Here is a 144,179-nt window from a genome sequence, read left to right as displayed (position 1 = left end):
AATACATATTACAATTCCTTATAGGAGAAATAAATACTAATTAACGGATTACTAACGTAGCATATAATTACAATAACACACATTACAACTAATTACTAATCTACAACTCATTACTAATCGTAACAATTGACTGATTACCAATCTGTTATATAATTACAATATCCCCCCCTCTGCCTCATATCATTGCACCTGATGAATTCAATGATGACGTCACCTTGATGCTGCTCTATTTAAGACTGGGAGCAAGAGGAGAGCCTCACAATTCTGGCAAATTGCCCGATGATGCTGGATGTAATGACCAGCGAAACGTAGTACTCAAAAATTGTAAATTTTGTGGATTCACTCTTCAACACACCGATGGGCTAAAGTAGTGAACTATTTGTCTTTTGCCAACGTGACACTTTTTTGCTGATTGGCCGTGTTGGGTGGTGGAGGGTTACGACACATTTTTAAATAACGCGATCTAACCCAAAAACGTTTATTATGAATGATGTACTAAGTTAACATAGTATCGTGCCAACAATAATTACATCGTCTGATGCCACGTGACAATTATTTTGTTGGGAAAAGTACAGAAGTGACATCTCAAAAGCAATATTATTACCAGTGACAACATGTTTTAATATATGTATCTCAAACGAACGAAATTTAGATGATCAGAAATGTAATATCTAGCTTATATTTTAGAAATAATGCAAATGCCATGTACGAGTAGGTTTCACTGTGTGTGTAGGTAGGATGGTATGTGAATAGGTAAGTGTGTGTGGCTAGGTAGGTACGTAGGTATGTGTAGTTTAGTGTAGGTAATCCAGGCCTCCTAAAACTGTGCATATCTACAAACTATACAGACTAGCTTAGTTTGTAGACACCGCCAGGATTAGTTTGTAGAATAAATGTAGATCATCTATAGAGCCCCATTGTTTCATTGATTTACGCTCGCTAACGAAGCAACGACACCAGGAGGCGACGCTGCTTTGTCTGGAAGATGCCCTCAAGGGACAGATGCATCATAGAACTGCGGAACTCGTCGAGTTCCCACTTGAGTATCGAGAAGTCCGACTCGACCGCCGTCGTGTTGGCGAGCACCGATGCCAACCCGCCGCTGAAAGCGCGGAGGTTGTCGAAACCACTCGGCAGCACATCCCACGCATCGTTGAATGTCGTCGTGTTGGTGTGCTTGTTGATGGCGTCGTGAATGATCGTGTCCTCCTTGTAGAGCTTGACCAGTTGGCGATGCTCCTTCTCGACCATGTCGACCTTCAGAGCTGACCAGAATTTCGTAACATGCACGCGACGCACTGCCAGCACGTCCTTCACGAACACACCAGGACGCATCTTCACGAGCTGAGCGGGCATCACGGGCGCCGCATCCTGGTCGAGAGCTCGATTGGCGTCGTTACGCTCTGCTTTGACGTCGTTGAGACCCGCGATCAGCGTCATCGCATATATCGAGATCTCCTTGACGATCCTTGTCTTGTCGACCTCATTGAGACCCTCGTAGCTCTCCTGCGCAAACGACATGCCGACACCGACGTGGTCCATGGCGAGCTCGAAGCGCATCTCGTTCTTGATTGTTGCCGTGTACGTATACGTCCCCGTCTCGATGTTCACTTTCTTGACGAACAGCTTCATCGCGTTGACCTTCTCCTTGGCCTTCTTGGCGGCCTTCTTGGCGATGGCTGCGGCCGCGTCCTCGTCGTCGTTGTCATCGCCGCTGTCCTCGTCGTCATCGCGAAAGAACAAGTCCCCGATAATTGTCTCAATGATGCTGTTCTGGATCACGTAGTCGATCGACGCGGTCGACAGGTCCATGTAGTTGTGGAGCGTGTTGGTGCGCTTGGCCATGCCGTTGAAGTAGCTCTTCTTCTCATCGGGCGACAGCGTCTGGTAGAGCATCCACGGTTCCTTGTGCTGCCCTTCAAGATGGTGGCGGTACTGATGCGGCAGGAACGGCTTCGTGAAGTACTTGATGTCGGTGCGGTTCTTGCGCTTGCGGCCCGAGTCGCCCGTCACCTCGACCACATCACGGCCTTGGTGAACACAGAACAAGCAACGACAGGACTGCGCGCCATTGGCCTCCGTCGTGATGAGCTCCATCCCATACTGAAGGGTGTGTGAGGATTGGAACGACGTCGCCACTTTCTTCCCTCCCATGTTGCTGCAGCTGCAATGCTCGGTATAACGATGTGGTACGTCTTGCCGCGGATTACGCAGCTGCGCACTCCGCGCACTCACTAGTTTGTAGACGCAGCCAGGCTTAGTTTGTAGATATGTGGCGCTATTTATAGCGAATCTACAGTTTTAGGAGGCCTGAGGTAATCTCTTCTTCTCTTATATATAAAAGTAACCGCGCGCGCGCGAGGGATTTGGCTCTCGAGCCAGCCAGCACGACCTAAGCCCCGCGGTGGGAATAGACTATTAATTTTTCATTTCCGTCAGCTTTAAATAAGTTACATTAGCGATTTAGTGAGATTGTGCTATATTTATTTATTCCGCGACACCGGCCGTACCAACTCACGCCAATTGGGTGGTGGGGGGGGGCGGACCCTGCCAAGTGATGTGCGTTAGGTCGACCTCACTGTACTGCCAGCCTTTCTTGTCGACTATATCCTGCTTTTTCAGCTTCTGCCTGTATTGTCAGCTTTTTATATCCACTGTAGCAATACTAATGTCATTGAGTCGGCGTACTGGCAGTCTATAATCTATATTGTAGCCTGCTTCTCAACTTACCTCTGTGTACTGCTGCTATTTTATGGACACTTATTTCAACTTATTTCTTATATCCATATCTATTATTTCGATCGCTCACGTTTCGCTATTTATTAATACATAGTACTGCGATGCTGATAGCTGTGCCATCATCGGGGATTGCTGTGCACGTCCATGTGTGTGTGAGCCGATGTGTGTGTTTCAGTCCATATGTGTGTGCGTGTAGGTCCATGCATATGTGTCTAAGTCCATGTGTGTGTCTGTCTTTTTAGAACCGACAACGCCTGATGTGTGTACGTCGATGTGTTTGTGTGTGTGTGGCAATCCAAGTGTGCGTGTCAGTCCATGTGTGTGTATCAGTCGCTGTGTCTATGTTAGTCGATGCGTGTGCATGGCTCCATGACAGTGTGCAAGTCAATGTGCGTGTGTGTCTGTCAATGTGTGTGTGTTTTAGTCCACGTGTGTGTGTAAGTCTATACATGTGTGCGTGTCACTCGATGTGTGTGTAAGTCAATGAGTGTGTGAGTTGATGTGTGTGTAACTCCATGTGTGTGTTTCTAATGTCTGTGTGAGAGTCCAATTGTCTATGTGTGTGTACAGCAATGTATGTGTCAGTCTATGTATGTGTGAGTCTATGTGCGTGTGTGTTAGTCGCTGTGTGTGTGGCTACATGTTAGTCAGTGTACGCCCATTTCTTTGCGTGCCTGTAGGTTCATGTGTGCGTGTTAGTCCATATGGGTGCTTTATTCACCTGCTTTGGGCCTATGATATCATCAGTAGGCCTGGGCTCTGGGTTGCTCTTCGTGCTTTTGGAGTTCCTGACCTTCTGCTCACGATCCTTAAGGACCTTCATGATGGTGAGCGGCCCCACGTCAAACTACGTGGCCGTGAGTCGGAGCCATTCCCTCTACACCTTGGGGTGCGACAGGGATGTCCTCTGCCTCCCACATTATTATTATATTTATTTCTTTAATATAAAAGTCTCCGCGCGCTTGCGGGAGATTTGGCTCTCGGACGGTGGGGTTTAAGACCGAAATAATTTGCCAACCGGCACGCCCTAAGCCCCGTGCTGGGAATAGGCTATTCCGTTTTCACATCTCTAAACTTTAAAGTAGTTTAATTAACACATTTGTGCCGTTTCTATTATTCATTATTTACTTATTGCGCGACATCGACCGTACCAAGTGACTGCCAAATGCGTGGGGGGGTGGCGGACCCTGCCAAGTCATGCGCGTTCGCTCCAGCTCAAGGGGACATTTTATTTTACGCGTTTAACATGGAATACACATCACGCTGCCGATTTCTCTTCACAGTGTGATGTCCTCTCCCCCCCCACCCCAATGCGTGCAGTTATTGATATAAAGTCTTTAGATATTAATTTAATATTATTTAAGCGCTTACATAGTATTATTCTGCCTCGGGCGGGGGGATCGTGGGGGGGGGGGTAGCGGCCCAGCCCGCAGCCTGGCAACGTCTCACCTCCTCCGGCTTGCCAATCTAGGCGAGGCCGCGAGCTCTGCACGGGACGAGGCGTCACCACGCCAATGTAAAGTACTATTTTATTGCATCTTTCGCTAATAATGTAAGGTTTATTGTTTACTATTATTAAACAAATAAGTTTACAAATATTACAATGATAATGTTTGTGTGCATGTCACTCGATGGGTTTCTATGTGTGTGGCTCCATGTCTGTGCGTAAGTCCATGTGTGTGTCTGTCTTTTTCAAACGGACAACGCCCCATGTGTGCATACATACAAGTGTTTGTGTGTGTGTGTCAGTCCATTTGTGCGCATATCAGTCGCTGTGTGTGTTAGTCCACATGCGTGTGTAAGTCCATACCTGTGTGTTTCACTCCATGTGTGTGTGTCTAAGTGAATGCGTATGTATAAGTCGATGTGCGTGGATGGCTCCATCTGAGTGTGTAAGTCAATGTGCGTTTGTGTGTCTATGTGTGTCAGTCGATGTGTGTGTTAATCCATGTGTGTGTATCTAAAAGTAGATGTCTGTGTGTCACAGACCATATGTCTATGTGTGTGGAGGGCAATGTGTGTGTCAGTCTATGTGTGTGTGTGTGTGTAAATCCATGTGTGTGTGTGTGTGTGTAAGTACATGTGTGTTTACGTCAATGTGTGTGCGAGTCCACATATGTCTGTGTGAGTTGATGTGTGTGTGTGTGTGTGAGTCGCTGTATGTGTGTACATCGATATATGTGTGTGTAACTCCATGTGTGTGTATCTAAAGTGCATGTCTATGCGTGTGTGAGTCCATATGTGTGTGTGTGTAAGTCGATATGTCTGTGTCAGTCCATGGGCGTCTGTGTTAGTCGCTTTGTGTGCATGGCTCCATGTCAGTCAGTGTAAGTCAATTTCTTTGCGTGTCTGTAGGTCCATGTGTGCGTATGAGTGAATGTATGTGCTTTATTGACCTGCTCAAGGCCGATGATACCATCGGTAGGCCTGGCCTCTGGGTTGTTTTCCCTGCTTTCGGAGTCCCTCAAACTTTGCTCACGATCCTTAAGGACCTTCATGATGCTGAGCGGCCCCGCGTCAATCTACGTGGCCGTCAGTCAGAGCCATTCCCTCTACACCTTGGGGTGGGACAAGGATGTCCTCTGGCTCCACATTATTTCGTGAAGCCTTCAATGGCTGTACCCGAGGAATTACCATATGGTACAGATACAATGGGAGGCTGATCGATGCCCGGGTGCGGTCAAGGGATGCCTCCCTATTGCTCAACCATATTATGTATGCTGATGCTCTGGTGATTGCTGCTCACTGCTGCTCAACTTGGAGCTTGCCACTAAGAGGTGGGGCCTTACCATCAGCCCCACCAAAACTAAGCACCTGCCTGGGTATTTTGTACCATCGGACACTCCACCCCCACAACTCCCAATCGGTGATGGGGCAGTAGTGGAAAGAGTAGAGAGTTTCCCATACCTGGGCAGTGTGCTTATGACCGGCTCCAGTTCAACAGCAGAAGTCTCACTCCGAATCAGTCGAGCGGCAATATCTTTTCATCGGTTGCGTAACGCTGTGTGGAAGCTACCTGGTCTGTCGCTCCGCACGAAGCTTCAAGTCTTCTCGGCCACGGTCATTCCCTCCCTTCTCTACACTTGTGAAACGTGCACCCCCCTAATGGAGCATCTTCGCCAGTTAGAAACATTTAGGCTGGCCTGCTAACGATCCATCTTGGGTTTGACCATATATGTGTGTGTACGTCTAAGTCGATGTGTTTCTATGTTTGTGGGTAAATGTCTGTGTGTAAGTCCATGTGTGTGTCTGCCTTTTTCGCCCCAGCAACGCCGGGCACTTACCACTAGTTTTCTATATATTTGGACCATGTAGTTTGTTAAGCCTTCAATGCCTGTACCGGAAGATTTCCCATCTGGTACAGGTGCAATGGAAGGTTGAATGATGCCCGGGTGTGGTCAAGGGATGGCACCCTATTGGTCAACCACGTTATGTATGCCGATGATCTGGTAATTAATGCTCACTCAGAAGAGTTGGACGTGCTGCTGCTGAACCTGGAGCTTGCCACTAAGTGGTGGGGCCATACCATCAGCCCCATCAAAACTAATCACCTGCCTGGGTATTTTGTACCATCGGACAATCCACCCCCACAACTTACAATTTATGATGGGGCAGTTGGAGAGAGTGCAGAGTTTCCCATACCTGGCCAGTGTGCTCATGAACGGCTTCGGTTTAACAGCAGAGGTCTCACTCCGAATCGGTCAAGCGGCATTATCTTTTCATCGGCTGCATAACACTGTGGAAGCTACCTGGTTTCTCGCTCCACACGAAGCTCCAGGACTTATTGCCCACGGTCGTCCCCTCCCTTATCTACGCTTGCGAAACTTGGACCCCCCCCCACAATGGAACATCTTCGCCGGTTAGAAACATTTAGGATGGCCTGCCTACAATCCATCCTGGCTTTAACCAGGCTGGATTGTGTGAGCTCACAAATCTATGAAAGATCTGGACAAAATCCCATTGGTGACCTCCTACGGCAGGCAAAGCTGCGTTGGCTGGGCCATGTAGCCCGCATACCCAACCACCGCATGCCTAAACAGCTCTTGTTAATCCGGATCGAGGGGGCTAAACGGGCGCGGCACGGGCTAGAAAAGAGATGGAGTGATGTGGTACAGGACGATATGGAGCTGAGTGGACTTGTCAATGACTGGGACCAGCGGTGTCAAGGTCGGGCCTCTGTGGAGGAGCCTCATGAAGGACGCTACTGGCCAGTTGGAGGCAGTCGCCCTCCAACAACAACGGAGGGCGAAGGAGCGACGCTCAGAAAAACGAGCGGAGCGCCGGGTGGCTAAAGCACAGCAAGTTAGCACAGTAGGCACATCAGCCAGTCATCTTAGTCAGTTGACCCGTGGCACCTGGGTCTGCCCCGTGACCTCCTGCCAGCGGGCGTTCGACACTTCACGTGGCCTCAAGGTGCACATAGCCTGCCACAATCGTCGTGGTGACGTCAACGCCACTTACTCGTGAATGGCGGTTGTTGTTGAGTCTATGTATGTATGTGCGAGTCGATTTGTGTGTAACCACATGTATGTCTCTAAAGTCGATATGTGTGTGTGTGAGTCTATATGTGCATGTGTGCGTGTAAGTCTATGCGTTTCTATGTGTGTGGGTCGATGTCTGTGTGTACGTCCATGTGTGTGTCTGCCTTTTTCGCCCGGGCAACGCCGGGTACTTACCGCTAGTTTACATATAAAAGTCTCTGCGCGCGCTTGCGAGGGATTTGGTTCTCGAACGGGGAGGCGGGGGGGGGAGTTAACGTAGAAAAAATTGCGAGGCAGCATGCCCTAAGCCCCGCAGTGGGAATAGGCTATTCCTTTTTCACGTCCGTCACCCTTAAATTAGCGATTTAGTGGGATTTCAAAATATAATTTCTTTATTTATTTTTGTGCGATATCGGCCGTACCAACTCACGCCAATTGGGTTGGGGGGGCGGACCCTGCCAAGTGATGCATGTTCGGTCGAGCTCACGGGGGACATTTAATTTACGTGTTTCACGTGCAATAAATATACACCTAACGCTGCGGTTATTTTTTCACAGTGTCATGTCCTCTTCGCCTGTGTGTTTTTTGGTGACGGTGAAGATTTGAAGACTGTGCAATGCGTTACGACACACCGAGCAATCGAATGGCTTCTCGCTCGTGTGTGTGTTCTGGTGACTGTGAAGAGTTGCTTTCTGTGCAAATGCCTTCCAACACAGAAAGCAAATAAATGGCTTCTCGCCCGTGTGTTGTCTGGTGAAGATTTTAAGACGATGCAAATGCCATCTCACACACCGAGCAAATGAATGGCTTCTCGCCCGTGTGTGCATGGTGCTGTGGAGAATGTATTTTCTCCATGTGACTGATTCTTCAGAGCAGTGTAAAAATCGCCGGTGTTGTGGGAGTTAAATGACCCTACTCAGCTTCGTGAATGTCTGGCGTTGCGTGATGTGTTTTCTCTAATCGCTAAACGACCGAGACAAATTAACGTCCCGTAAGTCGGACTACATACGCAATTACCAGTTAATCCACTAACATAGACACTTGCTTGGTAATGCAGGGCTTATCGATGTACCTCTAACCTGTCTGAAGAGATCGCCACTAACTCTCCCGAATCAAAGTCGACAACCAGTCGCCACGCAATCGTGCTCGCTCAGGTGGGTCTCACAGGAGAAGGGTAATCTGCAGAGCGATGAGTCAAGCGTTTAAAGCAGTAAAATCCTCTCCAAATGGTCTTGAGGTCTGATTTTAAGCCCCTTATTACTCCCCTCTTGCATCCAAATCCTTTGTTCTCGACTTGGCCTATCATGAACTTTGCATTCAATTCAAATTTTTTTACATTTACAATCCGCATATCTAACAACATAGATTACCTAATCTGGCCATTGTACTTATACCTTAATACGTATTTACATTTCACTGCATAGTTGTACGCATCGTTAATTTGCTAATAGAAGAAAATACATTGGCGAGAAGCCCTTCAATTGCTCTGTGGGCTAAGGCATTTGCACTTTCAGAAACAAAAAAACATTCACGGGCATCAGGTTGAGGTTGGCGGTTTGATCCTGGTTATTGCTGCAGGTGCATTAACCGTACAATACGTTGCGTTGTCTGCTTCAGAGGGAACATAATGAGAATATGCCGTACTTTTTCATAGGAATTTACTCGTGGCAGGGGAATACTGGTTGATGGGGAGGCTCGCCTCCCCATCAACCAGAGGCGAGGAATGGTCGTTGCCTTTGCCGCCACCGAAGATGAACATCAGTGGAGGGATTCAGTTACTCTAGCGAGGGGATTTGCTTAAAAAAACTGATATAAAAATTGTAACATATTTCTTTAATATAACGGAGACAGTCACGTGCACATAATTTTATACAAGTGTAACGATTAATAGCTTCACGCGTTTTGATTTGGTTCGTGTGGTAGATGTTGTATTATCCAATCTTGACTTAAAGCTTTCGTGACTGCAGGAATTCATTTTCTCTGGGTCTTTCGGTATTTGTTCTACGTGACTTTATCGACAGTCCCAAAATATATGCTGTAAATAGTTTTTCGATTCCATTCACATGGCACATTCATCCAGTAGTATATAGTTTCAGTCTAATATGACCAGAGTGATTTGATTAATTACAATTCTGAACCACCCCCCCCCCCAGTTCGCATAGCTGACCTCCGGTTCACATATAACATACATAAGAGTACAGTGTGATTCTAATACGACGACAGCATACAGACATACGAGCAGTGAGATTCTAAAAGTCTAATGCGATAATCCCTCACCTCAGTTTATGGTGTAACTCGTTGATAGTGTTATTGTGTAGAGGTTATAGTGTATTATCAATTGAATGCAAATATCATGAAAAGCAATGTCGAAAACAAAGGATTTGATTTCCCAGAGGGGATTGAGAGAGAAATCACAAATAGGTAGGAAAATCCGAACCATGGTACACTTGAAGAAGACTTGATACAGATGAAATTAACGAGTCAAATATTACGAGCAATTCAATGCGTCTGGGGCATTAGTAGAGAATGAATTAGAATTGCGTGCATTGCTGTATTCAGCATAACACACTTAATTTGTTTTCCGTGCAAATGCCTTAATACACAGAACAATTAGTGGCTGTAAAGATCCAATTTACGTGCAATTGCCTTCTTGTCCGTGTGTGTGTGGCGCTGTGGAGAATTGTGGGGGCCGACGTCCACCCCACCGCCCTCACCAGGCAGGGGGGGCGCGACGTCGGCCCCTTCCGCTCCCTCCTCTCCCTCGTCGGCCGCCTGTCGCCAGGCCCCCGCCGACCGAGTGAGCGGGCCCCCCGCGCTAGCGCCCGCTCTGAGAGACATGTTCGCGCTGCTGGCTCACGGCCGCACGGAGTTACCCCGCGCACACCACAGCTGTCGCTAACGCAGCCTCCAGCAGCACGCTCGCGCTCCCCACCTGCGAGCGATGACCTCACCGCACGCAGCTGACAAAAAACCCTCGTCACATTCTCTTCTGCCAAGAGACTCGTATTAATCTGCCAAATCCATCTTCCCAACCTGAGTCCACCTGGAATTCGAAACCTCGCTGCAATCAGCTTGTGGTCCGATAAAGAAAACGTTTCAGTCTCCACATACTCTGCTTTAATTTTAATCAGAGACAAAAATCAAATCTATTCTTGAAAATAAAATGCCGAACTATTTGTCCAAGTAAATCCCGGGTGTGTTGGGTGCAACAACCGATAAGTGTCAATTAATTCGAAGTCCTTAACCAGACCACCTAGTTTCCGAGAAGAGGAGTCTATCTTCAGACTCCCGGATGTAGGCAGCACGTCTGATGGGCAGAGCGGGCAATTTAAATCCCCCCCCCTAAATGACATGCCTCCGTGTAACCAGCAGGGCCGCCATACTATCCCACAGTTCTACTCGCTCGGTTATACCAAATAGACGAAACGCCGTTCCATCACAAAGATTACACGGTGCCAGTACTCTACACTCTTCCACTACGTGGTGCAACGCTTTGCAGCGGTAGCACATCCACGCCTCGCACACTGCTGCCAGATGGCCTCTTACTCAATATCTTCTGCAAAGTTTGGGTTTCCCATCGTACACTACATAGCTCCTACTACCGCCAATGTTAAGCGCGGTCAGGACATGCTGCAGGGCCCCATCCGCCGCTCTCAGCCTCACCTGCCACTGTATGGCACCCATCCAGATGCCTAACGAGTTTTGTATCCGCTTGTAACTCGACAACAGCTGGCATTGCTGTGGCAGCCACACTTCTACATCGTGATCTGGCAGTGCCAGATTATATAGGAAAACAGTCACTATTTTCGTGTCCAGTTCTGACAATAATTGCAGTTTAAGCAGCGACAGAGGCCTCTCTCCTGCCTTTTCCTCAAAAACGAGTCACGAAACGCTGCAATAGGTTACTCGTCCTAAAGCTACCATCAAAGCTATCTAACAAGAGAGGTCCATTGGTTCGACTTGTAGAATCCCCAACACTACTGTTCGTACAAAAATCGAACGGTCCATGGTCACTTTCTGGCATCCTCCTTGAAGGCCACCGTACGCGGTTGTGTCACTTAGCATGGACCGGTGTGAAGCTCACCCCAGGTCCACCGCACCAATGCCCCACTCGTTCCTGGTTCTGTCCTGCCCCCACAGGTCCAGCATCTACCTTAATGGCCTCGCTGGGATTGCCTTGCGTCCGCTGGCCAGCAGAGGCCTCAGTTTCCGCAGAATTCTCGCTCAGCCTGTCAGAGACCACCCCTCTCTGCGCCGGTGCCTCTCTTCTCGGTCCACTGCCTCCAGGTGTCTTCCCCCCCGCCTGCCGCCTCCCGGTTGGGGTTGCCACCTGGGCTGCATCGCCATCCTCCACCGACCTCCATCCTCCAGGTAGTCGCGTCGCAGCCATTTCCGCCTCGGCAGCAGTCGAACCAGCCCGGTCACCTTGGCTCGCCTCGACAGCATGGTCGGACTCCATACGCCCCAGAATTGGAGAGGCAACCTCTGGCCCGACGACTAGGGTCCCTCACAGGTACTCAGGCTGGTACGCAGGCAGGCTTGGCTGGCAAGATATGATCACGGCAACGATTGCCTGACGAGTTCCATTCCAGATCGCAGCAACCCCAACTGTGAGTCGGAGCTACACATGTGTTGAACCTACTACACATGTGTTGAACCAATGGTGCTGATCAGATGCACTCAAAGATGGCAGACCATGCGGCTGATGGGATATGTAAACATAACTTTATTCTGTACATGGAGGGACGGATTTTACATGAATGAGGCAAATTGTCTGGTTATTTATGTATTTGGTGTAGTAATAGTCCACCAGGGAGTGACTTGTAGCCGTTGGTTGAGTGGAATAGACGCACCCTCATTATCACAGCAATCATGTCCACATGATTCGAGCACAACCGATGGACTCCATCACAATCATAATCATCACTCTCATTAAATATTTAAATCTTTTATTCCAAGTGGATGTATATAACATCACTGAACTCAAGAAAATAGTTAAAAAGACAATCATAGTCCTTACGAAACTTTCAACACAGAACAACAACGTAATATGAGCGTCGTTGTGATGAATATATGGAATAAAAGCAAGTCTGTATCTGCTGATGAGACTCTGAATGTCGAAACGGTCCAGAGTTTTGCTTGTAGTGAACCAATGGTTCAAGGAAACATTGACTTTGCTGCTGTCACTAAATGTGGAAACTGGCGTGTAGTTTGTGGTGGAGAGAATTGATTTGCTCACAGAGCTCGGCCAATAATTGGTTCTATGTTATTTTAATAATCACTTTAACGTAAATTAGTGTTTATATATAAGTATGTTAATCTAATATTCGTATATATGTTACTTATGTTAATGTACGAATAATGATAATTTTCCCACGTTTTAACTCCCCAATTCCGAGCTCATTTGAATCAACCATGCTCAACTTCCCAAAACACATATGTGTCGTAGGTATATCTTATAATCTGGTACATGTGTATTTGAGGTGTTTAATCCTTGCGTACATTGAAAACAAGCAGCAGCACTTCATATGCCTGCAAAACACAGACACAACAGTTACACTAGGCTAAAATAGAGCCACGGCCTCGCACAAAAACACAGACTCACTGACACATGCACTCACGGTTAGAGACGGAAACTCACAAAGAGACATGCAGATTCACAGAGAGATGCACAAACTTACAACAAGACACAAGGACTGACAAACCACGGATTCCTATACATAAACACACAAACTCCCACACATACATATGGACTCGCACAGGGATTCATATACTCCCACAGTGACTCAATTATAATCCTCATTAGAGTGTCTCAATTCTATGGTCCAAATTTCCAAAAAGAGAAAATGATGACGTTATTTACTCCATTGCGGTTACAACAGCATCAATCATTGCCCCTTACTGGCAGCAGACAAATACACGAGGACAGCACTATAGGCTAAACTATATTAGAGGTTTGTGGGTTAGATCGTATAAATATAAATGTGTCGTTAAACCTGCCACCACCTGACACAGCCAATTAGTAAGGTTTGTCACGTTAACAGAACGTATCAATTCGTTACGAGTGTAGCACACCGATGTGTTGGAGAGTAAATCCACAACATTTACTATTCGAGTACGACGTTTTGCCAGTAATTACAACTAGCATCATCAGGCGATAGCCAGGTTTGTGGAGAAATCCCCCTGTTTCGTTTTTAACCACGGAACAACATTCAGCGCCCCGTACTGTCAAACTAATGCATAGGGACAGCTGCCACTTGGGGTGCCATATGTTGACCACACAGCAGCAATCATCGCCCCCTACTGACAACAGACGAATGCCCCAGGTCACTTTTTCAAATTCGACTATATCCTGATCTCTCACCTGGTCTCTCACCTTGAGCTATGATCTGGCCACACATTCAATTTGACACTTGAACCCTCATCATTACGAAGATGGTTGTAGTGATGCATGTGGCTATGTTTATCACTCACAGAAGATCAGTCCAATACTGATGAGGATTGATGCGGTGAACTCTGTTGTATATGTTGGGTTAAGAAAATTTGTTATGTTGTATGCGTGCGTGGGTGAAATTATTATGTTGTATATGTGGGTTATGAATATTCAGTGAAAATAATAATAATTAAATGAAATCTGGCCAAATGTGTAATTATCCGAAAATATGTTAATTTATGTAATTACGCACATTTTAATTATGCCAATTCGAGAGGTAATCGTATTAATTATGCGAGTGGGTGTAATTATGATAACGCAAGTCGTTATGATAACCAGACCCCGGTTCACCCCGTTATCGCTTTAACATTTACTGAGTATGTATTAGTGTGTTTATTAAGGTCACCAAGTTCAAATCTCAACGCAGAAGCAGATCTTATGCATAGATTTCAGGAAAGAATCACACAACCACTTCTGTATTGATCAATTTATTACTAATTCAACCTTAACTATGATATAGTATGCGAACTCTCAATCCCGGAACGTCAATACGGCATCAATACAGTATCATCAACGATTGTCTGATTTCACTTTGACAACGGCAGATGGATCCCGCATAACGCGATGGTTCTTAGTGAGAGAGAGAGAGTCGTTAAAACATGCAAATATTATGCTAAGAAAACCTTAACGTTAATGAATGATTATACTCAATATTGTTCACGCAGTACCGCACTCCTTATTGATCATACGCAACCCTTATCACGTTGTTAACACCTTGGGTCACGGAACAGTTGAATATTCTGTAGAGGATGCGAGTACGTGCGGCGATTATGACTGAAAGATACTTGAAAGATTATACGGCGATAAAAAAACACAATCAAAAACAGTTATTATTCTTAAAGGCACCAATCTCAACAGATACATCGGCAGGTTATCTCAGAACGGCTCGGAGTAAGGGCCTGCGACGGTGCTCCTTTTCCGAAGATCGTTATCTTATACCAAGTTTACTAATTGGGGACCAGATCACCTGATAAGGATCCGGTGGGCCACCACTCCCCACGTGAGCGTGGCTCGGCGGAAGGAGGTGCCAAGAATCAGTTCGTATTGATGGATCTGTTGGGAATTTATGCGATTAAGAGTACAGCCCACTAAATATTAAAGATAAAAATTAAGATACTTTTATAAGAGACGGAGGGCCATCACTCGGTCTCGTTGTGATGCTTTCCAGCCACGGATGGCTTATGGGTTCGAGTGTTTTTGAGTGGTAAGAGTTGTCTTGAATAGTCAGTGTTCGGAGTCGATTCTTTAGGTCAAACAGACGCCTGGTGGTCGTGTGGTGAGGGGGCGGTGCGCGTCATACGTATCAGTCGATCCCGTGGCGAATTGGTTCGGATGGCTGTTGATACGCTGTCGCAGTTCGGAACCCGGTCGGTAGGTGGCGCCCACAACTCGCTCGCAGCGTGCAGCTCTGGGTTGTCGCCGAATCGCGATGCTCACCACTCCGGTGGCAGCAGAGACCCCCGTCGGCAGCAGAGATTGACGAGCTGAAGATGAGTCGAGCCGACCCGCTGGTCGCAGCTCGCTCCTGAGTCGACCCTCCCGGTCGAGCTCGCTCCTGGGTCGACCCGCTGGTCGCCCTCGCTCCTGAGTCGACTCTCTGGTCGCACTCCTGAGTGGACCCACTGGTCGCACTCCTCCTGAGCCGACTCCCCCGGTCGCGCTCCTGAGTGGACCCTCTCGTCACACTCGTTCCTGAGTCGACCCTCCCGGTCGAGCTTCTGAGTGGACCCTCCCGTCGCACTGGTTTCCAATGCTCAGGATCCTTTACTTTATGCCGAAAATTCCCCCTGGATCCCGCCCACAAGGCGGGGCTTCTTCCGATTTTTGCTGTGTCAGGATCTGTCCGTAGGCAGGTGTGTCCATGTGTCTGTCCGTATGTCCGTGTGTCCTTGTGTGCATCACTGACGGTATATTCGTTGTCACACTCCCTCCATAAAACCCACGAGCAAACAATCAGATGTTACAAATTGCCTCGAAGTCGTCTCTCTGTCTGGGTGCAATATTATCTCTTGTCTGGCCTTCTTCATGACCCAAAACACAGACGTTACAAATCGTCTCATAGGCGTCTTTGTTCGTGTTGCACAACCTGGAGGGAGGGGCAACACTCTCTCCGACCCGGCGCACAAAGAAATGGTTAAAAAGTTTTAAGTTAACATTTGTCCCTTACTATTTCACAGTTATGATTCTGTATGTAACCTAAGGTCTGTCGTTTCCCATCGTGGTGCCCGACCCAAGTGTAGGTGTTTCCCCGAGCGTACACACACTCCTATCCCGCGCTGCGGGGATACAAAGACGGCCGGGATCTCCCTTTCTCTCCGACCCTGGGTTTAACATCGTTTTTTTTATTATGTATTATATTCGACCTGGTTGTGATTCATCCCGTTATCCTGGCTTTTCCATAAGTTTTACTTTGTCTTTTCATGCATATACTTATTACTATTAATTTATTTCCGATATCTTAGGTTAAGGGGTAAGTTTCTTGATCCTAGGAATTCGTATTCCTTGGTGCCTGGATGGTTATATAAGCGGAATATAGTTTACGGTGAATAGCGTTAACATTGATGTTATGTGCGATATTATGTATTGTGATGTCTTTAGCTTAACTTGTTTGTCAGGGCTTTACTGACACGAAGTTGCATTCATAGCCCGCAGTCTTTGCCCCACCCTATCTCTGCTCGCCGTGGTTGTTGCAGTCCAGCTGACGTCGTTAACTCAAGGCCTCATTAATTTCCGTCACTCCTTGTGTGTGAGGGCGGTTGAACCTTGGAGTCAGTTCTGGTTTTTGTCTGCCTGCTTCTTCTTGTGTCCCCTGACCCCGGGAGTTATTATTCTTAATTTATGGCCTGTTGAAGCCCGACTCGCTGTTGCTGGGCTGGTGTTGTTCCCGGCTTTTTGCTTACGTTTGCAGTTCGCCGTGCTCTTAATTTCCTTCCCTCGTCAACCTTATATCGACTATTCGCTCCTGTCTGGGTGCGATTCAATTTTGACTTAGGAAGGTTCTGATTGTCATATGCTTCGGGTCGAGTTGTATAGAAAGTATTGAAGTATGGAAATAACATTTCATATTGACTTAATAATGGTGATGGTTCAGTAGGCGTAACTTGTGGCCTGGTTTAATTGGAGTGGGTGTGAATATCAATAACTTTAGCCTACCCTGTTGTTAAATTCCGACTTTAACGTTACTTTAATAGCAATACAGAATAATCGAGCTTTTTGTCTTAACTAGGCGAATGCGAACTTCTGGTGACCCCCGCAGCCTTGTTACTCAGCTGGGTCTTGCCCGCCTTGAGAGATATACAACACTCTTTTAAATCACCTCTCCCCCTGTCCAACCTTCTGCTCTGGGAGTGTTATTCTTGATTCCAGGTCCAAGGCCCCCTCACATTCAGACGCGCAGGGTTGTTTACATCAGTTCCCCCCCCTGTGCACGTGTTCTAACTAGCTCGGAATCCCTGAACACACAATCAGTGATGATTCCTGGCTTTCTGTGGTTGTGATTTAGACAAAGGCGCCTCTGTTTCCTTTCATTGCCTTTGAGTCGACACTGCCCTATTATTTGCCCATGTGCTGAGGTCATAGAATTCGTTTTGACTTCAGTAATATTAACATTCAGTATTGGATTAGCAAATGGGCAATGGTTCATTTATGTAGCTCGCAGCCTGGTCTCCAATTTGAGCGAGCGCGAGGATCGATAATTTAGCCTACTCTGTTGTTGAATTTCGAATTTTGACGTTACTTTAAAACCATGCAGGATGGTTGGGCTTTTTGCCTTAACTATGTCTGGCTGACACTCCCACTGTCTCTGCCGCCTGCACGGGTGACATGTGCCCGTTCATCAGGCCTTATCTTTCCTTGAAGCAAGGTTGCAAATTCTGCCATCCTAGCCCTCCTCCGGTTCATTACTTAACAACACCTGGTGTTTTGCAGTTTGCTGCGCTTGGTGTGTTTCAATCATTAAAAAAACAAGTAAAAAGATAATATATAAAAATCATCAAATATTATTAATCTCAATTATGGAAGAAGGGTTAGGATACAACAACTCCCACATCATCACACTGCGAGGAGGGGAGGACGAATTCTTGGTCGTCGCGGACCAATTCTTGGTCGTTGGGAACCAATTCTTGGTCGTTGGTACCCAATTCTTGGTCGTTGGGACCCAATTCTTGGTCGTTGGGACCCAATTCTTGGTCGTTGGGACCCAATTCTTGGTCGTTGAGAACCAATTCTTGGTCGTTGGGACCCAATTCTTGGTCGTTGGGAACCAATTCTTGGTCGTTGGGAACCAATTCTTGGTCGTTGGGGACCAATTCTCGGTCGTTGGGAACCAATTCTCGGTCGTTGGGAACCAATTCTTGGTCGTTGGCAACCAATTCTTGGTCGTTGGGGACCAATCCCTGGTCGTTGGGGACGATTTACTGGTCGTTGTTGGTGATGCCTGTAAATCATCAGCAGCATTATTAATATCATCATTAACATCATAAGGAAGATTGATATTATGATCAACATCATTCTGATCAGCAAAAAAAGAACATAATTATGAAAATTACCATCACCAATATGAATAATATCATCATCCACAACATTAATAATACATTTATTATCAATATCATCTGCAACATGAAGAACATGACCATCGTGCATGTGTTTTGTGAGTTTGCGTTCGGGTGCTTCTTAAATAACCAAAGTATTTGCGTGTTTATGGGTCTATATTAGTGTATGTTTTGTATCTGTGCATCTGTGCGCATGTTGATATGCACATGTTATTATATTTAATGTGGGAGCACTCTACACTGCAGGAATATATAGCAGGATGTAGATGGGTAAAGTGGTGTAGAATTAAATATTATGTACAGTAGTGTAAAAAAGATGGTATATTCTGTGTGATATAGTGTGTGCATAGTGTAGTATATAGGGTAGTATGTGGTGTAAATTGTCATGTATGAGTGTGAGGCATGGTGTGAAGGTGAACGCTGTGAGTTTGACCTGAGTAATGATGAATAGTAAATAGGAGGTGTGTGTAGTAAGGCTGAGTTGAGGCTGAAGTAAGTGTGAGCAGGGGTGTGTATGTTTATATATGTATGTGTATTTAGCGGTCTTGGGTCTTGGGCCTCTCCTAAGTCGATTCAGCTTCAAATGAGTGCCTGGTGTGGTGTGTAAAAACATCGCCACTGGGGAAACAAACGCAATCGGGCGTGGTGTTGATCACCCACCCCTATTGTGCCATGCTGGCCTTCATTGGTGCTCACTAACTGCACTTGCCCCAATAGTCTGTTAAGGCTATATGGGGGATGAGTATTTGCAAGGGGTGGTAACTGCTCCACCTGACACTACTTCGTACCCATACCCACAGTGGAAACTCCGAATTAAGCTTGTACTGAAGGCCCTAGGGATATGTCAGTGTGGAATGTCCAAGCGCTAACTGTGGAGGAGAGGCTTCCATTCGTCTCTCGCGAGCTGGAACCTCTGTATACAGGAGGTTGACTGGTTCTGGTTCCAGTCAGCCATGACAGGTGGACAGTTCTCCACTTGGGGAAAAAAACTGCAAACAACATTGAGTGGTTCTGCTTCATAACCAAATAATGAAGGGGACATAGGAGTGTGGAGACGATGTGTGGGAAGCTGAAAGTTCCGAACTGTTGTGGACACGCCTCCCCATTAACAGGACGTGAGAAATGGTATTGGTGGTAGCTTACACACCCAAAGAAGATGACCATCAGTGGAGGTATACAAGGAAAGCGCAAAAGTCAGATGCTTTCGATGGCCTCCTTTCCCAGGAGCTGGATAAAGTGCCCCCTCGGTATATAGTTAACTTGATAGTGACTTTAATTCCCGAATGGGTCACGTCACATGCACTTGGGCCAAGGTTATTCGAAGCAAGGTCCAGTTTAGCACAATCACAACGGTATGAGGTTGTTCGACTTCTGTGTAACCCATGGGCTCGTAATCAGCAACACACTGTTTCCAGCATCAGAATATCCACACGACATCATAGATCCATGCCAGGCCCAAACAAGAACATTTACTGGACTACATCGTGACAGATCAGAGAATGCAGTCCCATGTCCTTGACACCAGGACCTACCGTGGTCTCTCCAATGACCATTGGCTTGTTATCTGTAAAATATGCCCGCCTTACTTTAACTGGGGTTGGCAAGGATTCATCTAGGATCCCACTCACACCCGCAATACCCTGGTACACCAAACTAATAAAAATTGCAAGCGAGAATTTAATCATTGTTTGCAACTAGGATTGGGATCATCCCCCCTCTTCCTAATCACACCTCACTCTTTCACTCTATCAAAAAAGTTATTTGCAGCACCACACCTATCACCATCCTTAAGATAAATAATGGTAATCTGGAAGCGTAGTGTATGACAGCAAGAAGTACCTAGGTTTGATTACCGACTCAGACGCGTTTCTTTCTGGATGTGTTATGTTCTCCCCCCATGCTGTAGAGCTTTAGTGTGAGTGTGTGTAAGTCTGTCTGGTTCACAGAACAGGTTCCAAAGGACTGGAAAGATGCCCTGGTGGTCCCCATCTTTAAAAAAGGTGGGGGGGGGGGCATCTCCAGCCTAAGTGTACCAGGAAAGGTCCTGGAAAGGATTATTCAACAACACCTTGCCAGACATACATACTAATGACAGCGTTGTGGAGCCCCAGTATGGTTTCCGACCATGGCCGTCCTGCACAGATGCCATTTTATGTCTGTCTACTGCAGTAGAGGTTTACAGAAGTTCAACAGCACCAATATCTCTGCTTTCTTGACCTGGTCAAGGCCTAGTGTATAATCAATATGCCAGGACTCTGGATTATCGTTCCTGATCTTGCAGTCCCAGACCCTCTGCTCAAAATAATTACATATTTGCATGATAGTGACAAGGATTTGGAGCCAGTGTTCACTATTTCACTATTTAATATCTTCATTGACCACGTAGTTCGAGAAACTTTCCATGGATGTACCGGTATATATATATATATACATTGGGGGGCTGATCTATGCTCGCGTATGGTCAAGATATGGCTCCCTATTGGTAAACTATATTCGGTAGTTGCTGCCCACTCTAAGAAGGTGTTGGACATGCACCTACCTGTGTATTTTATGTCATTGAATGTCCCACCCCCCTTCACTCTCTATGAGTGAAGGGGCAGTTGTGGAAAGAGTGGAGAAGAGTTCGTACCTAGGCAGTGTGCTTATGACCAGCTCTGGTGTGGCAGGGGAGGTCTCACTCTGAATCCGTCAAGTGTAATTATCTTTTCATCAGCTGAATAATGCTGTGTGGAAGCTACCTGGTCTATTTATCAATATGAAGCTGCGAGTGTTCTTGGCCACAGTGATGCCTTCTCTTATCTGAGCTTACAAAACATGAAGCCCTCCAAGGGAATGTCTGCACTGTCTTTAAACATTCAGGCTTGCCTGCCTATGATCTTTCTTGAATTTGTATCAAAGTGCATTGTGTGACAGACTCCCATATCCTTGAAATTAATTAGCTCCTCCAGCATGCGAGACTGCGTTGGCTCAATCATCTAGCTTGCATGCCCAACCACCACATCCCCAAGCAGCTTATGTTTGGCCAGATAGATAGGGCTAAACAGGCACAGCCAGGGCTAGATAAGAGATGGACTGACGTGTTACAGAAGGATATTAAGCTGATTGGATATTGCCAATGAGTGATACCAGCGATGTCCAGATTCGCCTCTGTGGAGGAGGTTCATGAAGGACGCTACTGGCCAGTTGGAGGCAGTCGCCCTCCAGCAAAAAAAAGAAGATTGCAGGAGCGACGCTCGTAACAATAAACTGGGTGCCTTGGCAGTTAACGTCATATGTTAGTCAAACAATGGCATCTGGGTCTGTCCTGTGACCTGCCAAAAAGCCTTCGATACACCACGTGGCCTCAAAGTGGACCTAGCATGGCACAAGCGCCGTGGTGACATCACTGCCATGTAGTGGCAAATAGTGGTTGTTGTTGGTGGTGCCACTTTCTGTGTGGCTCTCTATCTATGAGCGCTGTGGACAATTATACATTGAGCTTTGTGCTCAAATCGTACGTCCTGCTTGAGGAGTTTGCTATCTTCTTCCACCTCCATTGGCTAGGACATGTCTCCTCCAGGGGCTGGGCCACGTTTCTTCCATGGACTGGGCCACGTCATCTGCTTGGACTGGGCCAGGGCTCCTCCATAGAATGGGCCACATATCCTCTATGAGTTAAGCCATGTTTTATCCAAGTAGTAAAGTAGTACTTCCCAATTTTTTCATTCTATGGCACTCACTTTCGAGCACACTCCATTTTCACGGCACACAAAACAAAAACTCACTTTGGGCCCGGATGAGTGCGTGGGGATGAATTGTAGCTGAGAAATCGAATAACCCTTCTTCTACTCACTTCACCAAAAGCAAGAAAAGCATGTGGCACTGCAAAAATTCGCGATGAGAATATCCCCAACTGCTTCAGGATATTTCCTTTGACTGTGTGTGCCTCTGTGCATGTCTGCCTGTGCTTCCACTTCTCTGGGTATAGCTGTATGTATCTCCACGTCTCTTTGTGTGTATTCCTGTTTGTGTGACTCTATCTATGTCGGTGTGTGTCTTTATCTTGTATATGCTTACATGTCTCCGTGTCTTTGTGTGTCTCTCCGAGCCTCTTGTGTCTGTTTCTCTGTTTGTCTCCGTGTTTGTGGATGTCCCAGCATGTATCTCCATGTCTGCGTGTCTACCGTATGTCTCAGTGTTTGTTTGCCCAATTGTGCATGCGCCTCTGAAGGATTTGAGAGGGCTGGGGTGGGCAGCTGACGGCTGTCCGTCGTACATTGCCGTCACGAATGCAGAGGGGAGGGCGGGAGATGGAGAGTGGGGCTTGAGTTGAGTGAGTGAGTCATTCTTCGTATGAATCAGCGGGTGAGTGATAATTATCTGTGTGAGTGATTTTCTGTATGCGTGAGTGAGTAGGTGAGTGAGACCAAAGAGATGCACAGACTCGTACAGAGACGCGCATGCTCGTTATGAGTTACACACCGTCGTGGGGAACTGCATCCCCGTGATGGAGGTGATCCAGGTACTGTAGCCGGACACGCGGGTGAAGACGTTCGGCTTTGTGTCCAAGTTACAGCGTAAAGAAGACCCGAAGCTCGTGAGGCCGTGCACCTCCCACCCTCTGTCCGTCTTACAGTTCAGAGGGCCCCCCGAGTCTCCCTGCATATAAGGACAATTGTAATAATAGTCACAATTACTTAGTTGTATACAGCATTATTCATGACTATTGGCATCTTATAGCGCATGGGAATATGAAAGGTGCGGAGGAATAAGGAGGAACCGCAGACATGCCAATTAAACGAGTGATTGCATGTGGGAGGAAACAAGAACACCGACAAAAACAAAGCATTTGCGAGGTGGCAACAATATCCGATACATCACAACCAGATGGAACAGATGGGGATTAGCAGCCTACACCACGCGTCGAAGAAACTGTACAGCATTATGGGAATCAACTGCACAGCATTTGTGAGTAGCACTCACGGGGCTCCGAAAATAGGGGCCTAGAGCACAGCGTGAAGCCAGGAAGACAGGCCGGGTTTAGATGTCCTCGTGCCGAGCCACCAGAGCCCCAATGAGTTGGGCGAGTCTCATTACCCAACACGCCTAACATTACAAAAACATATCAAATGCATTAGCATGCATTCTAAACGCATTTTACCGTAAACACTGTGAAATACTTTGTTGGGTTTATTTTGTACTGTGTGGCATAGTGTGGTTATGTACAGTAATCACCATTCAGGTGTGTCGCCCTGCAAGTCATGAATCCCACAGTGCACTCATGAAAATAATATTTCACGAACACAGTAAAAACGCTGCAGAGGAGTAATAGTGGAAAACATGTGGAGCCTGAGATTCTAAAACGATCACAAACAGGGAGCTGCAATTCACTGGACACACGTGGCAAGCATAGTGTCAGATAGGGATAACTTCCTCGCACGGAGACTGTGTGAAATAATTATATAATTTAGACAACCTGGTGCAGAAAAATACGAAATCCGACTAGCAGGTGTTTTGCTGCATTGGAATTGCAATAGCCTCTGTTGACTGACACAAAGTCAGCGTCCTCTTGCTAATAATTTATTTGCATGAAAGGTGTGTATAACAATTACACTCACGTTGCAAACAGAGTGAAGGCTGTCCCCTGCACAGACCATGCTGGGCTTCACTGTTGTTCCCCAATACTCGCTGCTGCTGCATTTGGCGTAGCTGATAAAGGGAAGCTTCGCTTGTTGAAGAGTGTCGGGCGATGGGCCCCCGGCTGATGAAATGCAATCAATGTGACAAATACAAAATAATAATTAGTGTTGTTGTGGTGTATATGAAGTATGGGAATTGACGGCAGGAACTTCTTGACGGGTAACACACTTTTATTAAATCCTTTAGGTATCACAATACAACGTGTGGTCTCTCTTCTTCCTCCGACACACTCCACTAATCTCGTGTAAGCTCTAGGCCTCTGGCTACACCCGATACACTTGACTCGTGTAGACCCTATGCCTCTGGCTACACACAATATACTCGACTCGTGTAAGCCCTATGCCTCTGGCTACACACAATATACTCGACTCGTGTAAGCCCTATGCCTCTGGCTACACAATACACTCGACTCGTGTAAGCCCTATGCCCTGGCTACACATAGTACATTCGGCTCGTGTAGACCTATGGCTACACCCACTACACTCGCCTCTGGGTTACACAGAGTCCCGGTCCCCTTAGGACAGCGGGGCTAGGTACCGCAGGGCTCTAGGTCTTCATCCCCGTCTTCCTTCTTCGCTGGTTACACACTGCCCTTACGCCTGTGTGCATCCCCTTTTATAGCCCCTGCTCACGAGGGACGGAGCTGATGCGGCGTCGACGTGAGCGTCGTTCCTTAATGACCCAATCACGACGCACTCTCTCTACGATCCGCTTTCCCCAGCGCGTGTTAACATTACTCCACCAATCACACTGCGCTGCCACCTGATCACTCCCTCTCAGCGCGTCACCGCCCACAGCCAATCGGTACCCCGTAACCCACGACCCCGCGCTGACCCCTGATCCTCCACCGTCAGCGCGCGTCACCACCTACACAGCCAATCATCACGCACTGTGCATACGATCCTTAATCCCAGCGCGTATCACCTCTACATCACCCCCTCCCACATAGCTTGCAGCCGGCCCGGCTGTTAACCTACAACACAACATAACGCAACGCAGTAATAAAGAACTCCACATCCCAGTGTGCCCCGTAACACAACAACAACAACATAACACAACCTTAAATATGAAGCAATATACAGCCCGACGAACAACACAATAAAAGCGAACACCGTAAAACGAACGCGCCAAGTGTCACTGTGACCCACGCAGTGCCGAGGCGCTCCGGCTGCCTCGACTCCGCACGTGGTAGGTTACACAAAGTAGCGCGACCTAGCGCGAGTCCGTCTGGCCGGTCCGTCGTATGGAACGGGACGTTGGCGACCGTCCGGTGTCTCCGGCAGCTCTAGACGGCACGGGTCGGGCCTGGAAGGACCGGCCCCGCCGTGAAGATCCGGCCGCCGGTGGTCGGCAGCAGTCAGTTCCGAGACACCTGGGAGCGGATCAGGCGGAGACATGTGAGGAGCAGGCAAGGACAATTCCCCCTCAGGGTCGTCGGTCACGTCACATGCTCGGCCCTCACGACACAAGGGGAGGCCATACGGAGGCGAGAACGGTTTCAGTCGGGAGGGGTGGACGTACCAACGGCGTTTCCCCCATTTTATCTGAACGCACTGGGGGCGTGCCACCCGCACGACCTCCACGGGTCCCCGCCACGGCTTCAACAATTTAGGCGACGTGGCCAAAGGTGCCTGAGGGCAATGCAGCCAGGCCTTGTCACCTGGTTCCCAATTGTGCACGGACACCTTCCGTGCCCGCAACCGCTCGTTCGCAATTTGGCGAGCCCGCGAATTAAGCCGTGCGGCCTCCCTTGCCTCTGTCAGTTTATGAATATTAAATTTAATATGCTCTGCCAATTTAGAATTAGTTCGTGGTGCGGGCAGACCCAGCTGCGTTTCCATGGGCGGGTCGGCTTCCCGACCGTACATTAGAAAAAACGGGGAAAACCCCGTAGCTGCATGGGGGGCCATTCTATACGCGGCAAGGACCCCAGGGACCTGCAGGTCCCAATCAACATGCGACTCACACACCTGCTGGCACAGCATAGAGGTCAATGTCCTGTTAAGCCTCTCCACCATCCCGTCCGTCTGCGGGTGGTACGGGGAGGTACGCACCTTTTTGGTACCCAACAGGTCGCACACCTCCTGCAGTAATTTACTCGAAAATTTTTTCCCTTGGTCAGTCAGCAAGCGTTCGGGAGCCCCCTTGTCCAGGACGTAGCCCTGGACAAAGGCGTCCGTCACAGCCGCCGCCGACTGGTTGGCGAGTGGCCACGCCATAGGCCACCGGGTAAAATATTCGACCCCCACCAACAGGTACTTATTACCCCTAGGCGTGACCGGAAAGGGCCCCAGAATATCGAGTGCAACGAGCTCGTTAGTGCGCGAGACCTGAATAGATTGCAGCGGTGGATTAGCTGCCACGGGCGGTGGTTTCCGTCTGGCGCACTCAACACAACCCTTCAGAATATTCACCACGTCACCCCCCATTCCCGGCCAATAATAGTCACGCTGAAGCAGGGCAAGCGTTTTGTTAACTCCCAAATGCAAGAGGCGTTCGTGTGCGGCCAAGACAACCTTCCCCCTCACAGCAGAAGGCACCACAATCGCATGCCGCCGGGACAAACTGTCCCATCTCATCAACAGGCCCTGCTTAAGCTCGTAGGAGCCAGTTCGGTCGTGGCTACCTTCGGAACCCTCCGTCTTTCGGCGCAATGCCAGCAGGGAGCTGTCCGCCATTTGGAGACGGCCCCACTCAATCAACGACAGTGAGAGCAGCGAGTCCTGACCCCCTGGGGTAGCGGGACCATCCCCAATTGGTGTGCTCGCGGTCGCAACCAACGCCTCCCTACCTTCCGTAACCGGAGGTTTACAGCGCGCCGATCCCGATAAGCACGCACATTTGTGACAAGGCAACAACCGCGACAGGGCATCGGCATTCGTGTGTCGCAACCCTTTACGGTACGTAGTCGTGAACTGATAGTCCTGGAGGACTTCCAACCACCGCGACAATTGGCCCGAGGGCTGGGCAACCCGTAATGAATACTGGAGCGCCGCATGGTCCGTCCGGACCGTGAAATGACGACCATAGAGATATGGCCTGAATTGTTGTACAAAAAAAACAATGGCAAGTAGTTCACGACGGGTGACGCAGTAGCGCTGCTCTGCCGGCGACAACACCCTGCTACCATAGGCGACCACCCGTTCGACCCCTCCAACGACTTGGGACAGCACTCCCCCAATGCCCGTGTTGCTAGCATCCGTGTCTAGCAAGAAGGGACTCTCAAAGTCCGGATAGCACAAGGGTGGGGCCCTTACCAAGGCGTCCCGGAGGGAGCAGAATGCAGCCTCCTCCTCCGGTCCCCACCGGAACTTCACTCCTTTCGCCGTTAAAGCGTGCAAGGGCTTTGCAATGGTGGCGAAGTGCTCAACGAATCAGCGATAATACGAAGCAAAACCGATGAAACTGCGCACGTCTGACACTGACGTGGGCGTCGGCCACGAACTGACACAGTCCGTCTTCGCAGGATCGGTAGAAATCCCCGAAGAGTCGACAATGTGACCCAAGTACCTCACGGATTTACGAAAAAGATGGCATTTGGCCGGTTTAAACTTTAATTTAGCCGATCGCATTCGCAAGAACACCCCTCTCAATCGCTGGAGGTGTTCTTCGAACGTTTTACCGAAAACAATGACATCGTCAAGGTAAATGAGGCACGTCTCCCACTGCAAGCCCGACAAAACCAATTCCATAAGACGCTGAAACGTCGCAGGAGAGGAGTGAAGTCCCATGGGTAACCGGTTAAACTGAAACAGGCCCCCTGGAGTCCGGAATGCAGTCTTAGGCTTAGACTCCTCGTCGAGTGGCAACTGCCAAAATCCGGACAATAAATCAAGAGTCGAAAAGTATCGCGCACCGGACAATGCATCGAGAGACTCGTCCATCCTGGGGAGCGGATACGCGTCGGCCACCGAGATCTTATTCAGGCGGCGGAAATCGACACAAAATCGCAGGGACCCGTCCTGCTTTTTAACGAGCACAATAGGTGCTCCCCAAGGACTGGAAGAAGGCGAAATAATGTCGGCTTCCAGCATATCGTTAACTGCCGACTGAACATGTTCCTTCTCAGCAGGACTCAGTCGGAAGGGATTTTGCCTGACCGGTGCCGCATCGCCCGTTTCAATGTGGTGGCGTAGCAGGTCCGTGCATCCGATATCATACTTATGTTTACTGAAGACATCCGAAAATTCAATCAGCAACCCGCGCAACGCACCCAACTGTAGCGCTGACAAATCGTCAGAGTCCGCGCACAGCATATCAATCCAATCTAGGTCCTCCTTTGATGGTACGCTATTCGTGGGGCTCGGATCAGCCTGCGCAACCAGCCTCTCCTCCGCAGGGACCCGTGCCGCGTGAGCCAGCACGGTGCCCTGCTGAATGACGGCCGGCTGCGCCCCAGCGTTTAAAACCATGACAAACGGATCCCTGTCTGCCCCAACCAACGAGTGAGCCACCGATAAATCGAGACCTCCAACAGCCCTATTACAAGGACCCAAAAGCATGGCCTGTTCCGAGGCCTCCTTCCCCCATGGCTTCCGTAACCGGAGGGGAATCAACATTTGTGAACCCGGGGGCACGTGCACGGTCTGTGTTGCTAACGCCTGAATGGTAGCGCACGCCGTCCGAATTACATTAGGGCTCGTCAAAAATGAAATACGGCGACCCGATGGTAGTTCAATGCAACGCTGATCAATGAGAATTTTGATGGGCATTTTCGCCAAAAAATCAGTGCCCAATAGGCAAGGAACCGCCAGGGAAGATGAAACGAAAACGGGTCCCGACAATTTGATATCACCAATGCAAATGGACGCCCTAATCTGACCGATAATGCCCAATGATCCCCCGTTAGCGGCGTAAAATGGCACATCCACCGGAAGAAGCGGACGACATTGTACCGGGAGAATATTATAAATGAGATCCGAAATAATAGTCGCCGATGCCCCCGTGTCCACTAACACCCTGACCTCGACCCCATCAATCGATCCGGTAACGACGGATGAACCCGCTGAGGCAGCCACTATTCTGTGCCCCAATTCCGACCATTTAATGTCTCCCCGGTCCCGGCCGAACCCCCCTCTCCGAACCGAATCCCCGAACTCTACTCGGCTCTCCCTCGTCGCAACGCGACGACCCATACGTGTCGAGTATGCGGGCCAAGCATGTGAGGTGCCGCGACTTGCCGGGGTTTGCAGTGATGACTTGGGGCCTTGGTCGTCGTCCAGCCGAGGTCCCATGGCGCGCTGACGTGGGGCGCGGCAACCGGAGGCCACGTGGCCACGAAGGCCGCAGTTATAGCAGGTGATGACAGTAGTCGGAGATCTCGGTTGCTCCAGCTTGCGGGCCGCTCGCAGAGGCGAACGACCCCCCGACCTCCAGTCCCCCGCTCGTCCCGCGATGAACGCGTCCTCTCGTGGGCTGACGACTTGGGGCACGGTGTCAACCGGACCCGGAGTTGAGGCCACGGCAGCGTTGCAGACGACCCCCTGCTTCCGTTGAAGGACCTCGTGCGCTTGCATGCTCGTGGCGACCCGTAATGAAGAAATATCGGTGTCGTCGGCCGTGTTGATGGGGACCCCCAGGTCCTGCGCCAACTTGAGCAGCTGCTCCAAAACCATCGCATCTTGGCCCTCCTCGTCCATACGAGGGAACGCGGCGTCAGCGAGAGCGAGCAACGCCGTGCGGTAGGCGAGCACGGTCTCCGTGTCCGCCTTCCGTCTTGCGTAGAAATGATGGCGGCACGCCGAGGGAGGACCGTAGACTTTGGCCATGAGAGCCAGCGCATCCTTGAGCGTGGAGCGGTCCGACCTGCGTGCGGACGTGAAGGCCGCGAGCGCGTTGTCGTCCAGCATGGCAGGCAGTGCCCGCAGTGCCGTAGCGTCGGACCAGGCGGACATCTCTTGATGCGCCAAAAATCTGCGCTGAAATTGCCTCCAATCCCCGCCTTCCGCCTTGAATGCTGACAACGTGGGAAGGCGCTGCTGAAAGATAAAGTCGTCCTCCTCCTCGTGCTTCCTCTCTGCCCCCCCGTCGGTGTGTAAGATGGCGGCCCCAGTGGCGGGTGTGTGATGGCGGTCCGCCGCGCGCGTTGGTGACGTTAGCGGCCGCGCATGGAGAACCGCTGCCACGTGGTGATGGCCGTTCCCGCCAAAAGTTGGAGCGGATGAAATGGCGGGAATCGCCAAATCGTTTTGGCGGGAATCTGCAGGGCGACCCTGTAGCACGTCGGCCGCCGTCCCCGCTCCTCCCGACGAGCTGATCTCCGCCAAGATGGACGCGGCGGTGAGCAGCAGCTCCGCCAGACGGGAGTGTGCCTCGCGAAGCACGGTGTCAGTCCCCCGTCGCTCGACCGGCGCCGTCGGTGGATCCTGCCCCGTGGGCAGCTCCTCTTCCTCACCCCCTGATGCCCGCTGGCCCGCGTCGTCGAGGTTGTCCTCGTGGTCAATCCCGTGGGTCCGACGGTTCCTCCTTGTATCCATGCTTGGAGGACCGTTTCACTTCTGACGCCAGTTGAAGTATGGGAATTGACGGCAGGAACTTCTTGACGGGTAACACACTTTTATTAAATCCTTTAGGTATCACAATACAACGTGTGGTCTCTCTTCTTCCTCCGACACACTCCACTAATCTCGTGTAAGCTCTAGGCCTCTGGCTACACCCGATACACTTGACTCGTGTAGACCCTATGCCTCTGGCTACACACAATATACTCGACTCGTGTAAGCCCTATGCCTCTGGCTACACACAATATACTCGACTCGTGTAAGCCCTATGCCTCTGGCTACACAATACACTCGACTCGTGTAAGCCCTATGCCCTGGCTACACATAGTACATTCGGCTCGTGTAGACCTATGGCTACACCCACTACACTCGCCTCTGGGTTACACAGAGTCCCGGTCCCCTTAGGACAGCGGGGCTAGGTACCGCAGGGCTCTAGGTCTTCATCCCCGTCTTCCTTCTTCGCTGGTTACACACTGCCCTTACGCCTGTGTGCATCCCCTTTTATAGCCCCTGCTCACGAGGGACGGAGCTGATGCGGCGTCGACGTGAGCGTCGTTCCTTAATGACCCAATCACGACGCACTCTCTCTACGATCCGCTTTCCCCAGCGCGTGTTAACATTACTCCACCAATCACACTGCGCTGCCACCTGATCACTCCCTCTCAGCGCGTCACCGCCCACAGCCAATCGGTACCCCGTAACCCACGACCCCGCGCTGACCCCTGATCCTCCACCGTCAGCGCGCGTCACCACCTACACAGCCAATCATCACGCACTGTGCATACGATCCTTAATCCCAGCGCGTATCACCTCTACATATACATGAAAAGGAACGGCGGTGACATGGCCCAGCCGTAGCATGCTATCATCTTATTGAAGAGGTTTGTGGTTCGAAATATTCAGGACACATTGGTTATAACTCTAGGTGTATTAACCAAGCTCTGTCTGTGTGACAGTGCACATTAACCATCCCATAACATAATTTGAAAACAGTAGGACGGTGTGTGCCAGCGTCGAGGTCCCAAATTTAAACAAACATTAGCTGATAATGGCTCAATTGAGATATAGCATCATGACCCCTACTGTGAAATTACTGCAGACTATCTTAAAATAGCACATTCATGATATCCTCGTGTCATAATAATAGCGTGAATATCAAATGTACTTTAACAATATTTTAGATCAGCAGACAATATGCCTCCCTACACATAAAAAATACGTGTGTTTTTTATACATCTGAAGTATCGGAATGGCGGCAGGAAACCTCTTGACGGGTAGCACACTTTTTATTAAACCTTGACTTGTCACGATACAACGTGTGGTCACTATTCCTCACACTACACACACTTCACTTGACACGTGTGGTCACTACCTTTCCCACTACACACTCCACTTGACACGTGTAGTTACTATGGCTCACGCTGCATGCTCACACTGCATGCTCACACTGCACTCCAGCCCTGTAACGTCCGTGGAGCCTACAGGCCCACCCCAGCTTGGGCGTGGGTCACAACCTCTGGGTCCCGAGGGCCGGCCCTCACACGGACGTTCGGCCCCGGGTCCCAGGGTCCCGCCTCTGGGTCACACAGAGCCCTGGCCCTTACAAGGACAGCGGGACTAGGTGCCGCAGGGCCCTATCTCTTCCTCCTCCGTCTTCAGTCTTCGCTGGTCACCAACTCCCCGAGCGCCCACGCGCACCGCCTTATATAGCCCTCCGCTCCCGAGGAGACGGAGTCCATGCGGACCGCGATGTGAGCACCCACTTAGTCGACCAATCACGACGCGCTGTTCCTACGATCCGCTTTCCCAGCGCGTGTTACCACTACACAACCAATCGCCCCGTGCTGCCACACGATCACTCCCTGTCAGCGCGCGTCACCAACACACAGCCAATCACCACCACATAACCCATGACCCCGCGCTGCCCTGTGATCCCTCACCGTCAGCGCGCGTCACCAGCACACAGCCAATCACCACGCGCTGCCACACGATCCCCACTGTCAGCGCGTATCACCACTACATCACCCCCTCCCACATAGCTCGCAGCCGGCCCGGCTGCTTAACAACACAACAACAACAACAATAGTAACACAACAAAAACGCAACCCCCCAGTGTGCCCCGTAACACAACAACAACAACACAACGACATAACACCAGACAACAACCTATGTACAAACCGACAAACAACACAATAAAAAACCAACAACAACACACAACACCTAGACAACAAGTTATGTACAAACCGACGAACAACACAATAAAAGCAAGTCCAAGAAAAAGAACGTGTCCAGTGTCTCTGTGACTATCGATCCCCCCCGCTCCGCTCGCCCCTCCACCGGGGTGATGGAGCGGTCGAGCGGAAGAGGAACGCAGTGACGAGGCGCTCCGGCCGCATCGGCCCCTCATTCGGTTGGTCATGAAAAGTTGCGCGACTGAGCGCGAGTCCGCCTGGCCGGTCCATCGTATGGGACGGGATGCTGACGACCGTCTGGTGGCTCCGGCAGCCCCGGAAGGCGCGGATCGGGCCTGGAAGGACCGGCCGCGCCGCGGGGATCCGGCCGCCGGTGGTCGGCAGCTGTCAGTTCCGAGACACCTGGGAGCGGATCAGGCGGAGACATGTGAGGATCAGGCGGAGACATTTCCCCCCTTGGGTCGTCGGTCACGTCACATGCTTGGCCCTCACGACACAAAGGGAGGCCATATGGAGGCGAGAACGGTTTCAGTCGGGAGGGGTGGACGTACCAACGGCGCTTTCCCCATTTTATCTGAACACACTGGGGGCGTGCAACCCGCACGACCTCCACGGGTCCCCGCCATGGCTTCAACAATTTAGGCGACGTAGCCAAAGGTGCCTGAGGGCAGTGCAGCCAGGCCCTATCGCCTGGTTTCCAGTTGTGCACGGACACCTTCCGTGCACGCAAACGCTCGTTGGCAATTTGGCGAGCCCGCGAATTAAGCCGTGCGGCCTCCCGTGCCTCGGTCAGCTTATGAATGTTAAATTTAATATGTTCAGCCAATTTCGAATTCGTTCGTGGCGCGGACAGTCCCAGCTGCATTTCCATGGGCGGGTCGGCTTCCCGACCATACATTAGATAGAATGGGGAAAATCCCGTTGCTGCATGGGGGGCCATTCTATACGCGGCGAGGACCCCCGGGACCTGCAGGTCCCAGTCAACATGTTCCTCACACACCTGCTGGCACAGCATAGAAGTCAAAGTCCTGTGGAGTCACTCCACCATCCCGTCTGTCTGCGGGTGGTACGGGGAGGTACGCACCTTCTTAGTACCCAATAGGTTGCACACTTCTTGCAGCAATTTACTTGAAAAAATTTTCCCTTGGTCGGTCAGCAAGCATTCTGGAGCCCCCTTATCCAGCACGTAGCCCTGGACAAAGGCGTCCGTCACAGCCGCCGCCGACTGGTTGGCGAGTGGCCACGCCATAGGCCACCGGGTAAAGTATTCGACACCAACCAACAGGTACTTATTTCCCCTAGGCGTGACTGGAAAAGGCCCCAAAATATCGAGCGCAACGAGCTCGTTAGTGCGCGAGACCTGAATAGATTGCAGCGGTGGATTTGACGCCACGGGCGGCGGTTTTCGTCTGGCGCACTCAACACACCCCTTTAGAATATTCACCACATCACTCCCCATCCCCGGCCAATAATAGTCACGCTGAAGCAGAGCAAGCGTTTTGTTTACTCCCAAATGCAAGAGGCGTTCATGTGCAGCCAGGACAACTTTCCCCCGCACAGCGGAAGGCACCACGAGTGCGTGCCGCCGGGACAAATTGTCCCATCTCATCAACAGGCCCTGCTTGAGTACCCAGGAGCCAGTTCGCTCCCGGCCCTCCTCGGGACCCCCCGCCCTGCGACGCAACGCTAGCAGGGAGCTGTCAGCCATTTGGAGACGGCCCCACTCAATCAGCGACAGTGAGAGCAGCGAGTCCTCTCCCTCAGGGGTAGCGGGAACATCACCGATCGGTGCATCCGCGGTCGCGGCCAACGCCCCCCTACTTTCCGCAGTTGGCGGTTTACAGCGCGCCGATCCCATTAAGCACGCACATTTGTGACAAGGCGACAATCGCGACAGGGCATCGGCGTTAGTGTGGCGCAACCCCTTACGGTATGTGGTCGTGAACTGATAGTCCTGGAGGACTTCCAACCACCGTGACAATTGGCCCGAGGGTTGGGCGACCCTCAATGAATACTGAAGCGCCGCGTGGTCCGTCCGGACCGTAAAGTGACGGCCTTAGAGATACGGTCTAAATTGCTGTACAAAAAAAACAATAGCCAGCAACTCGCGACGGGGGACGCAGTAGCGCTGCTCCGCCGGCGACAAAACCCTGCTACCATAGGCGACCACCCTTTCGACTCCCCCAACGACCTGTGAGAGCACCCCCCCAATGCCCGTGTTGCTAGCATCCGTGTCTAGCAAGAAGGGACTTGTAAAGTCAGGATAACGCAAGGGCGGGGCACCCACCAAGGCGTCCCGGAGGGAGCAGAACGCGGCCTCCTTCTCCGGTCCCCATCGGAACTTGACTCCTTTTGCCGTTAGAGCGTGCAAGGGTTTTGCAATGGTGGCGAAATGCTCAACGAATCGGCGGTAGTAAGAAGCAAAACCGATGAAACTGCACACGTCCGAAACTGATGTGGGCGTTGGCCATGAACTGACACAGTTCATCTTCGTGGGATCGGTAGAGATCCCCGAAGAATCGACAATGTGGCCCAAGTATCTCACGGACTTACGAAGAAGGTGGCATTTGGCCGGTTTAAACTTTAATTTAGCCGATCGCATCCGCAAGAATACCCCTCTCAACCGCTGGAGGTGTTCCTCAAACGTTTTACTGAAAACAATGACATCGTCTAGGTAAATCAAGCAAGTATCCCATTGCAAGCCCGACAAAACCAACTCTATAAGGTGCTGAAACGTCGCGGGAGCGGAGTGAAGTCCCATGGGTAACCAGTTAAACTGGAACAGGCCCCCTGGAGTCCGAAATGCTGTCTTAGGTCTAGACTCGGCGTCGAGTGGCAGCTGCCAGAATCCCGATAATAAATCAAGAGTTGAAAAATATCGCGCACCAGACAATGCATCGAGGGACTCGTCCATCCTGGGGAGCGGATACGTGTCAGCCACGGATATTTTATTCAGGCGTCGGAAATCTACGCAAAATCGCAAGGACCCGTCTTGCTTTTTAACCAGCACAATAGGTGCTCCCCAAGGACTGGAAGAAGGCGAAATAATGTCTGCCGCCAGCATATCGTTGATGGCCGACTGAACGTGTTCCTTCTCAACAGGACTCAGCCGGAAGGGATTTAGCCTGACCGGTGCCGCATCGCCTGTTTCAATATGGTGGTGCAACAGGTCCGTGCACCCAATGTCATATTTATGCTTACTGAACACATCAGAAAATTCCAACAGCAACGCACGCAGCACACCCAACTGTACTGTTGACAAATCGTTCGAGTCCGCGCACAGCGAATCGACCCATTCAAGGTCCTCCCTCGATGGATTGTCCTGCGTCGGGTTTGGATCAACATGCGCAACCAGGCGCTCTTCCGCAGGAACCCGTGCCGCGTGAGCTAGCACAGTGCCCTGCTGAATAACGGCCGGCCGCGAACCAGCGTTTAAAACCATCACGAACGGGTCCTTGTCAGCCCGAACCAAAGTGTGAGCCACCGACAAATCGAGACCCCCGACAGCCCTATTTGAAGGACCCAAAAGCATTCCCTGTTCCGAGGTCTCCCCAACCAATGGTTTCCTCAACCGGAGGGGAATTAACATCTGTGAACCCGGGGGCACGTGCACGGTCTGTGTCGCCAGCGCTTGTATCGTAGCGCACGCCGTCCGAATTTCGGTAGGATTCGTCAAAAATGAAATACGGCGACCCGATGGTAGCTCAATGCAACGCTGATCGATGAGAATTTTAATGGGCATTTTTGCCAAAAAGTCTGTGCCCAACAGACAAGGAACCGCTAAGGAAGAAGAAACGAAAACGGGTCCCGACAATTTAATATCTCCAATGCAAATGGATGCCCTAATCTGGCCGACAATGCCCAACGAGCCCCCATTTGCCGCGTAAAATGGCATGTCCACCGGGAGCAGAGGTCGACATTGGACGGGGAGAATGTTGTAAATGAGGTCTGATATAATAGTCGCCGACGCCCCCGTGTCCACTAACACCCTGACCTCGACCCTGTCAATGAATCCCGTAACGACCGATGATCCCGCCGACGCAGCCACTATCCTGTGCCCCAACTCAGACCATTCAATGTCCCCTCGGTCCCGCACGAACCCCCCTCGCCGAACTGAATCACCGATCCCTAACCGGCCTTCCCCCGCCGCAACGCGACGGCCCATGTGTGTCGTGCATGTAGGCCGAGCATGTGAAGTGCCGCGACTTGCCGGGGGTTGTAGGGATGACTTGGGGCCTTGGTCGTCGTCCAGTCGAGGTCCCATGGCACGCTGACGTGGAGCGCGGCAACCGGACGCCACGTGGCCCCGGAGGCCACAGTTGTAACACGTGATGAGGGATGTCGGAGGTCTCGGTTGCTCCAGCTTGCGGGCCGATCGCAGAGGCGAACGACCCCCCGACCTCCAGTCCCCCGGTCGTCCCGCGGTGAACGCCTCCTCTCGTGGGCTGACGACTTGGGGCTCGGTGACCACCGGGCCCGGAGCCGAGCCCACAGCAGCAGTGCAGACGACCCCCTGTTTACGCTGGAGGACCTCGTACGCCTGTATACTTGTTGCGACCCGCAAAGAAGAAATATCGACCTCGTCGGCCGTGTTGATGGGGACCCCCAGGTCCTGCGCCAACTTGAGCAGTTGCTCCAAGACCATCGCGTCCTGGCCCTCCTCGTCCATACGAGGGAACGCGGCGTCGGCGAGAGCCAACAACGCCGTGCGGTAGGCGAGCACGGTCTCCGTGTCCGCCTTCCGTCGGGCGTAAAAGTGATTGCGACACGCCGAGGGAGGTCCGTAGACCTTGGCCATGAGACCCAATGCAGCCTTAAGCGTGGAGCGGTCCGACCTCTGTGCGGACCTGAAGGCCGCGAGCACGTCGTCGTCCAACATGGCAGGCAGTGCCCGCAGCGCCGTAGCGTCGGACCAGGCCGACATTTCCTGATGCGCCAGAAATCTGCGCTGGAATGCGCCCCAGTCCCCGCCTTCCGCCTTGAAGGCTGACAATGTGGGAAGGCGCTGCTGGAAGATGAAGTCGTCGTCCTCTGCCACGTGGTTCCTCCCCGCCGCACCGTCGGTCTGCAAGATGGCGGCCCCAATGGCGGGTGGCTGATGGCGGTCCACAGCGCGCGTTGATGACGTAAGCGGGCGCGCTTGGAGAACCGCCGCCACGTGTTGCTCGCCGTTCCCGCCAAAAGATGTCCGCGCAGTTGAAATGGCGGGAATCGCCAAATCATTTTGGCGGGAACCTGCGGGGCGACCCTGTTGAATGTCCGCCGACATCCCCACTCCTCCCGACGTGTTGATTTCTGCCAGGATGGACGCGGCGGCTAGCAGCAGCTCTGCCAGACGGGAGTGCGCCTCGCGGAGTACTGCATCGGTCCCCAGTCGCTCGTCCGGCGCCCTCGGTGGGTCCTGCGGCGTCGGCATTTCCTCGTCCTCTCCCCCCGATGCCAGCTGGCCCGAGTCGTCAAGGTTATCCTCGCGGTCGTTCCCATGAGTCCGACGGGTCTTCCTTGTATCCATGCCTGGAAGACTGTTTCACTTCTGACGCCAGTTGAAGTATCGGAATGACGGCAGGAAACCTCTTGACGGGTAGCACACTTTTTATTAAACCTTGACTTGTCATGATACAACGTGTGGTCACTATTCCTCACACTACACACACTTCACTTGACACGTGTGGTCACTACCTCTCCCACTACACACTCCACTTGACACGTGTAGTTACTATGGCTCACGCTGCATGCTCACACTGCATGCTCACACTGCACTCCAGCCCCGTAACGTCCGTGGAGCCTACAGGCCCACCCCAGCTTGGGCGTGGGTCACAACCTCTGGGTCCCGAGGGCCGGCCCTCACACGGACGTTCGGCCCCGGGTCCCAGGGTCCCGCCTCTGGGTCACACAGAGCCCCGGCCCTTACAAGGACAGCGGGACTAGGTGCCGCAGGGCCCTATCTCTTCCTCCTCCGTCTTCAGTCTTCGCTGGTCACCAACTCCCCAAGCGCCCACGCGCACCGCCTTATATAGCCCTCCGCTCCCGAGGAGACGGAGTCCATGCGGACCGCGATGTGAGCACCCACTTAGTCGACCAATCACGACGCGCTGTTCCTACGATCCGCTTTCCCAGCGCGTGTTACCACTACACAACCAATCGCCCCGCGCTGCCACACGATCACTCCCTGTCAGCGCGCGTCACCAACAAACAGCCAATCACCACCACATAACCCATGACCCCGCGCTGCCCTGTGATCCCTCACTGTCAGCGCGCGTCACCAGCACACAGCCAATCACCACGCGCTGCCACACGATCCCCACTGTCAGCGCGTATCACCACTACACATCTCATCAGCCACACGTCCTTCTCGCAATGTATAATTTGACCAGCATTGGTTTAAGGAAGCCAGACTGCTGATAAGACACTGAATGTCGACAATGTTCCAGAGTTTTTTTAGTGTATAGAAAATAATGCTGATGAAATTATGCACTCTCAGAGTCTTTGGTTTTTTTGGCGTGTTTATGAATGTAAAAACTACATTTTAGGTGGGAATCAAGTCAGATCCAGAGGTATTTTTAAGAGAGAACAGCGTTTTAAATTGAGGAACTGCAAAGAGTTAAAGAAAGTGTGGTTGATGAATTTGGACATTTGGGTATTTAATGGCGGTTGCCTTTAATATAAATATTAATGCCATTAGGTTATCTAGGATAATAATGAAATCATTTTGCAGTTTCCTTTGTAAATTGAGGACAGAAGATTCAGGAGAATATAGGGTGATATCATACGCATAGAAATGTATGTATAAACGCAATTGCTTTGTGCTAGCATTATGTACACAAACGGAGAACCACGATGGACCTTTGTTGATCCTGGAAAAGACAGACGTTACCAAATAAAATGCGTTGTTTGTTTGGTCCTTACTTGACAGTTTTCCCCAGCCGGTCGCAAAACACTCGGGGTCGTTGGACAGGATATGTCCCGGGTAGGGCAGGGTCGCAGGTTGGATCGTGTTGGTGATCGGCACAGATTCATCGAGCTCAATGAGTGCAATGTCAAACCTGGAATGGAGTGGTGGAGGCACGGTGAGTGGACGATAGACGAAGGGGAAGCGGCGTTTATGGTAACAGTGCATGAGGAATTATACACTGGTCATTGCTTTCAGAATCATTCAAGTAGCATGGTACAAACGGCTCCATTCACTGCAAGGCACCTATCTAAGCCACCTCGGTATACATTTGCCCTTATTTCTGAGTTACAAGGTAAGGGTTTGCCCTACAAGGTCTTGCTCACGCCACTGCTGGTGGAAGGGCCGCCAATAGAAGAAACTCTATAGGATATTTGGTTCACTTTATATGTTAGGTGGGGAGAGGTGTATTTACCCACATTTAATGTCATCACATAGGACCTGCCAATTGATTGCGCTGCATACATTTTAACTGCTAGGTGGGTAGTGGTGAAAAGCAATATGTAAATTTTTTCAACTGTCGTGCCAGGAGATGGAATAAAACTGCAGACCTCTGGATTGCCAGTCCAATGTGGTAACCATTCTACCAATATGGCAGCTCCATTTGTTTATTAGTTAATACAATATGAAACTCGTCATTATTGCACTATACAATCCTCTCTATATACAGAAAACGTATTCTGCTTCTTTCGTGTGGATTCATAGCAGCAGCTTAAATATGTAATTTTATATTTGTTATCCACTCAATGTCCATTCAGACACAGAGTAGATCTCGTCCGCTCCACCTTTAAAGGAGTGAAGACAGCAGCTGTTTACAATGTGGTAAATCATTTGGGAGTTGGTGGCCGCACTCGCAGGCTGCCGAATCTTTAATGCACCATTTGTGCATCAGATGGCCGCATCGGCCATGCCCGGTCCTGGTTCGGTTGATAGTCGACCATTGGCGACGTGGAAGGTTGAAACCGGGAGGTTTGGTGGTAGGGTCCTGTATGAGATGTTTATTTTTTACATCGGCCACAGTCAAGACTTGCTTCCATCTCTTGCCTTCATTGCATTTGTGACGTGGAGTGAGGCTGCTCGTGATCCAGAGGGGGTGGCATGGTTTTAGGCAAAACAGGCGGCACTGGATTTATGTCCCAATGTATCGGACGGCTGCTGTTTCACGACAGATTTGCGGGGGAGCAATGTGGGTAAGCACTGGGAGCAACTGGGTCGGCGTCGACTTCAGCATACCTGAGATGGCACGCATTGCGATGTTCAGTTGCGTGTCGATAACTCGAGTGTGAGCTCTGTGTCCCCACACAGGTGAGCAATACTCTCCCAGTCGATTACACAACTAGTTCCCGCCAGTTGTAACTGATTATTCTTTACCATGTTGTTGCATGTGGATACCAGTAACACAAAATAAACTATTTAACAACTTTCAAAGTGGAAGAAAAATATATTCCCCACCTCCATGCCCATATCACACAGACATCCCGCAAAGGTGTGAGAAGCCCTCATCCAGCAGTGGATGGACAAATGTGCTATACGTGTATATACGTACCCATATTGTGGAAATTTTTCATTCCATCTCGGATGGATGCGTATATTCTTGATTTGCACATGAAGTTGTCCCTCTTCAACCATTTGCAAATTATGTTTTCCAAGAAACACGGACTGAGAATAATTCGTGCTGTGGGAGATAAAGTGCATCAGGAGATGGGAAGCATTAATGAGGTACAAGGATCGGATGCTCACTTAATAACAGCCGGCGCTACCATGTGGCCGAAATGTCTGATGCATGACAGTCAACCACATTTTCTTTCATCATGGAAGCTGGAATTCAGCGAAAGAAGATGTTTTTGTACAGTCATTGGTGATCACATTGAGACCATGTATTAATTACACTTGAGAACTGCTTTTAAACACGCCTCTCTTTGTGTAAGTGTATGGGTATCTACGTAAGACCTGGGTGGCAGGTTGGCACATTGTTCACATGTGTGCCTTTGCATGTATGTATATATGTTGAACTTCATTCTTATGGTGCATAGTCAATCATTCTAATTGGGGGTACAGGGAAAGGACATCAGACTAATAAGAAAAATCAGTTCTAAAAAAATTATCTTACAATCTAGATTAAAATGTGCCTATCTCCAATGGTTTCCTAATATCAGAAGGAAAAGCAATCCAGATTGCTGCAGAAGTGCATCTGAAAATGTGTGATGCAGTGACCATCTTCGTTCGATGGTAAGCCAAAGCAGGTTGACAGGATAAATGGAGTTCATGTGGTGGTCTATGCTCCTTGACGAGATCAACAAGGTTGTGATTCAATTGTGGCAAGTACTTTGTGTGTAATGAGTGTGACGTTATAAGGTATGTGTTCAGCAACTGGAAGACAATGCAGCTCAGCAAACACCGGACAGATATATTTGTCCTTGTTTTTCAGCAAGGATGTAGTTGCTTTTTGTGTGGAGTTTGTACGTTCACTCCTGGACCCGATCACGTGAGCTACATCACTGATTAGGGGAATTCTCCCATGCACTGAGAGGGGACTCGGGGGTGAAGGGGAATTGGGGTTATGGCCTGGGTAAAAGGGGAAACAGAGGCGATTTGCCAATTCGCGATCTCGAGGTGCTAGGGGGGGGGGGCTGTGAGAGAGTCGCCGATTCGCCAATTTGAGCACGTCGTGTAAGAAACTGTTGGTTTGTTATCGGGGGGGGGGGGCACAGGGGAGCAGTGGAACGTGGTGTTAATGCGAGAGATGTTGCGGTTGTAAATGGATTGTGAGGAATTTGTTTTGTTGTTGTTGAGGTTCCTCGGTTTAAGGGTGTTGCCCTACCTGCCGCCAGTTGCTGCTGCTGTGTTGACAGCCAGGATGGCTGATTTTTTTAATGGAGGGGGGATGGTGATGTAGTGACATGGCGCTGACTGTTTTAATAGCAGCAACTGCAGGTGGTCACTTAGCGCACATGCCGCTGAGCGTATACGCGGGTGTGCCGGCAGAGGAACCGGGGCAAGGTTCATTATAGACTTCGTATGGAAGCCCCTGGAACTCTTTAGAGGGTTCGAGAAGGGAGGCACGGCTAGGGCGGACCCAAGCCACGCCAAGGCGAATATAAGCAGTGGAGAGCGAGAGCTCTGGGCTGCCGATTCTGGGATCAGACTTGTCTTGTCGTCACTGTCATCGTTGTCGCCCTCGTCACTGCCGGACAGTAGTTGGCTGTTCCGGTCGACGCCGTCGGTGCAACGCGGACTGGGTCGTGTCTGGGATAGGGCGCATGGCAGTGGGGTCGTGCGTGAGAGAGAGAGGGGGCCCGAGTAGTGGCAGGAGCTCGGCAACAACGAATTAAGAGGGCAGAGCGGTACCTCCTGCAACCACCTCGTCTCCGGTTGACTGTGTGTGAGATGCATGCCACCCGCACGCACAGACAACACTACAAATACGTAACTTTCAGTACCACACCCATTAAAAGTCCTAAAGGGAAAAAGGGATAATTCTTGATTTGAAGCTTTCATGACTGCAGGAATCCATATTCTTTGTTTATTTCGGTAAAGTCACGTAGGTAGAGAAATAATAAATACAAATTATATATCACGACGTTTCTACCTACGTGACTTTACAGAAAGAACCAAGTAGTATGGAAAAGGTGATTATTTGATCTCTAATCCCCAGAAACAGGTTTCCAGGTGTGCAAAGCAATATTTGACGTCTTGAGTAGAGCTCAAATAAAATCATGGGTTAAGGTGTGTTTGCCCCGTCTGGAATGATGTTGCCTAAAAAATGTGAGTAAATAACCACCCCCTATATGAGTGACTGGCTGATGTACCATCTATTGTGGAAGATCCAATAGTAATCTGAAATCTGAGACCAAGTAAAGTACTGTGAAAAGATGACCTTGCAAGAAAACTGCTGAAGAAGGGTGGCAATTGTGAGCAGGGTACGCTATATGACATTATTACAATCGATTGATTTCATAGGATGGGTTTCATAGGAATTGAAGGATGCACTGTAGGTTTAAGAAGGATAATCTCGCTGATTGCAACAACAACTAGGGCATCTCCCTTAGTAGTGTGAGCCTAGTATTGGCCTCACAAAGCACGATAAAGAGAGGCTTGAAGAGCCCCAAAGTAGTTTGAGACTGGGGAGGTCCTGCACAGATGCCATATTCTCTATCCATCTGCTACAGCAGAGGTGTAGGGGATTTTAACAAGACCTGTATTCCTGGTTTATTGACCTGGTATTGGCCTGTGATACCACGAATAGGTCAGGGCTCTTGTTAATTGTCATGCTTTCTGCATCTTTAACCCTCTGGGTATGGTTGGGAGTCAGAAACAATTTTTGTTAACCTTGGGATACGACACAGATATCCACTGGCCCCTACACAATGTAAAAAAAAAATGACCATGTATTTTAAGACACTTTTCTTCGCTGCACCAGAGGAAGATCCATCTGATACAGATAAAATAGTAGGTTGATTTATGCCCGGGTGCAGTGAACGAATAGCACCATGTTATGCATACTGATTTTTTTGTAATTGCTGCTCACTCTGAAAAGCAGTTTTAGATTACATTGCTTAACCTGGATCATGCCACGAATAAATTGAACCTTACCGATGTAGTGACATAGAATCGATCACGTAGCAGCATAGCGCTGGCTGCTGATGGGGAAGGGGATCTGCAGCTTACAGCAGCACTGACTGAGAGCAGGCCAGGCAATAGACCAGGATCTTGGGGAAGGGTCACGGAAAGTGCACACCCAGAACCCGCTATAAGGTTTCCAGAAGGGGATGTGGTCGGGGCTGTAGCCAGGTGATGCTGACAGTATAAGAGGAGCATCTCTTATACTGTCAGCATGGTTTGGCTTCAGCATCTCGGTATGGCCAGTCAGGCAGTCTACCAGCTGTCCTGACTGGGAACTGTGCTTCAAATAGTGATGAGTTATAAAATGTTAACTGTCAGGCCGTGTTAATAAACACAGTGCCTCCTACTCTTAGTGTCTCCAAGTGAGTCACTACACCATCATCACCACCAAAACAAAGCACAACCCTGGGGATTTTATGTCATCTAATCCACCCCTCATCTCTTTCTGAGTGATGAGACAGTTTGTGGAGATAATTGTGGATATTCTATATTTGGACAGTGTGCTTATAAGCAGTTAACAATTGGCAGCGTGGGTCTACCTCTGAATCAGTAAAACTACATTTTCTTTCATCAGCTTCAAAATGCTGAGTGGTTGCTATATTATCGTTTATATACTCTCTGCTTATTTCGGTAAAGTCACATAGGTATAAAATAAAATATATTACGACGTTTTGGGCGCAACACAAGCGTCCATCATCAGGGTGAGTATGAAAGTGCAATCCAAAAGACATGTGAGCATGAGAGTGTAATCAAAAGGCATGAGAGTGCAATGCAACGGACATGTGATCATGAGAGATCTAAGAGAGAGGCATTGAGATTGAGACACAGAGTCGAAATAACAGCTGACATATGCAGGTTGGATGGAAACATCACAGTTAGTTAAGACTTTCTGATTAATAAAGTTCTTACAATAATTGCTAAGTTTGTACCCATCCTCTCGGTTGAAGTTGTGTCTGTGTTTATATATCTGGATGGCTTCATGAACAAATCTCTGAAGGTAGCCGGTAGGTTTGCAGAGTACCTCCGTCTTGGAAAAATCAATTTCGTGTGAGCCCACAGCATTAAAACAATGATCGGCAATGGCAGAGGTATTGGTCCTACCATGTTTCAGATCTGCCTTGTGTTCACGGATGCGGTCCGACACATGTCGTTTCGTTTCCCCAATGTAACTGCTGCCACAACCACAGCTCAATTTGTAAACACCAGGGTATTGCATGTCAGGAATCAAATCTTTTACAGATGGGATTAAATCACGAATTTTGTGTAGTGTATTGAAATAAACCTGGATCTTGTGTTTGTTTAAGATTTTGGAAATCTGTCTGGTAACCCCTGCTATGTACGGTAAAGTGATGGTTTAAGTTGGATTCTCAGAAGGTTGTCTCCGCATGGCTGGTGAGACAGCTTTGCGGATTCTACGGTCCGAGTATCCGTTCATCCTGAAAGCTTGACGTACGTGCTCCAACTCCCTGGCTAGGTGGTGCAGGTCGGAGATGCAACGGGTCTTATGGTGTAGTGTTTTGATGAGGGAATTCTTCTGGGTTGGATGGTGGTGGGAGTCAGAATTTAGATAGGCATCCGTGTGGCTGGCTTTCCTGTAGACCGAATGTCCCAACGAGTGATCCGGTCTATTCTCGATCAAAACATCCAGGAATGGTAGCTTGACATCCTTTCCACTTCCATGGTGAATTTGATAGACGGGTGTATGGAATTGATGTGGTTGTTCGTTTCAATACAGTACACAAAATCCGTGATTTAACCCCATCTGTAAAATATGTCAATGCTGACATGCAATACCCTGGTGTCTACAAACTGAGCTGTAGTTGCGGCAGCAGTTACATTGGGGAAACGAAACGACATGTCTCGGACCGCGTTTGTGAACACAAGGCAGATCTTAAACACGGTAGGACCAATACCTCTGCCATTGCCGATCATTGTTGTAACGCTGTGGGCTCACACGAAGTTGAATTTTCCAAGACGGAGGTAGTCTGCAAACCTACCGGCTACCATTAGAGATTTTGTTCATGAAGCCATCCAGATATATAAACACAGACACAACTTCAACCGATATGATGGGTACAAACTGAACAATCATTGGAAGGACGTAATTAACCAGGTATGTCTTAACTGACTGTGATGTTTCTATCCAACCTGCATATGTCAGCTGTTATTTCGACTCTCTGTGTATCTTTCTTTATGCCTCTCTCTTAGATCTATCATGCTTACATGTCTGTTGCATTGCACTTTCATGCCTTTGGATTGCACTCTCATGCTCACATGTCTTTTGGATTGCACTCTCATACTCACAGGCCCTTCGGATTACACCCGTTGGGTTGCACTCCCTCGTCGAGGAGGCCGCTCTTCTTCTCCTTCTTTTCTACAGTTACATGCTAATCTCTCACATTAACATAGCCACTTACTTGCCCTCTCATTTCTCACATTTACACCATGCTAATCCCTCACATTAACATAGCCACTTCCGTGCCCTCTAATTTCTCACTTAACATCATGCTAATCCCTCACATTAACATAGCCACTTCCGTGCCCTCGTTTAGGAGGCCACTCTCCTATCTTATAGTTACATGCTAATTTCTCACATTAACATCACGAGCCTCAGCCATTTCTTTATAACCCTTGAGCTACACCCATTTCAAACCTTTTAAAATAGTCTGCCTCAGCAGCAGACTATGCTTTCCCAGCTGATGATGGACGCTTGTGTTGTGCCCGAAACGTCGTGATTTATTTTATTTTATACCTATGTGACTTTACCGAAAGAACCAAAGAATATGGATTCCTGCAGTCACGAAAGCTTCAAATTAAGATATTATCGTTTGTTTTATATATAGCACCTTCAACCAGGGCGATTCACAAAAATGATAAAATAGTACCTTAGATGATGGCTAAAATAAAGAGTAGTGTTATTAAAAGTGGTGCTGTAGTTGTGGTAACAGGAGGACAGGTGGGAGTGGTTAAGGAGAGGTTGGGGTAGTGATAGGTTTTATGGTAGTAATAGAGATAGTGATAAGGGTTGGTGTTGTCATGGTGGTAGCTGCAGGGCGAGGGCAGGGAGAAGCAGGTTAGGGGAAATAATTGTTTTATGTGCAGTTGGTTCCATTAATGGGCAGCAAGAAAGGAAAAGGAACAAGAGCATGACTGGGTGCAATGGGAGGGAAGCACTGAGAGGGACATTCGAGATTGGGAGCATAGATGGAAGGATAGTACATCATAAGATATAAGATAAGCAATATAACGTTGAGTTGGGAAAGTAGAGCAGATATATGGGAACTGTCGGGGAGGCTAAAATTATACAGGATGCGGAATTTTGCAACTGTTGGAGAGAAGTGAAGGTGTAGGCATGAAGGCCGAGCAGAAGAGAATTGCAGTAGTCAAGGTGAGCGAAAACGAGGGAGTGAATCAGACTTTGTTTATCATTGAGACATATTGATGAGCTATGAAGCTCCTTTTCAAAGATGTTCAGTAGGAGTTTAGCAGCAGAGAGTAAGATGAGGAGACGGATTTTGCGAATGTTGAACAGATGAAAGTGGCAAGTGGGGGTAGAGGCATCGATGTGGCCTATTGCTCTATACAGGGCACCAAGTCATCTCGGCCACAGTTAGGTCGTTCCTTCTCTATGCTGATGAAACTCGGATCTCTGCAAAGGGAAATCTGCACTGGTTCTATACATTTAGGCTTTAATCAGACTAGATTGTTTGAGAATCTCGAATATCCTTGAGATATTGGGGCACAGTTCTATCAGCGAGCTCCTCCAGGCGGTGTTGGAGGAGTCATGTAGCCAATATGCCCAGCCCCCACATGCCCAAGCTGCTTCTGTTTGGCCGCACAGATTGGAACTAAATGGGCACAGCATGGGCTAGAGAGGACATGAACTGATATGGTACTGGAGGATGTGAAGCTGAGCGGACTTGCCGACAACTGGTGCCAGCGATATCAAGATCGGCCTCTATGAAGGAGGCACACAGAAGATGCTAACAATACGTTTTAGGCAGTCGCCCTGCAACAACAATGCAGGCAGAAAATATTCCTGATTGGCACAGTGGGGAGCACAGGCAGTGCATCTGTCAGTCATCTCAGTCAGTTATTTATGACACCTTCTGTTGGTTTGACCCGTGACCTTCTATTGAGAGTGCACCTACCCTGGCACAAGCACGTGGTATCATCACCACCACATAGTGATGGATGGCGACTGGTGTTCTCTTTTGGAATTTGTCTGCATGGTTTCCTCCAGGTTAGCCAAACAGCCCAATGTATCAAGACCATCTTAGAAGTATGTATTCATACGCAGTGTATAACGGGTACGCTTGAACCGTCTTAACTGTTGTGATAAACTGTAGGGCGGTGCATTATCTCTTTGTGAGCTGGTGGATGAAGGAAGTTTCCTGAACTTGAGATAATTGTTGCTCGACTGGTTGGCCAATCACCTTCTGATGTCCGACTGAATCAGCAGCTCGTTTCAACAAATCTCGACAAAACAATTTAAACATGCGAGAAGACGGGTCTGGAGGAGATGCATGGCAGAGGCTTGGTGGATTAAAGCTCTGGAGGCAGTTCCGTGCAGAGAGCCACTAAGCATAAACTTCTCCCAGCTCGTCCAACACCACCATCAGCAGGAGTGAGCTGAACAGTGAACCCAGCTGTAAGTGCAGGTAACTCGCACATTTTTTTTATCTCACTAAATTAAGAATGTTTAAAACGTAGTGAATATAATGTCCACATGGATGATGGCAGTGGGATTTTACCTTGTGCAATTTTCTCATCCGGGTGCAAACAGTGGTAGATACCAATGCGACTCCGAGAGCAGCGTTTTGGAAGAACCAAAGGGTTCGGGCAGGAGAAATGATCCAGCCTAGGCCTCTAATCCCTCCTCATAGAGATAGCCAGCATGAGGCCACAGTGCTGTTCTCCAATCTGAATTGTTGTGAATATAATGCACTATGCAGCTATGCTGAGTCTGTGTTGGTTGTATGTGTAATGTAATCAGAGACAACTTCACTGCATTTACCATCTGGATGACCATGAGTGTAGAATGTCAAAATTTACTATTTTTTTTACAGGTAATGCCCACTGAGCTATATAGCTTTTTTTCAGAAGCAACATGGCCACAAATGATAGCTCAATGAAGTGGCTTATTGTGTGGAAATTCATAGCAGCCAAATACTTTCTGGGTATGTTTTTAAATGTGGAGGGTAAAACCGGAGGCCCCGGAGAAAAATCCACGCAACCACGGGGATAACATGAAATTTGGATTCAAATTGAGCAATCATTGGAAGGATGTAATTAACCAAGTTAAACTTGAGCTGCCTTATAGTTTACAGTCATATCCATATTTCCAGTCTTCCAGCTTTATACACCAACATCACCAAGATATTTGATGTACAACTGGGTTTCAATAGCGCAAAAAATTGTTCCTCCCCCCCGTCTCCCCTCCCCCCGTTTCTGCCACCCATTCGATGTACAGGCGCTCCTCTTGCCCTCACCTTCGCGCCAGCATCACAAAGGAAATTATGCTTATCTATCGGCTTAACTCAGTCAATCCCCCTGCCCAACCGCCCGCGATGCCGCGTGCTCACGTGCTCTCCCCCCCTCGGCCACTTGGCTCCTCCCCCCCTCTCGTACTCTATATAAACATGCGTCTCTAAATAGCTCTCTTTATACGCTACAGTAATTTTGCTGGAGCAGTCACACCTGATGACGGAGACTTGTGTTGCATTCGAAACGTCGTGATTTAATTTAGTTGTTTTCATTTTTTTTATATTTTGTGATTTAATTTAGTTGTTTTTATTTTTAATTTATTTTATTTTATTTTTTACCTACGTGACTTTACCGAAAAAACCAAAGATGCTTGCAGTCACGAAAACTTCAAATCTAGAATTACCTAAAAAATCTTCCACGTCGCTTTGTCGTACCCTCACGTGTCCTCACGTGTGCCATGCTGCCAATTTCCCTGGAACGTACTTTGCCGTGGTGGGAGAAATCAGTGAATGGTGCTGGAAAACGGACCAGTCACCATGCAGTCCGTCTTCTTGGATAAGTAATTAAAATTTGTCACTGGGCTGAGATTTTGTCAGGAGTTAGACGTGACGTCTTAACGTTCCAGGATCACACTTGGTAATGTGTGGTGTCTGCAGTGAATGGCTCACTCACTCGATGCAATGGGCAGCAGTCAGCACCCAGTTACTGTTGAGGAAAACGCCTCCGCACGTGTGGTAGATATCATTAGGACGTTCAGGAAACCATGCAGTCGCGAGTGAGATCTGCAATGACATTACAATATACGTGAGAAGCTGTTTAATATCAGAAAAGCACAGCAGAAATTTGACATTCAAGATAATGTTCAGTACGATACAGTATAGATTTTCACCCTTGCTGTGTTCAGCCACCAGACTGCAGGATTGAGCAGCAGGGGCCCAGGGATCCACGTGAAGCATCTCTGGCGTTCCAGAGAGATCTGTTTCAAAAGCTGATTCGTTCTGCTGTTCATGAGTTTTGAGTTTATTTGAATTATTTTTGCGAATGATACCGTTTAGCCAGTTTCTTGGATATTTTACGAAGAGATGAATATAGATACACAGAGACACATACAAAGAGGCTCATAGAAATACATTGATAGGCAGAAAGATGCATAGAGGCACAGAGAGATATATAGATTCACTAGCGGGAAGTACCCGGCGTTGACCAGGCAAAAAAGACACACATCGACGTACATACACACAGATATCGACCCACACACGCAAACACATCTAGCCACACACATACACAACAACCGGCATTCACCACTAAGTGGCGGTGACGTCACCACGACGCTTTTGCCAGGCCACCTTGAGGCCGCGTGAAGTGTCGAACGCCCGCTGGCAGGAGGTCACGGGGCAGACCCAGGTGCCACGAGTCGACTGACTGAGATGACCGAGATGACTGGCTGATGCACTACCTGTGCCCCCTACTGTGACAACTTGCTGTGCTTTCACCACCCGGCGCTCCGCTCGTTGTTGTGAGCGTCGCTCCTCCGCCGTCTGTTGTTGTTGTTGTTGGGCGACTGCTTCCAACTGCCCAGTAGCGTCCTTCACCAGATTCCTCCACAGAGGCCAATCTTGACACCGCTGGTACCAGTCATCGGCAAGTCCACTCAGCTCCACATACTCCTGTACCACGTCACTCCATCTCTTCTCTTGCCTGTGCCGCGCCCGCTTAGCCCCCTCGATCCGGCCGAACAAAAGCTGTTTGGGCATGCAGTGATTGGGCATGCGGGCTACATGGCCCAGCCAATGCAGCCTTGCCTGCCGGAGGTGCTCACCGATGGGACTTCGTCCAGATCTTTTGAGGAGTTGTGAGCTCTTCACACAATCCAGCCTGGTTAAACCCAGGAATGATCGTTGGCAGGCCAGCCTAAATGTTTCTAACTGGCGAAGATGTTCCATTAGGGGGGTTCACGTTTCGCAAGCATAGAGAAGGGAGGGAATTACTGTGGCCGAAAAGACCCGAAGCTTCGTGTGGAGTGACAGACCAGGTAGCTTCCACACAGCATTACGCAACCGATGAAAAGATAATGCCGCTCGACTTATTCGGAGTGAGACCTCTGCTGTTAAACCGGAGCCGGTCATGAGCACACTGCTCAGGTACGGGAAACTCTCCACTCTCTCCACAACTGCCCCATCACCGATTGGGAGTTGTGGGGGTGGAGTGCCCGATGGTACAAAATACCCAGGTAGGTTTTTCGTTTTGGTGGGGCTGATGGTAAGGCCCCACCTCTTAGTGACACACTCCAATTTCAGCAGCAGCGCCTCCAACTCCTCCTCTGAGTGAGCTGCAATTACCAGGTCATCGGCATACATAACGTGGTTGACCAATAGGGAGCCATCCCTTGACCGCACCTGGGCATTGATCAGCCTCCCATTATATTAGTACCAGATGTAAATTCTTCTGGTACAGCGACTGAAGTGCATGCAGAAACTCAAAGCAACAATGGAAAAGGAACCGCTGACAGTGGAAATTTTGACCCAGGCTGAAATCGACCTAATCCGCTTCAGCCAGAAGAATTATCAAGACCATGCCAGACGCCAACGGTTCAGTCCATTGTGTGTGTGTGTTAAAAAAAAAGTTCAGCACACTAGATTGACCTATTACAAAGCTCTGTCTGTTACAAGAAGCAGCATGAACGTATACTATAAGATAAAGAGAAGGCTCAAGAAAGCCAATAAGTGGCAGAAATACAAGAACTTATTATTGTTATAAGTAAAGCTTAGTATTTAGAGTTATGTGGTTCTTAAGGAAAAGTTCATTGGTATGCTCCCTGCCTAGCCAATTAGGGGCTGGTAACGTAAGAGCCATAAGACAAAAAGTGAATGTATTATTTCTGTGTATACATTTGATGTACATCTGTCATACATTTGTTGATAGACTGGTTATATCTTCTTGGTTCTTTCGGTAAAGTCAAGTAGAAGGGAAATAATAAAATAATAGAAATAAAACATAATAAAATAATTCTCACGACGTTTCGGCCACAATGCAAGCAGCCGTCCTCAGGTGAAGAACAGGTCTGTCGGAAAGACAGCGTCTGAATGGGCACCACCACGCTTGGCAGCATATATTTAAGCTGGGTTGGAGGGGGAGGGGGCGTCTTGACAAAGGAATTTGCATATCAAGAGGAATTTAGCATATTTATGGGAAATGCAGATATGGGATTAGTCACTACTTGTGAAATGCGTAGGAGGTGGGGGGGGTCTTTGACCGTGCAACAACGTGATACAGTACGTGAACAGGCAAAGACATCACTTGAGAAACCGCTCGTTTTTGTACAACTAAGAAATAAAGAAACTGTTTTATTTAAGAAAACTCAAACACGCGTCAGACTTATTGGTCCCACAAAGTGTAGCTTATTTTTTGGTACAAGAAAGCTGTGCCTACAGGTGGTACCTGCTATGATTACAGCGGTGCATACTTTGGTTGTACCTGCTATGATTACAGCATAAAATACTGTGGTGGTACCTGCTATGATTACAGCAGTGCATTCTTTGGTGGTACCTGCTATCATTACAGCAGAAAATACTGTGGTGGTACCTGCTATGGTTACAGCAGTGCATACTGACTGTAGTGGTATCTGCTATGATTACAGCATTGCATATTGACTGTGCTGGTACTTGCTATGATAACAGACGTGCAAACTGTGGTGGTACCTGCTATGATTACTGCAGAGCATACTGGCTGTGGTGATCCCTTCTTGCACTGCAGCAGTGTATACTGACTGTGGTGGTACCTGCTATAATTACAGCAGTGCATTCTGACTGGTGGTACCTGCTATGATTATAGCAGTGAATACTGACTGTAATGGTACCTGCAAAGGTTACAGCAGTGCATACTGTCTGTGCTTGTACCTACTATAATAACAGCTGTGCACACTGACTGTGGTGGTTCCTGCTATTATTATAGCAGTGCATATTGACTGTGGTGGTACCTGCTATGATTACAGCAGTAGATACGGTGGTAGTATCTGCTATGATTATAGCAGTGCATACAACCTGTATGATTACAGCAGTGCATACTGACTGTGGTGGCACCTGCTATGATTACAGCCATTCATACGAATTGTGATGGTTCCTGCTATGATTCTAGCAGTGCATATTGACTGTGGTGGTACCTGCGTTAACTACAGTAGTGCATACCGACTGTGGTGGTGCCTGTTATGACTACAGCAGTGCATACCGACTTTGGTGGTTCCTGCTATGATTACAGCAGTGCATACTGATTGTGGTGGTACCTGCTATGATAACAGCAATGCATCATGACTGTGATGGGACCTGCTATTATTACAGCAGTGCATACTGTGGTGGAACCTGCTTTCACTACAGCAGTGCATACTGTGGTTCTACCTGCTATGATTACAGCAGTGTATACTGACTGCGGTGGTACCTGCTGTCACTTTAGTAGTACATGCTGACTCTATAGCAGTATATATAGACTGTATTACTCAAAGTACTCACCTGACAGAGTGGTGTGGTGAGGCCTATACACATGCAGAGCCCCCGGACTCACCTAAATTGCCCAGCCGGACGAGGTGGCACCATGCTAGGCTGGGTGCTGGACCCCCCCCCCCCCCACCATCCCCCCAGCCGCGCTACAATAATACTATACAAGCGCTATAATTTAAATTTCTACAGTGTCTATAGTAGTGTAGGGGTGTCAGGGGAAGGATTCCCACCAATAGATGGGTTAGTGGGAGGGGTGATCGAAGAGATATAAGGAGAGAACGGGCGGGAAGAAGGGGCCTTTTGGCGGGAACGAGATTGGGACGGCTGGGGACAGGTGTGGATGGAAGGAAAGGAATAAAGGACGAGACCCCTGCAATCTGGTGTCGGCTCCTACTTTACATCTGGTGGCAGCGGTGGGATCTCATGGCTACAAAGAAAAATCCCCGCGGGAAAGAGCCAAGGGAGGAGGAAGCAGGGGCCGGGGATCCTTCCCATCCCGGGCAACAAGGGGGCCTGCTATCAGAAGCAGCAGCAGGGGGCCCGGATCGCCTGGAGGACCGCATGGCCCGCGTGGAGAGGGCACTCCAGGAGCTCCTACAGAGGCTCCCTATGGGGGGCCCGCCAGCACCGGGACCCCCACCCCCACGCGTACTACGGGAGGAGAGGCCACGGGACCCGGAGGCCGACCAGCCGGCCGGGCAAGAGCCGCAACCAACCTCGTCACGCCAGCCGCCGCCGGTCCCGCCAAAACCCCCAGGGCTAACCACCCAACACGGAGAGCAGGTGGCCGGACGGCCGCGTCGGCTGGGGCCCGTCTACAAGTTCGTGGCTGAGGAAGAAGACTGGGAGGAGTTTGTCCGCCGATTCGAGGCTGCCTTCCACGCTCTCGAGTGGACAGACGAAGAGGCACTACGAGCGCTGCCATCCGTTCTGGGCAAGGAAGCACTCGCCTCTTACACCTCCCTTCCCTCGCACAGCAAAACCACGCTACAGGCGGCCTACGAGGCTTTGGGGGAGATCTATTGCCCGGCGGAAGGAGCCTTTAAATGGTTCCAGGATCGCCAGCGAGGGGCTAAAGAATCCCCTTTAGCCTACAGGGGTGCACTGCTCGTGTTGGCGAGGAGAGCTTTCCCTCACCTGGCTGAAGAAGCGCTCGAGGACCTCGTGGTCGAGCACCTCATCGCCTACGCTTGCCGCGCCGGCGTTGTAATGCCCGTGGTGACGCCGGGGGAACGCACCTCGCTCTGGGCTGCCCGGACCATCCAAGCCCACGAGCAGGTCATGGGCCGGGCGCCACCCGTGGGCCCGGTGGCTGGCGCGGCGGGGGGGAACAGCCGAGTCGTTGCCGCGGCGCTACTGGGTCCAGCGACACCAACCGCCGAACCTGCACCGTCGCCACAGGCTGCCTGTGGAGCAGCTGGGGACGGACCCCCGACGTCTGAGACGGAGCCATCGCTGCGGGAGGTGTACGCGGCGATCCAGGGACTGGCGGAGCAGAGGGACCAGGGGCGCGACCAACCGCCGCGTCGCTGGCAGCCGCCTCTACAACATCGCGCCGAGCCCCCCCGACGGAACGCCCCGTGGGTCTGCCACCGTTGTGGTCGAGAGGGGCATGTGGCGAGGGGGTGCCGCACAGAGCCGGAGGCCGCCAACGTCACCTGGAACCCGCCGGGGCCGAACGCCGACAGGATCCAGGCGAGTGACGCCGTCCCGCCCGGCCTCTCGGTCGGGCCGAGCAATTATAATTCCGACGCCGCGAACTTTCCGGGAGTCTCCTCGGGGTGGGCGCCGTCGGTGTCGTTCCCCGGTCCCCATTGTCCGGGTCGGGGGAAGGGGATCGCGCCGGGGATAGCGCCGGGGCCTGGGATTGCGTCGCGACCAGGGGTGGCGTCGTGACCCGGAGTGGCGTCGCGAACGGACGTGACGTTGCATCCGGGAGTGACGTCGCGGCCAGGAGTGGTGTCGCGGATCGCGCCGGGAATTGCGCCGGGGCCGTGGACCACGTCGGGGATCGCGCCGAGGCCGGAGACCGCGTCGGGAGTCGCGCCGGGGCCGGAGACCGCGTCGGGAGTCGCGCCGAGGCCGGGAGGGACGTCGCAGGCGGACGTGACGTCGCGGGCGGAGGTGACGTCGCGGGCGGACGTGACGTCGCGGGCGGAGGTGACGTCGCGGGCGGAGGTGACGTCGCGGGCGGACGTGACGTCGCGGGCGGAGGTGACGTCGCGGGCGGAGGTGACGTCGCGGGCGGGCGTGGTTTCGCGGCCGGGCGTGACGTCGCGGGCGGGCGTGGTTTCGCGGGCGGGCGTGACGTCGCCGGCGGGCGTGACGTCGCGGGCGGGCGTGACGTCGCGGGCGGGCGTGACGTCGCCGGCGGGCGTGACGTCACCAGTTGCCTGCGACGCCGGCGAGTTGCCAGGGGCAACGGCCCGGGGGCGGAGGCAGCCCACAAGATTGACAGTGCGCCCTGGAGCAGTTCCACGGGCCGCCTCGCCACCGCTTTGCGGCAGATCGAGACGGAACCAGGGGGACCACGCCCCCGTGACAAAGGGAAGGGAGGGGAGAAGGGAGGGGCTCACGGGAAGGCCCACCCCCCAGTCCACACTGCCCCCTACAATGGGGGGGGCCCCCCACACCACAAGGGGGGCCCATCCTACGTCACCAAAGGGGGGCAATTTGCACCACATAGAGAGCCCAGCCCGCAACCCAGGGGTAAGCCCACACTATGTAACAAGGGCGCGTTCACCCTGCTGCGACGCACTCCAAAGGGAGGAACCCCATCTTCAGTCCATTCACATCCATCCCCCATCATTTCACCATGCACCACAGGATAACGAGACGCTGCCTGGTCAGTGGCCGGACTCAGCCACACAATGGAGGAAGCTGGCAAGGCGGGTGGTAGCGGCCACGTCAGGAACCTCGGTCCTGGTCGGTGAAATCGCGGGAGTGTCGGCACGTATCTTGGTTGATACGGGGGCATCAGCCACGATCATCTCGAGCACCATGCACGAGCTGCTGCCGGATAAAATCCGACCTTTAGTCCCCGTCAAGACAACGTTCATTGCAGCAAATGGAGGCAGCATGGGCTTCCTGGGCCAGGTTGAAGCCCCGATACAGATTGGGCAGCTTTCGGTAGCAGGACCCATCCTTGTCTCCGCAACGTTGCCCGTACCCTGCCTGTTGGGGACGGACTTTCTGAGGCGGATGCCAATGAAAATCGATCTGGCCAATGGGCGGGTGGAAGTCCAGGGAACGCATCTCCATTTCCTAAAGGCGGAGGGGGCCAGCCGGTGTGTACCCTACGTGCAGGCTCTGGTCAGTAAGTCTGTCTCCATTCCCCCGGCAGCCCAGATGCTGATTCCGCTGCAATATCGGTCTCCCCTCGTGACAGCCCGACCAGACTCACCCATCCTGGTGTCTCCGGCGTCAGCTGCCATGGATCGCCATGCGCTGGTGGGAGCCGAAACTATTGTACAGAGGAACCAGCATCTGTTCATTCAGGTGCTGAACACCTCCGATAGAACAGCGACGGTGCAGGAGGGAACAGTTCTGGCCCACGTTAGTCCCTTGTCACTAGGAGCCCCAGGGACAAAGCCCGAGCTTGTAGGCAGCATCAGCCAGTCCGAGGACAGAGGGGCCGAATCGTGGATGGACCAGCTGGCGGGGCCTGAGCCGGGATTGCCGCCCGACCAGAAACAGCAGCTGCACTCATTATTGCATGAGTTCTCGGACGTGTTTGTTGTATCCTAACCCTTCTTCCAAATTGAGATTTTTATATATTATCTTTTACTTGTTTTTTAATGAATGAAACACACCAAAGCGCAGCAAACTGCAAAACACCAGGTGTGGTTAAGTAATGAACGGGAGGAGGGCTAGGATGGCAGAATTTGCAACCTTGCTTCAAGGAAAGATAAGGCCTGATGAACGGGCACATGTCACCCGTGCAAGGGCAGAGACAGTGGGAGTGTCAGCCAGACATAGTTAAGGCAAAAAGCCCAACCATCCTGCATGGTTTTAAAGTAACGTCAAAATTCGAAATTCAACAACAGAGTAGGCTAAATTATCGATCCTCGCGCTCGCTCAAATTGGAGACCAGGCTGCGAGCTACATCAATGAACCATTGCCCATTTGCTAATCCAATACTGAATGTTAATATTACTGAAGTCAAAACGAATTCTATGACCTCAGCACATGGGCAAATAATAGGGCAGTGTCGACTCAAAGGCAATGGAAGAAACAGAGGGCCTTTGTCTAAATCACAACCACAGAAAGCCAGGAATCATCACTGATTGTGTGTTCAGGGATTCCGAGCTAGTTAGAACACGTGCACACTGAGGGAACAAAGAAGTGGGTCAGCTCAAGGCTGTGTGCACAGGGGGGGGGGCTGATTTAAAAGAGTGTTGTATATCTCTCAAGGCGGGCAAGACCCAGCTGAATAACAAGGCTGCGGGGGTCACCAGAAGTTCGCATTCGCCTAGTTAAGACAAAAAGCTCAATTATTCTGTATTGCTATTAAAGTAACGTTAAAGTCGGAATTTAACAACAGGGTAGGCTAAAGTTATTGATATTCACACCCACTCCAATTAAACCAGGCCACAAGTTACGCCTACTGAACCATCACCATCATTAAGTCAATATGAAATGTTATTTCCATACTTTAATACTTTCTATACAACTCGACCCGAAGCATATGACAATCAGAACCTTCCTAAGTCAAAATTGAATCGCACCCAGACAGGAGCGAATAGTCGATATAAGGTTGAAGAGGGAAGGAAATTAAGAGCACGGCGAACTGCAAACGTAAGCAAAAAGCCGGGAACGACACCAGGCCAGCAACAGCGAGTCGAGCTTCGACAGGCCATAAAGTAGGAATAATAACTCCCGGGGTCAGGGGACACAAGAAGAAGCAGGCAGACAAAAACCAGAACTGACTCCAAGGTTCAACCGCCCTCACCTACAAGGAGTGACGGAAATTAATGAGGCCTTGAGTTAACGGCCAGCTGGACGGCAACAACCACGGCGAGCAGAGATAGGGTGGGGCAAATACTGCGGGGCTATGAAATGCAACTTCGTGTCAGTAAAGCTCTGACAAACAAGTTAAGTTAAAGACATCACAATACATAATATCGGACATAACATCAATGTTAACGCTATTCACCGTAAACTATATTCCGCTTATATAACCATGCAGACACCAAGGAATACGAATTCCTAGGATCAAGAAGCTTACCCCTTGACCTAAGATATCTAAAATAAGTTAATAATAATAAGCATATGCATGAAAAGACAAAGTAAAACTTATGAAAAGCCAGGATAACGGGATGAATCACCACCAGGTCGAATATAATACATAATAAAAAACGATGTTAAACCCAGGGTCGGAGAGAAAGGGAGATCCCGGCCGTCTTTGTATCCCCGCAGAGCGGGATAGGAGTGTGTATACGCTCGGGGAAACACCTCCACTGGAGTCAAGCACCACGATGGGAAACGACAGACCTTAGGTTACATACAGAATCATAACTGTGAAATAGTAAGGGACAAATGTTAACTTAAAACTTTTTAACCATTTCTTTGTGCGCCGGGTCGGAGAGAGCGTTGCCCCTCCCTCCAGGTGGTGCGAACAAAGACGCCTATGAGACATTTGTAACGTCTGTGTTTTGGGTTCATGAAGAAGGCCAGACAGAGAGACGACCTCGAGGCAATTTGTAACATCTGATTGTTTGCTCGTGGGTTTATGGAGGGAGTGTGACAACGGAATATATCGTGGGTGATGCACACAAGGACATACGGACGTACGGACACACACATGGACACACCTGCCTACGGACAGATCCTGACACAGCAAAAATCGAAAGAAGTCCCGCCTTGTGGGCGGGATCCAGGGGGATTTTTCGGCATAAAGGAACGGATCCTGAGCATTGGAAACTAGTGCGACCAGTGGGTCCACTCAGGAGTGCGACCGGGAGAGTCGGCTCAGGAGGAGTGCGACCAGCGGGTCCACTCAGGAGTGCGACCAGTGGGTCCACTCAGGAGTGCGACCAGCGGGTCGACTCAGGAGCGAGGGCGACCAGCGGGTCGACCCAGGAGCGAGCTCGACCGGGAGGGTCGACTCAGGAGCGAGCTGCGACCAGCGGGTCGGCTCGACTCATCTTCAGCTCGTCAACCTCTGCCGAGCCGGAGGCCTCTGCTGCCGCCGGAGTGGTGAGCGTCGCGGTTTGGCGACGATCCAGAGCTGCACGCTACGAGCGAGTTGTGGGCGCCACCTACCGACCGGGTTCCGAACTGCGACAGCGTATCAACAGCCATCTGACAGGGGAGCGACTGATACGTATGACGCGCACCGCCCCCTCACCACACGACCACCAGGCGTCTGTTGGACATAAAGAATCGACTCCGAACACTGACTATTCAAGACAACTCTTACCACTCAAACACACTCGAACCCATAAGCCATCCGTGGCTGGGAAGGCATCACAACGAGACCGAGTGATGGCCATCCGTCGTTTATAAGAGTATTCGTAATTTTTATCTTTAATATTTAGTGGGCTGTACTTTTAATCGCATAAATTCCCAACAGATCCATCAATACGAACTGATTCTTGGCACCTCCTTCCGCCGAGCCACGCTCACGTGGGGAGTGGTGGCCCACCGGATCCTTATCAGGTGATCTGGTCCCCAATTAGTAAACTTGGTATAAGATAACGATCTTCGGAAAAGGAGCACCGTCGCAGGCCCTTACTCCGAGCCGTTCTGTTGGCAGATAACCTGCCGATGTATCTGTTGAGATTGGTGCCTTTAAGAATAATAACTGTTTTGATTGTGTTTTTTTATCGCCGTATAATCTTTCAAGTATCTTTCAGTCATAATCGCCGCACGTACTCGCATCCTCTACAGAATATTCAACTGTCCCGTGACCCAAGGTGTTAACAACGTGATAAGGGTTGCGTATGATCAATAAGGAGTGCGGTACTGCGTGAACAATATTGAGTATAATCATTCATTAACGTTAAGGTTTTCTTAGCATAGTATTTGCATATTTTAACGACTCTCTCTCTCACTAACAACCATCGCGTTATGAACAATATTGAGTATAATCATTCACTAACGTTAAGGTTTTCTTAGCATAGTATTTGCATATTTTAACGACCCTCTCTCTCACTAACAACCATCGCGTTATGCGGGATCCATGTGCCGTTGTCAAAGTGAAATCAGACAATCGTTGATGATACTGTATTGATGCCGTGTTGACGTTCCGGGATTGAGAGTTCGCATACTATATCATAGTTAAGGTTGAATTAGTAATAAATTGATCAATATAGAAGTGGTTGTGTGATTCTTTCCTGAAATCTATGCATAAGATCTGCTTCTGCGTTGAGATCTGAACTTGGTGACCTTAATAAACACACTAATACATACTCAGTAAATGTTAAAGCGATAACTGGGTGAACCGGGGACCTAAAAATATAACCACGAATAAACACTCTGGGAATGTTAAAGCGAGAATGAGACGAACCTAGACAACGATGCCGAGTTAATCTAAGTTAATCTTGCATACTTACACCACACCTGCATAACTGCATACGATTAATTGCCTTATTCCGATCGATAACCCACCCTCGTCACCGAGGCGGGGTCTGGTTATCATAACGACTTGCATTATCATAATTACACCCACTCGCATAATTAATACGATTACCTCTCGAATTGGCATAATTAAAATGTGCATAATTACATAATTAACATATTTCCGGATAATTACACATTTGGCCAAATTTCATTTAATTATTATTATTTTCACTGAATATTCATAACCCACATATACAACATAATAATTTCACCCACGCACGCATACAACATAACAAATTTCGATAACCAACATATACAACATAATGGGGGCTCGTCTTCCGGGATCTCTCGCAGACAGTTTGTGCATGAATTCAGGAACGAATCACTGATGTGTTAATCAAAGTGTTGTGAACTAACGTTGCCTTGTGATTGTAAACGGGGGTATACAAAAAAAACGCGCTCTGAAGGGAGATACCAGAGTAGCAGAGTATAACAAAGACAGCTGGGCTGAGATTATTTGCTCGAGTTGAACTGACGCATCCTGTGATACAATTGTTTATATGTGCTCTGAAGGGGAATTCTAGAGTAACTCACGACGCACATGAGATGTTAGAATTAAGATACACTCTTAAGTCTATTAACCACACTACATAATAGAGATGGCACAGGATCCACAACATTCTGAGTTTGACACACCAACGCATAACACTGATACAGAGTGGACCTCTGAGGAGGAGATGGAATCTATGGAAAAACAATATCGGGAATTTGTGTTAAAACGTACTGGACGGACTGCTAGCCAGCAGACGGAGCAGAGAGATATATGGGAGGGGAGCCATACAGAAGATGTTAAGGCCCATAGAAGGAAACTACTTAAGGACGTGATGAAATGTGGCAAAGCCAAACGTGACGTAAAAATTGCAGAAATAGCGAGGGTAGACTCGTATCTCCTCGCACAGACAGACAGAGAAAGATTATGGAATGAGGAAAAATTTGAAAGGGAGAGACAAGAGAAACTGTCCTTAATGGTGCAGGTAGAGCGTCTGCACGCCCTCGTGAGAGAGAAAGAATCCGCACTAAATGCACCAGTGAAACACCCAGACGTTGATACACAGAACACATACGGGAGTAACAATTTACCACACTCCGAGCCACGTGGACGTAGCCCAGGGCCAGATCCCACAATGAGTATGGCTACTAACACCCTCGCAAATCGAGGAGAGAGAAGAGGAAATAATAATACGAACGGGAAAACATGAGGCCGACCACCCCAACGTTAGAGAGAGACAAATAATTAACCCTAAGTCATCAGGATACACTGTAATGATAGAGCGGAAAAGGGCAGAGCTGGTGCAAGACGGAAAACATGACATAAACAGCACACCAGGCAGACGCACGCTACGCAAGTATGACCGACATGATGCAGATAACAGAGAGAGCTCACCAGAGAGACGCACATCACACAAGCATGAGCCATGGGATAAGCAGAAATCACCGAGCCAAGTTGACCCACGTAACAGGTGCAAAAGGCACTACAAAAGTTATGTTAAGCAGAGCCACCGTGATGGTGACGGCTCATCTGACACTGACTCCTCTGACGATGACCAACACGACGTGGGTAACAGAGAGAGCTCACCAGAGGGACGCATGACATGTAAAAATCACCCACGCAAAACCACCCGCACCACAGATGACAGAGACAGGAATCCCGATAACCATGAAGCACGAGACAAACATAAATACAACACCTCACCTAGCAGGCACCACACACGTAGTAGGCAGCATGAAGGTCAAGGACAAAAACACTCACCACATAGACACCGCTCAAGGAAATCACGCACACCAACCCACAAACACGAATCACAAGACCCACATAAGGAAAACAAGAGACACAAGCAACGGGACAGATACGAATCCTCGGACAGAGGGAGATCACGACACAGACACGGGACACATGACAACAGTGATAGTGGAGACAAGGGTAGCTCAAGGGAGCACTCCTCAGGAACCGACACCACTGATGACGAACAACACACTTTTAACAGTAAGACACTAAAACTAATGGACAAAGCACTCGTGAGAATTCCCTATTTCGATCCACATAACAAGAACAGGGATATACACACTCATAGCTACAGTAGAACAGGAGGCTAAGATCCGGGGTCTGGGTAAATCAACAGAAAAGGCATGTCTATTATCAAGGAGCCTACATGAACCCGCCAGACCATGGGTAGCCTCCCTGCCAAATAGGTTGAAGAGTGACTTTAAACAATTGAGCTGAGCAGTAGTTAAGAGATTTGGGGAATACTCCACACTATCCGAAGGATTGAACGCGGCAAAGTTGATGACCCAGCGTGTAGACGAAGACCCACGAGATTATCTCCTACGCCTTAAGAAAGCATATTACGCAGGGGACGTGGACAATGCCCAGGGAGATAAGACAGTCTTAAAAGTGATGTTCTTCCAATCATTGAGACCTGAAATAGTGAGAATAGTAGGAATGATGTTGGACCCCGAGACTGCCTCCCTACGCCAGATTGAAAGCAAGGCCCACACGGCCTGGGTGAACGGACGGAAAACCACTGGCATAGCCAAAACCCACATCGTCACCAGAGATAAAGAATGCCTCGATCTGGAGGGAAGTGAATCTCCAAGGAATAATATTAGCGCCACACGGGGTGGACATGAATTCCCCCAGGAGAGGGCGCCTAACCCAATAGAATCAACACCCGTCCACAACACGCTGAATAACGTTCCACGTGGGGGGAGGAACGAGGCCAGAGGAACCTGGCACCCACAGCCGCCACCACCATGGAATGCAGAAGAGGGCGGAGGCTGGAACTATGGAGGAGGAAGAGCGAGTGACGGGCCATACCTACCCCGCGGAGGCCGACGCCCACCAAACCAGTTACCATATCGTCCCCCACTGCCGCCTCCACTAACAATAGAGCATAGACCACCGTTAGCTAACAGGAATCGATATGCTCACCACATTAGGATGGAAAAAGAGCTACCAACTATACCCACACAGGAGGAGGACACACCCAGAGCAAAGGTAGCCCAAGTGAACGTAGGGAAGACAAGAAGCCTCGAAGCAATCACCGAAGTGGTACCAGAGGGAAAAGGGTACCATCTGGGGGAATTGATTCCCGTAGGACCAGTCGGACGAGTCCACGTGGAAGTAATACTGCAAGACACCCTGACCAGCCAGGGCCTTTGTGATACTGGAGCAGAAATATCCATGATATCCAGAGAATTATTTGACGAACTCCAGACTGCCCTCCAGAGGAAGAACGAAACACTACAAATGATGCCAAGTAAACTTACCTACTCAGGATGTGAAGGGACCCACATGCGACCATTGGGCAAAGTTATGACGAAGTTGACGTTCAACAAAATCAACATGAACCATCCCCTATATGTCGTACAATACCCAGGAAAAGAACTGATTATTGGGATCGAACTACTGAATCGCCTGAAACCCATTATGAACCTTGAATCCCGACAAATTTGGGCACAGTCAATGCCGGAGCAACAAAGGGACTCAGAAGATGAAGACGTTATGAGAGACTCCACGGGAATCCAAGTGATAACACAAGAGCTCGACGACCTATCAACGACAATCAGGAACGAAGACGAGCTCCCAGCAGGAATTCGAATCACTCAGCTAATGACTAACAGACAGAGAGAAGACCGAAAGGAAGCCGACTTAGAGTCAGTATCACCAAATGACCGTCCCCTCATGGAGTATATACCGCCCCCTGGAGGCCAAACCGACGAACTGCAAACTGATGAAGGAGAACACAAGGGCAAGAGCGTATTACCCTCGGATGAAGCCAAGGCAACTCAACCGATAGTAACGCAAAAGGAACTTTCAACCGAGCCGCCCGAAACCACGAAGGCCCTAGATCCAAACTAAGAGAAAAGAGTCCTTACAATAGAAGAACAAATAGAACAACAAATTGAAGCAGCAGACGCCCTAGAGAGCGACACTCAACGAGACGAGCTACGACAACTGCTCCAAAAATACAACTCCCTGTTCTCCAAAGACTCCTATGATTGTGGCAAAACCGACCTACATGTGGTATCCATTCCCACACTGGAGGGAGCACCAGCGGTATACGTGAAACAATACAAGATTCCACTGGCCGCCTATGAATCGATCCAAGAAACCCTAGAGAACCTACTCAAAAAGAACATAATCCGGGAATGCAACTCGACCTACAACTCACCCATTTGGCCAGTACTAAAACCCACGGGAAAATGGAGACTCACGATTGACTACCGACAACTCAATAAAACAGTTCCCCTATCTCGATGGCCAATGGCAGAAATCGACCACGGACTCAACCAAATAAAAGGCGCAAAGGTACTCACCACAATGGACCTAGCAAATGGCTTCTGGACCATGCCAGTAAAAGAAACCGATCAATACAAGTTGGCCTTCACCTTCGACGGAATACAGTATACTTGGAATCGCTGCCCGTTCGGATACTCGAACTCACCCGCAGACTTCAACATATTCCTCCACAAGGCGATGGGCGACGCAAAAGAGCGAGGCACCATCGTCTACGTCGACGACATACTAGTCAAGGACTCCTCATGGGAAGAACACCTCGAGAGCCTCCAGCACACGCTCGAGCAGTTAAAGGAAGCAGGCGCGAAGATTTCAATACAAAAAGGACAGTGGGCACGCAAAAGGGTGGACTACCTCGGGCTCCAGGTCGGCACTGAGGGAATGTTACCCCAAACCAAAAGACTTGAAGCCCTCCTCGCACTCAAATCGCCCACCACAGTCACGACCCTTCGGAGCTTCTTAGGGATTTGCAACTACCTTCGACAGTTCGTGGACGACTACGCAGGAATCGTTCGACCCTTAGTTAAACTACTGCAAAAAGACGAACCATGGGAGTGGGGACAGGAACAGGAAGCCGCAGAAAAAGAATTAAAACGACAGATCACAGAGGCATCCTGCCTAGCATACCCAGAGAAAGGGAAAGAATACTACCTGGAGACCGCATACTCAGATCATAGTATCAGCTCGGTACTGTACCAGAGACAGGAAGCAGAGAAACGAGTTATTGCCTATGCCAGCAAAGCCCTCCGGGGAGTGGAGATGAAGTTCTCCGAGTGTGAGAAGGCGATATTTGGAAACATCTGGGCCATACAACATTTTCGGAACTTGTTGAACGGAGAGAGGATCATCCTGGAAACGAATCATGAATCCTTGGCATACCTCAACAGTAAGAAGATTCGAGAGGGCCGCGTAACCAGCAGCCGAATAGCCAGCTGGGCACTGACACTCCAAGGCCTACCAATCACAGTGAAATACGCAAAGAACAAGAAAAGTCCAATGGCCCAAGGTCTTGCCGATTTACATGATTGTACCTTTGACAGCATAGAAGCAGAGGACGAAAAGATACCTCCGGAGGACAACAGGTACCTGCCCTTCAGGAAGGAGACATGTGCCGACCTACCAGTGGTATACATCGATGGATGCTCCAAGATGAAGGAGAACAAGCTTCACGCTGGGTCAGGAGTCATTTGGGAAACTGGCCCACTCACAGGGATTCAAGAGGGATTTCAGCTGGGACCAAAGTCAAACCAGTATGCAGAGTTGGTCGGGGTACACATCGCTGTCCAGATGGCATCCAATAACCAAATACGGACCATGGTGGTGTGCACTGATTCCAACTACGTACAGCACAGCTTCCTGCACCACCTACCCATATGGAAAAAAAACGAGATGAAGAACCATAGGAATAAACCAATTCACCATCGAGAACTATTCGAGGCCATAGATAAGATGGTTCAGAACAAGGATATGAAGATATTTTGGAAGAAAGTCAAAGGGCACTCCAAGATACCTGGTCAAGAGAAAATTGGGAACGACCAAGCAGATGCCATAGCAAAAGTGGGAAGCCTGGAAGGCACCCCGTGGAAGCTAGAAGACCAAACCGACAGAGACGGACAACAAGAGTCGACGAACCAAGACATCGCCGTGATAAGACTGGTCACAAGAAGTGGGAAGAACCCGGCAGAAGCTGGAACCAGAGCCCAATTGAACAGTGCCCAGCCATCCGAAGACCTGATCAGAATGCAACAAGAGGACGAAACACTAAAGACACTCGCCGATCATATCCAAGATCCAGCAGAAATAATGTGTGGTCTGTCAAACCTAAGCTCCAAGGAAACTTGCAAGTTTAAGCTAAGTAAACCCAAGGAAAGAACCGGAACAGTGGCCATGATAGCTAATGCCCAGTGGTTGATTAGCACCCCTCTAGACACGGCAATTGTTTCCACTGATCAACACTCCATAACCATGGAAGTTCCGATTCCAAGCCACGTCGCACTGGTCACAATACCAAGAGGAACATTCGTACGCATAGGGGACAAGGTATTATATAACCTAGACAAAAGCCTACACCAAGCGGAGGTAGAAATAGTAGACACATTCCGAGGCCACAAGTTTGAGATAAGCAGCACTCTGTCCAACTTGTTGAACAGTAAAGAATTCCATATGGTGAAATTATCCCTCAGCGAATTAGAGATTAACATAACAGATCTTACTTGGGCGACCGAAGAGGCTGGATATCAGCGAAATCAACAGATGGGGATGGGAATCACAGGGGCAACAGGGATGATCATACTAGTCCTGGCTATTCTAACCTTAACATACCATGTGGCCAAAATGAATGCCGAACTTAAAAGACTAATCGCAGGCACAAGCCACCTACCATTCGAGCCCAGGAACAGGGATAGAGCCAAGGCCTGATGATGCCACCCAAGAGTAACCGTAGAAACTATCTTTTTAACGATATCTCCTATAACATGTAGTCAATAGAATAATTTTTCCCTCCCTTATCGTTTTACCTTCCTTTAGAATTTTTTTTCTTTTTTTTTTCCTCTCTCTTGTCACATATAACCGTGTTAAGTTGTGACACGTACGCGCGCGTTGTAAGGAATAGCAGCAAAACTTGAGGACAATCGATGGTTCATGATGGAAGAAGGGTATACATTTTTTTAAAAATAACCCGTGGCCATTTAACCACTGGTCATTTTTAAAAGGGCGGAATGTTGTATCCTAACCCTTCTTCCAAATTGAGATTTTTATATATTATCTTTTACTTGTTTTTTAATGAATGAAACACACCAAAGCGCAGCAAACTGAAAAACACCAGGTGTGGTTAAGTAATGAACGGGAGGAGGGCTAGGATGGCAGAATTTGCAACCTTGCTTCAAGGAAAGATAAGGCCTGATGAACGGGCACATGTCACCCGTGCAAGGGCAGAGACAGTGGGAGTGTCAGCCAGACATAGTTAAGGCAAAAAGCCCAACCATCCTGCATGGTTTTAAAGTAACGTCAAAATTCGAAATTCAACAACAGAGTAGGCTAAATTATCGATCCTCGCGCTCGCTCAAATTGGAGACCAGGCTGCGAGCTACATCAATGAACCATTGCCCATTTGCTAATCCAATACTGAATGTTAATATTACTGAAGTCAAAACAAATTCTATGACCTCAGCACATGGGCAAATAATAGGGCAGTGTCGACTCAAAGGCAATGGAAGAAACAGAGGGCCTTTGTCTAAATCACAACCACAGAAAGCCAGGAATCATCACTGATTGTGTGTTCAGGGATTCCGAGCTAGTTAGAACACGTGCACACTGAGGGAACAAAGAAGTGGGTCAGCTCAAGGCTGTGTGCACAGGGGGGGAGCTGATTTAAAAGAGTGTTGTATATCTCTCAAGGCGGGCAAGACCCAGCTGAATAACAAGGCTGCAGGGGTCACCAGAAGTTCGCATTCGCCTAGTTAAGACAAAAAGCTCAATTATTCTGTATTGCTATTAAAGTAACGTTAAAGTCGGAATTTAACAACAGGGTAGGCTAAAGTTATTGATATTCACACCCACTCCAATTAAACCAGGCCACAAGTTACGCCTACTGAACTATCACCATCATTAAGTCAATATGAAATGTTATTTCCATACTTTAATACTTTCTATACAACTCGACCCGAAGCATATGACAATCAGAACCTTCCTAAGTCAAAATTGAATCGCACCCAGACAGGAGCGAATAGTCGATATAAGGTTGAAGAGGGAAGGAAATTAAGAGCACGGCGAACTGCAAACGTAAGCAAAAAGCCGGGAACGACACCAGGCCAGCAACAGCGAGTCGAGCTTCGACAGGCCATAAAGTAGGAATAATAACTCCCGGGGTCAGGGGACACAAGAAGAAGCAGGCAGACAAAAACCAGAACTGACTCCAAGGTTCAACCGCCCTCACCTACAAGGAGTGACGGAAATTAATGAGGCCTTGAGTTAACGGCCAGCTGGACGGCAACAACCACGGCGAGCAGAGATAGGGTGGGGCAAAGACAGCGGGGCTATGAAATGCAACTTCGTGTCAGTAAAGCTCTGACAAACAAGTTAAGTTAAAGACATCACAATACATAATATCGGACATAACATCAATGTTAACGCTATTCACCGTAAACTATATTCCGCTTATATAACCATGCAGACACCAAGGAATACGAATTCCTAGGATCAAGAAGCTTACCCCTTGACCTAAGATATCTAAAATAAGTTAATAATAATAAGCATATGCATGAAAAGACAAAGTAAAACTTATGAAAAGCCAGGATAACGGGATGAATCACCACCAGGTCGAATATAATACATAATAAAAAACGATGTTAAACCCAGGGTCGGAGAGAAAGGGAGATCCCGGCCGTCTTTGTATCCCCGCAGAGCGGGATAGGAGTGTGTATACGCTCGGGGAAACACCTCCACTGGAGTCAAGCACCACGATGGGAAACGACAGACCTTAGGTTACATACAGAATCATAACTGTGAAATAGTAAGGGACAAATGTTAACTTAAAACTTTTTAACCATTTCTTTGTGCGCCGGGTCGGAGAGAGCGTTGCCCCTCCCTCCAGGTGGTGCGAACAAAGACGCCTATGAGACATTTGTAACGTCTGTGTTTTGGGTTCATGAAGAAGGCCAGACAGAGAGACGACCTCGAGGCAATTTGTAACATCTGATTGTTTGCTCGTGGGTTTATGGAGGGAGTGTGACAACGGAATATATCGTGGGTGATGCACACAAGGACATACGGACGTACGGACACACACATGGACACACCTGCCTACGGACAGATCCTGACACAGCAAAAATCGAAAGAAGTCCCGCCTTGTGGGCGGGATCCAGGGGGATTTTTCGGCATAAAGGAACGGATCCTGAGCATTGGAAACTAGTGCGACCAGTGGGTCCACTCAGGAGTGCGATCGGGAGAGTCGGCTCAGGAGGAGTGCGACCAGCGGGTCCACTCAGGAGTGCGACCAGTGGGTCCACTCAGGAGTGCGACCAGCGGGTCGACTCAGGAGCGAGGGCGACCAGCGGGTCGACCCAGGAGCGAGCTCGACCGGGAGGGTCGACTCAGGAGCGAGCTGCGACCAGCGGGTCGGCTCGACTCATCTTCAGCTCGTCAACCTCTGCCGAGCCGGAGGCCTCTGCTGCCGCCGGAGTGGTGAGCGTCGCGGTTTGGCGACGATCCAGAGCTGCACGCTACGAGCGAGTTGTGGACGCCACCTACCGACCGGGTTCCGAACTGCGACAGCGTATCAACAGCCATCCGACAGGGGAGCGACTGATACGTATGACGCGCACCGCCCCCTCACCACACGACCACCAGGCGTCTGTTGGACATAAAGAATCGACTCCGAACACTGACTATTCAAGACAACTCTTACCACTCAAACACACTCGAACCCATAAGCCATCCGTGGCTGGGAAGGCATCACAATGAGACCGAGTGATGGCCATCCGTCGTTTATAAGAGTATTCGTAATTTTTATCTTTAATATTTAGTGGGCTGTACTCTTAATCGCATAAATTCCCAACAGATCCATCAATACGAACTGATTCTTGGCACCTCCTTCCGCCGAGCCACGCTCACGTGGGGAGTGGTGGCCCACCGGATCCTTATCAGGTGATCTGGTCCCCAATTAGTAAACTTGGTATAAGATAACGATCTTCGGAAAAGGAGCACCGTCGCAGGCCCTTACTCCGAGCCGTTCTGTTGGCAGATAACCTGCCGATGTATCTGTTGAGATTGGTGCCTTTAAGAATAATAACTGTTTTGATTGTGTTTTTTTATCGCCGTATAATCTTTCAAATATCTTTCAGTCATAATCGCCGCACGTACTCGCATCCTCTACAGAATATTCAACTGTCCCGTGACCCAAGGTGTTAACAACGTGATAAGGGTTGCGTATGATCAATAAGGAGTGCGGTACTGCGTGAACAATATTGAGTATAATCATTCATTAACGTTAAGGTTTTCTTAGCATAGTATTTGCATATTTTAACGACTCTCTCTCTCACTAACAACCATCGCGTTATGAACAATATTGAGTATAATCATTCACTAACGTTAAGGTTTTCTTAGCATAGTATTTGCATATTTTAACGACCCTCTCTCTCACTAACAACCATCGCGTTATGCGGGATCCATGTGCCGTTGTCAAAGTGAAATCAGACAATCGTTGATGATACTGTATTGATGCCGTGTTGACGTTCCGGGATTGAGAGTTCGCATACTATATCATAGTTAAGGTTGAATTAGTAATACATTGATCAATATAGAAGTGGTTGTGTGATTCTTTCCTGAAATCTATGCATAAGATCTGCTTCTGCGTTGAGATCTGAACTTGGTGACCTTAATAAACACACTAATACATACTCAGTAAATGTTAAAGCGATAACGGGGTGAACCGGGGACCTAAAAATATAACCACGAATAAACACTCTGGGAATGTTAAAGCGAGAATGAGACGAACCTAGACAACGATGCCGAGTTAATCTAAGTTAATCTTGCATACTTACACCACACCTGCATAACTGCATACGATTAATTGCCTTATTCCGATCGATAACCCACCCTCGTCACCGAGGCGGGGTCTGGTTATCATAACGACTTGCATTATCATAATTACACCCACTCGCATAATTAATACGATTACCTCTCGAATTGGCATAATTAAAATGTGCATAATTACATAATTAACATATTTCCGGATAATTACACATTTGGCCAAATTTCATTTAATTATTATTATTTTCACTGAATATTCATAACCCACATATACAACATAATAATTTCACCCACGCACGCATACAACATAACAAATTTCGATAACCAACATATACAACATGTTCAGCCGGGGACCGTTCGACCTAGGGTGCACAAATCTGTCGCAGCACCACATTAACACGGGAGATGCCGCACCCCTGCGCCAAAACACATATAGAATGAGCCCAATGGAAAAAGGGCACATTCAACAAGCGGTGCAGGAGATGCTGCGGGCCGACATAATTTCTCCATCCTCGAGTCCCTGGGGGGCACCGGTGGTCCTAGTCAAGAAGTCAGACGGGTCACTGAGATTCTGTGTGGACTTCCGACGCCTCAATGCCGTCACGCGGGCCGACGCATATCCCCTACCACGTATTGACGACTCATTGGATGCACTGGCGGGAGCAAAATTTTTCAGTACGCTGGATTTATTGTCCGGGTTCTGGCAGGTCCCACTAGACGCGGACTCCCGGCCTAAAACAGCGTTCCGGACACCACAGGGCCTGTTCGAGTTCAACTGCCTGCCTATGGGCCTCCAGACTGCGCCGGCGACGTTCCAACGCATAATGGAGTTGGCCTTAGCAGGCCTCCAATGGGAAACGTGCCTCATCTACCTGGATGACGTCATTGTCTTCAGCCGATTATTCGAGGAACACATTGACCGATTACGTCAGGTATTCCTGCGGTTCCGGAACGCGAACTTGAAGCTCAAGCCGTCGAAGTGCCACCTTATGCAGTCGTCGGTACGCTACTTGGGCCACGTCGTCAGTGAGTCTGGAGTGGCTACAGACCCGGAAAAGACGGCCTGCGGGAGGGCCTGGGCTGTTCCCACAACGGTTCCAGAGGTACGCCGGTTTGTGGGTTTCGTTTCTTATTACCGCCGGTTCGTACCCAACTTCGCAACCATTGCCAAGCCCTTGCACGTGTTGACGGCGAAGAACCAGAGGTTTTATTGGGGCCCTCTGGAGGAAGAGGCATTCCAGCAGCTGCGCTCACGTCTGACAGATGCACCACCATTGGCTTTTCCGGATTTTGGCCTCCCCTTTATCCTGGACACGGACGCCAGCGATGTGGGCATCGGCAGTGTTTTGTCGCAAGTCCAGCAGGGTCGCGAGGTGGTTATCGCCTATGGTAGTCGCGTGCTTTCATCAGCGGAGCAGCGCTAATGCGTCACACGTAGGGAACTCCTGGCAGTCGTTCACTTCGTGCAGCAATTTCGACCCTACCTGTATGGTCGCAAATTTACGGTCCGCACTGACCACGCGGCCTTGCAGTATTCGCTCCGCATCGACCAGCCTTCGGGCCAGCTGGCCAGATGGATAGAGCGCCTGCAGGAGTACAGGTACCAAGTAGTGCATCGCAAAGGGACCAGACATGCCAACGCAGACGCATTGTCCCAACTGGCGCCCCAGGGCCCTTGTGCATGCACCACAGGTGGGGCACGCTGCAAGGAGGCGAGGCCGGAGGGGACAGTCATCGCTCCCGTACGCACGGCGGAGGACGCACAGGGTGAGGTCCAGCTGACCGACCACGACCTGGGGCTGACCTTGGACGATTGGCGACGGCTACAGCTGGAGGAAGCCCCACTGCGAACGCTACGCGCCTCAGCAGAGGCAGGGGGGGAGGAGTACATCGTATGGGAGGACCTCCTCATGCGATGGGACCCGACAGGGCGCCGACGATGCCTGGTAGTTCCGGAGTCGCTGCGTCAACAATTGGTTATGGACGTACACGGCCGCCAGCTGCTGCACCTGGCGGGGCGGAAGACACTGTACACATTACAGAGTCGGTACTTTTGGCCAGGTATGACCGCTGACGTGCATCGGTGGGTCGCTACCTGCGTCGAATGTGCGCGGCGAAAGCCGCCACCCCGGGTAAGCCGGGCGCCCCTACAGCCCATCACGGTGACCAGGGTCAACGAATTGGTTGCGTTGGACATCCTGGGACCACTGCCGGTCACGCCACGGGGAAATAAATACCTGTTGGTCGGAGTCGAGTACTGCACGAGGTGGCCGATGGCGTGGGCCCTCCTGGACCAAACGGCACAGACCATCGCCGATGCCTTCGTGGGAGGCTATGTCCTTGATAAGGGGGCACCGGAGCGGTTGCTCACGGATCAGGGCAGGAATTTCTCCTCACAGCTATTGAAGGACGTCTGCTCTATCCTGGGCACTAAAAAGGTCCGAACATCTCCGTATCATCCCCAGACCGATGGGATGGTAGAGCGGCTTAACCGCACCATAGCGGCCATGCTGTCCCAAGTGGTGGACGAAAACCATTCCGACTGGGACCTCCACATTCCATCTGTCTTAGCGGCGTACAGGGTGGCCCCACACGCGGCGACGGGGTTCTCGCCGTTTTTCCTGATGTACGGACGGGATCCCGTTCCGCCTATTGAGGTGCAGCTGACGGACATTCCCGCAAGAGCCGACGCATGGCCGAAGGCACTAAAGACCTCCCTCATTTATTTGAGAGAGGCCCGCCAAGCAGCCGAGGCCGCATCGGCCACGAGCCAAGAGAGTAATGTACGGATACGGGAGAGGACAGTGACAGCCAAGCCCTTCAAAGTCGGGGACCAGGCATGGCTACACTGTCCTCAGGTGCCGGTTGGCCTCTCACCAAAGCTGCACCGACCCTGGAAAGGGCCGGTCGAGGTCATTAAAGCACTCCGACCGCAGTGCGTCCAGGTCCAACTGGGTAAGCGACGATGGTTTGTACACCCCACCCGCCTTAAGCCATACATCTCTCCACCGTCATCTTCACCAACATCACCACCAACATCACTGCCAACATCATCATCATCCCTACCCAGGCCAAGGTCGCCGACCACCACGCGCCGACCGGCAGGGGGTTCGGTGCCCTGTGTTCCCTTGTCACCTACAGCACCCCATGTGAGGCCTGACGGAGCGGCGGCACGAGCGGGGGCCGGAGAGACAGCGGCGCCAGGCAAGGCGACACCGGCACCACCGAACCAGGGACCGCGACGAGAGGGCCTTCGAAGGAGGGGGCCGCCACGGTCATCTGCTGCCTGTGGATGTCCTGGCTGTTACGGGATGCTGGCTGGAGACCTGGGCAGGCCGCGCAATTGATTTCGTTGTGTTATGTTGCATTGTATGGTTGTGGGGGGGGGGGGTAAGGGCTGTCGTCACTGTCAGTGGGGGGAGGCATGGGGAGATTTAAATGGTCCATGGGGGAGGCAGAACCGAGGACGGTTATTTTTTCTCCGGGGGGGGGGGGGGGGGTGGTGATGTAGGGGTGTCAGGGGAAGGATTCCCACCAATAGATGGGTTAGTGGGAGGGGTGATCGAAGAGATATAAGGAGAGAACGGGCGGGAAGAAGGGGCCTTTTGGCGGGAACGAGATTGGGACGGCTGGGGACAGGTGTGGATGGAAGGAAAGGAATAAAGGACGAGACCCCTGCAATCTGGTGTCGGCTCCTACTTTACAGTAGGAACTGCACGCATTGGAGTGAGGGGGGGGATAGGACATTACGCTGGACCATAATAATTAAATAAATATACGGAAACTGCACAGAATTGCTAATTAAAGTACTTTAATTAAGTGTGATCTTGAGTTTTTATTATAGTGTGCTGATCTTTAAAGGTGTCTTGAAAATTTTTGATACTGCGACTGATACTCCTGCTGTTATGGAGTGACTCATGCAGCCAGCTATGGCTGCTAAGTTTGGTCATACATGTTATGTATATTGTTTATTGTTAAATTTGAATCACAGTTCCTATGGTCACTGTTACATTGTTTTTATAGCTTTATTTTGATGATTTTAAAAAGTTTTGGTTTAGCCATATGTGTTTGTTGTAGTACAGAGTTAGCCTGATAACTTTGTAGGGATGTTAGAGAGAGGGCCGTTATGTATGGCAGTCTATGGGAAAGAAACACAGTGGGCGGGGCTACGTGTGTGCACAGGGAGATGCCCTCTGCGACGTCCGAGCCAGACACCCTGGGGGGGGCTGGTTTGGCGTTATGATCCCCCGGGGCCCCACCCCTCAAGGAGGGTTGGGTATAAAAGGGGACGTTATATGGGCTCGGGGGCAGTTATGTTATAGTTAACTAAGAAGACTGAAGACGTCTTAGATAGAGCCCTGGACTCCCTCGTTCGATGTCCTTGTCAGGGCCGAACAGGACCGAGCCAGCGGCGTGGTCCCGAAAGCCAGAGCCGGTGCTCTTCTAAGAGCTGGTCTGGGACTCCGGGTGCCGGCCCGACTTACCAGTGTCGGGCCAAGTAGCCTCCCCTAGCCCAGTAGTGGAGGACTGTGAGGCAGGCTAGGACTTAGCTAGGAAGAGTATCCTTAGCTAGTCGGGTGAGGGGGCCGATACCCCCTCCAGAGCTGTATGTCACATACGAGCTTTGTTGAATAAATATCCGTGTGCCTCCACCTCGGCGTCAAGTGTCTTCACCGGTACTTCAACTGGTGTCAGAAGTAAAACTCGAACATGGACACGCGGAAGACAACGCGGGCCAAAGTACCGCAAGAAGAAGATACTGCCGAGATCGAAACGCCCGGGACGGCTACACAAGCCACAGTGCAGCCGGAGCCTGATGTCTCCTTACCGGGGCATCCGAGTCAAGGAGGATCACAGTCAGACGCATTGCGGCTGGCTCACGGGAGGCTGGCGGAGCTGTTATACGCCGCTGCCGCCACGCTGGAGTCCATCACGCGGCTGGGGGCCGGTGATTCAGCACGGGGCGAGACGGCCCAACGACCAGGGCGCCTTCCCGCCATTTCGGAGCAGCCCGAGTTTGAATCTCCCGCCATCGACGCTGCAGCTGTTCGGGGCGTGGCCAGCCTAAACATCCACTCCGGCATCGCCGTCGCTGAAGCCACGACGTCATCACCACCGCGACAGGCGATTCCATCGGCCGCTCGTACCGACGCACAGCCAAGTGGAGGTGACATCCGCCCGCGGGAATCAACAACGACCGCTGCACTCCATCAGAGGCTGCCCCCGCTGAAAGAGTTCGTCAGCGCGGAGGGGGACTGGGCCGGGTTCCGCAGGCGATTCCTCGCCCATCAAGAGATGGCGAGGTGGACAGACGAGGAGGCTCTCTGCGCGCTGCCGGCGCTCCTCGACAACGACGCGCTCGCAGCCCTCACATCGGCACCTAAAGAGAGGCGGGCGACGTTACCGATGGCGCTGCAGCTGCTGGGAGGGGTCTACGGACCATCGGCGGAATACAGACAGGAGTTCTACGACCGCAAGCGGGGTGAAAAGGAGTCGCCCCTGGCGTACCGAACGAGCCTCCTGGCGATGGCCAAGTCGGCCTTCCCCCGTATGGATGACGACGGCATCGACGCTATGGTGACGGAGAAAATACTCCTCCTGGCTGACGACCTTGACATCGCTGTCGTCGCACAGGAGGACGCGGAAATGACATCGCTCCAGGCGGCGCGGCTCCTCCACGCAAACCTCCTGTCGCTCCGGCGGAAAGCCAGCAGGGCATCGGCGGGGCGTGCGGTGGCTGCAGCCACCCTTCCGACGGAGGAACTCTACGCCGTCGACCACCGACGGCAACAGGCGACGAGTGCACGGCCGGGCCAGGACGGGTCGGGCCGTTCCGACCATTCGTCACCTCCGACGCCGCTCCCACGGTGTTTTAACTGCGGCGTCCGGGGCCACGTCGCCTCGGGGTGCCGCTCTCCTCGTCAGCGCGGGACGACACCTCACCGGGACGACGGGCCTCATCCCAAGCTCCACCATCAAAAACCGGCGAGTCGCGGCACCCCACACGTTTGGCCCACACACACACCCGTCACGCACTCAAACACCGCGACGAGAGGGGGGCCGGTATCACGCACCATCGCACCATCACGCACCACTCCGGGTACCCATATCGAACCCGGCCAGTGGTCCGTGCTGGCCGATCGTGTGGTTGCCGCATCGTCGGGGTCGTCGGCCGTTGTGGGGTATATCGACGGGGTTGAAGTGCGCATCCTGGTCGATACGGGAGCATCGGCGACTATTATTTCGGAATTAATTTATAATATTCTCCCTGTCCGGAGTCGTCCCTTGATGCCGGTTAACATACCATTCTATGCGGCTAACGGGGGCTCACTTGGCATCATCGGACAAATTCGTGCCCAAATTTGTATTGGGGAAATAAAATTGTCTGGGCCGATTTTTGTTTCTTCCTCGCTGGCGGTTCCGTGCCTGCTGGGGACGGACTTCCTGGCCAAAATGCCGATTGTAATTTTGATCGACCAGGGTTGCATAGAACTTCCGTCGGGCAGACGCATGGCGTTTCTGCCATCACCGGTTGCGACTCGGACGGCGTTCGCGACGGTGCCGGCGTTCGTGGAGAGAACGGTACGCGTCCCTCCGGGGACGCACATGTTGGTACCCTTGAAACTTCGGCGGCCCCTCGTTAAGGGTGCTGGGGCACAAGGGGTACTGTTGGGACCGTCTAGGGCCGGGGTTAGTGGACCTGACTTACTTCCGGCCCAGACCATAGTGAGAGGGGATGGTGAACCCTTCATCGCGGTCCTAAATGTGGGCTCGCGGACGGTGGTGGTCCCACAGGGGACCGTGCTTGCTCACGCAACGCCGGTGCCGTGTGAGGAACCCGCCGTAAATCGCGTCAACACTGTCCCTGCGTCGCGACCGCATTCGGACAGCGATGAAGGGTGGCTCGAGGCGCTTTGTGCGGGATCGACGGACCTGTCCGATTCAGAGCGTCAACAACTTAAAACACTACTGCGAGAATTTTCCGACGTTTTTAGTCGAAATAAATATGATTTGGGTTGCACTCACTTGCTGCGTCACCATATTGACACGGGTGACAGCGCGCCAATTCGCCAAAATCCGTTTCGGTTGAGTCCCGCCGAAAAGGACCATGTCAAATCGGCTGTTGATGACATGTTGGCCGCAGACATCATTTCTCCTTCCACCAGCCCTTGGGGAGCGCCGATCGTCCTGGTTAAAAAGCAGGACGGTTCGTTGCGGTTTTGCGTTGACTTCCGGCGTCTTAATAAAATTTCGGTTGCCGACGCATACCCGCTCCCTCGGATGGATGAATCGCTTGACGCCTTGGCGGGAGCGCGATTCTTTTCCACACTCGATTTACTTTCGGGATTCTGGCAGCTTCCTCTGGATGATGAGTCAAAGCCTAAAACTGCTTTTCGTACACCGCACGGCTTGTTTCAATTCAACCGGTTGCCGATGGGCTTACACTCAGCGCCGGCAACTTTCCAGCGTTTAATGGAATTGGTTTTGGCTGGACTGCAATGGGAGTCGTGCCTCATTTATTTGGATGACGTTATCGTCTTTGGTAAAACTTTTGATGAACATCTCCAGAGGTTGCGGGCGGTTTTCCTAAAGATGCGGGCTGCTAATTTGAAATTCAAGCCCCAAAAATGTCATTTGTTGCGTGATTCGGTGCGTTATTTGGGGCACATCGTGGGACGCTCAGGTATTGCTACCGATCCCGCCAAAACGCAGTGTGTCAGCTCCTGGCCGACTCCCACCTCGGTGGGAGAGGTCAGGAGTTTCATTGGGTTCGCGTCGTATTATCGACGGTTTGTTGCTGATTTTGCAACAATTGCTAAACCCCTGCACGCTTTAACATCTAAAGGGGTTCGGTTCCACTGGGGTCAAGAGGAGGAGGCTGCGTTCCGCTCCCTTCGGGACGCCCTGGTGAAAGCCCCTCCCTTGATTTACCCTGATTTTTCGAAGCCCTTTTTGCTCGACACCGATGCGAGCAACACGGGTATTGGGGGTGTGCTTTCCCAGGTGGTTGATGGCGTTGAACGGGTGGTCGCGTACGGTAGTCGGGTGTTGTCTCCTGCGGAGCAGAGATATTGTGTCACCCGTAGAGAACTGTTGGCAATTGTTTTTTTCATCCAACAGTATCGCCCATATCTGTACGGTCGGCATTTCACCGTCCGCACAGATCATGCGGCACTACAGTATGCCCTGCGAGTTCAACAACCATCGGGACAGTTGTCTCGATGGTTGGAGGTTCTCCAGGATTTTGATTTTGAGACCACTTACCGTAAGGGCGTTCGCCATACCAACGCGGACGCTCTGTCACGCATGCCAACCACCTCGGAATGTGCATGCCTCCTGGGGTCGGGACGTTGCAGACCTTCAGGGGACGCATCGGTTCCGATCCTGGCAGCCACCGACGACGACGAACCACTGCCTGATAATTCGATCGAACAACAGGGAAGGGATTCCCTGTTGGGGTTGCCCGTCACTGAGTGGGGGCGCCTCCAAATGGAGGATACCTCCCTCCTCGGGTGGCGTCGTCGCGTCGGGGGTGCTGGGCGGGTGAAAGGTGATTCGGGTGCATGGGAAATGGTACAGGGTCTGCTCATGCATTGGGACAGCAAATCACAGCGACATCGGCTGGTCGTCCCTTCTGAGTTGCGAGGCAAAGTGGTGTGGGCCGCGCATGAGCGCCTGTTACATCTGGGGACTCTAAAGACCCTTGCACTGATACAACTAGATTTTTTTTGGCCTGGTATGACAAAGGATGTTGGGGATCTTTTGAGTTCATGCCCGCGGTGTGCGCAACGGAAACCGCCGGCACGGGAGTCTAACCCGCCTTTACAATCAATCAAGGTGTCCAGAATAAATGAGCTTGTCGCGCTGGACATCTTGGGCCCATTTCCCGCCACCCCCAGGGGCAATAGGTATTTGCTGACAGGAGTCGAGTATTTTACGCGCTGGCCCATGGCCTGGCCCCTTGCCAACCAGTCGGCAGCAGCCATCGTGGACGCCTTTGTTCAGGGATACGTCCTGGACAAAGGTGCTCCGGAACGGCTGCTGACCGACCAGGGTAAAAATTTTTCCAGCAAATTACTTAAACAAGTCTGTGACCTCTTAGGCACAAAGAAAATTCGGACCTCCCCGTATCACCCACAAACTGACGGAATGGTCGAGCGCCTGCATCGCACCATTTCGTCAATGATGGCACAGCAGGTCTCAGATTCACAGACTGATTGGGACCTGCATATTCAGGGGGTCTTGGCGGCATACCGGATGGCACCCCATGCAGCTACGGGATTTTCCCCCTTTTACCTTATGTACGGTCGCGAACCCGACCCGCCTGTTCGCGCCCAGCTGCAGATCCCCGACCCGCAAGGAAAAACTAAATTGGCTGACCACGTCAAATTTAATCTGGCTAAATTAACAGAGGCGCGGGATGCTGCGAGGTTGAACTCGGACCTCCGTCAAAAGGCGAACGAGCGCCTCAGGCTGGGTCGGGCGCATGTAATACAGTGGAAACCGGGGGACAGGGCATGGTTGCACTGTCCCCAAGTACCCCTGGCTACCTCCCCTAAGCTGGCGCGGCCGTGGCGGGGCCCTGTGGAAGTGGTCGAGGTCTTGCGACCACAGTGCGTGCGCATTCGATGGGGGAAGCGGCGATGGTTCGTGCACCCCTCTCGGTTGAAACCCTTCGTCGCGGTACACAAACCCACTTCACACATGCGTGGCCAGACGTGTGGGGGGTCGACCGACTCACTAGGTCCGTCTCCACCGCGCTCACCTAATGCCTTGCCGGCCGTGCCACCTCCAGGTGCATCGAGACTGACGGGCTCACGCCCGACCACCCCTTCTGGGGATACCAACAGTCACGCGGCATCAGAGGAGGCCTCACTCCGGGACGGACGATTACCACCTGACGGTCCGCCACCCGGGGTTTCCCCGTGTGAGGGGCCCGCCGCGAGGACACGCGCAAAAATGCGCAGACTGTTGTGAAACCGCAAGATGTGTATATATGTTGTGTTCATTGTGTGTTGTGTGGGGGGGTGTGTTCCCTGCCCATTGAATTTACATACGTTGTGCTCACCTGCTGTTGTGTGTATGGTGGCTTCGCTGCAAATTGTATATAGCTTGTTCTTACGGAATTCGTATTTATTCAAGGGGGGGTGCGTCGGGTTGTTTTCTCTTCTTGCTGTTGCATTTTTTTTGGTTGTGTTCTTGTTGCCGTTCTTGTTATTGTTGAAAGTTAGTGAGGCACACGCGCGGTTACGGTAAAAATTCATTTTTATTGTCATTCTGTATGTTGGCAGCCGGGACGGCTGCGAGCTGTGTAGGGGGGAGTGATGTAGGGATGTTAGAGAGAGGGCCGTTATGTATGGCAGTCTATGGGAAAGAAACACAGTGGGCGGGGCTACGTGTGTGCACAGGGAGATGCCCTCTGCGACGTCCGAGCCAGACACCCTGGGGGGGGCTGGTTTGGCGTTATGATCCCCCGGGGCCCCACCCCTCAAGGAGGGTTGGGTATAAAAGGGGACGTTATATGGGCTCGGGGGCAGTTATGTTATAGTTAACTAAGAAGACTGAAGACGTCTTAGATAGAGCCCTGGACTCCCTCGTTCGATGTCCTTGTCAGGGCCGAACAGGACCGAGCCAGCGGCGTGGTCCCGAAAGCCAGAGCCGGTGCTCTTCTAAGAGCTGGTCTGGGACTCCGGGTGCCGGCCCGACTTACCAGTGTCGGGCCAAGTAGCCTCCCCTAGCCCAGTAGTGGAGGACTGTGAGGCAGGCTAGGACTTAGCTAGGAAGAGTATCCTTAGCTAGTCGGGTGAGGGGGCCGATACCCCCTCCAGTGCTGTATGTCACATACGAGCTTTGTTGAATAAATATCCGTGTGCCTCCACCTCGGCGTCAAGTGTCTTCACCGGTACTTCAACTTTAATCTAAATTGTCTTGTGGTTGTTATTGTTTGATTTGCATCCACCCGGGATTTTTGCACACAACGTTGTAAGACGTTGCTGTTTTTTCCAGCAGTTTTCTGTTGCGTGTAGTCACTTTAAGATGTTCCTTGTTTATATTTTGTTTTTCGGGGTTGCACCCAAGTCAAGAGCCGCATGGCTCATAGGGTTATCTTATCTCATCTATAAAAGTCTCCGCGCGCTTGCGCTTGTGGGGGATTTGGTTCTCGGACGGTGGCCTTCACGTAGAAAAACATTTGCCGGGCGACATGCCCTAAGCCCCGCGGTGGGAATAGGCTATTCCGTTTTCCCATCCGTAAACTTTAAAGTAGTTTCATTAACACTTTTGTGCCGTTTCTATTATTATTTAATAATTATTGCGCGACATCGACCATACCAACTGACGCCACATGCGTGGGGGTGTCGGACCCTGCCAAGTGATGCGCGTTCGCTCGAGCTCACGGGGGACATTTCCTTTTACGCGTTTTACAGGCAACACATACACACATAACGCTGTGGAAATTTCTTCCCATTGCAATGTCCTCTTGCCCCCCCCCCCCCCCCCCAACACGATATACTACAGACTCCGTAGATAATAATATTTTACTGCTTACATAGCATTATTCTTGCACGGGCAGGGGATGCTGGGGGAGGGGTAGCGGCCCAGCCCCTAGCCTGGCAACGTGCCAACTCCGCCGTGCCTCGCCAATGTAGGCCAGGATGGGGGCTACGCATCGCACAAGGCCTCAACACGTCTATGCTAAGTACAAATTTCCTTGCTTCTTACGCTAACAACTCAAGTCAATTGTTTACTATTGTTAAACATATTATTTGACAAACTTTACAATAATAATGTTTGTGTGCAGATAAAAACTCAGCTTCATTGTTTACCATTATGAAACAAGTTCACAGATGTTACAATAATTATGTTTGTGTGAAGATAACAACTCAGGTTCATTGTTTACCATTATGAAACAAGTTGACATGTTACAATAATTATGTTTGTGTACACAAAACTCTTTTTGGATTTTTGGGTTGCTCAATTTGCACTTTTTTGCTGCGCTTTTATGACGCTGCCAGTCTGTGATTTCTGCTTATTCCTTCAATGCATTTCTATTGTTTCCATCGCTCACGTCACGCTATTTACTCATACGTAGTACTGCGAAACTGATAGCTGTGCCATCATCGCGGATTGCTGTGCCCGTCGATGTGTGTGTGTGAGTCCATGTGTTTGTCTTTGAGTCCATATGTGTGTGCGTGTAGAGCCACGCGTGTCTTTAACTCCATGTGGGTGTCTGTCTTTTTCGAACGAACAACGCCCCATGTGTGTGTGTACGTCAAAGTGTTTATGTGTGTGTGTTAGTCCATGTGTGTGTGTGTGTTAGTCCATGTGTGTGTGTCATTCGATCTGTGCGCGTGTACGTCGATGTGTATGTGTGTCAATCCATATGTGTGTTAGTCCACATTTGTGTGTAAGTCTATACATGTGTGTGTCACTCGATGTGTGTGTGTAAGTCAATGCATCTGTGTGTGAGTCCATATGTGTGTTAATCCATGTCTGTGTATCTAAAGTAGATGTCTGTGTGTCACAGTCCATATGTGTATGTGTGTAGGGCTATGTGTGTGTCAGTCTATGTATGTGTAAGTTCATGTGTGTGTGTCTTAGTCCATATGTGTGTATGTAAGTACATATGTGTGTTTACGTCAATGTGTGTTTGAGTCCACGTATTGCTGTGTGTGAGTCGGTGTGTGTGTGTGAGTCGCTGTATGTGTGTACGTCCATATATGTGTGTGCAACTCCATGTGTGTATATCTCAAGTGGATGTCTGTGTGACAGTCCACATTTGTATGTGTGTGTACGGCAATGTGTGTGTCACTCTATGTATGTGTGTGAGTCGCTGTATGTGTGTACGTCGATATGTGTGTGTAACTCCATGTGTGCATACCTCAAGTGCATGTCTATGTGTGTGTGAGTCTACATGTATGTGTGTCTGTAAGTCGATGTGTTTGTGTGTGTCAGTCCATATGTGTGTGTGTCTCAGTCCTAATGCGTGTGTGTTAGTCGCTGTGTGTGCATGCCTCCATGTTAGTCAGTATAACTCAATTTCTTTGCGTGTTTGTAGGTCCATGTGTGCGTCTTAGTCCATGCATGTGTTTTATTGACCTGCTTAAGGCCTATGATACCATCAGTAGGCCTGCCCTCTGGGTTGTTCTTCGTGCTTTCCGACTCCCTGATCCACTGCTCACCATCCTTAAGGACCTTCATGATGGTGAGCGGCACCTCGTCAAACTATGTGGCCGTGAGTCAGAGCCATTCCCTGTACACCTTGGGGTGCAACAGGGATGTCCTCTGGTTCCCACATTATTTTACATATATTTCGACCACGTAGTTCGTGAAGCCTTCAATGGCTGTACCGGAAGAATTCCCATCTCGTACAAATACAATGGGAGGCTGATCGATGTCCGGGTGCGGTCAAGGGATGGCTCCCTATTGCTCAACCACGTTATGTATGCCGATGATCTTCTAATTGCTGCTCATTCGGAGGAGGAGTTCGAGGTGCTACTGCTGAACCTAGAGTTTGCCACCAAGAGGTGGGGCCTTACCATCAGCCCCACCAAAACTAAGCACCTGCCTGCCTATTTTTTACCATCGGACACTCCACCCCCACAACTCCCAATTGGTGATGGGGCAGTTGTGGAGAGACAGTGGAGAGTTTCCCATACCTTGCCAGTGTGCTAATGACCGGCTCCGGTTTAACAGCAGAGGTTTCACTCCGAATCAGTCGAGCTGCATTATCTTTTCATTGGCTGCGTAACGCTGTATAGAAGCTACCTGGTCTATCAATCTGCACGAAGCTTCAGGTCTTCTCGGCCACGGTCATTCCCTCCCTTCTCTACGCTTGCGAAACTTGGACCCCCCTAATGGAACATTTTCGCCGGTTAGAAACATTTAGGATGGCCTGCCTACGATCCATCCTGAGTTTAACCAGGCTGTATTGTGTGAGGAGCTCACAAATCCTTGAAATATGTGGTATAAAGTCCCATTGTTGACCTCCTCCGGCAGGCAAGGCTGCGTTGCCTGAGTCATGTAGCCCGCATGGCCAGCCACTGCATGCCTAAACAGCTTTTGTTCGACCGGATCGAGGGGGTTAAACGGGCGCGGCACGGGCTGGAGAAGACATGGAGTAATGTGGTACAGGAGGACTTGGAGCTGAGTCCACTTGCGGATGACTAGTACCAGCCATGTCAAGATCGGCCTCTGTGGAGGAGGCTCTTGAAGGACGTTACTGGGCAGTTGGAGGCAGTCGCCCTCCAACAACAACGGAGGGCGACGCTCACAACAACGAGCGGAGCGCCGGGTGGATAAAGCACAGCAAGTTGGCACAGTAGGGGCCACAGGTAATGTATCAGCCAGTCGTCTCAATCAGTCGACCTTTGCCATCTGGGTTTGCCCCGTGACCTCCTGCCAGCGGGCGTTCAACACTTCAAGTGGCCTCAAGGTGCACATAACCTGGCACAAGCGTTGTTGTGACGTCACCGCCACTTAGTGGCCAATGGCGGTTGTTGTTGTTCAGTCTATGTATGTATGTGTGAGTCCATTTGTGTGTGTAACTACATATGTGTCTGCCTTTTCGCCCGGGCAACGCCGGGTACTAACCGCTAGTACCTAATAAATGAAACTGAAACTTTTAAGTTGACAGATGTGAAAAAGGAATAGCGCTTCCTCACCGCGGGGCTTACGGCATGGTACTTGGCAATTTTTTTACACGTCCACCCCACCGTTTGAGAGCCAAATCCTTTGCAAGTGCGCAGCCACACACACAGACATACAGACATACAATGTCATTAATAGGTAATATAAAGATACACCAATACTCATAGATTTGCATAGAGACACACAACGACCAATATAGATACAAACAGGTTAAGTGTTGCATTTATTTGATTGTTTGCATATGTGGGCCTGTTTAGCCAGTTACTGCCAATTTTACACGGGAAATCCGTGGTACGTAAGTACAGCAGCAATCGCCAAGCCACCGGAGGTGTGCCAATGACAACCCCCTAAGACCAAGAAGTACACATAATGAGAGGGAGGCACAGAGAGAGAGACACACACAGAGTCAGAAATAACAGCTGACCTCGGCAGGTAGGATGGAAACATCACAGTCAGTTAAGACTTTACTTGGTTAATAACGTCTTAACAAGTAAAGTCTTAAATGGCTGTGATGTTTCCATGCTACCTGCCGAGGTCAGCTGTTATTTCCGACTCTCTGAGTACATCACCAGGTTAAATATCTGTGAGGTGGCCTAGCCGCCTCCTCTGGCTGGAACTGTCTCACATTGACATGCTAATATCTCGCATTTACATTTACTTACAAATTCCTTCTCTAGCTCCACCCACTTACCCTTGGGTTGAGCCCACCAAAATCCTATGTAAACTCTTGTTGCAGCAGCTCTTTCTCCTATGTCAGCAGTTCTCCTGCTGTATCTGTTCCACCTGATGACGGTCGCTTGTGTTGCGATCAAAACGTCATAATATATTATTTTCTACCTACGTGACTTCACCGAAAGAACTAAAGAGTATGGATTCCTGCGGTAACGAAAGCTTCAAATGAAGACATCAATAATCCTTAACAATTGTTTCTCAAGTCACGAGGAATGTAACGGTCATAAACAAAAAAGTATGCCAACCAAAACGAGTGAAAATATGACAGCGAGAGGCAAAAAAAAGTTAAGTATAGGTTTAATCGAGAAGTAAAAAAGGGAGCTATACATGAGCGGCAAGGCAATTCCAGAATCGTGGATCAGTAATGCGGAAAATTTATTTTACCAAACAAAGTTTTAAGAAATGTAACTTTTAGTAGAGATAATGAGGCACTTCGGAAGCTACAGGAAGCAGTTAAATAACTCAGTGGTCATTTAGGTAATTTGTGGATTTGTTAACGAGGACCAGTAGGGTTTAGACAGACCAGTGATGGTCTCTCCAGATATCCAGGGTGGACAGATTTGAATTAATGTCGAGGCTGCAATTTTAATTTCCATATGGGGCGTCAAAGGGCACAAATGGAGAGTGGAGCTGTTTTTGTTTCTCCAGTCAGTGGACTCATCAGCTCCTAGGGCGTGGACTACACCAGTTAGCTTATCATCACTCTCGCCATTTGAGACTGGTAGCTGCAAAAAATACATATTACAGGACCCTGGAAAAATTGAAGTATGAATAGCTAATTTCAGAATGAAAACGCAGATCATTAACATCAGGGACGTTGATGTTGTAAGAGTGAATGTGACAATATTGGACAAATTCAAGTCAATGGGGGTGCTCATAGGTAGTTTGATGTATTTTAACTGATTGAGTGTCTTTCGCCACAAGCAGTGTGAAAAGCATGTAATTAACCTTTCAGACCACATGCGCAATTTTTTTACTAATTTATTGTTGCAATGACACAAGCAAGTGGCAAAGAAGGATCACAGATAAACTACTGCAATACTATAAAGGATAAAAACAATTTGGTTCGAGTTGTTATGCAGTCACAAAAGCGATTACCTAATTAACATATCTCACGTCATGTATGATAATCTAACATTGCCATGAAGTACAGGTAATTGTACTTGTTTTATCACGTTACATTTCCATATATTGCATGAGATATTATAAAATAGAATAAATTAATTCCAGCCACTCCATGCTCCCTTGTGGCCACCCATTAATAACGTTACACTGTCTATTGAAGGTCCAAGATTGGAGGACTTTTTCACAGTTCTGGCTTCATGACATTGCTGTGACAAGCAGTAAGAAATTTTCACTTTCGTTCACGTGATAACTTTATTCGTTGCTTGTGTGGAGGAGGGTTTATGACACACACGTAATTATGAGTCATAACATTGGTCGTGAAAGCCAAAGTGTTAAATTTATACAGATGAACTTATCTTGACTTAAAGCTTTCATGACTGAAGGAATTCATATTATTTGGGTCTTTTGGTAAAGTGACGTGGATATGTTCAAAGAAAATATCAAAAAATGACAAGAAAAATAACAAACAACTACGACGTTTCGACCACAACAAAAGCGATCGTCATCAGGAATAAATGAGAGGGGGAAAGCTGCTGAATCAGACTGTTTAAAAGCTTTAAAATGGATGTAGCCCATGGGTCATAAACGAAGTAGGCGGGGCTAGTGATGTTAAAGTGAGAAATCTGCATGTTTCTGTAAGATCGGAGGGAGACCTCCACGACGAGGGCGCAGAGGTGGCGATGTTAATGTGAGAGATTAGCATGTTAATGGATTATTGCTGAGCAGCAACATTGAGCTTGGCGAGCGAGGTGGCTGTGTTAGTGTAGTGCCATAAGAGGGGAGGGACTGCTGGGGGCTCTGGGACCCTAGACAGATAAGCCCTCAGCGCCAGGCGCTAGGATCCCAGGCACCCCAGACAGTTAAGCCCCTTGGCGCCACCAACGGGGGGGGGCTGTGTGTGCTCTGTGGGATATCTGGGGGCGCACACAACCCCACCCCTCGTTGGGGACGAGGCATAAAAGGGCAGCTCCCTGGCCGATCGGGGCCAGTCGCAGCTCAAGACCCAAGACCCGCCAGCCAGCCAGCTTAGGACCCTGGACCCCCTCGTCCTGCTTGTCCTTGTAAGGGCCGGGACGCTGTGAGGGCCAGTGGTGGGACTCTGGGACTCCCAGCTCTACGTCCTTGTAAGGGCGAGTTCCGAGGAAGCCAGAGTCCAGACCCGCACCTTGGCTGGGTCGGGTCAGGTAGCCTCCCCTAGGGTAATTGTAGCCGGAGGACCCCAGAGCGTAGCCAGAGTAGTGTATTTAGGCTGTGTACATAGGCTGTGTACCTAGGCTGTAACAAAGTATCAGGACTGTTGGAGTGTTGTATTGTAATAAAGAAGTTACCTCTACAAGTGTCTCCGGAACCCATTACATTAGTGTGGAAAATTTAAACTGTTAATGTAAAATCAGAGAGCCAAAAATAACAACTAACATTGGAAGGTGGTAGGATGGGAACATTACAGCCAGTTATGACTTAAACTGGTTGTTAACGTCTTTACGATTGTAACGGTGTAAATAGTGCAGGAGACGAGTTGACGGAGGAAACACGTATTTATTATAACACTCTACAGCAGGGGTCCTCAAACTTTTTAAACAGGAGGCCAGTTCACTGTCCCTCAGACCGTTGGAGGGCCGGACTATAGTTAAAAAAAACTATGAACAAATTCCTATGCACACTGCATATATCTTATTTTGAAGTGAAGAAACAAAACGGGAACAAATACAATATTTAAAATGAAGAACAAGTAAAGTTAAATCAACAAACTTGCCAGTATTTCAATGGGAACTATGGGCCTGCTTTTGGCTAATGAGATGGTCAATGTCCGGTTCCATATTTGTCACTGCTAGTCGTAACAAGTGATGCAAGTGTGCATCCGTTAATCTAGATCTGGTTGGAGATTTCAAATGTTTCATTCTGGAAAAAGTCTGTTCACAGACATAAGTGCTGCCAAAGATGGTTACCATTTTGAGTGCATGGTTCTTGAGATGAGGATATGTGTCAGAGGGGAGAGATGCATAGAAATTATGAAGGCTGCTTGACTTGAATGCGTCTTTCAGAGTCACAATTCTGCAGTTCAGCCAGTTCCATTTGGTAAATTGTATCCACATTTTCAATGTCAATAGAAAATGGGTTACGGAAAAGCTGTATGTCCTGTTCATGGAGATGAAGCTCTTTAAATCTAAATTGGAACTCCTTTTGCAATTTTTCCAGTGAATCCACACATGTTTTGTTTGGGAATGCAACCAATGGTTTTTCCGCTAACAGATTTTGAGTTGTGGGGAGATGGCAGAAGTTTTCCTCCTTCACTTGTTTGATGAGGAAGCCTAATTTTACTTCAAATGCTTTGACATGTGATTGCATATCACAGATGAGTTTCCCCTTTCCTTGAAGTTGCACATTGAAACTGTTGAGTAGCTCTGTTACATCTGTCAGAAAGGCAAGGTGCCATTTCCATTCTGCATCATTGAGCTCTGGTACTTCTTTGTTTTTTGAAAACAGAAAAGCTGTAATCTGTGGAAGTCATAGAAATGTTTCAAAACTCTCCCTCGACTCAGCCAACGGACTTCTGTGTGGTACAGAACATCTTCATAGTCAACATTTAGCTCAGAAAGAAATTCCTGAAATTGTCTGTGGTTTAGTGCATGAGCTCTAATGAAGTTAACACAAGATTCCACAATTTTCATAACAGAGTCCCACTTCAGTGATTTACTACACAGCGCTTGTTGGTGGATGAGGCAGTGTATGGCTATTGGATGAGAATGGTTATGTTTGTCCATCTCTTGGTTAATGCGAGCAATTACTCCTTTCTTAGACCCCACCATGCTAGGAGCACCATCAGTTGTCACACTGGCTAGTTTAGCCCAGTTCAGCTCCAAACCATTCACAGTTTGGCAAACCTTTTCATAGATATCCTCTCCTGTAGTTGTTCCTTTGATGCTTTGCAGTGCAGCAAGCTCTTCTGTGACTTCGAAATAGTCATTCGTCCCACGAATAAAAATTAGAAGTGTGCAGAATCACGACCATCATTGCTTTCGTCGAGTGCCAAGGAAAAATAGGAACGTTTTTTTGTGAAGTTTTGCAAATGCTGATGCAAATTGTCTCCCATTTCTTCAATCCTCCGTGTAATTGTAGGTCCTGAAAGACTCACTGTACTAATTAAATCGGCCTTCTCTGGACACATCTCTTTGGCAACAGAAAGAAGGCATTCTTTAACAAATTCTCCCTCCACGAATGGTCTGCCAGTGCACGCTATTAGCTTGGCAACTTGAAAACTTGCTCGCAGTGATGAAATATTTAGCTGCTTCTGCTTCACAAAAGTATTTTGCTGAGTTGTTAATGTATTTTTCAGTTTAAATATTTTATCTTTTCTCACTTCTCCGACCAAACAATCATATTTATCTTTATGTTGAGTTTCATAGTGTCGACGTAAATTGTATTCTTTGAACACAGACACTATATTCTGGCATATCAGACACACAGCTCTTTCCTTGTACTGCATGAAAAAGTAATCATAAGTCCACTGTTCTTTGAATATCCTACACTCCGAGTCAACTTTTCTCTTTCTTGACATCATTGTTTCCTAGGGAGTCAAAATTGCTATTAGTAAAATACCAATATATATACAGCGCTACAAAAACAATATACCAGCAATAACTTTGCCCACACAGAGACATACAGACTGCACTGCCCATCAATGCAGTCTGATTGGGGGAACTCCGCTTTTACCCCAGGCTCACACTGGTGCGGGTGCCATTAAAAAGTTAATTACACCTGCAGTTTTGTTCACAGATCGCAGTGCGATCTGCGAACTCGCATAGGAATCTGATCGCATGGGGGAGAAGACCCATGCGATCCGATTCCACTGCAGGAAAAAAGAAGGCACATGTGCCTTTTTTTTCTTCCAAATCTAATGCAAGTTCAGCCATACAAGCATATGGCTGAACTCGCACTGCTCAGAGATCGCAACAGTATGAACCGGGGCTTAAACAACATACAACATATAACCTCATACAACTGAATAGCAATCAGAATATAAATGCACTTACTGTCATTTAAATTGGGTTTCCTACTCCTCGGCTGTCTGTCACTGACCAGCACGGGAAAACAGCAGGCAGCCCCTCCAGAGATCAGAGATCACTCTGTTATTACCCCTCTATCATTTACTCAGCGGTGCGTGTGCTGGGGATCTACATCCCCAGCACACAGGAATATCACTGGGAGTGGAGCCGAGGGGCAAGTGAGGGAGCTGAGGGAGGGAGAGCCAGTCTAGCGCAGCCAGGGGAGGGCTGGCAGCCTTAGGCCTGGGGGGGCAAGTCCAGTCAATTGGCCCATTGAACCATTCACCAGCGCAGCCCAATGAGTGCCCACCGCCGCAGCTCAATCAGTGCCCACCGCCGCAGCTCAATCAGTGCTCACCAGCGCAGCCAAATCAGTGCTCGCCACCGCAGTCCAATCAGTGCCCACCACCGCAGCCCAATTAGTGCTCACCAGCGCAGCCCAATTAGTGCTCACAAGCGCAGCCCAATTAGTGCTCACAAGCGCAGCCCAATTAGTGACCATGGGCCGGATAAATGTCCTCGGCGGGCTGCATGTGGCCCGCGGGCCGTAGTTTGAGGACCCCTGCTCTACAGTAACAGTCAGCTATACAGCCTAGGAACACAGCCTACGTCTACGCGTGCCTGACACTGGCTACGCTCTCAGGTCCTCCGGCTATGTATTTCCTAAAGGAGGCTATCTGACCCGACCTAACCAGGGTACGGGTCTCAACCACTGGCCCATCGGACCCGGCCCTGATAAGGACGTCGGGCCAGGGGTTCCCAGGGTCTCACCACTGGGCCACACAGAGTCCCGGCCCTGATAAGGGCGGCGGGGCTAGGGGTCCCAGGGTCCTATCTAGCTTACTCCGTCTTCCTTCTTCACTGGCTCCAACGACTCCCCGAGCTCTCTCGCGCACCGCCCTATATACCCCTCTGCCCCCCCGAGGGGCGGGGTTGTATGCGGACGTCGATGTAGCCACCCCATGCACGGACCGTGATGTAGACACCGGCTACGTAATGGCTCGCTACACCCCGGTACGTACCACCTCTACACAATGATTGCTCAGTTTATACCCGACTTCTCGATTGAAGTTGTGTCTGTGTCTGTATATGCGGATGGTTTCATGAACGAATCTTTGTTGATAGCGAGTGGGTTTGCAAAGTACCTTTGTGTGAGCCCACCACATTAAAACAATGATCAGCCATGGCCAAGGTATTGGGCCTACCGTTTTTCAGATCTGCCTTATGTTCATGAACATAGTCCAATACATATCGCTTAGTTTCCCCAATGTAACTACTGACGCAGACACAGCTTAGTTTGTAGATGCTGTGGTATGTATTGTATGTCAGGAATCACATGATTTCGATTTAAAGCTTTCGTGACTGCAAGGATTCATCTTCTTGGTTCTTTCGGTAAAGTCACGTAGAGGGGAAGTAATAAAATAATAAAAATAAAACATAATAAAATAATTCTCACGGCGTTTCGGCCACAACTCAAGCAGCCGTCCTCAGGTGAAGAACATGTATTTGATAAGCTGCTTAAATAGACGCTCCAAGCCTAGGACGTGTCATTCAGACTCTGTCTTATCGACAGACATGTTCTTCACCTAAGCTGCTAAAATAGACGCTCCAAGCCTAGGACGTGTCATTCAGACTCTGTCTTATCGACAGACATGTTCTTCACCTGAGGACGGCTGCTTGCGTTGTGGCCGAAACGTCGTGAGAATTATTTTATTATGTTTTATTTTTATTATTTCATTACTTCCCTTCTACGTGACTTTACCGAAAGAACCAAGAAGCGGAATCCCATGCTTCACAGATGGGATCAGATCATGAATTTGATGTACTGTGTTAAATCGAACCTGGATCTTGTGTTTGCTCATGATTTTGGAGATCTTTTTGGTGACCCCTGCTATGTATGGAAAGGTGATGGTTTTGATTGGGTCCTCAAATGGTTGGGGTGATAGCTTTACGGATTGTATAATCTGAATATCCATTGATCTTGAGAGCTTGGTGTATATGTTTCAGTTCATTGGCTAGGTGATGATGGTCGGAAATACATCGAGCTCTATAGTGTAGAGTTTTGATGATGGAATTCTTCTGGGAAGGATGGTAGTGGGTGTCAGGTTTTAAATATGCATCTGTACGGGTGGCTTTCCTGTAGACAGAGTGTCCCATTGAGCCAATTGGTCTCCTTTCGATTGAAACATCCAATAATGGTAGCTTGCCATCCTTTTCACCTCCATGGTGAATTTGATGGTGTATGGAATTGATGTGTTGAGGAATTGGTTCAGAGCTGATCGGCCATGTGGCCAGATGACAAACGTGTCATCTACGTACCTCTTCCACAAGGACGGACGTAGAGTGGATACCTGGATGGAATCTGTCTCAAATTTTTCCATGAAAACATTGGCTACAACTGGAGATAAGGGAGAACCCAATGTGGTGCTTTCAACTTGTTTGTAGAAAGTTCTATTCTAGGTGAAGTAAGTGTTGGTGTGGCAGGGTCTCACCAGGGCCGGTACATGAACATTCAGTCCTTGTTGGACCAAGTCTTCAATGATTGCAATGGTGGCTGGCACAGGAACTTTGGTAAAAAAGAGACCACATCGAAACTAACGAGCACATCACCTGGAGATAGTGAGATGTCCTTAATTAACGATACCAAGTGAGCTGAGATAAGTACAGGTGAGGTGGTCTTGTCAGTGAATGGCTGCAGGGTCTCAGACAGAAATCGGGCCAATTGTAGGTAGGTGAGTCAATAGTGGAGACGATAGATGAAGGGGTGTACCCTGTTTATGGATTTTTGTAAGCCATACAATCTGTGTGGTTTGGCAGCAGAGGGTTTTAAAGAAAACCGCTTGGTTCGATTAAAGATGTCGAATCAGTGATGATATTGTTGGTTTTCGTAACGAGGCTGTTGGTGGGATCTATTTGTATTATTTTATAGCTACCATCATTAAGTAGGTGCTCAATGTTGTCATTGTATTGTTTTGTCCATGCTGACTGTGACATTGCTCTTGTCAGCTGAGAAGATGACGATGTAATTTCTCTTTTTTAATTAGGAAAGCTAAAAGCGCTCATCCTTACTGATGTTGCTAATAGGTGTTTTAGCGTTTTTGAGGATTGCAGCAATTTCCAATCTTGCCACGTCTATAGTGATGTGTCCCAAACCCTTATGGTCTACGTCAACCTGGGCAATTATATCATCAACTGGGATGTGTTTATGGGTGACTGCGAAATTTAGCCCTTTAGTTAGAACCGATTTTAGGCTGTCAGAAATTAGACTGTTATTCTGATTGATAATATTCTTGTCAATATTTAACTTTTTAACGTGGGGATCAGGCTTCTTCTTGGAAAGGAGGTTGAACGTGGAAATCAGGTTATCTTTGCATTTAGCTGACATTGAGTGCGGCTGAAGAGGCTGTCCTGTTATCTACATGTTCCCAATCAGATGTAGACATTTTTTTCCGTCAATGTTAAGTGTGGTTTTAGGAGAGCCTTGTCTAAATTATCTAGTTCAAATTTGAACTAGATAACCTGAATTCACCAGCCCTGCCCACTTCGTTTATGACCCTTGGGCTACACCCATTTTAACCATTTAAAAAATAGTCTGCCTCAGCAGCTTTCCCCCTCTTTTTACTTCCTGATGACGATCGCTTGTGTTGCGGTCGAAACGTCGTAGTTTTTTGTTATTTTTGGTTATTTTACTTTAACTTATCTACATGACTTTACCGAAAGACCCAAAGAAGATGATCGTATTATAATAAAAACACATTCACTCACTAGCTCCTACAACCCTCTAACTCACTCACCTATTCACTGACCCACTCCCCCACAACACTTTTTGCTATTTCGCTCGCATTCCTCTTTGGAACTCCCTCCCATAATTGTCTCTCCTTCCAAGCGCTTATAATAACAACCTTGGTCAAAACAAAAAACTCGTTCACGCTGCTGTTTATTCCTGACCTCTTGATATGTTGGGACTTTGTGTCTGTGCTTAGCAGCTGTGTTAACAAAAAAGAGGAAGAAGTACGGAATCTGCATGATGTGTACACGTGTACAACACAAGCGGCTGTGAGACGCAGCTTAAACCATGCATTGCGTTTGGTGCACAAATAATTTTAACAAGCTTTGATTAAGATTCAATGAAGTATTAACTTTTTAGCTCTGTCCATCTGTCTGTAATTGAGGGCAGCGATACATCTCTAAACTATAAACAAAACTCGAGTATGAGGTTTAAATTGTGACCATGAACTTAGCCTAGATAAAAAGGTCACTTTGCTCACAGGGGTATTTAAGCAAAACTTGGCGATGAAAAACCAGCACTAAAATAATTCACCATGTAAAGGTTAGCAAACAGAACCTGCCATCCACGGGCCATCAATTCTATTCCATCTCCTAGCGCGGCAATTTAAACAATATTACCACTCACAATAAGTGCATTTATTACCAAAATTACATTGGCATCGGTAATGGGTTCCTGATATTGAGAAACGGTAAATGATCCTGAAAACACGTAGGCTTTCGCGACCAATGTCAGCCAGAATAGAGGTTTTTGGGTATAAATGTGTCATTAAAACCCGCCACCACCCGACACAGCCAAGTAGTAAGGGTTGTCACGTAAACAGAACATGCCAATTCGTCACTCATACAGCACACCATGTGTTGGAAAGCCAAGCCACAACATTTACAAACCGAGTACGACGTTTCGCCAGTAATTACAACTAGCTTCATCATGTGACAGCCATATTTGTCGAGAAGTCTTACTGTTTCATTCCTTATATAATATAGAGGCGTAGATGTATGACCACCCTTCTGTGCTCTTGCACAATGTGTGGGATGGTGGATGGACTGAGCCAACGTACATTATGCATGTGCATTATGCGACCACTTTGAACTTGTCCATCCTGTCTATTGTATTAATTAAAATATCCCTACCAACGGTAATCCTTATTTAATTACGCTGCCCTTTGTAGGCATTTATTAAACTCGCCAGATGTTTTGAAAAACAAAAGATCCGAGTCAGATTTGGCATGGTACATAAATTGCAAAAATTAATATCTCTGTACTAAAGATGTATTACCAACGCTATGAACAGAAGGTAAGTGCAGGAATAACTGCACGTGTGGTAAATGTTATGTTGGGCAAACAGGACGAATGATCAGCTCGAGACTAAAAGAACATCAGAGAAATATTAAATTCTCCCAAATGCAACTGTCAGCAGTAGCAGAACACGCGTGCCAACAAGGACACTCAATTGATTTTGATAATGTTGAAGTTTTGTGTAAAACTAGCTACGACTGGCCAAGACTAATTCGAGAATCTATCCAAATTAAAATAAATCAAAATAACTTTAACCATTCAGATAGCTTCCGTTTTAGTGCTGCGTGGAAGCGAATAATCAAATAATACATTGTTTAAATAAATGCCTACAAAGGGCAGCGTACTTCAATAGGGATTACCATTGGTAGTGCTATTTTAATAGACACAATAGACAGGAAGGACAAGTTCAAAGGACTCGCATAATGCACATGCATAATGTACCTTGACTCAGTAATCCTCCCACCCCCCACAGTGTGCAAGAGCGCAGAAGGGTGGTCAATACATCTACGCATCTATATAAGGAACGAAACAATACGACTTCTCCACAAATCTTGCTGTCACCTGATGAAGCTAGTTGTAATTACTGGCGAAACGTCGTACTCAGTTTGTACATTTTGTGGCTTGGCTCTCCAACACACCGGTGTGCTGTACTAGTGACGAATTGGCATGTTCTGTTTACGTGACAACCCTTACTAGTTGGCTGTGTCGGGTGGTGGTAGGTTTTAACGACACATTTATATATTTATGCTAACACAAAAACTTCCATTAAGGATCCTTAAAACGCTTCCTGATTTACACTTGTTATTGGTTATCAACCCTGTTCAGTCGTCAGGCCCCTGGATTCAAGCGAAACATAGTTAAATTTCGATTTAAAGCTTTCGTGACTGCAGGGATTTTTTCGGTAAAGTCACGTAGAATGGAAACAATAAAAATAATAAAAATAAAACAAAATAAAATAATTCTCACGACGTTTCGGCGACAACGCAAGCAGCCGTCTTCAGATGAAGAACAGGTCTGTCGAGCAGACAGAGTCTGAATGACACACCCCAGGCTTGGAGCGTCTATTTAAGCTGGGTTGGAGGGGGGGAGAGCGCCTTGACAAAATAATTTGCATAGCAATAGGATTTTAGCATATTTATGGGAAATTCAGATATGCGATTAGTACTACTTGTGAAATGCGTAGGAGGTGGGCAGGGGGTTTAAAGTCATATTATGCCCGTGCATTATGCAGGATTAGCAGCATCAAAGGGAGGGGATTGGGGTAGCATTAATAAAGGGAAGGAATGTTAATAGTATGTAGCTGCAGTAACTAAACCACCACGTAAACAACTAAAGTATAAACTACATAGTATCATCAGTATACTAAATATACTCTTCAATAAGCTGAGCTACTAACAGTAAGTAATACATTACAATTCTATGTCGCAAAAAATATAATATGCTTCCAGCTAAACTTTATTCTCTTACATCACACGGGTATACCCCGTACTATATACTGCCATAGACAAACCCAACATTAAATTATATACTGTATTACTATACACCACCCTATACCTTCGACTATACATTGTAATATTACACTATGTATTATTCTACCCACCCTACTGTATATACAACACATCAATTCCATTCATCTTCTTGGTTCTTTCGGTAAAGTCACGTAGAATGGAAATAATACAATAATAAAAATAAAACATAATAAATAATTCTCACGACGTTTCGGCCACAACGCAAGCAGCCGTCCTCAGGTGAAGAACAGGTCTGTCGAGCAGACAGTCTAAATGACACACCCCAGGCTTGGAGCGTCTATTTAAGCTGGGTTGGAGGGGGGGAGAGTGCCTTGACAAAAGAATTTGCATATCAAGAGTAATTTAGCATATTTATGGGAAATGCAAATATGCGATTAGTACTACTTGTGAAATGCGTAGAAGGTGGGCGGGGGTTTAAAATCATATTATGCCCGTGCATTATGCAGGATTAGCAGCATCAAAGGGAGGGTATAGGGGTAGCATTAATAAAGGGCCATGTCACCACGCAGCACACCGGAGGTTTGGGGGTGGGGGTGTACTCTCACCTGCCAGGGCCAGCTGTTGCGTGCCGTCTCTTCACCGTTGACGATGCGGCCCTGCTGGAGGTTAATTTTAATTCCTTGAAGCTTCAGGTTGCGCCGTAACACAGCTCCATCCTCCTGGGCTGAGATAAGACCTGGGACACGGAGAAAGCAACACGATATTAATCTCATAATTCAGAATGTGTAACCCGCTTTTTTATTTATTAAAGAGAGGGTGATTTAGAGGTGCGGGGAACAACAGACAAGTGCGAAGAGCAACCAGTACCGACGTTAATAATTACGCAAGGTCCTATAGTTGTATGTTGGACGAACTCTTTAAATTCGTGTTTATACATTTGGGAGGAAACTGGAGTGCCCGGAGAAAACCAATGCGTGCAGGAAAGGTAACACTCAATCTCCAACAATTTCCCAAGCTCTGTGGTCATATATTGCGATGTTTCGCCAACTCCATGTATAAGTGCTTATGGGGTGAATCAGAATTCCATGTTTGTGTCAATATATGTGTATGTCTAGTGGGGAGTGGTATTGTAGTGGTTAGCGCACTGCGCTACAAACCTGATGACCCGAGTTCGATTCTCGCTCACGGGCAACACCAGTGACGATTTTTTGAACCGGTCATGGACCTCCCCAAGGTCGACTCAGCCTCAAATGAGTACCTGGTGTTGTGTGTAAACATCGCCATGGTACTGGCCACCCACCACCTCGTGTGCCGTGCCGGCCTCCATAGGTGTTCACTAACAGCACTTGCTCCAATAGTCTGTTACAGGCTATATGGGGGAATCTTTGTCATTGTGAGTGTCTGTTTGTATGCGTGTAAGTTGTTTTGAGTCTTTCTCTGTGTTCGTGTCGTTTGTATGAGTCTGAGAAATTAAGTGGTGTGTGAGTGTCTGTATGTGTATGTGCAAGTTACTTAGTATATTTGTATATATATGACACAGTGTATGTGTGTGATTGCGTTTGAATCTGTCTGTGTGTATGTCTTAGTGTGTTAATGTCTGGGGAGAGCGATATAGTAGCGGTTAGCACTCTGTGCTATGAATCGAAATTCGATACCCGCTCACGTGCAACACCGGTAAGGCTATATTAGAACGATTGTCTTTTTCTGTGTGAGTCTGTGAGTCTGCGAGATACTCACCCTCACTGAGCAGCAGGACCAGCAGGAGCCTGAAGATGTTCACCGTGCACATATTTGCCTCTGAAGGTCCCGGGTTTCCGTGTCTGTCCGCTACCGCTATTTAAACACCTGGCTTCCTGCTCCTCTCACCTCCTCTAATTTTACTCTATACCCCTTGTCGCAACGCTCTCCGATCCCCCCCCCCCCCGCTAACTCCCCTGCTACCCACACTCTTTTTTTTATTGCAGGTGTTTTCATGGCGATAAGACTGAATTCAGATCCGTACAGTCATAAACTATGTGCGTGTCCTCGTGTGTTACAATAGTGAGTGGATTTCGATTTAAAGCTTTCGTGACTGCAGGGATTCATCTTATTGGTTCTTTCGGTAAAGTCACGTAGTAGGGAAGTAATACAATAATAAAAATAAAACATAATAAAATAATTATTTTATTATGTTTTATAATTATTTTATTATGTTTTATTTTTATTATTTTACTTCCCTACTACGTGACTTTACCGAAAGAACCAAGTACACATTCACCATAAAAATAAAACATAATAAAATAATTATTTTATTATGTTTTATTTTTATTATTTTACTTCCCTACTACGTGACTTTACCGAAAGAACCAAGTAATAAAAATGAAACATAATAAAATAATTATTTTATTATGTTTTATTTTTATTATTTTATTACTTCCCTACTACGTGACTTTACCGAAAGAACCAAGAAGAAGTGAGTGGATTCCCTTCGTGATTCCGACTTCTTTGGGTTGTTTAACATGACGCGTTCACGGATCAGTGGTGGTGCCATCGCAACCTTCTCTGATTGTTTGTACTGAGCTCGACAAATACAAAACGTAGCTGCATCCTGGTTATCCATTCACGTCAAAGCAAGTTAATTTATTTAACGCACGATGCAACCTTTTATACGTTTACTTTTAGGTCAACGAGTTGTATAGATTCACACTTGCAGGGTGTATCTATCTTGATGTCCCCAATGTGGACTGTCAGGTGTAGTGGTGGCAGTGCAGGGCAAGGCCATTCCATGCTTGGCGCCTTGTACACATTCACCACTGTGGTGCCGCTGATGTTGATATATATTACGGAGATGTTTGAAGGTCGTCCTTGACATAAGTAGCGATTCCATGCTTGGCATTTATATTTTGCAGTGAAGGGAATGTATTAATTGATCTTGAAACGGTCGCCCTCATCCTCCATGCGTGTATCTTGGAGCACGATTGCTTCAATATGAATCGATTTTCAGCGCCTTTGTGAGGTAGTCTTTATTTCATGATATTTCCCTTCAATGTTTAGCTGCATGATGCTCAGCGATGATCCGATTAACATTTTGGCTTTGATGATTTGAAGGTTGTTTCTGATATTGCTGCTGATATTCTGACTGTGAGGATACTTACTACCGTTATGTTGCAAATTTGATGACATTTGTTACGTTTTCATACTTAACAGGGAAGACCACGTGCTCTTGCTCTTCCACGTCACCACCCCATTAAGCACATTGGTGGACATTCAAATCGAGTCTACAGCCACACTCTAGTGGCCGGTGTCCACTCACCACAGCACCAGGAGGGGAAGCTAGTTTGGAACGTTAAGTCAAAGTACATCTCCATAAAACTATATGGATGCTACGTAGGTACAGTATATTGATAATTTTCAATTTGAGCAGCATTCAAACATCCAGATATAAACGTTATATAGGCCAAACATGAAATAGTCTAACTAATTTACAATTTGGGTGGCCTAACATATAAAATTCTGCTTCTGGAATGTTTCCAGTGAAAAGAACGACTCGACTAAATTTGTGACATATGTTTTTGCCCTTCTTGAGCGCTATTCCAAATTACATTACACACATTCGCCTGTGACTAAATCAACCAGCGTTCGACAGATCTTATCAAATCTTATAAGTTAAAGAAGAGTCTTGACTTAAAGCTGTCGTGGCTGCAGGAATTCATATTATTTGGGTCTTAAATAGGTTCAAAGAAAATAATGAAAACCTACTAAAAACTACGACATTTCGATCGCAACACAAGTGTGTTATGTTGCGATCACTTGTGTTGCGATGGAAACGTCATAGTTTTATGTTGGTGTTAAATACATGTGTTGCCTCCAAGAGTACGTCTGCAACTCAGTTGAACTCACTACCACTGGTGTCTTCAGTGGCCAAACATTATTTTATTAGTAAGCTAGCTGAGTTAGGTTATGTTTACGCGACGCAGACTACATACCAGGACCTCGGATGATGAAGACGACGAAGTTATCCCTCAAACAGCCCCGGGGATGGCAATGCTAAAAAAAAGGGAGTGAGGCGCTGTCGGCGGAGCATCACATAGACCATCCAAGCGACAGCTCACCGCTGTCGGGGAGGGAGCGCCGCACAGCTAACTCCCACCTCGCATAACTCCTCCAAGCCATGTCGTCGATCGTTGCGAGGCTACACTGCGAAGAGCCAGTGGTGGAGGAGACTGCAACAGGAGCCGCGTAACACTGAACATCCCGTCGCTATTTCCCGCCTATGGGGAACCTTCATGATGCAGCCCACGCAAACGGCCGCCATTTTGATGGCTTAGCAGATCGAAGAGCCTGCCAAATCTGAGACTGCGTTGATCTCGCATGTGGACATTCCATCTCTCAGACGAAGACTGCCCTTTGTTAAATAATTTACATCCACCAGAGGCAACTGTGTGTTCCTTCAAACGCCGGTTCCAGATGAATTGTGACTTGGCGGGGTGGACAGAGGCAGAGGCACTGAGAGCACTGCCCGCTGCACTTGACGACGATGCCTTGGCGGCGTTTCTCACCATCCTGCCATCAGAGAGGGCCACGTTATATCACGCCTTTGCGCAAATGGCGGCAATCTACGAACCGCCGTCAAATATGCACCATAAGTTTGCTACACGGAGGAGGGGGGAGGCCGAAACACCCCTCGCCTTTCATATTTTATCTTTTCTCACTTCTCCGACCAAACAATCATATTTATCTTTATGTTGAGTTTCATAGTGTCGACGTAAATTGTATTCTTTGAACACAGACACTATATTCTGGCATATCAGACACACAGCTCTTTCCTTGTACTGCATGAAAAAGTAATCATAAGTCCACTGTTCTTTGAATATCCTACACTCCGAGTCAACTTTTCTCTTTCTTGACATCATTGTTTCCTAGGGAGTCAAAATTGCTATTAGTAAAATACCAATATATATACAGCGCTACAAAAACAATATACCAGCAATAACTTTGCCCACACAGAGACATACAGACTGCACTGCCCATCAATGCAGTCTGATTGGGGGAACTCCGCTTTTACCCCAGGCTCACACTGGTGCGGGTGCCATTAAAAAGTTAATTACACCTGCAGTTTTGTTCACAGATCGCAGTGCGATCTGCGAACTCGCATAGGAATCTGATCGCATGGGGGAGAAGACCCATGCGATCCGATTCCACTGCAGGAAAAAAGAAGGCACATGTGCCTTTTTTTTCTTCCAAATCTAATGCAAGTTCAGCCATACAAGCATATGGCTGAACTCGCACTGCTCAGAGATCGCAACAGTATGAACCGGGGCTTAAACAACATACAACATATAACCTCATACAACTGAATAGCAATCAGAATATAAATGCACTTACTGTCATTTAAATTGGGTTTCCTACTCCTCGGCTGTCTGTCACTGACCAGCACGGGAAAACAGCAGGCAGCCCCTCCAGAGATCAGAGATCACTCTGTTATTACCCCTCTATCATTTACTCAGCGGTGCGTGTGCTGGGGATCTACATCCCCAGCACACAGGAATATCACTGGGAGTGGAGCCGAGGGGCAAGTGAGGGAGCTGAGGGAGGGAGAGCCAGTCTAGCGCAGCCAGGGGAGGGCTGGCAGCCTTAGGCCTGGGGGGGCAAGTCCAGTCAATTGGCCCATTGAACCATTCACCAGCGCAGCCCAATGAGTGCCCACCGCCGCAGCTCAATCAGTGCCCACCGCCGCAGCTCAATCAGTGCTCACCAGCGCAGCCAAATCAGTGCTCGCCACCGCAGTCCAATCAGTGCCCACCACCGCAGCCCAATTAGTGCTCACCAGCGCAGCCCAATTAGTGCTCACAAGCGCAGCCCAATTAGTGCTCACAAGCGCAGCCCAATTAGTGACCATGGGCCGGATAAATGTCCTCGGCGGGCTGCATGTGGCCCGCGGGCCGTAGTTTGAGGACCCCTGCTCTACAGTAACAGTCAGCTATACAGCCTAGGAACACAGCCTACGTCTACGCGTGCCTGACACTGGCTACGCTCTCAGGTCCTCCGGCTATGTATTTCCTAAAGGAGGCTATCTGACCCGACCTAACCAGGGTACGGGTCTCAACCACTGGCCCATCGGACCCGGCCCTGATAAGGACGTCGGGCCAGGGGTTCCCAGGGTCTCACCACTGGGCCACACAGAGTCCCGGCCCTGATAAGGGCGGCGGGGCTAGGGGTCCCAGGGTCCTATCTAGCTTACTCCGTCTTCCTTCTTCACTGGCTCCAACGACTCCCCGAGCTCTCTCGCGCACCGCCCTATATACCCCTCTGCCCCCCCGAGGGGCGGGGTTGTATGCGGACGTCGATGTAGCCACCCCATGCACGGACCGTGATGTAGACACCGGCTACGTAATGGCTCGCTACACCCCGGTACGTACCACCTCTACACAATGATTGCTCAGTTTATACCCGACTTCTCGATTGAAGTTGTGTCTGTGTCTGTATATGCGGATGGTTTCATGAACGAATCTTTGTTGATAGCGAGTGGGTTTGCAAAGTACCTTTGTGTGAGCCCACCACATTAAAACAATGATCAGCCATGGCCAAGGTATTGGGCCTACCGTTTTTCAGATCTGCCTTATGTTCATGAACATAGTCCAATACATATCGCTTAGTTTCCCCAATGTAACTACTGACGCAGACACAGCTTAGTTTGTAGATGCTGTGGTATGTATTGTATGTCAGGAATCACATGATTTCGATTTAAAGCTTTCGTGACTGCAAGGATTCATCTTCTTGGTTCTTTCGGTAAAGTCACGTAGAGGGGAAGTAATAAAATAATAAAAATAAAACATAATAAAATAATTCTCACGGCGTTTCGGCCACAACTCAAGCAGCCGTCCTCAGGTGAAGAACATGTATTTGATAAGCTGCTTAAATAGACGCTCCAAGCCTAGGACGTGTCATTCAGACTCTGTCTTATCGACAGACATGTTCTTCACCTAAGCTGCTAAAATAGACGCTCCAAGCCTAGGACGTGTCATTCAGACTCTGTCTTATCGACAGACATGTTCTTCACCTGAGGACGGCTGCTTGCGTTGTGGCCGAAACGTCGTGAGAATTATTTTATTATGTTTTATTTTTATTATTTCATTACTTCCCTTCTACGTGACTTTACCGAAAGAACCAAGAAGCGGAATCCCATGCTTCACAGATGGGATCAGATCATGAATTTGATGTACTGTGTTAAATCGAACCTGGATCTTGTGTTTGCTCATGATTTTGGAGATCTTTTTGGTGACCCCTGCTATGTATGGAAAGGTGATGGTTTTGATTGGGTCCTCAAATGGTTGGGGTGATAGCTTTACGGATTGTATAATCTGAATATCCATTGATCTTGAGAGCTTGGTGTATATGTTTCAGTTCATTGGCTAGGTGATGATGGTCGGAAATACATCGAGCTCTATGGTGTAGAGTTTTGATGATGGAATTCTTCTGGGAAGGATGGTAGTGGGTGTCAGGTTTTAAATATGCATCTGTACGGGTGGCTTTCCTGTAGACAGAGTGTCCCATTGAGCCAATTGGTCTCCTTTCGATTGAAACATCCAATAATGGTAGCTTGCCATCCTTTTCACCTCCATGGTGAATTTGATGGTGTATGGAATTGATGTGTTGAGGAATTGGTTCAGAGCTGATCGGCCATGTGGCCAGATGACAAACGTGTCATCTACGTACCTCTTCCACAAGGACGGACGTAGAGTGGATACCTGGATGGAATCTGTCTCAAATTTTTCCATGAAAACATTGGCTACAACTGGAGATAAGGGAGAACCCAATGTGGTGCTTTCAACTTGTTTGTAGAAAGTTCTATTCTAGGTGAAGTAAGTGTTGGTGTGGCAGGGTCTCACCAGGGCCGGTACATGAACATTCAGTCCTTGTTGGACCAAGTCTTCAATGATTGCAATGGTGGCTGGCACAGGAACTTTGGTAAAAAAGAGACCACATCGAAACTAACGAGCACATCACCTGGAGATAGTGAGATGTCCTTAATTAACGATACCAAGTGAGCTGAGATAAGTACAGGTGAGGTGGTCTTGTCAGTGAATGGCTGCAGGGTCTCAGACAGAAATCGGGCCAATTGTAGGTAGGTGAGTCAATAGTGGAGACGATAGATGAAGGGGTGTACCCTGTTTATGGATTTTTGTAAGCCATACAATCTGTGTGGTTTGGCAGCAGATGGTTTTAAAGAAAACCGCTTGGTTCGATTAAAGATGTCGAATCAGTGATGATATTGTTGGTTTTCGTAACGAGGCTGTTGGTGGGATCTATTTGTATTATTTTATAGCTACCATCATTAAGTAGGTGCTCAATGTTGTCATTGTATTGTTTTGTCCATGCTGACTGTGACATTGCTCTTGTCAGCTGAGAAGATGACGATGTAATTTCTCTTTTTTAATTAGGAAAGCTAAAAGCGCTCATCCTTACTGATGTTGCTAATAGGTGTTTTAGCGTTTTTGAGGATTGCAGCAATTTCCAATCTTGCCACGTCTATAGTGATGTGTCCCAAACCCTTATGGTCTACGTCAACCTGGGCAATTATATCATCAACTGGGATGTGTTTATGGGTGACTGCGAAATTTAGCCCTTTAGTTAGAACCGATTTTAGGCTGTCAGAAATTAGACTGTTATTCTGATTGATAATATTCTTGTCAATATTTAACTTTTTAACGTGGGGATCAGGCTTCTTCTTGGAAAGGAGGTTGAACGTGGAAATCAGGTTATCTTTGCATTTAGCTGACATTGAGTGCGGCTGAAGAGGCTGTCCTGTTATCTACATGTTCCCAATCAGATGTAGACATTTTTTTCCGTCAATGTTAAGTGTGGTTTTAGGAGAGCCTTGTCTAAATTATCTAGTTCAAATTTGAACTAGATAACCTGAATTCACCAGCCCTGCCCACTTCGTTTATGACCCTTGGGCTACACCCATTTTAACCATTTAAAAAATAGTCTGCCTCAGCAGCTTTCCCCCTCTTTTTACTTCCTGATGACGATCGCTTGTGTTGCGGTCGAAACGTCGTAGTTTTTTGTTATTTTTGGTTATTTTACTTTAACTTATCTACATGACTTTACCGAAAGACCCAAAGAAGATGATCGTATTATAATAAAAACACATTCACTCACTAGCTCCTACAACCCTCTAACTCACTCACCTATTCACTGACCCACTCCCCCACAACACTTTTTGCTATTTCGCTCGCATTCCTCTTTGGAACTCCCTCCCATAATTGTCTCTCCTTCCAAGCGCTTATAATAACAACCTTGGTCAAAACAAAAAACTCGTTCACGCTGCTGTTTATTCCTGACCTCTTGATATGTTGGGACTTTGTGTCTGTGCTTAGCAGCTGTGTTAACAAAAAAGAGGAAGAAGTACGGAATCTGCATGATGTGTACACGTGTACAACACAAGCGGCTGTGAGACGCAGCTTAAACCATGCATTGCGTTTGGTGCACAAATAATTTTAACAAGCTTTGATTAAGATTCAATGAAGTATTAACTTTTTAGCTCTGTCCATCTGTCTGTAATTGAGGGCAGCGATACATCTCTAAACTATAAACAAAACTCGAGTATGAGGTTTAAATTGTGACCATGAACTTAGCCTAGATAAAAAGGTCACTTTGCTCACAGGGGTATTTAAGCAAAACTTGGCGATGAAAAACCAGCACTAAAATAATTCACCATGTAAAGGTTAGCAAACAGAACCTGCCATCCACGGGCCATCAATTCTATTCCATCTCCTAGCGCGGCAATTTAAACAATATTACCACTCACAATAAGTGCATTTATTACCAAAATTACATTGGCATCGGTAATGGGTTCCTGATATTGAGAAACGGTAAATGATCCTGAAAACACGTAGGCTTTCGCGACCAATGTCAGCCAGAATAGAGGTTTTTGGGTATAAATGTGTCATTAAAACCCGCCACCACCCGACACAGCCAAGTAGTAAGGGTTGTCACGTAAACAGAACATGCCAATTCGTCACTCATACAGCACACCATGTGTTGGAAAGCCAAGCCACAACATTTACAAACCGAGTACGACGTTTCGCCAGTAATTACAACTAGCTTCATCATGTGACAGCCATATTTGTCGAGAAGTCTTACTGTTTCATTCCTTATATAATATAGAGGCGTAGATGTATGACCACCCTTCTGTGCTCTTGCACAATGTGTGGGATGGTGGATGGACTGAGCCAACGTACATTATGCATGTGCATTATGCGACCACTTTGAACTTGTCCATCCTGTCTATTGTATTAATTAAAATATCCCTACCAACGGTAATCCTTATTTAATTACGCTGCCCTTTGTAGGCATTTATTAAACTCGCCAGATGTTTTGAAAAACAAAAGATCCGAGTCAGATTTGGCATGGTACATAAATTGCAAAAATTAATATCTCTGTACTAAAGATGTATTACCAACGCTATGAACAGAAGGTAAGTGCAGGAATAACTGCACGTGTGGTAAATGTTATGTTGGGCAAACAGGACGAATGATCAGCTCGAGACTAAAAGAACATCAGAGAAATATTAAATTCTCCCAAATGCAACTGTCAGCAGTAGCAGAACACGCGTGCCAACAAGGACACTCAATTGATTTTGATAATGTTGAAGTTTTGTGTAAAACTAGCTACGACTGGCCAAGACTAATTCGAGAATCTATCCAAATTAAAATAAATCAAAATAACTTTAACCATTCAGATAGCTTCCGTTTTAGTGCTGCGTGGAAGCGAATAATCAAATAATACATTGTTTAAATAAATGCCTACAAAGGGCAGCGTACTTCAATAGGGATTACCATTGGTAGTGCTATTTTAATAGACACAATAGACAGGAAGGACAAGTTCAAAGGACTCGCATAATGCACATGCATAATGTACCTTGACTCAGTAATCCTCCCACCCCCCACAGTGTGCAAGAGCGCAGAAGGGTGGTCAATACATCTACGCATCTATATAAGGAACGAAACAATACGACTTCTCCACAAATCTTGCTGTCACCTGATGAAGCTAGTTGTAATTACTGGCGAAACGTCGTACTCAGTTTGTACATTTTGTGGCTTGGCTCTCCAACACACCGGTGTGCTGTACTAGTGACGAATTGGCATGTTCTGTTTACGTGACAACCCTTACTAGTTGGCTGTGTCGGGTGGTGGTAGGTTTTAACGACACATTTATATATTTATGCTAACACAAAAACTTCCATTAAGGATCCTTAAAACGCTTCCTGATTTACACTTGTTATTGGTTATCAACCCTGTTCAGTCGTCAGGCCCCTGGATTCAAGCGAAACATAGTTAAATTTCGATTTAAAGCTTTCGTGACTGCAGGGATTTTTTCGGTAAAGTCACGTAGAATGGAAACAATAAAAATAATAAAAATAAAACAAAATAAAATAATTCTCACGACGTTTCGGCGACAACGCAAGCAGCCGTCTTCAGATGAAGAACAGGTCTGTCGAGCAGACAGAGTCTGAATGACACACCCCAGGCTTGGAGCGTCTATTTAAGCTGGGTTGGAGGGGGGGAGAGCGCCTTGACAAAATAATTTGCATAGCAATAGGATTTTAGCATATTTATGGGAAATTCAGATATGCGATTAGTACTACTTGTGAAATGCGTAGGAGGTGGGCAGGGGGTTTAAAGTCATATTATGCCCGTGCATTATGCAGGATTAGCAGCATCAAAGGGAGGGGATTGGGGTAGCATTAATAAAGGGAAGGAATGTTAATAGTATGTAGCTGCAGTAACTAAACCACCACGTAAACAACTAAAGTATAAACTACATAGTATCATCAGTATACTAAATATACTCTTCAATAAGCTGAGCTACTAACAGTAAGTAATACATTACAATTCTATGTCGCAAAAAATATAATATGCTTCCAGCTAAACTTTATTCTCTTACATCACACGGGTATACCCCGTACTATATACTGCCATAGACAAACCCAACATTAAATTATATACTGTATTACTATACACCACCCTATACCTTCGACTATACATTGTAATATTACACTATGTATTATTCTACCCACCCTACTGTATATACAACACATCAATTCCATTCATCTTCTTGGTTCTTTCGGTAAAGTCACGTAGAATGGAAATAATACAATAATAAAAATAAAACATAATAAATAATTCTCACGACGTTTCGGCCACAACGCAAGCAGCCGTCCTCAGGTGAAGAACAGGTCTGTCGAGCAGACAGTCTAAATGACACACCCCAGGCTTGGAGCGTCTATTTAAGCTGGGTTGGAGGGGGGGAGAGTGCCTTGACAAAAGAATTTGCATATCAAGAGTAATTTAGCATATTTATGGGAAATGCAAATATGCGATTAGTACTACTTGTGAAATGCGTAGAAGGTGGGCGGGGGTTTAAAATCATATTATGCCCGTGCATTATGCAGGATTAGCAGCATCAAAGGGAGGGTATAGGGGTAGCATTAATAAAGGGCCATGTCACCACGCAGCACACCGGAGGTTTGGGGGTGGGGGTGTACTCTCACCTGCCAGGGCCAGCTGTTGCGTGCCGTCTCTTCACCGTTGACGATGCGGCCCTGCTGGAGGTTAATTTTAATTCCTTGAAGCTTCAGGTTGCGCCGTAACACAGCTCCATCCTCCTGGGCTGAGATAAGACCTGGGACACGGAGAAAGCAACACGATATTAATCTCATAATTCAGAATGTGTAACCCGCTTTTTTATTTATTAAAGAGAGGGTGATTTAGAGGTGCGGGGAACAACAGACAAGTGCGAAGAGCAACCAGTACCGACGTTAATAATTACGCAAGGTCCTATAGTTGTATGTTGGACGAACTCTTTAAATTCGTGTTTATACATTTGGGAGGAAACTGGAGTGCCCGGAGAAAACCAATGCGTGCAGGAAAGGTAACACTCAATCTCCAACAATTTCCCAAGCTCTGTGGTCATATATTGCGATGTTTCGCCAACTCCATGTATAAGTGCTTATGGGGTGAATCAGAATTCCATGTTTGTGTCAATATATGTGTATGTCTAGTGGGGAGTGGTATTGTAGTGGTTAGCGCACTGCGCTACAAACCTGATGACCCGAGTTCGATTCTCGCTCACGGGCAACACCAGTGACGATTTTTTGAACCGGTCATGGACCTCCCCAAGGTCGACTCAGCCTCAAATGAGTACCTGGTGTTGTGTGTAAACATCGCCATGGTACTGGCCACCCACCACCTCGTGTGCCGTGCCGGCCTCCATAGGTGTTCACTAACAGCACTTGCTCCAATAGTCTGTTACAGGCTATATGGGGGAATCTTTGTCATTGTGAGTGTCTGTTTGTATGCGTGTAAGTTGTTTTGAGTCTTTCTCTGTGTTCGTGTCGTTTGTATGAGTCTGAGAAATTAAGTGGTGTGTGAGTGTCTGTATGTGTATGTGCAAGTTACTTAGTATATTTGTATATATATGACACAGTGTATGTGTGTGATTGCGTTTGAATCTGTCTGTGTGTATGTCTTAGTGTGTTAATGTCTGGGGAGAGCGATATAGTAGCGGTTAGCACTCTGTGCTATGAATCGAAATTCGATACCCGCTCACGTGCAACACCGGTAAGGCTATATTAGAACGATTGTCTTTTTCTGTGTGAGTCTGTGAGTCTGCGAGATACTCACCCTCACTGAGCAGCAGGACCAGCAGGAGCCTGAAGATGTTCACCGTGCACATATTTGCCTCTGAAGGTCCCGGGTTTCCGTGTCTGTCCGCTACCGCTATTTAAACACCTGGCTTCCTGCTCCTCTCACCTCCTCTAATTTTACTCTATACCCCTTGTCGCAACGCTCTCCGATCCCCCCCCCCCCCCCGCTAACTCCCCTGCTACCCACACTCTTTTTTTTATTGCAGGTGTTTTCATGGCGATAAGACTGAATTCAGATCCGTACAGTCATAAACTATGTGCGTGTCCTCGTGTGTTACAATAGTGAGTGGATTTCGATTTAAAGCTTTCGTGACTGCAGGGATTCATCTTATTGGTTCTTTCGGTAAAGTCACGTAGTAGGGAAGTAATACAATAATAAAAATAAAACATAATAAAATAATTATTTTATTATGTTTTATAATTATTTTATTATGTTTTATTTTTATTATTTTACTTCCCTACTACGTGACTTTACCGAAAGAACCAAGTACACATTCACCATAAAAATAAAACATAATAAAATAATTATTTTATTATGTTTTATTTTTATTATTTTACTTCCCTACTACGTGACTTTACCGAAAGAACCAAGTAATAAAAATGAAACATAATAAAATAATTATTTTATTATGTTTTATTTTTATTATTTTATTACTTCCCTACTACGTGACTTTACCGAAAGAACCAAGAAGAAGTGAGTGGATTCCCTTCGTGATTCCGACTTCTTTGGGTTGTTTAACATGACGCGTTCACGGATCAGTGGTGGTGCCATCGCAACCTTCTCTGATTGTTTGTACTGAGCTCGACAAATACAAAACGTAGCTGCATCCTGGTTATCCATTCACGTCAAAGCAAGTTAATTTATTTAACGCACGATGCAACCTTTTATACGTTTACTTTTAGGTCAACGAGTTGTATAGATTCACACTTGCAGGGTGTATCTATCTTGATGTCCCCAATGTGGACTGTCAGGTGTAGTGGTGGCAGTGCAGGGCAAGGCCATTCCATGCTTGGCGCCTTGTACACATTCACCACTGTGGTGCCGCTGATGTTGATATATATTACGGAGATGTTTGAAGGTCGTCCTTGACATAAGTAGCGATTCCATGCTTGGCATTTATATTTTGCAGTGAAGGGAATGTATTAATTGATCTTGAAACGGTCGCCCTCATCCTCCATGCGTGTATCTTGGAGCACGATTGCTTCAATATGAATCGATTTTCAGCGCCTTTGTGAGGTAGTCTTTATTTCATGATATTTCCCTTCAATGTTTAGCTGCATGATGCTCAGCGATGATCCGATTAACATTTTGGCTTTGATGATTTGAAGGTTGTTTCTGATATTGCTGCTGATATTCTGACTGTGAGGATACTTACTACCGTTATGTTGCAAATTTGATGACATTTGTTACGTTTTCATACTTAACAGGGAAGACCACGTGCTCTTGCTCTTCCACGTCACCACCCCATTAAGCACATTGGTGGACATTCAAATCGAGTCTACAGCCACACTCTAGTGGCCGGTGTCCACTCACCACAGCACCAGGAGGGGAAGCTAGTTTGGAACGTTAAGTCAAAGTACATCTCCATAAAACTATATGGATGCTACGTAGGTACAGTATATTGATAATTTTCAATTTGAGCAGCATTCAAACATCCAGATATAAACGTTATATAGGCCAAACATGAAATAGTCTAACTAATTTACAATTTGGGTGGCCTAACATATAAAATTCTGCTTCTGGAATGTTTCCAGTGAAAAGAACGACTCGACTAAATTTGTGACATATGTTTTTGCCCTTCTTGAGCGCTATTCCAAATTACATTACACACATTCGCCTGTGACTAAATCAACCAGCGTTCGACAGATCTTATCAAATCTTATAAGTTAAAGAAGAGTCTTGACTTAAAGCTGTCGTGGCTGCAGGAATTCATATTATTTGGGTCTTAAATAGGTTCAAAGAAAATAATGAAAACCTACTAAAAACTACGACATTTCGATCGCAACACAAGTGTGTTATGTTGCGATCACTTGTGTTGCGATGGAAACGTCATAGTTTTATGTTGGTGTTAAATACATGTGTTGCCTCCAAGAGTACGTCTGCAACTCAGTTGAACTCACTACCACTGGTGTCTTCAGTGGCCAAACATTATTTTATTAGTAAGCTAGCTGAGTTAGGTTATGTTTACGCGACGCAGACTACATACCAGGACCTCGGATGATGAAGACGACGAAGTTATCCCTCAAACAGCCCCGGGGATGGCAATGCTAAAAAAAAGTGAGTGAGGCGCTGTCGGCGGAGCATCACATAGACCATCCAAGCGACAGCTCACCGCTGTCGGGGAGGGAGCGCCGCACAGCTAACTCCCACCTCGCATAACTCCTCCAAGCCATGTCGTCGATCGTTGCGAGGCTACACTGCGAAGAGCCAGTGGTGGAGGAGACTGCAACAGGAGCCGCGTAACACTGAACATCCCGTCGCTATTTCCCGCCTATGGGGAACCTTCATGATGCAGCCCACGCAAACGGCCGCCATTTTGATGGCTTAGCAGATCGAAGAGCCTGCCAAATCTGAGACTGCGTTGATCTCGCATGTGGACATTCCATCTCTCAGACGAAGACTGCCCTTTGTTAAATAATTTACATCCACCAGAGGCAACTGTGTGTTCCTTCAAACGCCGGTTCCAGATGAATTGTGACTTGGCGGGGTGGACAGAGGCAGAGGCACTGAGAGCACTGCCCGCTGCACTTGACGACGATGCCTTGGCGGCGTTTCTCACCATCCTGCCATCAGAGAGGGCCACGTTATATCACGCCTTTGCGCAAATGGCGGCAATCTACGAACCGCCGTCAAATATGCACCATAAGTTTGCTACACGGAGGAGGGGGGAGGCCGAAACACCCCTCGCCTTTCATAGTTCAATATTGGCGCTAGCAAAGGCTGCCTTCCCGAAGATGGACCACGACGGAGTCGACCTGCTGGTCCTCGAGAGATTGTTGACGTTGGCAAAGGACCTCAACATCATCCTGCCGGTTGTCGATGAAGACGACTTGTCTTACCTCAAGGATGCAAGATGCATCAAGGCGCACATGCTCTTGCAACGGCATAAGGGGTTGGCGGCGTGTACCGTGCCTCGTGAGGCGCAGGACACACCCGAAGATGTGGAGCCCATCGATTCAAACCTGTGCTTGAACTCAAAGCGGAGGATAGCGAGGGGATGGCATAGTGCGACGAGATGAACAACAACGATGGCGGGAGACCTCTACTCGTCCTGGGAGCAGACTCGTAGTGTTGCTACAACTGTGGCCTGCCGAGACACGTCTCGTCGGGCTGCCGCGTAGCGCAACGACGCCTCCCCGGTCCACAGCCATCATCCGCCTGACCGTTCTCCACTCCACTATACCCGAAGGTGCAACGTGTTTAACTTCCCCCAAGCTGCCACCTGTGCCATCTCCACTGGATTCGGGAGAGGAGAGCCCGTCTGCCCAGCCGACTGCTCTTCGTGAGGATCCGGGTTCGACGGGACATTTGCAAATTCCCCCGGGGCCCTGGCCACAAGGACTTGATCAAATACTCTTCGGTTTTCCTGATCCCCATGCACACACACTCCCACACCATCAGTTGGTTGACGCACTCGGCAGGCCATATTAGTTATTGGCTGAACCTAGCCTTTTTTGTGTTTGCGGGTGTTGTTACATGGTGATGGTTGGAGACACCATTGATCGTCCGAAGCGCTCCCCTGCAGTAACGAATTAGCATGATCTGTTTGCGTGACAAACCTTACTAATTGGCTGTGTCGGGTGGTGGTGGGTTTAACGACACAATTATTTTACGTGATCTAACCCAAACAAAAAACCTGTATTATGAATGATATTGGTCACGATAGCCTCCGTGTTAAACTGTCCTCAACTATATCCATACAAGCGTTTTTTTGCAAGAGGGCAAAGTACAGATATCTACAACAATACACCAAATTAACGTCCAAGATATAAGAACTATGAAACAGCACTGCACGATCACGTCTATCTGTTCTACCTTGACCATTAGATTGTATTACTGTGAAGTCAACCTTCTGCTCCATCAACCCATATAGACATTACAAAATCAAAGCGAGTACATCGTGAAGACATGGGTTTAGAGTGGACAGATATGGATAATCACCACTGAGACAGTGGACAGCACATACAGACTGGCGAAAAAAAGCACTGAAGCCAGACATCACCAGTTGGTTCAAACAGGGGAGGCGTCATTGACACACCGAGACCATTGTATTCAAGGACCAGAGCTCCCACGTGCCCATGTTGATAGCCGGACAAGGTTGCGCTGTTATGAAAATACTGTTGTAATAGGACAACAACGTTTCTCTAAATTGGAGTTCATGCATTGATTGGGCTCTGTGGATGAGAGCCCATTCACTGGATATATATGGCGTGAGGGGTATATTTAAGGCCTCCGAGTCACTGCAGCATTAATATGAAAACATCTTTATATAATTCTTAGGTTTTTTCGGTAAAGTCACGTAGGTAAAACATTAAAATTAATAAAAGTAAAATAAAATAAAAATCACGACGTTTCGGAGGCAACACAAGCTTCCGTCTTCAGGTGGAACCATCACAGCCACGACAGCTGTATCAAGTAAATGAGAGATTGCAAGAGCTACCACTTCGTATATATAATGGTTGGAGAGGGGGGAAGGGCCAAGTACGGCACACTTTTTATTCATATGGTAAGGTGAGGCTTAAGAGGGTGAGCCTTTGTTATGGAGAGGTACGGTTTGTGACTAAGCCTGGCCTACATAACAATAGTGTGAAAAAAGAAACAACTAAACATGGTAAAACAAGCCTGGCTGTCTATCAATAACCTGTAATAGTTGTCTGTCAAATAAGATTGGCCAAATAAGTGTAGTTAAATCTGTTTTGCATGGTTAGTCACATCTTTCCAATGATTACTCAGTTTATAACCATCATCACGGTTGAAATTACGTCTGTGTTTGTATATTTGTATGACTTCGTGTACAAACCTTTGATGGTAGCCCGGAGGTTTGCAGAGAACCTTGGTCTCGGAAAAGACAATTTCATGAGAGGCCACCGAGTTGTAGCAATGATCGGCAACGGCCGAAGAATCAGTTCTGCCGTGTTTCAGATCTGACTTGTGCTCGCGGACACGATCAGAAACATGACGTTTCGTTTCTCCAATGTAGCAATCACCACAAATGCAACTCAATTTGTAGACTCCAGGATACTGTAAGTCAGGAACGACATCCTTCACAGATGGAATCAGATCACGGATTTTATGCACTGTACTGAATCGGACTTGGATCTTATGTTTGTTTAGAATTTTGGAGATCTTTTTGGTCACGCCTGCTATGTATGGTAACGTGATAGTTTTGGTCGGAGTTTCATGCGGCTGTCTCTGTGTGGTGGGAGAAACAGCTTGGCGGATAGTGCGGTCAGAGTATCCGTTCATCCTGAGGGCCCGATGTACATGTCTTAATTCACCGGCCAGGTGGTATTGGTCAGAAATGCCATGGGCTCTGTGGTATAGCGTTTTGATGAGAGAATTCTTTTGAGATGGGTGGTGGTGGGAATCCGGTTTCAAGTAGGAATCTGTGTGGGTGTTATGTAGGCCAGGCTTAGTCACAAACCGTACCTCTCCATAACAAAGGCTCACCCTCTTAAGCCTCACCTTACCATATGAATAAAAAGTGTGCCGTACTTGGCCCTTCCCCCCTCTCCAACCATTGTATATACGGAGTGGTAGCTCTTGCAACCTCTCATTTACTTGATACAGCTGTCATGGCTGTGACGGTTCCACCTGAAGACGGAAGCTTGTGTTGCCTCTGAAACGTCGTGATTTTTATTTTATTTTACTTTTATTAATTTTAATGTTTTACCTACGTGACTTTACCGAAAACACCTAAGATTATGAATCCTTGCAGCCACAAACGCTTCAAATCTAGAATCTTTATATAAAATACTGTGCACGTCTGATACTAAGAGCTTATGAGGCACGGGTGGTGGGTAAAACAGTAAATTGTGTGACAGTGATTGACCAGCAGGCCAACCAGTTGATCTACAGAGTACAGAACAATAATCAGGTTCCTAAACTATATGTGATTTCTCCAAGACAGAGGTTCTCTGCAAGCCATCTGGCTACCATGAGAGGTTCGTTCATGAGGCTATTCACATATACAAACAGAGACAATTTCAATCGAGAAGATGGATTCTGGCTTAGCGATCATTGGAAGGATTTGATAAACCATTTCAGGTCTTAATTGATTGTGTTCACGCTTACAGTGACTTTCAGACCGTATTCCATTTTCTGCTCCCCCCTCCTCTTTTCCGAACATAGATGGATTCGTCCATCTGGATAACTGCCAAATCGCTGTCTGTGGTGCTGACGTTAGAAAAAACGCCACTTTTTTCAAATTTTCTTGCTGTGGATTTCACACCTGATGATGATTGCTTGTGTTGCAGTCGAAACGTCGTGGGAATTTTGTATTGTTTTATATTTGTATTATTTTGTTATTTCCCTTCTTCGTGACTTTACCGAAAGAACCAATAATATATGTGGAATTGTTTAGTGGTTTATTTGACTATCTGATGTCATTAAATTGTTCAGGCACTCTGAGGCTCAACATCTTTCCTGATCACACAGCTGTGATTATCAATAGATAATATGAGCATAATGTCACATGACTATACAAAAAACATCAGTGGATCAATATTAGGTCTACAGAACATAAAAATAAAGTGGTAAATACATAAAAGCATCAATGTTGAAAATAAAGTGAACAATACATATATACTCTGTTTTTTTTCGGTAAAGACACGTAGGAAAAACAATCAATAAAATAAAATAAATGAAAACTAAATTAAATCACGACGTTACGGAGGCAACACAAGATACCAAGGTACTCTGCAAGCCATCTGGATACCACCAAATATTTGTTCATGAGGCCATACAGATATACAAACATAGACATAACTTCAACCGAGAAGATGGATTCAAATTGAGCAATCATTGGAAAGATGTGATTAACCATGTTAATCCTCAACCGCGACTCTCCCCCGCTCTGCGTCCCCCCTCCCCCATCCGGGGCTCCGTCCTCCTTCTCTATCACCTTCCTGGCTCTACCCCCCCCCCCCCCCCATCCTGCGCCCATCCTCCTTGGCTCCTCCCCCTCCTCTTACCCTATATATCAATGTCTCATCACAAATAACTCTCACTACAGTTATTTTGCTGTGCCCTTTTTTACACCTGATGAGGGAGGCTTGTGTTGCCTCCGAAACGTCGTAATTTAATTTAGTTGTTTTCATTTATTTTATTTTATTGATTGTTTTACCTACGTGCCTTTACCGAAAAAAACAAAGAGTATGATCCTTGCAGTCACGAAAGCTTCAAATCTAGAATACATATATAGTGTAGCACAAGTCGGAGACAAGGCCGTTGCAAGAGGCACCTTCTTAATTGTTACACCTTTCCGGCCTAGACACAACCCTAACCGCGTTGCACTGACGGCATCGACCGACAGAGCCAATAACTGTCCGGCTGCACAATAACTAGTGAAGGTGGCAGCGATGAAAGTGGCGATGACGACAGAGACAATGAGACAAGTTCACTCCCAGAACCGGCAGCCCCGAGCTCTTGCTCTTCGATCCTTTTATTCTACTTGGCGCGGCCTGGCTCTGCCCTGGCCGCGCCTCCCTTCTTGAACCCACTAGCGGGTTTCAGGGGCTTCCCGCTGAGGTCTCCCGTGACTCTTGCCCCAGTTCCTCCGCCCTGCAGGCACACACAGCCGTGTATATGGTCTACGGCGAGTGCTCTAACTGTCCACTGCAGTTGCCGCTGCTGGACAGCAGTCGGCGTTGTATCACTACACATATATAAATGCATACTCGGTGAATTTGCTCTATGAAGCCTCGCTGACTCTCCCTACTTTTTAGAAGCTTCCCACATTCGGATGTTTGTTTTTCTGCTGAACGAAAATGAAGAATCCGATAGAAGCCACGCATTTGAGGGGTTAGCCTTCAAAAGTCTGCAAGCCTCATTGTGGAAATCTTTTATCCTGGTCACCTCGCAGACTTGTGGGATGGATATTGTCATGCACCTGCGTGATCCCCCAACTCTTGCTTCCAAAGTGCTGAACTAAGAGTGTGCACCACCACTCTCAAATATCGAATGTGTGAATTGTTTTTTTTTACATTTTGCAAATGATGTTGGCTGAGTAAAGTATCTGAGGTGGGATGTTGAGTCATAGAGCAGGAAACCGTTTCGCATCTTGACGCAAGAGTCGGCTTTGTGTTTTCACCAATAGCTGGTAGATGGAGTCGATGCGTTTGCCTGGAAAGTATAAAGCGACAGTATATAGTAATTTGGTTTGATTTATAATGATTACACATTTACTCTTTTAAATTTAAAACGTATAAATGTTTTTGCGGTTGTCATATGTTCTTAGTTTGCCATTTACATCGCATTTATATCGATAGACTTCTAATTGTAAATTTATTTGCATTTGGTGCATGCTTCTTTGACAATTATTTGGTCGAGCTTTCATTTATCCACATACTATACGAGTGGGATTTAATTAACGGTGCAAAGATTGTTGGAAACAGCGTTGTGTGGAATGCATTCTTAAGATCGTGTCGCCCAACATGCATTGTTCAGGAGAAGCCCGTTGTGATATTGTTCAACACAGAATAAAGTCTCTCCACTTTGACGAATGTTTTTCCCCTCCAGGGTGTGTGCACAAGTGGCGTCAAGCCTGTGTAGTATGGTTCCATGGAGACTTGACACGTAGTTGGAGGCACACGCTTATTTATTAACACCAGCACATAACTCGGAAGCTTACAGTAACTGTAGGGGTATCGGCCCCTTCACCCGTCTAGCTACGGAACACAACAGCCTAGCTCACAGCTAGCTTACAGCTAGGTTACGGCACCCCGAATACCCAGACCCTGCTCTTAGAAGAGCGTCGGTTCTGGGCTCTGGGGGCCACGCCGCTGGCTTGCCTGGTCGGTCCTTAAAAGGACAGCGATCCCAGGGAGTTCCAGGGCCGGTCTAGCTGGTCTTCTTTCTTCACTGGTTACAGCTTAACACACTAGACCCAGAGCCCTTTGGCTCACCGCCTTAAATAGCCATCTCCCCCCGAGGGGAGGGGCTGTGGGGGATCCCAGCGTACGGCGAGGACGTCGCTGCGAGCACCTGCTCCGCGTACCGACGTAGCCACGCCCATTGTGTTTGTTTGCCACCCGCGGCAAGTCTAGATCAGGCCGTCTATGTTGTTATAGACGCAATTTTATACACGGGGGTTAAGTTACTGACCATGGGCTAGACTGAGTATGAAATGTTTACATAAATTGACAAAATATATATTTTATTAATGTTTACAATTATTTATCGTTAACATGTATTGTTCTTCGCTGTGCTTATGTGCCTTGCCCTTTTGAAAAATAACTCACTGACTTTCTACTACCTTGCAAAGTCGAAACATCACTGTCCAAATGTGTTCAGTTATGTGCAAAGATGGTTCGTAAATGAACATTGTGTCGTAAATCAATAAATGGGTGGCCTTATACAAATCGTAAATGTATTTCGCATTACATTCAGTTTTGTAAACCATCGACAACGCACTGGGCCAGTTGGATATTCTAACTCGCCTGTCTACAATACCTCGGACATAAGTGGGGAGGGAAATCATATTATTTGGGTTTTTCGGTAAAGCCACGTAGATGGGTTCAAAGAAAATAACAAAAGTATAACAAAAAAACTACGACGTTTCGATCGCAACACAATCGTTTGTCGTTTATCTTCCTGATGACGAACGCTTGTGTTATTATCGAAACGTCGTAGTTTTTTGTTATTTTTATTTGAACCCATCTACGTAATTTTACCGAAATACCCAAATAATATGAATTCATGCAGTCACGAAAGCTTTAAGTGGGGAGGAAACGGCTGGAATTTTTCTAATTCTGGGAAATCATTCTCATTCAAGCCAAGTCTACTTTCCACCAGCCTGCCGACACTGCCCCCCCGCCACCCCGTTCCAGGTAATTGATGTTCTGTTCCGGTTCTGTAATTGTGCAGAAGAGGAAATTAAAAAGGTATTACAAATTTCGATTTAAAGCTTTCGTGACTGCAGGGATTCATCTTCTTGTTTCTTTCGGTAAAGTCACGTAGAAGGGAAGTAACAAAATAATAAAAATAAAACATAATAAAACAATTCTCACGACGTTTCGGCTACAACGCAAGCAGCCGTCTTCAGGTGAAGAATGAGACACTACCAAACTAGGAGCTTATAAATAAGCTGCATTGGGGGTTGAAGAGCGCCTTAACAAAAAGAATGTGCATGTGAAGAGGAATTTAGCATATTCATGGAAAATGCGTAGGCGTTGGGCGGGGGGGTGTCAAAGTCATATTATGCCCATGCATTATGCAGGATCAGCAGCAACCAAGGGGGGTGCAGGGATTAGCAGTAACAAAGGAAAGGAATGTTAATGATATGTAGCTGCAGTTACTCAACAACCACGTAGAAAACTAAAGTATAAACTACATAAAAAACTAAAGTATAAACTGCATCGCACCATCAGTATACTTACTATACTCTATAATAAGCTGAGTTACTAACAGCAAGTAATACATTACAATTCTACCTCGTAAAAATTCTATAATATGCTTCCATCTAAACCTTATTCTCTTATATCACACGAGCATATACCGTACTATATACTGCCATAGATAAACCCAACATTAAATTATATACTGTATTGCTGTAAACCAACCTATATCTTATACATTTAATATAACACTATGTATTATTCTACACACCCTAATGTGTATCGAAATGGTTTATTACGTCCTTCCAATGATTGCTGAGCCAGAATCCATCTTCTCGGTTAAAATTGTCTCTGTGTTTGTATATGTGGATCGCCTCATGAACGAATCTCTCATGATAGCCAGATGGCTTGCAGAGAACCTCTGTCTTGGAGAAGTCGATATCATGTGAGCCCACTGAGTTGTAACAGTGATCTGCCACGGTAGGACAAACACCTCAGCCGTGGCAGATCACTGTTACAACTCAGTGGGCTCACATGATATCGACTTCTCCAAGACAGAGGTTCTCTGCAAGCCATCTGGCTATCATGAGAGATTCGTTCATGAGGCGATCCACATATACAAACACAGAGACAATTTTAACCGAGAAGATGGATTCTGGCTCAGCAATCATTGGAAGGACGTAATAAACCATTTCGATACACATTAGGGTGTGTAGAATAATACATAGTGTTATATTAAATGTATAAGATATAGGTTGGTTTACAGCAATACAGTATATAATTTAATGTTGGGTTTATCTATGGCAGTATATAGTACGGTATATGCTCGTGTGATATAAGAGAATAAGGTTTAGATGGAAGCATATTATAGAATTTTTACGAGGTAGAATTGTAATGTATTACTTGCTGTTAGTAACTCAGCTTATTATAGAGTATAGTAAGTATACTGATGGTGCGATGCAGTTTATACTTTAGTTTTTTATGTAGTTTATACTTTAGTTTTCTACGTGGTTGTTGAGTAACTGCAGCTACATATCATTAACATTCCTTTCCTTTGTTACTGCTAATCCCTGCACCCCCCTTGGTTGCTGCTGATCCTGCATAATGCATGGGCATAATATGACTTTGACACCCCCCCGCCCAACGCCTACGCATTTTCCATGAATATGCTAAATTCCTCTTCACATGCACATTCTTTTTGTTAAGGCGCTCTTCAACCCCCAATGCAGCTTATTTATAAGCTCCTAGTTTGGTAGTGTCTCATTCTTCACCTGAAGACGGCTGCTTGCGTTGTAGCCGAAACGTCGTGAGAATTGTTTTATTATGTTTTATTTTTATTATTTTGTTACTTCCCTTCTACGTGACTTTACCGAAAGAAACAAGAAGAGGTATTACAAAATTTGAATGTGAGATGGCTGCGTTAACATGGCATCTGTGACAACACATAATAAATACGTCTCTACAAACACAAGTTTGTGCACTCGTACGCATGTCCCAATTCACTGCCTGATTATGGCTTCCACAGACAATGTTGGTCATGGATGCTATTTGACCATTCCTTCCCACACTGGTCAGTTGTTGATCGTGGAGAGCATAGACATTTCACTGGCGATAGATTTGCTCCAACAATATTATTTCCTTAAGTGACTGTATTGTTATTCAGTCAGGGTGATTATGCACGCAAGTGATCCAGTGTTGTTGAGGCAAGGGCCGGTGAATCACACGGATATTTGTGAAATTTCCACGCCAGGAAGGTAGACTGGAAAATTGGGGACGAGGATTTTTTATTTAGCTTCCACATGTTTCAAAGACAGCACCTCTCTCTCTCCAGTTAAAAGGTCTCCGACCATCTCTATACCTGATTCCTTCCAGCTGGTTCTTACAATGTATTTCCCCCCTAATCTCAGCGTCATGTTAACCCAAAGGCTCTATTTACTGTGTGGGGGGGGGGGGGGCGCGAAGAGATTTATTTTGTCTTCACAGACTCCCAAAGTATTGGCGACCATCCGTATTGGTTTTATCCCTTTAGTTCTATTACTGGTTGCAGCGATGGCTAATCTTACAAGAGAGCATGGTTTGCCAACTCTTCTTCCCATCTCGTAGCCAGAGTTTCATATTTTGCAGTCCCACTGTAGTATTTTTCAAAGTTTGGGAAAGCTAATCCGCTTTATAACCGGTAGTGTGAGGGAGAGGTAGTCGATACATACAAGTCTTCAGTTCCATATGAAGGAAGAGATCCGGAGTGGAGAGTCTTAAAGTAGATTCTCAGCATGCGGGAGGGGACTATCCTTAGGTGGTATAATTTTGGAGAGGACCATCATTTTATCGGGTGCAGTCTGTTAAAGAGCAAGAGGTGGACTGCTGTCCAAGCAAACAGTGAGGCTCCAATCTCTTGCAGCAGGGGTCAGACATTTTTTTCCGGAAGATTTAATTAAATGAAGATGGGATTGCGACGCCTAGGTATATGATTTGGATTGGGCACCACTTGAAGGACAACAAGCACTCGGGTGTTTTGGGGATGATAGTGAGAGGGGCATCAGCTCTGATCTAGCCACGTTCAACTGCTATCCCGATGCTCTACCGTATTCATCCATCAAATCCAAAACAGCAGGGACTGACTCCTCCAGGTAGGTAAGCATTATCAGGATGTTATCTGCGTAGAAGTTATTTTATTATTTTTCTCGTTGGCCATACCATATTCCGGAAATGTTCTGGCTATTCCTGACCCTTTCAGAAAATGGTTCCAGAGTCAAGGTAAATAGTAGGGATGAGAGAGAGCTTCCTTTTGACATCAGGCTATCAGATGTAATATTTCTGAATTCGTTTAAAGGCATTGAGGGGCCTGCAGTGGGATTTGCCCTGGGCCCCGCAGACCCTATGCAGAGCGTTGGATGCAGCAAACCAGTAAACAAGTTTTTTTATTTTCTTTCTTACTCTTATATTCTCTATCCATGTTGTTACTGGGCACGCAACATTAATGCGAAATTCTGTTCCAGGTCTTCGTGGCTGACAGATGGAACGTCTCTGACATCTTGACTAGAACACTGATTGTCTGTGGTGAATGTCAGCTTCTGTTACTTAGGTGAGCACTTTAAACTGGTTGAACCACAAACTTCTACACATTCTGATGAAAGAAGAAAGGTATTTTTTTCTTTTTTAGGCAAGAACAAAGGAGGTGCTAATATTTTCAAATACCAAATAGGCACCTATTACAAGGCTGATTTCATCACATATCATGAGTGTAGTAAAACATTAAAACACATAATGTTCAGATTGTCCTTGCAATTGATTGACATTCACCAGAATTACAGTATCCTGTATGTCTTCATTGTCTGACCAGTTCTAGACGAGAGAACAATGCCAACAAGTGAACAGCACAAGGGCAATGCAAATATCAAAGCATCAATAGCGTGGGATAGGCAGTTATGCATTTGAAACTGATATTGCCGGTATCAACATTATGGAATAAAACATTATCTATGTGAGCTGGGGTGCAGTGGTGGTGACATTATTATGGCGCTTGTGCTCTTTTAGGGATACGTGAAGTGTTGAACGCTCGCTGGCAGGAGGTCACGGAACACACCCAGTTGCTATGGGTTGACAAACTTTCGTTACCGCCTAAGGAACACGTTCAGGTGGTGGTTGATGAGATGTTGGCCGCAGATATCATCTCACCATCCACCAGTCCATGGGGTGCTCCGATTGTCCTTGTTAAGAAGCACGACAGCAGTTTGTGGTTTTGTGTCTATTTCCGCAAGCTTAACAAGGTTTCTGTTTTGGATGCATACCCCTTGCCTCATATGGACGATTCCACCCTTGACCTTCTGTCGGGCTTTTGGCAGTTGAAGCTTGACGAGGCTTCAAGGCCCAAGACGGCTTTTCGAACACCAAAAGGGTTGTTCGAGTTTAACCGACTTCCGATGGGGCTCCACTCCACGCCGGCCATCTTTCAGTGTTTGATGGAATTGGTTTTGGCGGGCCTCTAGTGAGATTCGTGCCTAATATATTTGGACGACGTCATTGTTTTCGGTCACACGTTAGATGAGTATTTGGATCGCCTGCGGGCTGTTTTCGTTAAGATGCGTACTGCTGACCTAAAATTCAAGCCCCAAAATGTCACCTACTCCAAAAATTGGTTCGATACTTGGGCCATATAGTCAGCGAATCGGGAATCATGACAGACCCGGAAAAAACTGCTTGTGTTCGGACGTGGCTGACCCCCATCTCGGCCAGTGAGGTGCGCAGTTTTATCGGCTTTGCCTCTTATTATCACCGATTTGTCACGGGGTTCGCATCTATAGCAAAAACCTCTCCATGCCTTGAGAGCTACAGTGAGGGAAAAAAGTATTTGATCCCCTGCTGATTTTGTACGTTTGCCCACTGACAAAGAAATTATCAGTCTATAATTTTAATGGTAGGTTTATTTGTACAGTGAGAGACAGAATAACAACAACAACAACAAAATCCAGAAAAATGCATATCTAAAATGTTATAAATTGAAAAATATGACTTAGTACTTGGTGGCAAAACCCTTATTGGCAATCACAGAGGTCAGACGTTTCTTGTAGTTGGCCACCAGGTTAGCACACATCTCAGGTGGGATTTTGTCCCACTCCTCTTTGCAGATCTTCTCCAAGTCATTAAGGTTTCGAGGCTGACGTTTGGCAACTCGAACTTTCCGCTCCCTCCACAGATTTTCTATGGGATTAAGGTCTGGAGACTGGCTAGACCACTCCAGGACCTTAATGTGCTTCTTCTTGAGCCACTCCTTTGTTGACTTGGCCGTGTGTTTTGGGTCATTGTCATGCTGGAATACCCATCCACGACCCATTTTCAATGCCCTGGCTGAGGGAAGGAGGTTCTCACCCAAGATTTGACGGTACATGGCCCCGTCCATCGTCCCTTTGATGCGGTGAAGTTGTCCTGTCCCCTTAGCAGAAAAACACCCCCAAAGCATAATGTTTACACCTCCATGTTTGACGGTGGGGATGGTGTTCTTGTGGTCATAGGCAGCATTCCTCCTCCTCCAAACACGGCGAGTTGAGTTGATGCCAAAGAGCTCCATTTTGGTCTCATCTGACCACAACACTTTCACCCAGTTGTCCTTTGAATCATTCAGATGTTCATTGGCAAACTTCAGACGGGCATGTATATGTGCTTTCTTGAGCAGGGGGACCTTGCTGCGGGATTTCAGTCCTTCACGGCATAGTGTGTTACAAACTGTTTTCTTGGTGACTATGGTCCCAGCTGCCTTGAGATCGTTGACAAGATCCTCCCGTGTAGTTCTGGGCTGATTCCTCACCATTCTCATGATCATTGCAACTCCACGAGGTGAGATATTGCATGGAGCCCCAGGCTGAGGGAGATTGACAGTTCTTTTGTGTTTCTTCTATTTGCGAATAATCGCACCAACTGTTGTCACCTTCTCACCAAGCTGCTTGGCGATGGTCTTGTAGCCCATTCCAGCCTTATGTAGATCTACAATCTTGTCCCTGGCATTCTTGGAGAGCTCTGGTCTTGGCCATGGTGGAGAGTTTGGAATTTGATTGATTGATTGATTTCTTCTGTGATCAGGTGTCTTTTTAAATCCTTTATATTAAGTTCGCTTGCTTGCGTGCGTGCGTGCTTGCTTGCTTGCTTGCGTGCTTGCTTGCTTGCTTACGACCGTGCAAATCTTTCGGTCGTTTTTTAACCCACTTCCCGTGAACAAATCGAGCTGACATTTTCCACACAGACTCGTTGTGCCAGACAATTAATGTTCGTGAAAAAAAATTCCCAACATTTTACACTTTTTAGGCAAAAAAAATATATTTTACATATATTCAAATAGAACTCATTCATGGCTTTGGCTGAACGTCACAGTGTAAGAGCCCAGAGCGTAACCCCTCCACAGGCCGTGGCGGAGTAGCGCAGTTGGTAGCGCCCTCGATTCCCGTGCCAAAGGTCGCGGGATCGATCCCCGCGTCCTCCACAGGCGAATATATTTTTAAATCCTTTATATTAAGTTCGCTTGCTTGCTTAGGACCGTGCAAATCTTTCGCTCGTTTTTTAACCCACTTCCCGTAATCCAATCGAGCTGACATTTTACACACAGACTCGTTGTGTGTGACAATGAATTTTCATGAACATTTTTTTCCAAAATTTTACACTGTTTAGGGAAAACAAATTAAATATTTAATTACCAATTGCTTAATACTGGCAGACAATCATCTGACCCATAGGTGGCAGCCATCTCAAGCCAGAGGACGAGAGGACTCTAGCCGCCACACATATAAAGGATTTATAGTGAAAAACTTTGTTTTTACGGGTTTACTTGTTTACAGGTAACAAGCTGAGATTAGGAGCACTCCCTTTAAGAGTGTGCTCCTAAGCTCAGCTCGTTACCTGTATAAAAGACACCTGGGAGCCAGAAATCTTTCTGATTGAGAGGGGGTCAAATACTTATTTCCGTTATTAAAATGCAAATCAATTTATACAATTTTGGACATGCGTTTTTCTGGATTTTGTTGTTGTTATTCTGTCTCTCACTGTTCAAATAAACCTACCATTAAAATTATAGACTGATCATTTCTTTGTCAGTGGGCAAACGTACAAAGTCAGCAGGGGATCAAATACTTTTTTCCCTCACTGTAAGGACCAAACATTTTATTGGGGGGAGGAGGAAGCTGCATTCTGCTCTATTTGTGATGGGCTGGTTAACACCCCTCCCCTGCGTTATCCCGACTTTTCGTTGCCATTCGTGTTGGACATGGACAACAGTAATACCGGCATTGTTGCGGTGTTCTCCCAAGTTGTAAATGGCGTGGAAGCACCTGGTAGCGTATGGCAGCAGAGTGTTGTCTCCGGCCGAGCAGCGGTACTGCGTAACTCGCCGGGAGCTATTGGCCATTGTGGTTTTTGTGCAACAGTATCGGCCGTGCTTGTACGGGCGACATTTCGAGGTGTGCTCTGATCACGCGGCGCTCCAGTACACGGTGAGCGTGGATCAGCCCTGCGGTCAAATGTCACGCTGGCTTGAAATCCTGCAGGATTTTTCGTGCGGGTTGTTGTCGACCGGCCGACTCAACCTCCCCCTCCCATCTTGTTGCGTCAGCCGCGGACACAATGGGAGGGACAGGCGACGTCCCTGCTGCACGGGATGCGATTTTGGGGTTGGACTATGAGGTGTGGGGACTCCGGCAGGCGGAGGACGCGTCCCTCCTTAAGTTGCACCGGCGTGTCAAAGAGACTGCCGATGGCATGGCTCCGCGAGGTGTCACTTCGTTTGTCCTGTGGGGCGGGCTGCTCATGTATTGGGACGGAGGATTGTGCCGTTATGCTATTGTTGTTCATACCGCCCTGCGTGGCGAGGTTGTTTGAAGGTACTCCGCAAACCCACCGGCTATTATCAGAGATTGTTCATGAAGCCATCCAGATATATAAACACAGACACAACTTCAAACGAGAAGATGGGTACAAACTGAGCAATCATTGCAAAGACGTTATTAACCAGGTAAAGTCTTAACTGACTGTGATGTGTGATGCCGCCGCCACGAAGCCGTTCGGCAGGCGCCCTATCCCCGACCTCGCCACCACCAAGCAACGGAGCCAACCCCTCGTCCCCCTCACCTCACATGAACACACCCACACGCATTTTCCCCCCACCCATAGAGCTGGAAGTGGAGATCACCTGATCGACCGGTTTTTATCCGAGAAACCCTTATCGGGATTAACTCTCATGGTTTCCGGCGATCAGGGAATTGGACGACCTCCCCCGACGCTACGTTGCGCCGCGGCGCTGCGACCGACCTTAATATGGTATGGTCGCGGCGTGGGGCATTCGGCCACCGCGGTTGAAGCGCATCCCCCACACACACCACCCACGTGTCGACGGGGCAAGCAGGGGAGGGACGGAACAGCATGAATAGCGGGACCGCAGGGGCTCTTGCGCATAGTCATGGAGGGTTGGGATAATTACGCTTGAGCGTGCAGGCCCATTGTTAGGGAGGGTAAGGGATTAATTAGGATTTACGCCGCGCACACTGCACACTGATTAGTATATCAAAAGCGCCCGGAACCGCCGTGCGCGTGCTAGGGGGGTGCGAGCCCATTGTTCAGAACCGCATCCCTTTGAGGTAGGGAGGATAAATAGGGGGCGCAAAGGGGAAATCGAGCTGACTCCAGCGCCAGAGGACGAGACGCAGCTCCAGCCAGCGACCCGGACGTCCGTGCGACGCATCGAGGTACGCTGTTAGCACAGGGAGCAGCAAACCGCCGTGGGCACCCAACAGTGAGTAAGGAGGTAAAGTAGGATCATAGCTGATAAATAGGGATTAGGTACAGGGGTAGTGGAATAGGCCAGCCTTGTCGACTCACTGATTTAACATCAATTCGCAGGTAGCATACAATAAATTATTAATAGCTGACCGTGTCTCCGTGTGATCTCGCGGAGAAGTGGGAACGCGTGTGGTGCTGTGTGCACAGCGGCTCGTCACGTGGGAGCGCTGCGTAGAGCGGCACACGAGTGGGTGTCGCGTGTGTGCAGGTGTGTGAGCTCGGAGTATGGGGGAAGGGGTCGGTGCGTCCGCAGGTCCCCGCTCCGTCTACCGCCGCAGGGACTCGCGCAGTGTGAGGGCAGCGTCATTCGCCCTCCGACCCCTGACCCCCGTTTAATAGCGCGTGATTCGTGGAGATACAATGCAGCATTTGCAGGTGAACGAGAGCGTGCGACGAGCTATGCCTTTCACACGAGCTCGCGGAGGGACGGACCAGGGAGGGGAGCCGTCGGGCGATGAGCCCAGCGACGGCAGCAGCTGCTCGCAGAGTTACGAGGGGTCGGCGAACGACGGAGCCCCTGCCATAGGCAGGGAGCAGGGAGGGACTTCGGGGACCAGCGGCCCTAACAGATGTTTCTATCCTACCTACCTATGTCAGCTGTTATTTCCGACTCTCTGTGTGTCTTTCTCTCTATCTATCTGTGCATCTCTCTCCGATCTATACTCCAGTGACCAGGGTGCTGCCGCGGGGTCCACTTTCTGCCCCGCCTCTTACCTCCCGCCCCCTTCTCTCTCCCCCTGCAGCCAATCTCTTCAGTGCTGCCACGGTCTTCCACTTTAGTCCAGTGACCCAGGTGCTGCCGCGGGGTCCACTTTCTGCCCCGCCTTCTCCCTCCTTCTCTCTCCCCCCTTCTCTCTTCCCCCTACAGCAGAGGCATATATAACCTCATGTCACGACAGATCTCTCACCTATTTCAGCAGTTTTTTCTTGCTGTGGTTGTCCCACCTGATGACGATTGTTTGTGTTGCGATCGAAACGTCTTGATCTATTATTATTCTACCTACGTGACTTTACCAAAAGAACCAAAGAGATTATGTATAAACGGTTGTTGCATCTCAGAGTGCAAAAGATGCTGGACGCTCTTAAGTTGGATTTTTATTGGCTGGCCATGGCCTCCAACGTCGAGGATCTGCTTAAGGGCTGTGTGCAATTTGCCCAGCGGAAGCCGCCAGCGAGATCCTGTTGCCCTCCACTGCAATCCATCCAGGTGTCGCGTGTAAATGAAATTTTTGCCCTCGATATTCTTGGGCTGTTTCCTACTTCCGCGCGTGGAAATAGGTACTTGCTCGTGGGCGTTAAGTATTTCTCACGCTGGCCTATGGCCTGGCCACTCCCGAATCAATCACCGGTGACAATTACCGAGGCATTCCTCAATGGCTATGTTATGGATAAGGGTGCCCCCGAGCGCCTCTTAACAGATCAAGGCAAAACTAAATCGTCCAAGCTGCTGCGAGAGGTTTGCAAATTGCTGGGGATGAAAAAGGTATGCACGTCGCCATACCATCTGCAAATGGATGGCATGGTCGAATGCCTACACCGGACTCTTACTTCCATATTGAGTCACTTGGTCAGCGAGTCACAGGTCGATTGGGACTTGCATATTCCTGCGGTTCTCGCCCCTTATAGGATGACCCCTCACGCGTCCACCAGCTACTTTCCCTTCTTTTTGATGTATGGGAGGGAGTATGACCATCCCATTGATGTGCAGTTACAAGCCGCCCCCGCTCCGAAGGTTTCCAAAACTGCTGATTCAATTCCGTTCATGCTTGCCAAACTTTCCGAGGCGCGGGAAGCTGCTGTGTTAACTTTTGGGCCAGACAGTTGTCCAACGAGCGGCTCAAAGGTGCCTGTGTTTCCCTGTGCGACTGGTCGCCGGGGGACAGGGCCTGGTTGCATTGTCCGCAAGTGCCGGTGGGCACATCTCCCAAATTGCTGCAACCATGGAGAGGGGAGGTTGATGTGGTTCGGGTCGTGCAGCCACAATGTGTCCAGATTCGGTTTGGTATGTGGAGCTGGTTTGTACACCCCTCTCGTCTGAAGCTGTTTATTGTGCTGTGTGAGTTTGTTTCATCTCCATATCACAGGGGCCGAGTGTTGGGTGTGCCCCACGAGCTAGGGCGTAGGTCCTTAGGAGAGTGTTTCTGTTCCGCCCCCAGGCGCCGAGCGACTAATGCCTCGCACGCGGCCGCTCATGTCGGCCTCGCGTGCTCTGGACGTGAAGGACCCGACGACCCGGCCTACTGCTGTTCATGAAGAGCCGGCTTCGTCGGGTTGATATCTTGTTCCCCCTGGCCCTTCCAGGGTGGTCGAGCCCAACCTGCCTGGAGGGATGGCATCACGGACTCGTTCAAAGACTCGAATCGCGTGATCCCTGCGTATTGCACACTCCCACACCATCATGGGTTGTCGCGCTCGCATGAGTCGTGGCGAGTATTTTGCTGATTCTGCTCGCCATCGAGCTCACCGGGCGTTGTTGCGCGTTGTGGGTGGGAGATGTTGATTTTATGGATCTTGTACGACGCGATTGTTGGGTTGTTCATTTTTTTTTTCTCTCGCTGTTGTGTGTTTTTTTTTCTCTCGGTGTATATTGTACAGCTGGGTTTGGGTAATTTATTGCGCTGTTCTGTTATTGTTGGAGCACACTTGTTTGTTGTTCTGTATAATTGTACGTCGGTTGCTTACTTGTGGGGGAGCTGGCAGCCGGGACGTCTGAAAGCTACGGAGTGGAGGGTGATGTAGTGTCTGTGAATGTCACTGTGTGGTCCCGGGCTTTCGAAGCCACGCATATAATGTGTTTGCATTATGTGTAGCCCGCTTACTGGGCATAGTACCAGTCCTAGCGGGATTTGGGTGAGCGCTGGTCAGCAAGGAGGCACCACGTGCAGTGTGCGGTGCGGGCTCCCGGTGAGGGAGCGAGAGGTAGTGTCAGCCAGCCAGGGTCACGTTGGGACATGATACGCTGATTGACCTGCCGACACGTGACCGGATGATATTGGAATATTGGAGGGTGGCCACCGGTGGACGGGGGCCGCTGGGCGGTCACGTGGTATAAAAGAGCTCTCGGAAGCCTTCAGGAAAGAGCTCGAGAAATCTAGCAGGTGGGCGGGGCAAGGGGCGGAGCCAGCCCCAGCCCAAGCCGATATAACAGGGGCCCCGTGAGGGGCTCAAGGTTCTTCAAATTGCTGGTGAAGAAAATCCACGTCGGGTTAAAGAAGCCTCTAGCCATGTGGTCCAGGACCCAGCTTGTGGTCCGGGCCGGGATAGCGAACCGTGTCTAGATTTGCCGTAGCGTGGCTAGTTAGGCATTCAACACCCAAGTGTAGGTTGTGTTGTGTTATGTTGAGTTGGTGAAATAAATAGTGTTGCTCCCAAGACAAGGTCTGCGACTCAGTTAGACTCACTACACTTGTAATAGAATAAATGTGCCTACAAAGACAAGCGTGTGCACACAAACACACCCCATGTATATGTACTGTACTCTCCTCCAACGTCAGTGCTCCCAATCTTCACTCAACCATTGTGAACATTAGGGTCAAATAAACACCACGGCCCGATGCGTGCGGAGAGGGCTGTAAATGTGCACGTCATCAGAAAAGCTGTTGAAGCTGGGAAGTTAAATATTGCCTGATTTTCAAATCCTTTCAGTCCAGTCACAGTTGACGTAAAACTAACAATGAACCAAACACACAAATTTCCTCTGTCAAGTTATATCTGCCATCTAGCAGGTCTCTGCCAGGCGGGGCAGGTGAACGTAAGAAGGCGGGGAGGGGGCAAAGCAGATTGAGTCATGAAGGCATTGGGGGTCCACAGTGAGATCTGCCCTGGGCTCTGCACCCCCTATAGACGTTTTATTTTCTGTGTTACTCTTATATTCTCAATCCATGCATGCTGTTATTGGGTCACATTACATTAACAGGAGATTCTGTAGCAGATATTAGTGGCTGACATAAGGAATTATTCTGACGTCTAGAATAGAATACTGATTGTTCGTGAAGAATGTAAATCTTTGTCACTTGCGTACACTGGTTGATGCATGAATGGCTACATACACTCATACCACAAGAAGGACATTGTTTTACCCTTTTTGGCAATAACACAGGAGGTGTTGAGATGTTTAACACCAAGTAGACACAGCGATTGCAAGGCATGAAGACTTCATGCCTCGGCACGGTGCATGAGGCTCTATGATGCGAGGTGCAGTGGTGGTGATGTCACCACGGCACAAGCACCGTGGTGACGTCACCACCACTGCACCTCGCATCAGGTGCTTGTGCCGTGCTCGGTGCACTTAGTGGTGAACGGCGGTTGTTGTCGGGGTGCAGTCGCCAGTGCGTTGTTTTCCAGAGTCACAAATACGGCAACCTCACTTTATTAGCAACCAAGTTCTATATCCAAACGGCCCTGTTCGACTCAGTCTTAAACGATTGTATTAAACATCAGCAATGGGAAGACAACGGTGGCCAGGCTGGCGTGGTGTTGACCATGCAAACCCTGGTGTGCCGTGCCGGCCTTCATAGGCGGTGCTCGCGAACAGTCTATTAAAGCTGTATGGGTGGTCTTTGTCTTTGAATTGCAAACACAAACCCTCTATGGAAAGCCCCCATATACAGCAACCCCATCTGGATTCCATTCTATTAATTCCATTATAGTAACTTCATTCTATTCATTTTTGTTTCATTCTATTGCAGACGGACCGCACCTGTGATGCACTGTTTTGGGAGGCAAGGGTTGGTGGATCATTCAGAAATTTGTGAAAATCACAATTTGCAATGCAGACAACTCGAGATCGCCATTGTAATTCTGCGACTGTATTTCGCTGGTATTACCTGTTAACTGGCAGCAGTGTTCCACTGTGGAATGTCCTGTAATGTCCAATCGAACAAGACGCATGTAATTATGCAGGGAAACGCGCATCCTTATTTAAATGGAAGCGTATAATTGTGCAGTATGCAGTAATAAGCACAATGCCTACATTTGGCAAGGTATGTTGATAAATATTATTGTAAATTCAAAAATAATCAATTGAATGTAAACTTCTTGAAAGGCAATGTCGAAAACGAAGGATTTGGATCCCCAGAAAGGATTGAGAGATATATCACAAATGGGAAGGAAAATCCGAACCGTGGTGCTCTGGCAAAGGCAAGTAAATACTAGGCACTTGAATAAGACTTAATGCACATTAAATAAACTTGTGAATTCACTACTCATTGAACATACGGTGCTCCTAGATCTCCGAGAACGCGTGTTCGAAGAGTTAAGCTGTATGTGAGGCCAAGCTGAAAACGAGCAAAATAGTATTAGCAATTGAATGCGTCTGGAGCATTAGTAGAGAATGAATTAGAATCGCATGCATTGCTGTATTCAGCATAACATAATTTGTTTTCGTGCAAATGCCTTAATACACACATAACAAATGAATGCATTCTAGCCCAGGTGCTTTTTGGTGCCTGTGAAGATGCAATTTACGTGCAATTGCCTTCTTGTCAGTGTGTGTGTGGCGCTGTGGAGAGTTGTGGGGGCCGACGTCCACCCCACCGCCCTCACCAGGCAGGGGGGGCGCGACGTCGGCCCCTTCCGCTCCCTCCTCCCCCTCGTCGGCCGCCTGTCGCCAGGCCCCCGCCGACCGAGTGAGCGGGCCCCCCGCGCTAGCGCCCGCTCTGAGAGACATGTTCGCGCTGCTGGCTCACGGCCGCACGGAGTTACCCCGCGCACACCACAGCTGTCGCTAACGCAGCCTCCAGCAGCACGCTCGCGCTCCCCACCTGCGAGCGATGACCTCACCGCGCGCCCGTGCCGCGGGTCCGCGTCCACCCTCGCAGTGCGTTCCCCCACGCAGTCGCTCTACAAACAAATTACAGACACCACACCGATGCTTTGTGTCTATTCGCGGCGCAAATACACACTCCCTGGGGGAATATTTTGCGAGAAGAGCCTAGCCGACTGCAGCCTAAGTGCCCAGTCACTCAAACTTTCGACCACGTACATCGAAGCTGTTGTGTATAGGCTAGGGTGTGTATAGCCTAAGCGCGACTGAATGGTGTGTGGAGGGAGATTGTCAGTATAATAAAAGAAGTGCCTCCAATAATTACTGCCTCCAAGTTGAACCACTATACATACATACAGGAATGTGCTTAAACGCAGAAGTGTATAGTGCCAGAGGTGGGACAAAGTCATTGTTATGCAAGTCCAAGTCGAGTCTGAAGTCATCAAATTCATGACTCGAGTCTGACTCGAGTCCAAGTCACATGACTCGAGTCCACACCTCAGAGGTGGGACAAAGTCATTGTTATGCAAGTCCAAGTCGAGTCTGAAGTCATCAAATTCATGACTCGAGTCTGACTCGAGTCCAAGTCACATGACTCGAGTCCACACCTCTGGTGTATACACACACCAGTGTACATAAAGAGCAGTGCACATACAGACATACACAGTAGTGTACGTCCACAAAATTTTACATACACGGCAGTGTACGTACACAAGGATTGGGTTCCACATACACACGCAAGAATGTGCGAATAAACACGATTTTAATACATATTCAAACATACTTGAACGTACACACGAGTGCATATACAGTACATACGCGTGTGTAATTTTTAACACATAGGCTCTCGCGACCAAAATCCATTATACAGGGTTTGTTTTGGTTAGATCACTTAATATAAATGTATCGTTAAACCGGCCACAACCCGACACAGGCAATGATTAAGGTATGTCACTTAAACAGAACATGCCAATTCGTTAATAGTTTGGCATACCGGTGTGTTGGAGAGTAAATCCACAACATTTACAATCTGAGTACGACGTTTTTCCAGTAATTACAATTAGCAACATCAGAAGACTGCCAGATATGTTGAGAAATCCTGTTTTGGTTTCTTAAATAGAGGGATAGATGTGATGGCGTCACTTGTGAGCCCTTCACGAGCGAAGGTCGGAGGGGGCACAAAGGGTATCAATTAACAATCGATGTATCCATATTTAAATCAACGTACATTATGATCATGCACATTATGCATGCGCATTATGTATGCACATTATGCATGCACATGTTTTTTTAACCTTCCGTCGTTTGCGTGCACTAAAATAGTACCTGTTTTTGTCTGCTCACAGCTATTCCCAATTGGCGAATGGTGACCTGTATAGGCATGCATTTGTAATAAAAGGACTCAGACGCTTCTCTCTGACTTCGTGTCCTTTATTGGGTTCTTGTCTTCTCCCACACGGCACTCTCTTATAGACACTGTATTTGTAGCTCCCGGCTGCTGTCGCTATTGTAGCCTCCTTCCTCTCCCCGCAGACTCTCTCCTTTCCCTATTGTAACCTCTGTCCTCTCCCTGCAGACTCGCTGCTGACTCCCTATGCAGATCCCCGCTGCTTACTCTATATGCAGACCCTCTTGGCTGCTACTCCGTGTGCAGACCCGCTGCTGACTCTGTATGCAGCCCCGCTGCTGACTGCAGCCTCCTCGCTGCTTCGGGTCGGTCACCGCTGGCCGACGGTGCCGATCCTCGCTCCCTCGTGCCCGTGGCGATCTCGCCACCCTCCGCTTTCGCCCTTCGTGGCCTCTCTCGTTCCTGGTCCCCCGTCACTCCCTATCCTCTTCCGGTTCCCCTCCCTCTATAGCTTAACCCCTCTCCCCCCACGTGACCTAACTCCTCCCCTCATGACGTCACCTCCGGAGGGCCGTTTACGCCCGCATTACACATTTAAAGGGACATCATTTTTTGTTGACTCGCTTCCAAGCAGCACTAAGCCTTTAGCTATCCGAAAGGTTAACATTATTTTTATTTTCTCTCAATTTCGACAGATTATCTTGGCAGAAAACTTCAACATTATCAAAATTATTTCTGAAGGTCTGAAATCCGTTTTAGCTAAAGGACTAAACTTTGCAGTCACACCTAGACACATACCAGTTAATGATATAATTGCCCGAGTAGATGTAGCTCTCAAGGGCATGAGTCACATCGCTGCAGACGTAGCAAGATCTGAAATCTCTGCAACCCTCAAAGACGCTAAGATGCCTGCTAGCAACATCAGCAAAGATGAGCGTTTTGAATTAGCTCAATTAAAAAAGAGGGATGACATTGTCATCCTCTCAGCCGACAAAGGCAATGCCACTGTCATCATGGACAAAATAGAATACAACAATAAAATTCAAGAACTACTCAACGATGGCAGCTATACAAAAATAAAAAGAGACCCCACCAACAGCCTCGTCTCCAAAACCAACAAAATCATTTCTGCTTCAACCGTATTAATTGATCAGACCAAACAGTTCTCGTTGAAACCTTCTGCAGCCAGGCCACCAAGATTATACGGCTTGCCAAAAATACATAAAGAAGATACACCTCTTCGTCCCATTGTATCTACTATCAACTCCCCCACCTACAAACTGGCTCGTTTTTTGTCTGAAATCCTACGGCCTTTCACTGGAAAAATCACCTCTGCGGTACTAAACTCTACTGACCTGGTATCGACAATCAAGGGGATTTCCCTGTCCCCAGACGACCTGCTTGTCAGTTTTGATGTGGTTTCCTTATTCACCAAAGTTCCTGTACCTGACACCATCGCAATCATTGAAGACTTGGTTCATCAAGGACTGAATACTGGGGTACCCCCCTGGTGAGACACTGCTTAACCAATACATACTTCACCTGGAAGTATACAAACAAACTGAGGGCACCCAATGGGCTCCCCCCTATCTCCGGTTGTGGCCAACATTTTCATGGAGAAATTTGAGACTGGCGCCATCCAGACTGCCACTCTACACCCAACCTTATGGAAGAGGTACGTAGATGACACTTTTGCCATCTGGCCACATGGCCGGCCTGCTCTAGACCAATTTCTCGACCACATCAACTCCATACACCCAGCCATCAGATTCACCATGGAAGTCGAAAAAGATGGCAAGCTACCCTTTTTGGATGTCCTAATTAAAAGGAGACCTGATGGTTCAATGATCCATTCTGTCTACAGGAAAGCCACCCATACGGATGCCTACCTAAAACCGGATTCCCACCACCATCCATCCCAGAAGAACTCCCTCATCAAGACTCTATACCATAGAGCCCAATGCATCTCCGACCAGGAACACATTGCCAGTGAACTCAAACACGTACGCCAAGCTCTTAAGGCTACACACCCGATTACCAGTTCATGAACTAACATAGACACTTACTTGGTGATGCAGAGCTTATCGATGTCCCTGTAACCTGTCTGAAGAGATCGCCACTAACTCTCCCGAATCAAAGTCGACAATCAGTCGCCACTCAATCGTGCTCGCTCGGCTGGGTCTCGCAGGACAAGGGTAATCTGCAGAGGGATGAATCGAGCGTCTATCCGCAATAAAATGCTCTCAAAATGGTCTTGAGGTCTGATTTTAAGCCTCTTATAACTCCGCTATTGCATCCAAATCCTTTGTTCTTGACTTGGCCTAAATTGAACTCTGCATTCAATTGTTAATTTTTACATTTACAATCCGCATATCTAGCAACATAGCTTAGCTAATCTGGCCATTGTACTTATACCTTAATACGTATTTACATTTCACTGCATAGTTGTACGCTTCCGTTTGAATACAAATTTGCATCTCTCTGCATAATGTTGTGTGCATCGTGTTAATTTGCTAATAGTTAAAAGAAAATACACGGGCGAGAAGCCCTTCAATTGCTCTGGGCTAAAGCATTTGCACTTTCAGAAACAAAAAAACTTCACGGGAGTCAGGTTGAGGAGGTCATGGTTTGATCCTGGTTATTGCTGCAGGTGCATGAACCGTACAATACGATGCGTTGTCTGCTTCAGAGTGAACATAAAGATCCCATGCCGTATTTTTTCATAGGAACGTGGCAGTGAGATGTGGAAGTTGTCAGCCCCAGGCTACTGTGGGCTCGCCACCCCATCAACTGGAGGCGAGGAGTGGTCGTTACCTTTGCCTCAACCGAAAGTGAACATCAGTGGAGGAATTCAGGCCCGCTAGCTCGGGGATTTACTTAAAAACACTGATATAATGATTGTAACATATTTTGTAATCTTACGGAGACAGTAACGTAGACGTATAATTTTATATAACTGTAACGATTAACAGACTCACGCGCTTTGATTTGGTTCGTGCAGTAAATGTTGTATTACATACTGTATATATACTCTTTGGTTCTTGCGGTAAAGTCACATAGGTTTAAAATAAATCACGACGTTTCGAGCGTAACACAAGCATCCATCATGAGGTGGGAAAGCATGGTCTCCTGCTGAGGCAGACTGTTTTAAAAGGTTTGAAATGGGTGTAGCTCAAGGGTCATAAAGAAGTGGCCGGGGCTAGTGATGTTAATGTGAGAAGTTAGCATGTAAATGTAAGATAGGAAAGCAGCCTCCTCAATGAGGGCACGGAAGTGGCTATGTTAATATGATGGATTAGCATGATGTTAATGTGAGACATTAGCATGTAACTGTAGAAAACAAGGAGAAGAAGAGCGGCCTCCTCAACGAGGGAGTGCAACCCAACGGGTGTAATCCAAAGGACATGCGAGTATGAGAGTGCGATGCAACGGACATGTGAGCTTGAGAGATCTAAGAGAGATGCATAGAGAGAGAGAGACAGAGAGTCGAAATAACAGCTGACATAGGCAGGTTGGATGGAAACACAGTCAGTTGTGCTCAATAACGATTAATAATGGTTAATAACGTCCTTTTAATGATTGCTCAGTTTGTACCCATCCTCTCAGTTGAATTTGTGTCTGTTTATATATCTGAATGGCTTCATGAACAAATCATTGAAGGGAGCCGGTAGGTTTGCAGAGTACCTCCGTCTTGGAAAAATCTATTTCGTGTCAGCCCACAGCGTTAAAACAATGATCAGCAACGGCAGAGGTATTGGTCCTACCGTGTTTCAGATCTGCCGTGTGTTGAGGTGGACTTGTCAGTGAAAGGAAGCAGGGTCTCAGACAGAAATCTGGTCAGTTTGTAGGTGGGTGAGTTAATCGTTTAGACGATAGGACGGAGCGGGGTACCTACTTTGTGGATTTTTGGAAGGCCAAAGAGTATGGATTCCTGCAGTCACAAAAGCTTCAAATAAAGTAGCGCTTCAGCTTCCGTCCACTCGAGCGACTCGTACGCTGCCCGAAACCGTCGTGTAAATGCCGTCCAGTCGCCGACTTGAACCTCAAAGCGTTCCACATGCAGTCGGCGTCGCGTGCTCGAAGTCAGCGACTCCGGCTCCTCCTCGGCGTCCAGACCTGCACCTGGCGCATCGGGAGATACCGCTGCGCCGCCGGCCTCCGCAGATGTGACGAGCTCGTGCGGCCGCTGATCCGATCCCGTCGGCGCCGTCCGTATCGTTTGCATAAACTGTTCAAATTCCTTCGCGGCCATCCTGGCCTCCCACGCAGCCATTGCAGCTCTCCATACGTGAGGTGGGCTCGGCTCAGCTTCGTCGTTCGGGACGCCCTTGTCCCATGGCGGCGCCCCGTCAGCCGTGTCCGCCGGGGGAGCGGGAGCCTCCAATCCTGACGGGGGTATCACGTCCGCATCGCTGCTGTCGGCCGACGAGTCCACCGGTAAGTTCTTCTTTTTGTAACTTTCTTCGACATATCGGTGTAGTTCTTTTGATCACTTCTGACTCCAGTTGTAGGACTCGTACTGACGCGACAGCTTATTTGTCTTTTTTGGTTCTTTATTAACGCGTATAGTTTACATCTCCTCCATCGGCATCACACAATGTCCCTCCATTCTCTCCAACGCACAACTCCCCATCCACACCACTCAATGTCCCTCCGTTCACTCGCTTCGCTCGCTCTCCCTCTGCTTCTCTCCTCCAGCGACCTCCCCCTCTGCTCTCTCTCTCCAGCTCGGTCGTTCTTTGTTCTCCCTGCCGTCTCACTCCGTCGTAG

At 48.2% G+C, this 144,179-nt stretch overlaps 1 protein-coding gene across 1 annotated transcript; it reads right to left on the bottom strand.

Moving 5' to 3' along the window:
- Positions 1–32,857: 32,857 nt before the first annotated feature.
- Positions 32,858–101,603, bottom strand: LOC133363053 (chymotrypsin-like elastase family member 2A). The gene is made up of 6 exons (XM_061582063.1): positions 101,472–101,603; positions 100,340–100,470; positions 50,366–50,475; positions 41,130–41,258; positions 39,541–39,677; positions 32,858–33,036 (listed from the first exon to the last, which is right to left on the bottom strand). The coding sequence occupies exons 1-6, from the start codon at positions 101,521–101,523 to the stop codon at positions 32,858–32,860; spliced, it is 738 nt and encodes a 245-aa protein (XP_061438047.1). The 5' UTR covers positions 101,524–101,603.
- Between the last annotated feature and the right edge of the window lie 42,576 nt (positions 101,604–144,179).

This window comes from Lethenteron reissneri, unplaced genomic scaffold, assembly GCF_015708825.2.
Source record: "Lethenteron reissneri isolate LAM-NWPU_2019-01 unplaced genomic scaffold, ASM1570882v1 scaffold_1639, whole genome shotgun sequence".
Classification (NCBI taxonomy): Eukaryota; Metazoa; Chordata; class Hyperoartia; order Petromyzontiformes; family Petromyzontidae; genus Lethenteron; species Lethenteron reissneri.
Note: the sequence above shows the minus strand (reverse complement) of the source record. Positions and strands in the feature narration are given on the sequence as shown.

What these genes read in the sequence shown, in the direction of transcription:
- LOC133363053 (XM_061582063.1), bottom strand. Translation starts at nt 101,523, where the DNA reads ATGTGCACGGTGAACATCTTCAGGCTCCTGCTGGTCCTGCTGCTCAGT. An exon ending in GCAACAGCTGGCCCTGGCAG is followed by an intron (nt 50,476 to 100,339) that starts GTGAGAGTACAC and finishes ATGTCATTGCAG; the next exon opens with ATCTCACTCGCGACTGCATG. An exon ending in CGGCTGGGGAAAACTGTCAA is followed by an intron (nt 33,037 to 39,540) that starts GTAAGGACCAAA and finishes ATCCGCTCCCAG; the next exon opens with GTGTCTCGGAACTGACAGCT.